Genomic DNA, 144,179 nt, shown 5'->3' with positions numbered 1-144,179 from the left:
TTCTCAAAGATCAGTTGTGCTCAATCTGGCATCTTTTTGCTACAATTTGTGCCAAAAGTATAAAAGTATCTGAACTGGGATGGTACAAATTTATTATAAAATTAGAATATCACAATTAAATATTCTTACCTAGATGGCCCAGACTGTCGCCTGAGAAAGTTGAATAATTACTCTGACCAACTTAGGGCAAGCTTATGTATCCCTTCTACTACCACAGCTGGTGCTTTCTTGAAAGTGTTGCCTTTTGACTGCAGGCCAACCAACTCAGTCCATTACAGTAACTCCATAAGTAAACAACCCTGCTCCAAAGAAGGAGAGAACAACAGCTAATTCCAGTGCCTGCCACATCCTGGCTAACGAGAGGTCCTGAGTCTTTCCACATGGTGACTTCACTGCTAGCATAAGCAGCATTTGAGACAACCACCACACTAAACAAAACGACAACCACGGACTCTCACAGAGTCCAATTCACTGCCCTGCCACCTTTACCAGAGTAGGTGCTGGTAGCCACAGCTGGGAGACCAGAAGATTGACCACATCACAGAACATTTGCAGACATTCCCTAGCACCAGCCCAGCATCTGGTATCCCTGCTGGGTGGCTAGATCAATAGCCACCTGGGATCACTCCATGGGACAAAAGAATCTGAATAGCAGCCCTTGAGTTCCAGATTTTTCCACTGAAATAGTCTACCCAAATAAAAAGGAAGCAGAAAAGTAATTATAGTATTATGACAAAACAAGGTTCTATAGAACCCCCAAAAGATCATACTAGCTCTCCAGCCATGGATCCAAACCAAGAAGAAATCTCTGAATTGCCAGATAAAGAATTCAGAAAGTTTATTATTAATGTACTCAAGGAGGTACCAGAGAAAGGTGAAAACCAACCTAAAGAAATTAAAACAACACTACAGGATATAGATGAAAAAGTCTCCAGATAAATAGATATCATACAGAAAAAACAATTATAACTTCTGGAAATAAAAGACACACTTAGAGAAATATTACTGTAGTATTGTGGCAAAAATACAATTACTTTGCACCAACCTAATACAAAATATACCAGAAAGCTTCAACTATAGACTATAACAAGTAGAAGAAAGAAATTCAGGGCTCAAAGACAAGGCTTTCGAATTAACTTAATCCACCAAAAACAAAGAAAAACAGAATTTGTTAAAAATAAATAAAGCCTCCAAGAAATGTGGGATTATGTTCGATGACCAAATATAATTGTTCAATATATGTTCAGTGACCAAATATAATTGTTTAATATATGTTCAATGACCAAATAATTGGTATTCCTGAGGAAGAAGAGAAATCTAAAAGTTTGGAAAATTTATTTGAGGGAATAATGGAGGAAAACTTCCCTGGCCTTGCTAGAGATCTAGATATTTAAATACAAGAAGCTCAAAGAACACCCAGGAAATTCATTACAAAAATATCATCACCTAGGCACACAGTCATCAGGTTAACTAGTCAAGATGAAGGAAAGAATCTTAAGAGCTATGAGGCAAAAGCATCAGGTAACCTATAAAGGAAAATCTATCAGATTAACAGCAAACTTCTAAGCAGAAACCCTACAAGCCAGAAGAGACTGGAGCCCATTTTTAGCTTCCTTAAACAAAGTAAATATCAGCGAAGAATTTTGTATCCAGTGAAACTAAGCTTCATAAATGAAGGAGAGATAAAGTCTTTTTCAGATAAACAAATGCTGAGAGAACTCATCACTACCAGGTCAGCACTACGAGAAATGCTGAAATATCTAAATCTTGAAAAACCTCAAAATACACCAAAATAGAACCTCCTTAAAGTATAAATCTCATGGAGCCTATAAAACAATAATACAATTTAAAAAACACAAGGTATTCAGGCAACAACTAGCATGACTGATAACGGAACGGTACCTCACATCTCAATACTTACGTTAAAGGTAAATGGCCTAGATGCTCCACTTAAAAGATACAGAGTAGCAGAATTGATAAAAATCTACCAACCAAGAATCTACTGTCTTTAAGCTACTTACCTAACACAAAAGGACTCACATAAACTTAAGGTAAATGGGTGGAAAAAGATATTGCATGCAAATGAAAACCAAAATTGAGCAGGAGTAGCTATTCTCATATCAGACAAAACAGACTTTAACGCAACAGCAATTTAAAAAGACAAAGAGGGATTAGTCCAACAGGAAAATATTACAATACTAAATATATATGTACCTAACACTGGAGCTCCCAAATTTATAAAATAATTACTACTAGACCTAAGAAATGAGATAGATAGCAACACAATAATAGTAGGGGACTTCAATACTCCACTGACAGCACTAGACAGGTCATCAAGACAGAATGTCAACAATAAAAAATTGACTTAAACTGCATTCTAGAAAAAAATGGACTTAACATATATTTACAGAACATTCTACTCACAGCTGCAGAACATACATTCTTTTCATCAGCACATGGGACATTCTCCAAGATAGGCCATATGACAGGCCACAAAACAAGTCTCAATAAATTTAAGAAAACCAAGATTTTGTCACGTACTCTCTCTCAGACCATAGTGAAATAAAATAGGAAATTAACTACAAAAGGAATTCTCAAAACTATACAAATACATAGAAATTAAATAATCTGCTTCTGAATGATTGTTGGGTTAACAAAGAAATCAAGATGGAAATTTTTTAAAAATTATTTGAACTGAAGAATAGTTGTGACACAACTATCAACACGTCTGAGATACAGCAAAGGTGGTGCTCAGAGAAAAGCTTATAGCATTACATGCCTACATAAAAAGTCTGAAATAGCACAAATAGACAATCTAAGGTCACCCCTCAAGGAACTAGAGAAACAAGAACAAACCAAACCCAAACCCAACAGAAGAAAAGAAATAGCAAAGATCAGAGCAGAACTAAATGAAATTGAAACAACAACAACAACAAAATACAAAAGATAAATTAAACAAAAAGCTGGTTTTTTGAAAAGACAAACAAAATCAATAGATCATTAGTGAGATTAACCAAGAAAAGATCCAAATAAGCTCAATTAGAAACAAAACAGGAGATATTACAAAAAATACCACAGAAATATTAATACAAAAGATCATTCAAGGCTACTATGAACACCTTCACATGCACAAACTAGAAAACCTAGAGGAGATGGTTAAATTCCTGGAAATATGCAACCCTCCTAGATTAAGGAAGAAATGGAAACCCTGAACAGACCAATAATAAGTAGCAATATAGAAACAGTAATTTAAAAATTACCAACAAAAAATAAGTCCAGGACCAGATGGATTTACAGCTGAATTCAATCAGACATTCAAAGAAGAATAGTGTCAATCTTACTGAAACTATTCCAAAAGGTAAAGGGAATCCTCCTTAAATCATTCTATAAAGCCAGGATCACCAAAATACCAAAACCAGGAAAGGACATAACAAGAACAAACAAACAAAAACAAAACTACAGAACAATATCCTTGATGAACATATATGCAAAAATCCTCAACAAAATTCTAGCTAACCAAATCCAACAGCATATCAAAAAGATAATCCACCATGATCAAGTTGGTTTCATACCAGGGACACAATGATGGCTTAACATCTGCAAGTCAATAAATGTGATACACCACATAAAGATAATTAAAAACAAAAATCACACAATCATCTCAATAGACACAGAAAAAGCATTTGACAGAATCCAGCATTGCTTTATGATTAAAACCCTCGGCAAAATCAGCATAGAAGGGACGTACCTTAAGACAATAAAATCCATCTATGACAAACCCACAGCCAACATTACACTGAACAAGGAAAAGTTGAAAACATTCCCCCTGAGAACTGGAACAAGACAAGGATCCCCACTTACACCACTTCTATTTAACATAGTACTGGAAGTCCTAGCCAAAGCAACCAGACAAGAGAAAGAAATAAAGAGCATCCAAATTGGTAAAGATGAAGTCAAACTGTCACTCTTCACCAGTGATATGATCGTATACCTAGAAAACCCTAAACACTCATCCAAAAAACTCCTAGGTCTTTACTAAATGAATTCAGTAAAGTTTCAGGATGTAAAATCAATGTACACACATCAGTAGCACTGCAATACACCAACAGTGACCAAGTTGAGAATCAAATCAAGAACTCAACTCCTTTTACACCAGTTGTAAAAAATAAAATAAAATATTTGGAATATACCCAAACGAGAAGGTAAAAGATTTCTATAAGGAAAGCTACAAAACATTGCTGAAAGAAATCATAATTGACACAAACAAATGGAAACACATTCCCTACTCATGGATGGGTAGAATAATATTGTAAAAATGACCATATTGCCAAAAGTAATCTATAAATTCAATGCAATTCCCATCAAAATACCATCATCATTCTTCATAGAACTAGAAAAAAAATCCTAAAATTCATATGGAACCAAAAAAGTGCCTGCATAGCCAAAGCAATACTAAGCAAAAAGAACAAATCTGGAGGCATCACATTATCTGACTTCAAACTATATTACAAGGTTATAGTTACCAAAACAGCATGGTACTGGTATAAAAATAGACAGATAGACCAATGGAACAGAATAGAGAACCCAGAAATAAAGTCAAATACTTACAGCAAACTGATCTTCAACAAAACATACAAAAACATAAAGTGAGGAAAGGACACCCTATTCAACAAATTGTGCTGGAATAATTGGCAAGCCACATGTAGAAGAATGAAATTGGATCCTCATGTCCCACCTTATACAAGAATCAATTCAAGATGGATCAAAGACTTAAGTCTAAGTCCTGAAACTATAAAAAATCTGGAAGATAACATCGAAAATACTCTTTTAGACATTGGCTTAGGCAAAGAGTTCACAACCAAGAACCCAAAAGCAAATGAAACAAAAATAAAGATAAATAGATAGGACTTAATTAAATTAAAAATCTTCTGCACAGCAAAAGAAATAATCAGCAGAGTAAACAGACAACTCACAGAGTGGGAGAAAATCTTTGCAAACTGTGCATCCAACAAATGCCTAATATCTAGAATCTACAAGGATCTCAAACAAATCAGCAAGAAAAAAAAAATCTCATTAAAAAGCGACCTAAGGATATGAGTAAACAATTCTCAAAAGAGGATATACAAATGGCTGACAAACATAAAAAATGCTCAACATCACTAATTATCAGGGAAATGCAAATCAAAACCACAATGTGATACCACCTTACTCCTGCAAGAATGACCATAATTTAAAATTCAAAAAATAATAGATGTTGGCATGGATGTAGTGAAAAGGGAACACTTTTATACTGCTGATGGAAATGTAAACTTGTACAACCACTATAGAAAACAGTATGGAGACTCCTTAAAGAACTGAAAATAGAACTACATTCCATCCAGCAATCCCACTACTTGGTATTTATCCAGAGAAAAAGAAGTCATTATATGAAAAAGACACTAACTAGCACATGCATGTTTATAGCAGCACAATTTGCAATTGCAAATATATGGAACCAACCTAAACACCCATCAACCAATGAGTGGATAAAGAAAATATGGTATATATACATACATATATACCATGGAATACTACTCAGCCATAAAAAGGAATTAAATAGTGGCTTTCACAGCAACTTGGATGGAGTTGCAGACCATTATTCTAAGTGAAGTAACTCAGGAATGGAAAACCAAACATTGTTATGTTTTCACTTACAAGTGGGAGCTAAGTTATGAGGATGCAAAGGCATAAGAATGATGTAAGGGACTCTGGGGACTCAGAGGAAAGGGTGGGACAGGGGGATGAGGGATAAGACTACACATTAGGTACAGTGTACATTGCTTGGATGATGGGTGCAATAAAATCTCAAAAATCACCACTAAAAACTTATCCATGTAACCGGACCCCACCTGCTCCCCCAAAAAACTACTGAAATAATTAAAAAAAGAAAAAATATATTATGCACTAAACTCCATAGCCTGACATATTAGTTTCTCCCTGATGTCACTTGCCTTCTTTCCAGCCTCATTTTGCATCTTAGAAATCTTGCACTGAGTTGTGTACAAGGTCACCTGTGTCACTGAGGGCCTTGTTTTTTAAAACTTCTAGGTATTTTATCTTCCCAAGTTTCAAAAATCCAGTTTTGCTCCCACCAAGGATTTTTCTGACAAGAGTGGGTTCCTTCTCATGTTTATGCTGACTTTTCTTTCTGAATACCTTACATGAACTGTAAAAAAAAAAAAAAATAGAAACATAGAAATATTAAAATATATCAACGTCTTAGTCTGTTCAGGCTACCAAAACAAACAAACAAAAAAATCATATCCGTCTGCCAGTGAACAAAGAAAAAAAAATTAAGCTACTGGTAAAATTCATTTTTCAAATGACACTGTTAGATATAAGCGGTATAAAAGTGTAACAGCAATAATTTTCTTCTTTGCGTTAGCAGATCATTCACTTTACTGTTAAATTACTACCAATGGTAAATGTATGATTTAGATTTAGGCATATATGTAATACATATAAAGTATTTGATTATTTTTATTTGTTTCGTTTATCACTGAAAACCCAGACTACATGAGAACAGACTTAGTTCATTGGTTTTCTTTTTGAGCATAATATAGGCCAGGAGTTGACAAACTACGGCCCACAGATCAAATCTGACCCACCACCTATTAGCCCTCCAGCTAAGAATAGACTTATATTTTTAAAGGGTTTTAAAAATAAAAAGCAATATTCCCTTATATATGAAAATTTTGTGAAATTAATATTTCATTATCCATAAATACAATGCTATTTTTTTAAACACATGCACATTTGTTTGTTTATGCATTGTTTATGGCTGCTTTCATGGTACAATGGCCAAGTAGTTTCCACTGAGGCCATAGGGCCTACAAAGCTTAAAATATTAACTCTCTGGCTTTTTGCCAAAAACATTTACCAGCCCCTGACATAGGATACAAATGGGTGACTTATATGCTCCAATTGAATATGCAGGAAAGAAAAGAGGTAAATTGCAAATAAAATAGTTTATACATTAATGCCAATGTATATACTACTTTATTCACAGAAAAGAGTTATGAAGAAAAATATGACACCTTACCATGAATGATTCAGCACTAGGTGAAATAGTAAAAATTATTAAGATAATTAAATTGTGGTAATTACTATAACTCCTTCATGTTATATGAAGAAATAATCAGTAAGTAAATGACTGTGCTTTTTCATACTACAGTTACTGAGATTTTGAAAGGAAAGTTGCTCACATGACTTTTGGAAAGGAGAGATGAAATTAAAACACTTCATCATGATGCTGAAAATGCCAGGAAAGATTATATTTTTAGTTTCATGTTTTGTTACTCTAGTGAATAGCCAGAATCTAATACTTCAAGACCAAAATCTCACAAGTTTATAAGTTGAAAATAAGATATAAATTTTCATCAGAAGACAAAATTATGGCTCAAATTATTCCATTGCTGAGTGTTACTGTTTTTAAGCACTTAATATTTTTCATTTTTCAGAGAATTAAATCAATGATATATTATTGTACAGACTTTAAGTACCCAACCCCACAAATGCTGAAACAGAACGTGAAGAAATTATCCAGAACTACACGAAACCTACAAGTTTAACCTCATATGTCAAAGCAATCAACCTTATAGGTTCCTTTTTGTTTTTAGTTGGGGTCTTGCTCTGTCACCCAGGCTGGAATGCAGTAGCACAATCATACCTCCTGCAGCCTCGAACTCCTGGACTCAGGCAATCCTCCTGCCTCAGTGTCCCGAGTAGCTGGGACTACAGGCATGCACCACCAGGCCAATCTAATTGTAAAATTTTGTTTAGAGAGTGTTTTATAAAGAGTATTTCTGTCTTGCCATGGTGCCCAGGCTGTTCTCGAATTCTTGGGCTCAAGCAATCCTCTCGTCTTGGCCTCGCAAAGTGCTGGGACTATAGGCATGAGCCACTGCGCCCAATCCAACCATATAGGTTGCTTTGGTGGCTGTTGTTATTTTAATGTGATAACTCATCCACACTGTGTCCAAGAAAGTAACTAAAGTCATTATCAGTGAGCAATCACTCTTTAACTTTAGGTTCATTTTCAACACAAATATGGAAAACTGATGGTTATCAAATAGTTGCTCCCATTCTCAGTGATGCACAAATGTAATGTTCTAGCTCAATTGAAATAATCATCAAGATAAAAACTGCCTGGATATGGAACCTCACTACTACCTTCATGAAAACTGCACATTGATTAGAAAAAAAGAAAAATTATTTCCAACCTAGAATTTTAAAGTCTGCCCAATTATCAATTAAGTGGGAGATTAGAAAAAAAAAAGACATTTTTAGAAATAGACTCTCAAAAACTTAATTCCTGTTTATCCTTTCTTAGAATGCTACTGGAGAACACACTCCGCAAAATAAGAGAAAAACCAAAGAGGAAAATAGGAGATCCGGGAACCAGGGAATACAACACAGGAGGGAGGCCAAGAGAACCCCTATTTATGGAATGAAGAAAAATCCCAAGGCTATGGTTACAGCAGGGTAGAAGCACACCAGTCCTGAAGGGGAAAGGTTAGAAAGTTTTGGAAGAGACTTCTGAAAGAGATGAAGTTGATAGAGTATCTAATGTGTTTGAATATCATAATTGAAGATTTACACAATTAAGGGAGAGTTTGGGACTAAATTAAGTACATAAAAAGAACAAGTAATTGACAAGACATTTAAAAATTCCAAGGAAGATAAAATACTGTGCTAGCAAAAAAAAAAAAAAAAAAAAAAAGTAACCACAGTATACTGCATGGTTCATCAACAAACTGTTTACATGGTCATCATAATGTAAACACTGAACATTTCTCTTTTTTTTTAGACAGTCTCACTCTGTCTCCCAGGCTAGAGTGTAGTTGCATGATCTTGGCTCACTGCAACCTCCACCTTCTAGGGTCAAGCAATCCTCACACCTCAGCCTTCCTAGTAGCTGGGACTACAGGTGTGTGCAATCACATCCAGTTAAATTTTGCATTTTTTGTAGGGACGGGGTCTCATCATGTTGCTCAGGCTGGTTTCCAACTCCTGGGTTCAAGTGATCCTCCTGCCTCAGCATCCTAAACTGCTGGGATTAGGCATGAACCACTATGCCTGCTAGAACATTGTTCTTATTAAAATTGTATCTATACAGGAAAGATGCGGCCTGTGAATGCTGTTGTGGGGAAGCTGGAGATAAAACTGAACTAAATCCTTTCATAATAGAAAGTTAATAGTTAATGCCAAAAACGGTAATATTGAGAAGTAGAAATACACACCTTTTATAGAGATTTAAGTCAGTTACAACCACAAGGATCAATCAAGAGAGTTAAGAAAGGAAGTAGACAATGCTGGGGGTGAGTTGGGGGAGGCAAGGGACTGCTCTTTTTCATAAAAGCTTTGTGGAGGTATTTCTGTCTTTCTATTATGTGAATGATTAATTTCAATAAAAACAGAAAAGTATGTTTTAAATAGTTAATAGTTTTAAATAGTTACTTTTAAAAGTATGTTTTAAATCATTTATATATAAATATCCATATATATATATAGAGAGAGAGAGAGAGAGAGAGATAGAGAGAGAGAGAACTTATCTATCAATTAAAAAACGACTTCTTTATTTGAATACAAGGATGAGTCTAGGCAGGGCTGGGAGAGGGGCACCACACACAGAAAGCACAAGTCCCTCCCCAACACCTCACCATATAATTTTTAAATGGATAGTGATGAGTATAAAACTGCTAAGTTATTTAGATTCCTTCAGATACATGAAAACTGTACTATTTTATTTTAAAATGCTGTATTAGTTAGGGTTCTCTAGAAGTACAGAACCAATAGCATAGATGTATATATAAAAGGGAGTTTATTAAGGAGTACTGACTTCTTATATGATCACAAGGTCCCACAATAGGCCATCTGCAAGCTGAGGAGCAAGGAAGTCAGTCCAACTCCCAAAGCTGAAGAACTTGGAGTCCAGTGTTCAAGAGAAGGAAGCATCCAGCACCACGGGAGAAAGATAAAGGCTGGGAGGCTAAGCCAGTCTAGTCTTTCCATGTACTTCTGCCTGCTTTTTTTCTGGCTGCTCTGGCAGCTGATTAGATTGTGCCCATCCAGATTGAGGGTAGGTCCGCCTCTCCTAGCCCACTGACTCAAATGGTAATCTCCTTTGGCAGCACCCTCACAGACACAGCCAGGTACAACACTTTGCATCCTTCAAGCCAATCAAGTTGACAGTATTAACCATCACAAATTCCAATATTTAAAATGCACTAGAAATGATATGCTTTATTATAACATACAAAAATTATGTCTTATCTTGAACAATTTTAGATATCAACTTAAACTGTTTCATGGGATTCATAATTTTTGAAATTATTTTAGGAAGTCTGAGACCAAGCATTTCATACCAAACACCTGTTAAAAGTAAACGTTTCTGTGGTTCAGTTTAATGGGTAGACTCATACTCCCCTCTAGTGGTTAAGATGGTCAAAAACATATGAGATACAAATTTGGACCTGTGGCATTTTGGAAACACAGGAATTTCATTTCCTTTTGTTGCATTAAACAAATAACAAGTTTTGTGAAATCTGGATATAGTAAAAGGATTTTGAAAACTAGGATTTGAGAACAAAATGGACCACAGAAAAACAACTTATCTGCCTTTAATATTGTGATTGGGTGTGAACCAAGCAAGAACATTTTTGCTTTCCAGAGAGATCCAAACAATACGATGTCAGCATCATATTCAGAGACACGATGAAGACATTCAATTAACTGAATGCACCTATAGGTTCATTGTGTTCTCTGTGTAACTGGAGGTTTGCCTTTGTATAAGCGTCCCCATAGCGTCTTTTCTCCTTACCCATCACTGTCCCCAAGGACTCCATGGTGTGACACTGTCAGTAACAAGAACGCACATTATGGAGAAAGCACGGCTTAGTGGTATGAGTAGGGAATGATGAAATTTGAGAAAGACTAGATATCTGAATTTTATCCCCGTCTATCCCTAACTATGATCTTGGAAGAATTCACTTATTTAGGCCAATTTCCACAATAATAAAATGGTTAAAATTCTAGCATGTGTGTTGCCTCTGCCACTGTGGTGTGCCCCCATGGAGACTGGCATCCCAGCACCCACTAGCACCCTGCTACAGCTGATGGAACATACACCCCACAGCGCTGCTGCTGGCACATGCAAATGAGAATGAATCATGCTGCCACTGCACTATGAAATGCTTTGACTGACACCACCTATCAGAGTGTAGTGACCAGCAGTCTGGGAGCAACTTGGGCCTCCTCCCACAGCACAGTGGATTTCTAATCTTGAGGAGACAGAGAACAACATTGAGCCTCAATACAAGTCCCCCTTAGTTAAAGCATGCAGTCTAGGAGTTGAAAGCTGGCCAATGGTCTCCTAAAATCTTCCAGAAATGAAACCAGTCAGCGGAATCCACCTTATATCACACTTAAATCCTCAAGATGATTGAATAGGATAAAAGGAAAAAAAATCCAAAGGTTAGCAACTTAAAAGATTGAAGAAATTTTCAACCAAAAAGATGAGAAAGAACCAACGCAAGAACTCTGACAACTCAAAAGGCCAGAGTGCCTTCTTTCCTCTAAATGACCATACCACCTCTCCAGGAGGGGTTCTGAACCAGGCTGAGATGGCTAAAATGACAGAAATATAATTCAGAATATGGATAAAAACAAAGATCATTGAGATGCAGAAGTACATTGAAACCCAATCCAAAGAAGCTAAAAATCACAGTAAAACAATACAGGAGCTGACAAACAATATAGCCAGTATAGAAAAGAATATTACTAACCTGATAGAGCTGAAAAACACACTACAAGAATTTTAGAATGCAATCACAAGTATTAATAGTAGAATAGAACAAGCAATTTGAGAGCTTGAAGACTGTCATTCTGAAATAAAACAGGCAGACAAGAATAGAGAAAAAAGAATGAAAAGAAAATAACAAAACCTTTGAGCAATATGGGACTATATTAAGAGAACAAATCTATGAATGACAGGTATACCTGAAAGAGATGAGGAGAATAGCACCAATTTGAAAAACATACATCAGGACATTATCCATGAGAACTTTCTCAGCCTAGCCAGAAAGGCCAACATTCAAACTCAGGAAATGCAGAAAACTCCAGTAAGATAATTCACAAGAAGATCATCCCCAAGATAGGTAACCATCAGATTATCCGAGGTTGAAATGAAAGAAAAAATGTTAAAGGCAGTTAGAAAGAAAGGTTAGGTCACCTACGAAGGGAAGCCCATTATACTAACAGAGGACCTCTCAGCAGAAACTCTCTAAGCCAGAAGAGATTGGAGGCCAATATTCAGCAATCTTAAAGAAAAGAAATTTCAACCAAAAATTTCATATTCAGCCAAACTACGCTTCATAAGCAGAAGAGAAATAAGATTGCTTTCAGACAAGAAATGCTGAGGGAATTTGTTACCACCAGACCTGCCTTACAAGAGCTCCTGAAGGAAACACTAAATATGGAAAGGAAAGATCATTATCAGATACTACAAAAGCACACATAGTGTGTTATAGGCCAGTGACACTATAAAACAACCACACAAACAAGTCTGCAAAATAACCAGCTAACATCATGATGACAGGATCAAATCTACACATCAATACTAAACCTGAATGTAAGTGAGCTAAATGCCCCCAGTGAAAAGGCACAGAGTTAACTATGGAAGTGCTTTCACCTCTCTACAAAGAGAACTACAAAAAAACTGCTCAAAGAAATCAGAGATGACACAAAAAATGAAAACAATTTTATGTTCATGGATAGGAAAAATCAATATTGTTAAAATGGCCATATTGCCCAAAGAAATTTATAGATTCAATGCTATACTTATTAAACTACCATTGACATTCTTCACAGAACTAGAAAAAACACTAACTTAAAATTCATATGGAACCAAAAAAGAGGCCCAGTATTGGGGGAACCCCCCACCAATATTTCAACGTAGGTTCTATTTTCGTGTCGGCCAGCTGAGAAATAAAGAGAGACAGTACAAAGAGAAGAATTTTACAGCTGGGCCGCCAGGGGTGACATCACATATTGGTAGGACTGTGATGCCTGCCTGAGTCTCAGACCAGCAAGTTTTTATTAAGGGTTTCAAAAGGGGAGGGGGTGTAAGAACAGGGGGTAGGTATAAAGATCACATGCTTCAAAGGGCAAAAAGCAGAACCACTGATAAGGGTCCAACAAAGATCACGAGGCAAAGGGCAAAAGCAGAACCACTGATAAGGGTCTGTGTTCACCAGTGCACATATTGTCTTGATAAACATCTTAAACAACAGAAAACAGGGTTCAAGAGCAGAGAACCAGTCTGGCCACAAATTTACCAGGGCTGAGTTTTCCCAACCCTAGTAAGCCTGAGGTTTCTGCAGGAGACCAGGACTTATCTCAGTCCTTATCTCAACTGTGCAAGACGGACATTCCCAGACTGGCCGTTTATAGATCTCCCTCCAGGAACACATTCTTTTCCCAGGGTATTAATAGTAATATTCCTTGCTAGGAAAATAATTTAGCAGTATGTTTCCTACTTGCATGTCCGTTTATAGGCTCTCTGCAAAAAGAAAATATGGCTCTTTTTGCCCTACCCCGCAGGCAGTCAGACCTTATGGTTGTCTTCCCTTGTTCCCTAAAAATCACTATTGTTCTATTCTTTTTCAAGGTGCACTGATTTCATATTGTTCAAACATATATGTTTTACAATCAATTTGTACAGTTAACACAATTATCACAGTGGTCCTGAGGTGATGTACATCCTCAGCTTATGAAGATAACAGGATTAAAAGATTAAAGACAGGCATAAGAAAGTATAAAAGTATCATTTGAGAACCGATAAATGTCCATAGTAAGATGAAATCTTCACAATTTATGTTCCGCTGCCATGGCTCCAGCCTGTCCCTCCATTCGGGATCCCTGTCTTCCCATAACAGCCAGGCACAGTGGCTCATGCCTGTAATCCCAGCACTTTGGGAGGCCGAGGTGGATGGATAACTTGAGGTCAAGAGTTCGAGACCAGCCTGGCCAACATGGTGAAATCCCATCTCTACTAAATATACAAAAATTAGCCAGGTGTGGTAGAACACACCTGTAGTCCCAGCTACTTGGGAGACTGAGGTAGGTAAATTGTTTGAACCCAGGAGGGGGAGGTTGCAGTGAGCCAAGACTGTACCACCACACTCCAGCCTGGGTGACAGAGTGAACCCCCATCTCCAAAAATAATAATTTTTGTTTAAATTTATATGACGCCAACAAAAGAGCCTAAATAGCCAAGGAAATCCCAAGCAGAAAGAACAAAGCTGGAGGCATCACACTACCCAACTTCAAACTATACTATAGGGCTTCTATAACCAAACAGCCTGGTACTAGTACAAAAACAGACATATATACCAATGGAACAGAATAGAGAGCTCAGAAATAAAGCCACACACCTACAACTACCTGATCTTTGACAAAGTCAACAAAAACAAACAGTGGGGAAAGGACTCCCTATTCAATAAATGGTGCTAGGATAATTGGCTAGCCATAGATATAAGATTGAAACTGGACCCCCTCTTCACATCATATACAAAAATCAACTCAAGATGGATTAAAGACTTAAATGTAAAATGCAAACCTATAAAATCCCTGAAAGACAACCTAGGCAATACCAGTCCGGACATAGGAACATGAAAAGATTTCATGACAAAGATGCAAAAAGCAATTACAAAAAAAGCAAAAATTGACCACCAGGATCTAATTAAACTAAAGAGCTTTTGCACAGCAAAAAGAACTATCAACAGAATAAACAGACTATCAACAGACAACCTACAGAATGGAAGAAAATTTCTGCAAACTATGTATCCAACAAAGGTCTAATATCCAGCATCTATAAAGGAACTTAAACAAAATTGTAAGAAAAAAACAATCCCATTAAAAAGTGGGCAAAAGACATGAACAGACACTTTTCAAAAGAAGACATACATGAGGCCAACAAGCATATGCAAAAAAGCTCAATATCACTGATTATCAGAGAAACGCAAATCAAAACTACAATTAGATACCATCTCACATGAGTCAGAATGGCTATTACTAAAGAGTCAAAAAAATAAATAACAGGTGCTGGTGAGGTTGTGGAGAAAAGAGAACACTTTTACACTGCTGGTAGGAAAGTGGTGATTCCTTAAAGAATGTAAATCAGAACTACCATTTAACCCAGCAATCCCTTTACTAGGTATATACCCAAAAGAATATAAATCATTCTATGATAAAGACACATGCATGCCTATGTTCATTGCAGCACTATTCACAATAGCAAAGACATGGAATAAACCTAAATACCCATCAATGGTAGACTGGATAAAGAAAATGTGGTACATAAATACCATGGAATACTATGCAGCCATAAAAAAGAATGAAATCATGTCCTTTGCAGGAATATGGATGGAACTGGAGGCCATTATCCTTAACAAAGTAACACAGGAATAGAAAACAAAATACTGCATGTTCTCACTTGTAAGTGGAGGCTAAATGATGAGGACACATGGACACATAGAAGGGAACAACAGAAACTGGGGTCTAGCAGAGGGTGGAGGGTGGGAGGAGGGAGAGGATCAGAAAAAATAACTAATGGGTACAAAGCTTAATACCTGAGTGATGAAGTAATCTGTAAAACAAACCCCCATGACACAAGTTTACCTATGTAAGAAACCTGCACATGTACCCCTGAATTGAAAATAAATGTTTTTCAAAAATAAAATAAAGTATAACTAATAAGTAATTTAAAACTTCTAGCCCTGGCCAGGTGCAGTGGCTCACGCCTGTAATCCCAGCACTTTTGAGAGGCCAAGGCGGGCGAATCATGAGGTCAGGAGATCGAGAATATCCTGGCTAACACAGTGAGACCCCGTCTCTACTAAAAATACAAAAACTTAGCTGGGCATGGTGGCAGACACCTGTAGTCCCAGCTACTCGGGAGGCTGAGGCAGGCAGGATAATGGCATGAACCCGTGATGCAGAGCTTCCAGTGAGCCGAGATTGCGCCCCTGCACTCCAGCCTGGGCAACAGAGTGAGACTCCGTCTCAAAAAAAAAAAAGAAAGAAAGAAAGAAATTCTAGCTTCACAGGTACCTCGTAAAATTATAAAAGCATATAAGTAAAGTGCTCGATAATAGCAACCAATTGTCGTTATTGCTACATTATATGCTTGAAAGATAAGTAGCTCTGTCCATTTAGAGGATACAGAATATAATTGCAAGGAGTCCCTTTCAGTAGCTTAGTCATTTCTACTTATTTGGTCATGATAGTGCCATCTTCTAAGGGTTTTCTTTCCCATTCTCTGACATAAATATTTCCATTGAACTTCCTCCCTTCTTCTTTTATGAGGTTTGTATTAGGAAAAAATATCCAGCCCCCACAACAACCAGACTTTGAGCAATCATACCCATATGATTGCTCCTCCCTGACTCCTCTGACACTTGACCCCTGTAACTTTTATCAAAGGCTTCATCCTTGCAATTATCTGCTCTTCTGTGCGTTGCTTAAAGAACTAAAATCAGAACTACCTACTATCATTTTTCCCCCTCTACTGGATCATTTTCATCCACCCAAAATATCCTCAAGTATCTGTTTCTCTTGAAAACAATCCCCACCTCCACCTCATTCCTCGAAATCCTTCTTAACTTCACATAATCTTGAAGCTAATGACCTATTTCTCTGTTTCTCTTCACCATTAAACTTCTTGGGGCTGGGTCCAGTGGCTCACATCTGTAATCTCAATACTTTGGGAGGCTGAGGTGAGAGGACTGCTTGAGGGCAGGGGTTCCAGACCAGCCTGGGCAACATAGTAAAACTCCTGTCTCTATTGAAAATACATTTGTTTTTAAATTTATTGAAAGTGTTGTCTATATTAAATTTCTTGAAAGAGTTGCCTATAGTCCCACTTTCTATTTCCTCACCTCACATGCTTCCCTCAGTACTATCCATTTGGAATAATTTTCTTCCACTCAGCTGAGACTTCTCTTGTCAAGGTCAGAAATTAATTCCCTGATACTACATTCATTGAAACCTTCTCTACTCTTATTTTAACTAACTCCTTAGCAGCTTTTGACAGTTGACCACTTAAATTTCTTTTTAATGTGGTATGTGAAAATGATATACTGGTGATACCTTGATGACTTGGTAGTAAATAATACAAACTCACTCAAAGTAACTTAAATAGAAAAGGATTCATTGGAAAAATGAAGAAATGATTAGGGGCTGGGCATGGGGGCTCAGGTCTGTAATTCTGAGACTGAGATGGAAGGATCACTTTAGGCCAAGAGGTCAGGACCAGCCTGGGCAACATAGTAAGACCTCCATCTCCACACACACACAAAATGTTTAATTAAAAGATTAGCAGCCGGGCACGGTGGCTCATGCCTATAATCCCAGCACTTTGGGAGGCCAAGGCGGGTGGATCACAAGGTCAGGAGATTGGGACTATCCTGGCTAATATGGTGAAACCCCGTCTCTACTAAAACTACAAAAGAAAATTAGCTGGGCATGGTGGGGGCCACCTATAGTCCCAGCTACTCAGGAGGCTGAGGCAGGAGAATGGCGTGAACCCGGGAGGCCGAGCTTGTAGTAAGTGGCAATTGCGCTACTGCACTCCAGCCTAGGCGACAGAGCAAGAGGCCGTCTCAAAAAGAAAATATTAGCATATTTTAAATTAATACTATTTATTATAATATAGTACATTATAAACTCAAATACAAATTAGTATGGGTAATATAGTTAAAATTTCAATCACTTCCTTAAATAATTTGACTATTCATATTGACATTTTATAGCTTCGGTGGCTAGAACTAAAATAGAAAAGGAACTGGTCGAGGTGGCTTACGCTTGTTATCTCTGCACTTTGGGAGGCTAAGGTCAGAGGATCGCTTGAGCCCAGGAGTTTGAGACCAGCCTGGGAAACGTAGCAGGACACCATCTCTACAAAAATAAAAATTAAAAATTATAAAATTTTAAAAATAGGCAAGGGCTAAAGCCTGCAACAAAGAAACAAAAATATAAAAAGATTAGTGAAAAGATGTTCACCCCTGTTGCAGTTTTATGTAAGGGATTTCCTGCAGACTTCATCACGTACTTCAACTCAGATAGCAACTATAGCTCCCATCTGAAGCAGCTAGCCACTAGTAAACTCTTACTCTTGCCATTTTCTTTCTAGACCAGTATAGGGCAATCTTGAATACCACAGTAGTAATAAAATATTTACTCACCCTAATGCTAAATTCCTAAAGGATACGTGAAGTGCAGTGTCTTATTTCTGTTTGTATGTGCGTGTCTTGTTTTCACAATTTGCAGCTAGAGCAAAACCATAATTAACTGGAACTCTACGGATCAGAAAATAGGTTATACAGAAACTGAGGTGAGGGAAAATGGTTTGAAGAAGGAAAATGGGTTGCTAAAAAATTAAGCAGAGTTTGAGGTAGAGAAGACAACCAGATAAAAATGTCCAATGGGCCTCTGAAAACAGCACTCTAGAGTTTGGGAGAGGTCACCACTGGCAATGATGTAGAAATTGTCTACTGAAACATAATAATTACAGTCATGAAAGTAGATGGCATTGCCAAGGAAGAATGTGTAAAAAGAACAAAAGAGAGTGTATTAGTCCTTTTTCATACTGCTATGAAGAAATACCTGAGACTGGGTAATTTATAAAGAAAAAAAGGTTTAGTGAACTCACAGTTGCACATAGCTGGGGAGGCCTCACTATCATGGTGAAAGGTGAAGGAGAAGGAAAAGCATGTCTTACATGGCAGCAGGCAAGAGAGGGTATGCAGGGGATCTGCCCGTTGTAAAACCACCAAATCTCATGAGACTTATTCACTATCATGAGAACAGCATAGAAAAAACCCACCCCTATGATTCAATTACCTCCCACCAAGTCCCTCCCAGGACACATGCCAATTATGGAAGCTACAATTCAAGATGAGATTTAGGTAGGGACACAGGCAAACCATATCAGAGAGCTTGGTACATTTTTAAGGATTTCCAACAGACAGAAAAAAGAGGTGTTCTGATTTAGGGAGGGGCACCCACTATTGCGCAGCCACACTACTTGGCCTCTCAGGAGCATGTTGCCCTTTCATTCATTTTTCTCTTTTATTCTTGCTACGCCAATCCCAATTTATTCCATTTTGCCCACTTCACTCTGGGAAGGATGAGCTACTCCCGGCTCCAGGGGTAAATCCTAATTTACCTAAGCTGATCACTGTGCTCCATTTGTCTTGTCATAGATTGGCATGCATATCTCTATATATAATATATGTGTGTATATATTTGTATATGTTATATATAATTGTGTATATGTTTATATATGTATACACACGGTAGTTCTGGCCCATGCATTGTGAGGGAAAACCTACTGTAGAGACTTCTGGGAAAGAGTTTCGCTGCTGAAAGACACATGAGAAATGAAGTTCCCCTTCTTCTGGCTGTTGTTCCTTTTGGAACTGCAGCAGCCATCTTGTGGTATTGAAGAAAACTATCTCAGGATGGCAGAGTAGAAAATGGAAAGGACCTGGGTCCTCAATCACATCATTAAATTGTTGATGAGTTACCCTTGAGACAAAATACTTCAGGACTATGGAAGATAACTTTTCCTCGGTGTTTAAATCAGTCTAGTAAGGATTTTCTGCAGCCCAAAGTGCATATTAATATGTAAAATGCAGCCAGAGTTAAGAAGAGTCAGATCAACCTTATCAAATGTTCTTGATAGTTGAAGAAGAAGAAGAGTCATTCTTGGTTTAGGTCCAAATAGAAAGTGAAAAACTCAAAATCCTTAATTTTATTTTAATACGTATGTGCTATGTATAACACATATAGCTTAAAAGGACATTTTAGTCATATTTCTTCAAATAAATGAAGAAATATATCAAGTAAGGTTTAATCAGAAAAGAACTATTAGGAGACAGATGATTATGATGACTAGATAGACAGATAGATAGATAGATAGATAGATAGATAGATAAGGGGATTCGGTACAGGGATTTGACTTTATCAACTTTGGGAGCTGGTTAAGCAGTCTCTGTAAGGCTGTAGACTTTGCACCTGAAGCTGAAACTCTTAAGTCCATACAGTAAACAGTTGGGAAAGAAGATGGGTCTAAAGTGAGGAAGACCAAGAACAGTCTCAAACCCATAAGCACAACTGGAGCCCCTGAGAACACACTGACCAATATGTCATTTCTTGTTTCTTCTCACCTTAAGGAAATACAAGCCGTCCAGAAAAAAGGGCCTTTCATCACGGTGCTAAACACACACACCTGGCCCAGGAGTCAGAGACACTGACTCCAGGGGAGGGTAGAACAGGTGCAGGCCTGGTCACTGACTCATGCCAGGAGGTGATCCAATAGACAAGCAACAAGCTGTCTAGGCCATAAAATGGCTGCATCTTCACTTTTGCCCTCTGAATCGCCCACAAAAATGTCCCTGGTGGCCCACTCTAACTGGCAACACACAGGACAGTAAATTCTGGGAAGTGTAATGTAAACTAGCCAAGTTGACACACTAAAACTTCACCAAAACTTGCCAAGTTCTCATGAAATAAATGGAGCCTATTGTTATCATGCTGTTTCTTTTTCTTAATCTAATAGGACAGTCTTTGGGAAAAACATTTACGTATTCACATGCATGCTTACCAAAGCCTTTTAGTGGCATCTGTTTTGCAAAATATTTGCATCTGCTCAGCATCTTACTATTTTAATTAGATGTTATAAATAAGAGAGCACTTATCGTCTCTGAACTGTATCCTGAACTTTCTTGAATATGCAGATAGTGAGAGATGTCCATTCTGAAGACAGTTGCTTTACAGACATATGCTACTTGTTATGATAGCAGAACACCTTTGCCAAAGTACCATATCCTAGTCTCAATTTTGCCAAATATATCAAGAATAAATATTATCTCCACCCTCAAAGACCAATAATGAAGGTTATGCATGATCAAGGTAATGTGAACAAGAATTGTCTAATATCTGAAAAATCTATTTTAACAAACATGTTTTTCTGTGTTACAGTGAATGAAAGACTCAGCAGTGAATAAATCATAGACATCAGTACTATATACAAAGGTCAAAGTTAACATACACATATATGTTAAATGAGATTGATGAAGTCAATAATTAACCTGTATCCACTTAGGTCAATTTACCTCTTTGTGTCTCTATTTTCTTGTTTACAAAGTGAGATAAATAAAGCGAATTCTAAGATTAACTTCCAACTTGATTCTATATATATTTCTGAATGTATTCATGTATTTAATTCCAGTATTATTTAATATTTTAGGAGTATGGAATAAAACAATTTAAAACATAAAAATACTTATACATAAAATATTTATACATTTGCACAAATATATTGCAAATATATCATTATAACAGAGGCATGAACTACTTTATAATTATTTGCATAAACTAAAAAATGTAAATCCAACCAGAAAAATTTTGCATCAAATGTATCACAGAATATTTTTCTGTTTTGTTGTTGTTGTTTGTTTTGACACAGAGTCACACTTTGTTGCCCAGACTAGAGTGCAGTGGCATCATGTCGGTACAAGTGAGTCCCCTGTCTCAGCCTCCCGAGTAGCAGGGATTACTGGCACTCACCACCATGCCTGGCTAATTTTTTTGTATTTTTAGTAGAGATCAGGTTTCACCGTGCTGGCCAGGCTGGTCTCAAACTCCTGACCTCAGGCAATCCGCCTGCCTCTGCCTCCCAAAATACTGGAATTACAGACATGAGCCACTGTGCCCTGCCCTGTGTATATTTTTTAATTTGTACAAGTTAATTTTAAAATCTGAAGGCCAAAATATGCAATGAACAAACAAGACAATGTATTAAACAAGTCTAAATACAATATCAGCTTTGGGAAACAAGAAAAAGTTAATGACAGATAATTGGTTGGGAGGAAATATTTACAATATTTTGAACCAATAAGGAACTAATTTTTAGTATCCCAAAGGAACAATAATTAACACGTAAAAGGAAAATCAATATAAAAATTGGTAAATGATATGAGCAGGCAATCCATAGAAGAAAATAACTCAAAAGAGTATAAAATATATGAAAATATGTCAAACTCATTGTTAATTGAGAGAAATACAAGTGAAAATAAAAGGGAGAATTTTTAAAATAAAGCAAGATGATGCTACTTTATATCTATAAGATTGGGGAAAAAAAAGAAAGTCTGATAATGTCAATCATTGACATGAATAAGGGACTACAGAATCTACAAATGGGAGTGCAGACTGGTGCAGACCCTCTGGAGAGCAATTTGGTAACAGTTTGTCAAATGGAATAATAAAGTAAAATAGACCCTGTGACTGAGTAATCCTATTCCTATATCCTATTCCTAATCCTATTATCCATATGCGAGAATTTTCTTACACAGGCTCAGCCTATAGCGGACATATGCAAGGATATTAATCTCAGGGTTGTTCGTAGTAATAGGAAGCTAGCTAAACTGGAAAGCTGAATGGAGAACTATACAGTCAGAATAAAAGAATGGGGAGATTTATGAAACCAAAGTAAACATTAAAAACCAAAACACCACTGTTAAAAATTATAAAGAAATTAGAAACAGCATGGGGCAAAACAACCACAGCTGAAAATCAAATCAGCGGCCTAGAGAGAAAGACATAAGACAATGACCGCAGATGCAAAATAAGAAAAACAGATTGAGGCCGGGCGCGGTGGCTCACACCTGTAATCCCAGCACTTTCGGAGGCCAAGGCGGACAGATCACCTGAGGTCGGGAGTTCAAGACTAGCCTGGCCATCATGGTGAAACCCCGTCTCTACTAAAAATACAAAAATTAGCCGGGCGTGGCGGTGCATGCCTGTAATCCCAGCTACTCGGGAGGCTGAGGCAGGAGAATTCCTTGAATCCAGGAGGCGGAGGTTGCAGTGAGCAGAGATCATGCCACTGCACACCAGCCTGGGTGACAGAGTCAGACTCCGTCTCAAAAAAAAATAAAAATAAAAAAAATTGAAGAAATTATATAGAAGATTATAGAAAAAGAGGACAATGAAACAGAAAATATATTCATAGATACTATTTTCTTAAAACAACTTTCATAAATGGAAGAAATAATGCAATCTGCAGTGTGAAAAAGTATACAGATTATCAACACAAACACATATTCTGGTTAAGTTACTGAAATTAAGAATAAAAAGTTCTTCGTGTTTCCTTACAAAACAACTAACTACATGAGGAAAAAGGCTGTTAACAGCAGACGACCTAGCAATAGCTTCAAAAGGCTGAGGGAAATAAAGTTCGACCTCTGCGCATGAAATTCAGTCAAGGGGATACACAGATGAAAGGCAGGTGTCCTAAGACCTCACTGAACTGGGAGAACACTGAAGTCTCTGCAAAATCTATTGGATGACAGAACCGACTCAACCTCGAGATTAAAGTAGAAATTTTGGGTGGCGACTTGGAGCCCTGGGCCCGGCAGCAGCCCCCGCACGGTGCAGGTGTTTGCTTAGGCCGGAGCACTGGCAGGGGCCCCGGGAGGCGGCTGGGCGGGAGCCAGGTTGGCCTGGGAACCCGGCACCTGGCGCCCGGCGCCCGACCCCTCGGTAGCCAACGGTGCGCAGCTAACAAGACGGGACCCTCGCGCACCTGGAGACCATGCCAAAGCGGCAGGGCTTCGAGTTCTGGAGGTGCACCCTAGGGCAGGGCCGCGCCACGTGGTGGCCCCCATGGTGACCAGAGCAAGCTGGCCTGGAGGCTGCTGAACGGCCGCCATGGGGCGCAGCTGTGCTACACACCCACGCTGCACACCCAGGTCTTCGGCCACAACATCAACTACCGAAAGGAAAACCTGTACTGCGAGGTGTACCCTAAGGACCGGGCCCCTCATCCTGCAGTTGTGTGCCAATGACCCTGAGGTGTTAGTTCAGACAGCTCTCCTGTCTCAGGATTACTGTGACATCATCAACCTGAACTTGGGCCGCCTACAGGTGATAGCCAAGAGAGGTCACTATGGCTCCTACCTGCCAGACAAGTGGGACCTGCTCCAAAGAATGATTGAGCTGACACATGAGAAACTCTGTTCCCGTCACATGCAAAATCCGTGTCTTCCCAGAGATTGACAAGACTCTGAGGTACGTCCAGATCCTGGAGAAGGCCAGCTGCCAGTTGCTGACCTTGCATGGGCGTGCCTGAAGCAGATGGGGCCCCTGTCGGCCGCAGCGTCCTGGGACCAGTGTGGAAGGCTGTGGCCATCCTTGTGTTTGCAAACGGAAACATCCAGTGCCTGTGGAATGTGGAGGGCTACATTTAGGACACAGGCGTGCAGGGACTCATGAGAGCCGAGGGTAACCCGTACAACCTCGCCCTATTTGAGGGCCGGAGCCCTGTGGTGTGGGAGCTGGCCAGGGAGTACCTGGACATCCTGCAGGAGCACCCCTGGCCACTGTCCTGCGTCGGGGCCCACCTGCTCAAGCTGTGGCACCACTCACTGCAGGTACATCAGCAGCTGCCAGAGGAGCTGGCCGAGGTGAAGACCCTGGAGGACGTCGCTGCGTGAGCCAGGAGTTGAAGCTGTGGTGTCAGGAGGAAATATCCAGGCAGGAGGTAGCAAAGACAGCCAGTGACTTGCCCTTCCCCTGGATCTGCCAGCCCTACCTCGGGCCAGGGCCCAGGGAGGTGAGCAAGGAGAAGGTGGGTGAGTGCAACAAGCAGACCCAGGAGGTGAAGTGCTACACAGATGTCCTGTCCAAGAACAAGCAAAGAAGCAGCTGAGGATCCGCCACTAGACCTTCTACCCTATCTGGAGCTAAAATATGCAAAGTCTGACCAATGTGGAAATGTTACAGGGGGAAGGGGAGAAGGGGTGTGGGTCCTTCTTCTTAGAGCTCCCAAAATGGTGGTGGGCTGCTTCCAAGATGGCGGCAAGCCTCTTGTTCTCTGACCTGGGGTTCTCGGCCTCACTGATTCCAAGGAAGGGAATCTTGGGCCATGTGGTGAGTGTTATATAGCTCTATTAGAAGCCGTGGGTCACGGAAGAGAACCATGGAACTCACTGATTAGTGTTCAGCTCCATGAGGACCAACCTGGGCACTTAGCCGTAGCGGAACAATGGCAAGCCTTTAGCCCCATAGGGAGTGGCCATGGGCACCTCACTGGATCAGGAGGCAGCAGACACACTGCTGGATCTGGAGGGGTGGAAGTCAGCAGTGGGTCTGCCACTGCACACAGCAGTGGTGGATGGTAAGCGAAAGCTCACCTTGAGCCCTAACAAACATGGACCAGAAGAGTGTGCAGATGCAAGATTTAATAGAGTGAAAATAGAGCTCCCATAAAATGGGAGGGGACCCAAAGGGAGTTGCCCCTCCCTGTTGGAATGTCTGGGGTTTATATCCCAATCATTGTCCCTCCCTCTGTGCTCTCAGGCGATAGGTGATTGGCTATTTCTTTACCTCCTGTTTTTGCCTAGTTAGCATTTTAGTGAGCTCTCTTTACTACCTGATTGGTCGGCTGTGAGCTAAGTTGCAAGCCCCCTGTTTATAGGTAGATGTGGTTGCCTTCCCAGCTAGGCTTAGGGATTCTTGGCCTAGGAAATCCAGCTAGGTCTCTCAGTAACCCAAAGGGTAACAGGTGTGTGTTCAGCTGTGCTGTGGCTGCTGCAAGAAGCAAGCCTCCAGAGAAACCACGGATTGCTTTTTTAAACCAAATTTGAGAAGGCTCTGGTCTGAGCTGCAAGAGCCTCACCTGACAGGGCCTGGAACACCAGGTGGCTTCTTCCAAGTCATGGGCAGTGCCTTGGCCTGAAGGCCCCAGAACCCCCACCCCCTAGGACTGTTGCTGGAGACTGCATGTGTCCTACTTGAGGAAACGCCTTTTACTTAGGGAATCTCCCACTACTTAACATGGAAAGATGCGCTCATGTCCTCTCCTTGGCCCACTCTTAGGGCCTGGAAATGCTGCAGCAGGAAGCAGGCCCCAGGCTGGATTAGCCTTGTTCTCCCAACGCATGGGTTCCAAAGTAAACAAAAAATTTCAAAGATTAAAAAAAAAAAAAAGAAATCTTGATAAAATGAGAATATTGAATAAATGTATAGAAATAAATTTACCAATGTAGACATTTTGATTGTAGAATACAATATGTGTTGCAAAACTTGACAAATTAACAATATAAGCTAGTTAATAAAATATCAGGAGGGAAAATATGGGAGAGGGACAGAGAGTAGTTTACTAAATGTTTTATATTTCATAATAAAGAGTCATTAGACACTATGTGAATTTTATAAATCAAGAAAGAGTTAAACAGTATAAAATTTATAAAAATAACTGATATAAGAACTAAAAACAGACCTTTCAGATATCAGAAAAAAATACACAGAGAAAAAGAGCAAATCAAAGATAATATATAAAGTAAAAGAGATATAAAGCATTATAAATAAAAAATAAGATGAAGACTAAACATATCTGTCCTTTTAATAAACATAAATGGGATAAATGCATTTTTTTGTGAGCAATCTTCACTCGCTGCAACCTCTGCCTCCCAGGTTCAAGTGATTCTCCTGCTTCAGCTGCCTGAGTAGCTGGGATTACAGGCACACGCCACCTTGCCCAGCTAACCTTGCCCAGCTAATTTTTAGTAGAGACAGGGTCTCACCATGTTGGCCAGGCTGATCTCAAACTCCTGACCTCAGGTGATTTGCCCATCTCAGCCTCCCAAAGTGGTGGGATTACAGGCATGAGCCACTGCACCTGGCTTTTTTAAAATTTGCTTTCTTTTATCTGTCATATTGATGCAGGATTTTTGCTTCTTAGTTCAGCTAAAATCCAAGTTCTTATCTCATGACCAGGAAAAAATTAGGCACAAGGACACATTGAAGGTTGAGGAGAGCTGATTTATTAGGCAAAAAGAAAGCTCTCAGCAAACAAAAAGGGAGTCCTGCCAACAGGCTCCCACCTCACAGATTGAATACTAGGTCCCCGCACATGAGCTGAGGAGGCCAGGCTCCTCCCCCTGCATAAGGTGCAAATCCCCAGTGGCTTCACCCCGCACAAGCGGGGCCCCAGTCTGTTGTGGGCATGCCTAGACAAGGCCCTGGGCAGGTTCCCTTATCTGCCTTCTTCATGGATCATTCCCTCCTCTAAAGAAGTGCATCCAACTGCCATTAGAACAAGGATAAGGACAAAGACCGATCTTAACTGCTTCCTGCTGACAGAGGGCACTGTTTTGGGAAGACAGCAATCAGATCTCCCTCAGAGGCCTATCTAAGGGTCCTTGGTAAAAGGGGGCTATGGTTTAAGGTTCCCGTTACATGATCGTTTGGAGTTCAGTGGCCTGAAGGTAAGAAGAGACAAACTGGGTTATTAGAAAACATGCAGCAAAACGAAACAAAAAAGGGTAAGGACAGCTCAAAAATCCCAAGACTTCCAACACTCCCAGATAACTGGTGGCTACAGTCATGCCTGGTAAGATTTGGGTGCATGAGACTTGACTTTGGTGAGCTCCATAGGTCTTATTTTCCCAAAAAGAAACCTCCAGGTTATCAGCACCTATTTACTCTCATCACCTGGTAGGATTTGCAGGATAATTACTCAGAATTAAAATATTAATCTAGATTTTTACATTACCTATCCCTTTTGTTCCTTCTGAGCTGCAGCCGGAGATTGCTGGTTGGTCCACAGCAACAAGTAGGGTTAGTCTAAAATGTAGGCAAAAACTTAAAAACAACTAATGAGTTTAGAATTTAATGACAAATGTTTGATAGATTTTGAAACATAATTTCTCTCTCTCCAATCCTCAATTTGTTAAAAGCAAATCATGGTAAGCCTGAGCTGTTTGCAAAATAGTGTTTAGTCTTAATACTTGGCTTGATTACTTGCATAAAGTGCAACAAGAATAATTGTTTTTACATAGGCTTTTTTTTTTTTTTTGAGACAGAGTTTTGCTCTTGTTGCCCAGGCTGGAATGCAGTGGTGTGATCTTGCGTCACTGCAACCTCTGCCTCCCAGGTTCAAGCGATTCTCCTGTTCTCCTGCCTCAGCCTACATAGGCTTTGATGGAATTCTGTTCCACAAGGAATCTCAGATAGGACTTTCGAAAGCCAAGCCCAGCCATGGGTTTGTACACTCAAATACCTATGAGTTGGGTAAACTCCATTCTTCTTGAGGTCCCAAGAACATGGCATTCCATGACCTGTTAGAAAGTGACATTCTTTACTCACCATAGGTTAGGAACCCTGTACAGGGACTGTGTAGACAAGGTATGAGGTCAGTTTTCCCAAGGGGCTTTTATCGGCTCTGCAAGTCAAGCTTGATTCCTTAAAGGGAAGCATACCCTTCCAGTCAAAGCCTTGGTAAAACAACCAGTTTCTCTAGTTGCATCCTGTTGCAAAAGAAAATGGATTCTTACTGCACTGATGCAAACAACTATACTGCCATAAGTCAAGAATACTCATAACAAGTTTCCAAATCCTGAAGAAGCCAGTCAGAGAAAAAAACAAATATGCTCCAAATTTTGTTCACAGGAGTATACCTTACTCAATTATTAAAGGCCATAAATAGCTCAAAATACATATCCTTGACTCTGAAAAACAAAACAAGGATCAGGAATGTTCCAAGCAAAAGTATGAAAAAATAGTACTTCAGTTTTCTATGAGGTCAGTCCATTCAGTTTACTCTTGCTTTGCTTGATATTCATGAACACTTCAGTTCTTCCTGACTCCTGTACTTCTTTTTATTCCATTGTCACATTCCCCAAAGTTATCAGAAACCTGCATTTGAGAGCACCTGTCAAGATTCTATAGCTGATTATAAACTATGTTTTGAAGAGGATCAAAACAAGACAACAATTGTCTGTGAATAACAAAATGTCCGGGGTAGTTACTCTCAAAACATGATTGACAAAGAAATTTGGTTATCTCTGTGGTTTCTAATAACTTAACATAATAACCTTAATTGTGATTGATAGCATATACTCAGTCATTGAATTTTAGAAATCTCATACAATTCTGAAACAAATGTTAATATTATTTCCTAAAGTACAATCTGAAGAAGATTAAACATCATATTGGCAATCACACATACCTAAACATGTCAAATAATCCTGCTTACCTCTCTTTTGAATGTTCCAGGGGCCCTCTGTACCATTGAAAAGGTAGGGGTCAGGAAAGACAATCTTGAGGCTGAAATTTGATTTTGGGAAGTCTGTTAATGTTATGAAATAGAATTCCATATTACCATAAGTTATTTATTTTGCCAAAATGATGACTCAAAAAAAAATTTTTTTTTTTTGAGACAGAGTCTCGCTCTGTCACCCAGGCTGGAGTGCAGTGGCCGGATCTCAGCTCACTGCAAGCTCCACCTCCCAGGTTCACGCCATTCTCCTGCCTCAGCCTCCCGAGTAGCTGGGACCACAGGCACCCGCCACCTCACCCGGCTAGTTTTTTGTTTTAGTAGAGACGGCGTTTCATCTGGTTAGCCAGGATGGTCTCGATCTCCTGACCTCGTGATCCGCCCGTCTCAGCCTCCCAAAGTGCTGGGATTACAGGCTTGAGCCACCGCGCCCGGCCTCAAAAATTTTAAAACAAAGCAAAAACCTTTACTGATTAAGAGGGAAACTTAGCTTTCCAAATAATTTGCCTCCTCCTTTCTCTTTTTGTTCCTTGGCAGCCTATCCACAAGGCAAACAGAAATCTTTCATTATCCTTTACTGTTACACAAAAATCTTGTACATGGGAGAGAAAGCCAAATTTTGCCCTTACGTTAGTTTACTATTAATGTCAACCCCAATTTTCTAATGAAAACTTAGATAATTGTATCCAATCTTAAGCAGTTTGACCACAAGGTAAGATTCTTATAACCTTTTATAACCCTTTATAAATTTTGCTAAAGAGCAGATTCGTGCCTTAAGGGAAATTTGTTGTGCTTTTATTTCAATGCTGAATTTACAGAAAAACAATATAATACACTACTGAATTTAGTCAATGTTTACACATAGAATTTCTTTTGCAAGATTAATTTTTACAATCCTTCCATAATTTTCTTAAACCTTTAGCTTTATTTTAACTAATTTAAAGCAATCCTGTTACCATAGGCAAAAATTTAGATTTCCATGCCCTCTTATAATATTTTACTAAGATTATATGATTAATGATTATTTACTGAGATTAAGGCCTATGTACGCAGGCCTTACCATGTTATAAAATAGGCAAGTTCTCAAAGGCCAAAGAAACAGTTTACAACTTTAAAACATTTAGGAAATCTAGTATCTGACCCACATAATTTAGACCACCTACTTCCATTTTAACTACATTTGCATTTTACCAATAATCTTTAAGACTTTTTTTTTTTTGAGACAGAGTCTCACTCTGCTGCCCAGGTTGGAGTGCAGTGGTGCGATCTTGGCTAACTGCAAGCTCCGCCTCCCAGGTTTATGCCACTCTGCTGCCTCCAGCCTCCAGAGTAACTACAGGCACCCACCACCACGCCCAGCTAATTTTTTGTGTTTTTAATAGAGATCGGGTTTCACTGTGTTAGCCAGGATGGTCTCAATCTCCTAACCTCGTGATCTGCTCGCCTCGGCCTCCCAAAGTGCTGGGATTACAGGTGTGAGCCACCATGCCCAGCCAAGACTGTTTTCATTACTCAAAGATTAATGTCACATGAACTAAAAGGCATTATAGCTTTTATTTTTCTTTCAAAAAAGCACTTATTTTCCTTTATGCCAATTAATTAGAGCTCTCTTTTTTATAGACATCACACGCAACATGTATATAACCATACAGACAAACAGAAGCAGATCCAGTACAAGATGTTCTGTTTACCAGCCAGGCACGGTGGCTCATGCCTGTAATCCCAGCACTTTGGGAGGCTGAGGGGGGTGAATCACCCGAGGTCAGGAGTTTGAGACCAGCCTGACCAATATGGTGAAACCACATCTCTACTAAAAATACAAAAATTAGTTGGACGTGGTGGTGTGCGCCTGTAGTCCTAGCTACTCAGGAGACTGAGACAGGAGAATTGTTTGAACCTGGGAGGTGGAGGTTGCAGTGAGCCAAGATCGTGCCATTGCACTCCAGCCTGGGTGACAGAGTGAGATTCCGTCTCAAAAAAAAAAAAAAAAAAAAAAAAGATTTTCTGTTCACCAATCTTCTTATTGGACTATTGGCCTCTAAGTGGGGCCCTTTAAGAGCAAGGCTAGGAAAGCATGCAGTTTCTAAGGCCTAATAAACAGGTATAGCTGGAAGACAAAAGCAGATTTTGAAAGGGATCTATCTGCCTCTAATTCCTGGAGCTCCATGAGGAAAACAGAGGTTTCTCCAAAAGTGGAATTAATGGCACCTTTTCTGTTTTTACCAGGCCATCAGAAATTATCTTAGGGCCTCCCATGCATGCATTAAGGGTGGCAAGAAAAAATGGAGAAAAAGAATTCAGTCAACTGAGAAAACAACCTTTTTCCAACAAAATAAGATCCAAGAGGAGAAAAACATAAAGGTCTAATATACCTATAACTTGGATATCCACTTTTAATTAAGCTGAGTGCTCTTTAAGAAAATCCTTTTAAATCCCTTATTACCTGACTTTGCCCATGCCAAGCAGCCAATATTTCTGGCTTTTGAACTTTACCAAAGGTAATCTCCCAGGTGCTCAGAGAAAGGAAAATTGAAGGTGGTTCATGAAGGGGGAGTGAATCAACAAATAGTAAAGGCCATGCAGATATCAAACTAGAAAGGACCCTTTACCCAAGCCAGAATTGAACCCAGGCCACCGTTGTAAAATGGCAGAGCCTAAAAGAAAGCACTGCCACATGGTTACAGGTCACGCTTTCAAGGAAGTAAAACAAGATGGAGACCTGCAGCAAAGTTTGCCACTGACCGGTTTGCTAGACTGGGTTGAACAGTGGGCCTATGGAGTCCTAGGTCCACATCGCATCCTATGGTAACCCTATTTCTGACAGAATCATACAGAGAGACATGCAAAGAACACCAGATTGGCTACAGCTTAAGACCAACCTCACAAATACTTTTTCATAATTAAAACTTTAAAGAGAATATAAACAGTGATCCTTATCATTCTCTTTACTGATTTGCACAGAGACAGGGAGGCCAAAAGCCCGACTGGTTTAAAAAAACTCTTATCCTTTTTCTAGTATGTCAAGCTTCTGGCTTCCAACCCCTCAAGCTCAATCCCAAGCCAACCAGTTTAAGGCTTGGGAAATTAACTTTTCCCAGTTTGGAGGATACATCTGAGGGCAGTGCCCTGTAGCATGGGGACACAACCAGCCATCTGTGAAGAAACGACAGAGGAGGAAAAAGGCAGCATTTTTTCAAAGCAACCCCAGGACTCAGGATGCATTTGAAAGAGGTGCAGACTGAAAATGAATGGCTATGCATCTAGAAAGAGGGGAGAGAGGCATCCCTGATTCCCTTCTCTTCCTAGTGAATACCTGAGGTGCATGAGGTGGAGAAAGTGAGGCATCCTTCTTTCTTTATTTTTATCCCTGAGTCCTGGTGACCACAACACCAGGTGGTCACCAGCACACGGGTGCTGCCCATGAGTGCCAAAGCAGCTTTCACCCATGTTAACAGTGGGACCTAGGTGATAGGATTATCCTCTCTTACCCATGTATGTCCTATCTCCCCTGCTGTCAGTAGCTTGAGTTCCCTAGACCTCATTTATGCCATGGGATACTAGCATGACCTTTATCCATGAAATGGGAGACTTGGCTTAATCAGCAGCAATTAGTCATGCTCACCTGCACTGTGCCTTTTAACTTCAGTCATCGTCTGCCTCTGAATCCCTCAGATACAGTTTTCTTTCCTAGGTCTTCAACTCGAAGCTTGGAATTGAGTTTGGGACAAAAGACCTGCCTCAGGGGGTTGCATGGACTCCTTATCATAAGCTGAATGCTAAGGTGAAGCTGTGGAATTGAGTCCTCCTCCAACAATGGAGACAAAAGGATGTCTTGTGAATTGGGGTCCTGTAAAATGTCTTCTAAAAGGAAAAACAAAAACAAAAAAAATGACGTAAAAGTTAACTCCTGACAGGGTGGAGAAAAGAAAGAAAAAACATCTTAAATGCAGGACTGGAAAGATGCCAGAAGGAAGACCCTCTTATTCTTATGCATATGGGTTTCTCCAACAGGGAGAGAATTTTTTTTTTTTTTTTTTTTTGAGACGGAGTTTCACTCTTATTGCCTAGGCTGGAGTGCAATGGCACGATCTTGGCTCACTGCAACCTCTGCCTCCCAGGTTCAAGCAATTCTCCTGCCTCAGCCTCCCCAGTGGCTGGGATTACAGGCACAGGCCACCGTGTCCAGCTAATTTTTTGTATTTTTAGTAGAGACTGGGTTTCCCCAGGTTGACCAGGCTGGTCTTCAACTCCTGACCTCAGGTGATCCACCTCCCTTGGCCTCCCAAAGTGCTGGGATTACAGGCATGAGCCACCACACCCAACAAGGAGAAACTTTTAATTGCTGTTTCTTCCCTGGGGCTTAGACCAAGCTGGAGCCTAGACCAAGCTGGAGCCCTTGGCTGGGGGAATGGGGGAAGGGAAGACTCTGTGGGCACTTAGCCGGAAATGCTGTCCTGATGGCCACACAGGGCCCTGGCCCCCAAGGCCACCTTGGGCTGGGTGGTGTTGGTGGCTCATTCCTGCCCTCCATGGCTACTGGACATGGCATGCACGTGCAATGGACACTGCCATGCACCCCAGCTGGGAGGGAAGTGGGGCAGGGAGCCGCCGCTCACCCATTTGTCCCACACATGCACCTGAGGCCATTGGGGTGGGAGTGGAACACCCCCAATATTGTAAAAGACAAGATAGGTGACATTATATTCCCCTCAGAAAAGAAAGGAAATGCCATAGAAAAGGCTGGGTTGGACCGAGACCAATATTCCTGACCCCAAGAGCAACAAGGGCTCAGTGGTCCAGGGGGCTGAGTTTCCTCTACCTTCAGAAGAAGTCTTAGGACAAGAAGGCTCAGAAATGACAGGGAAATAAAGTTTTTTGTCCACATTTTACTCACCATTTCTCATAGTTCCAAGCAGGCCACCAAAATGATGCAGAATTTTTGCTCCTTAGTTCAGCTAAAATCTGGGTTCTTGTCTTACAAAAAGGAAAAATTAGGCACACAGGCACACTGAAGGGTGAGGAGTAGGCAAAAAGAAAGCTCTCGGAAAATAAAGAGGTGGTCTTGCCAACAGGCCTCCACCTCACCGATTGAATACCAGGCCACCACACACAAACTGAAACGGCAGGCTCCATCACCTGCGTAAGGTGTGAATCCCTGGTGGCTCCACCCCATTCTCCCAGTGCACACATGCGGGCCTCCAGTCTGTTGCAGTCGTGCCCAGACAAGGCCCTGTGCACCCTTATCTGCCTCTTGCATCTATCAGTATTGTACAGGATAAGGTGATGACCCTTTTTATAGGACACCAACAGCACAATCCATGAAACAAAAAATAAACTGGACTTCATTAAAATTAGTTTTTTTTAAATTTTTTAATTTTTTTTTTTACTCTGTGAAAGACATTGTCGAGAGAATCAGAAGACAAGACACAGACTGGGAGAAAATATTTGCTGAAGACATATGTGATAAAAGACTGTTATTCAAAATATGCAAAGAATGCTTAAAACTCAACAGTAAGAAAACATACCCAATTTTTTAAATAGGGGGGATTAAAGACCTGAACAAACACCTCAACAAAGAAAATATACACATGGCAAGTAAGCATATGAAAAGATGTTCCATATTATATGTCATCAAGGAAATGCATATCAAAACAAGTGAGATAACACTCAACACCCATTAGAATGTCTATAGTCCAGCACACTAACAACACAAAATTCTGACAAACACATGGAACAGAAACTCTCATTTACTGCTGGTGGGAACACAAAATAGTACAGCCACTTGGAAGACAGTTTGAGAGGTTCTTCCGTAAGTCAACATACTCTTAGCATGTAATCCAGTAATTGCCCTCCTTGGTATTTACCCGAACAAATGGAAAATTTATGTCTCCACAAAAATATGCACATGGATGCTGATAGCAGATTTATTCATAATTGCCAAAACCTGAAGACAATCAAGATACCTGTCCTTCAATATGTGAAGGGATATATAAAACTATGGTACATCCAGACAACAGAATATTACTCAGTGCTAAGAAAAAAATGGGCTACCAAGTTACGAAAAACATGAAGGAAACTTAAATGCATATAACTAAGTGAAAGAAGCCAATCTGAAAAGGCTAGCTACATGCCATAGGATTCTAACTGTGACACTTGGAAAGGTAACAACTATAGAGACAGTAAAAGGATCAGTGGTTGCCATAAGTTAGGGGACTGAGGGAAAGAGGAATGAATAGGAGGGACACAGAATTTTTAGGGCAGTGGAAATACTCTGTATGATACTATAATGAAGGATACATGTCATTATACATTTATCCAAACCCACAGAATATACACCAAGAGTGAACCTACTGACTTTGGGTGATGATGTGTCAATACAGATTCACCAATTGTAAGCAAATGTAGCACTCCGCTTATGGGGAGGTTATATGTGTGGAGACTAGAGAGTATATGTCTGTACCTTCCTCTCAATTTTGCCATGAACCTAACACTGTTCTAAAAAAATAAAGCCTTTTAGGCTGAGCACAGTGGCTCATGCCTATAATCCCAGAAGTTTGGGAAGCTGAGGCAGGAGGATCGTTTGAGGCCAAGAGTTAAAGCCAGTCTGGGAAATATGTGAGACCCTTTCTCTACAAAAAATGAGCTGGGCATGGTGGTGCATACCTGTAGTCCTGGCTACTTAGGAGGCTGAGGTAGGAGGATCCCTTGAGCCCAGGAGTTCAAGGTTACAGTGAGCCATGATGGCACCACTACACTCCAGCCTGGGCAACAAAGCAAGACTCTGTCTCTCAATAAATAAATAAGCCGTTAAAAATACATTTTTATAAAAAGACAAGCAATAAAAAAACCCAAAAGCTGGTTTTAAAACTATCAACCAAATTGGCAAACCTCTAGTTAGGCTGAATAAGAAAAAAAGATAAACAATTAATAACAGAAAAAAAAAAAAAAGATCACTATGGAACATACAGACATTTAAAAGTTAAGGTGAAAGAACATATCACCTCAGTAGACAACATTTATGATAAAGTTTCTCTAAAAACCAAGAATAGAAGGTAAATTACAAAGCCTGTTAAAAGGCATCTATTTAAAAAACTTAATGCTAAGATAATAATGAAGAAAGACTAAATGCTTCCACTGTAAGATAAAGGATAAGCCAGGGTATCCACTCTCCACCTCTCGCCCATGTCAACATGGTATAAGTGGTCATACCTAGTGCAGTAAAGCAAGGAAAAAAAAGTATACAGATTGCAAAGAGGAAGTAAAGCTGTCTTTACTTGCAGACATGATCATGTGCATAGAAGAACCTAAGGTACAAATAAAACTTTTCACTAAAGACATGCTCATTTATGCAGAAAATCTTAAAGAATCCGGAACAAAACTATTAGACCCAATGAGTCAGTGAGCATCATCAGAGGACACAAGGTCAAAGGACACAAGGTCAAATCCAAAACATGAGCACTTAAAAACTGAAAATAAAAAAAAATTTAAATAGCACAAAAATATAATTTACCAAAGATAAATGTAACAATATATGTTACAAGATTGTATACACTGAAAAACTGCTATATGCTGATGAGAAAAATTAAAATACCTAAATAATGTAGACACATTTTGTGTTCATGGGCTGAAAGTCTCAATATTGTTAAATTGTCAGTATTTCCCAAATTGATTATGTAAACAATGCAATCTCAAAATCTCAGCATGTTTTCTAATTTAGAACAAAACATTGCAATTCATTAAGATCCAATTTTTTTTTTTTTTTGAGTTGGAGTCTTGCTGTCTCCCAGGCTGGAGTGCAGTGGCGTGATCTCAGCTCACTGCAACCTCTGCCTCCCGGGTTCAAGCAAGTCTCCTGCCTCATCCTCCTGAGTAGCTGAGATTACATGCACACACCACCATGCCCAGCTAATTTTTGTATTTTTTTAGTAGAGACGGGGTTTCACCATGTTGACCAGGCTGGTCTCGAACTCCTGACCTTGCAACCCGCCTGCCTCGGCCTCCCAAAGTGCTGGGATTACAGTCATGAACCACCATGCCGGGTCTGGGATCCAATTTTTAAAATATTAAATAAACAGAAAGCCAAAACAATTTTGAAAAAGCAAAATAGGACTCACAACTACCTGATTTTATGGCTTACTATAAACTATAGTAATCACCACAGTGTGGTGTTGTCATAAGGACAGAAATATAAATTAATGGGACAGAATAGAAAGCCCAGAAACAGACTCACACATATATGGATAGCTTATTTTCAATAAAAATCAAATAAGCCAGGCAAGGTGGCATTCATCTGTAGTCCCAGCTACTTGAAAGATTGAGGTGGGAGGATGGCTTGGAGCATGGGTGTTTGAGACCAGCCTGGCAATATGGTGAGACCCTGTCTCAAAATAAATAAATAAATAAATAAATAAAAGAAATATCGTGGAAAAAAGGATAGTCTTATTAACAAACGGTGCTGAAAAAATTGGATATATAATATTTAAATAATAACAGAACCCACAACTTTTTGTGTTCCACACAATATAGAAAACATCAACTCAAAATGAATCACAGACATACTTAAAAGGTCAAGGCTGCAGTGAGCCATGATTGTGCCACTGCACTCCAACCTGGGAAAGGAGGATCACTCAGCAATAAAAGGAAATGAACTACTGATAGATGCAAAATCACGGATAATTACAACAGCATCATGCTAAGCAAAAGGCAAACTCAAAGGGCAACATACCATATGATTCCATTTATATGACATTATGGGAAAAATAAAACTATAGGAACAACTCAGTGATTGCCAAGGGCTTGGTATAGGGGAAAGAAGCAAAAAAGAACTTACTTGATAAGATGGAAATACTTTATATCTTAAGTACGCTGATGGTTACAACAACTGCATAATCTGTCAAAACTCATCATGATGTATGCCTAGAGAAGGTGAATTTAACTTGGGTAAACATGATGTAAATTTCTTAATGGGAAAAATATAGCAAGTAACAGCAAGAGAGGGGATATTTTTTGTTTTTGCAATTTTACTTTAAAAACATTGGAAATACAACATATTTCTCTTAGTGTTTTTACAAGTTGTGCTCTTGTGCATTAAAAAAGATAAGTGTCTCATGATACCATCTAAAAATATATTTCTTTTCGAAAGATAAGGGAATAGAGAACCCAGTCACTGTGGCTTGAGTCTGTAATCCCAGCTACTTGGGAGGCTGAGGGAGCAAGATTGCCTTGATCCCAGGAGTTTGATACCAGTCTGGAGCAATATAGCAAGACTCCACTTCTAATTTTAAAAATAATGAAGAAGAAAGGTAAAGCAATAGACAAATCAAAATGTTTTACATTTTCCTATTTTATATATACCACGTCTCTGCATATCTCTTTGCAAAGTATCGATTATATTTCCTAAGTAGCCATATAGTTACAGAAACCAGTTTTTCATTTAAGCATTAGTGTATTATTTATAACAGTGGAATTAACCTCTGTATTAATTATTCAGGTCAATGAAAGAGATATTAAAACCCCATTACTTGGAGCATTTCCCTGCCATTTTAATTCCAAGAGATGAGGCTTACGTTTTTCTTTTTCTTTTTTTTTTCTTTTTTTGAGACGGAATCTCGCTCTGTTGCCGGGGCTGGAGTGCAGTGGCTGGATCTCAGCTCACTGCAAGCTCCGCCTCCCGGGTTCCCACCATTCTCCTGCCTCAGCCTCCCGAGTAGCTGGGACTACAGGCGCCCACCACCTCGCCCAGCTAGATTTTTGTATTTTTTAGTAGAGACGGGGTTTCACCATGTTAGCCAGGATGGTCTCGATCTCCTGACCTCGTGATCCGCCCGTCTCGGCCTCCCAAAGTGCTGGGATTACAGGCTTGAGCCACCGCGCCCGGCCGAGGCTTAGGTTTTTCTATGTTTCTCAAGTACCTCTGGTGATTTTTATCAGTCAAGTTTAAAAACTGGAAGTTAGTAAACAGACTCAAGTAATCCATGAGACAGTAAAGCATACGATAGTTTCCAATACTAATAAATCAGGTTAACAATTAGTAAGACAAAAAGTTTGGTAATGCTAGCCATTTGTAGGGCATAGCATTTCTGGGAAGGACACTAAAAAAATGAAAACAATGTAATTGATACAAGGCATTAAGTACTGAGAATATAGCAGTGAACAAAATAAAGTCCCTGCCCTAATGGAACTTATCTTCTAGTGGGGAAGCAGTCAGTGGCAAATGAACCAAATATATGAGCAGTGGTAATGCTAGAAGAAAATGCAAGATAAGGGATTTTTTTAAATGATGGGGCAGGGTACTAATTTCAAGACTCGAAATGACATATGAGCTGAAAGAAACCTGAACTGAGGAAACAAGTTTTGTATAAATCACAAATAAGCATTTTTAATAGATGGACAACAATGCAAAGATCAAGAAGTATTTGTATTGAGAGGAGTGACTGAATTGGAGCAAAAAGAACAGAAATAGCTAAGTAGAAAGTGCCTTAGGCAGAAAGCTGTGAATGCATTTATCAAAGACCCTAGTTTTTAAAACTTTCTCTTTTTTTTTTTGAGGCAGTCTCACTCTGTCGCCCACGCTGTAGTGGCGTGATCTTGGCTCACTGCAACTTCTGCCTCTTGGGTTCAAGCAATTCTCCTGCCTCAGCCTCCCGAGTAGTGGGGATTACAGGTGCATACCACCATGTCCAGCTGATTTTTGTGTTTTTAGTAGAGATAGGGTCTCACCGGGTTAACCAGGCTGGTTTCAGACTCCTGATCTCAAGTGATCTGCCTGCCTCGGCCTCTCGAAGTGCTGGGATTACAGGAGTGAGCCACTGCACCCAGCCTCGTAGTTTTTAAAAAGGGTTGAGTTTGGTTTTACATATTTTAAAATTACATATTGTCAGCTGTCTAGGTGGAGATGACTTCAGGGTAGTGGTTGAAGCTAAAGATAGCACTAGAAACAGGAAAAAAAAATAGTACAGCTGTTGAGAAATAAATCAGAAATTAAGTCTTATGATAACAATGACATTGGATTCCACAAAGTAAAAAGAAGTGGGTAAGAGGCAACAGCTGATCAAAAAAGAAATTAAAATAACAATAATAATGAAACCACCACACCAGGACTTAATATAGTCAGCCTGCGGAACACTAGACAAAGCAAAGATTTGAAAAGTAAACAGAAGGAATAAAAAAAGTAACAAGTAAAGTAGTGGCAGTTCCATAGCTCATTCTAAATTTGAAATCTAATGAATATTAGTCTACAATAATGAAATGACAATACATCATTTTTCAGTCACATAAGGTTTTTGTATCACCAACGCAAACAATATCATTAGCTCCTTTAATAGAATCGTTAGGAGTTTTAGACTGTTCATACCTCTTTAGTTTCATATTTACATCAGGACTCAAATGTGGAGTAGAACATGGAATTAAAATTATTTCATTCATTTCAATGAATTGAGTTTCTACTACAAATTTTGTTTCAAATATGTGTAATTTTCTTTTACACCTTAATTTTTTTTTTTTTTTTTAAGCTGAAGGACAGAGTGGTTAGTGGCCTTTTAGTGTAGAAAATTCAGTGCATGAAGCCTCATTAGAGAATTTGTATAGGTACTTGTAACAATCTTTTAACATATTTTATTAATCCTACTTTCCCCAGTAATCTCATCTTTCATCCTTTTACACCATAGCTAAGATTTCCTATTCCAAGATCTTCCTATCAGAATTCAAGGAATTTCTGTAATGGAGTCAACCTATTAGGTCCTAATTTTTTTTGAGTTAAGAAAATTAGCATGAAGTGTTTCACAAAATCAATTACTAGTTATTGTCAGAAAATATAATCTCAAATTTTCTTCAAAATATCTGTAATTGAATGTCTTAGAAATTTCACATTTTGACACTATCTCAAAATATTTGTTGTTGCATTACTGTGTCCTCTATAACATCCTCCATTCATTACAATTATTGTACAGTGCTAAAATCTAAGTTTCGTCTGCATTTTAAAATTGAGTAATGTGTATTTAATAGAGGCATCTATATTAATGTGCTTTTACATATTAACTCAGAAATATTTTAAAACATTTTTGCAGTTCCCTATGAAGCTGAAAGTCTTTTTTAAAAAATTCCATATTTAAATATTAGTTGTTCTTCCAAATCCCTATCCCTTTTTAAAGCTGTTGTATTTATAAAGCTATGACAGCTAATTTGGGGGCAAAGATCATTTTCTAGTTAGAGATAGTAATGGGGTAGAAATACAAATCATGCCATTTACCCCTAGAGCATATTCTTGACAAACATCAGGAAAATGAATAACCTACTCAACCTTTTCATATTAATTACAAAAAGAGAAATTATATATACAGTCTACATTACATAAAATTGAAAAGGTTCTCATTAAGCTACTCACTCTGAAAATAAATGAAATTATTTAAACTCATTTTCCATAGTCTGAACATTAATTTCTAACATACTCTAAACAAAGAATATCTTTATAAGCAAACAGGCTATTGCTTTTAGTAAGAATCATTTATTGTATAAGAGTGGAAGGTTAATTGGTACAGTACTATGCATAATCTCTCACCCTTGAAAAATTAAACATAACTGGATAAAAATAACAAAGCAAAATGAGCATGTGAAAGACAAAAAGCATATTTTATAGAGAATGTTCTGCTGTATTTATGTACTGTTTTTCTCCACTGTCTTAATTTCTTTTCTGCTTACTGATCTCTTACAAAAAATGAACATATTTTGTCATTTGATAAATGTACATAGTTCTATATTTTTCATTCAACTCAGCTGACTGAAACTTTCAACTAAATGTAGCATTATTTTAAAAATTAGAGCCCATTCCCTTGTCTCAGAAAATGCAACACTGTTCTGTGAAATTTGCACAATAGAATATTATGCAAGTATCTCAGCTACAAAGTAATAAATTAAAAAACGCTAGCCATGATCTTATGACTTAAGCATCATAAGTCAAATGCTAGCTTGTGGAATAAAATAATCATACTAGGCCGGGCGCGGTGGCTCAAGCCTGTAATCCCAGTACTTTGGGAGGCCGAGACGGGCGAATCACGAGGTCAGGAGATCGAGACCATCCTGGCTAACACAGTGAAACCCCATCTGTACTAAAAAATACAAAAAACTAGCCGGGCGAGGTGGCGGGCGCCTGTAGTCCCAGCTACTCGGGAGGCTGAGGCAGGAGAATGGCGTGAACCTGGGAGGCGGAGCTTGCAGTGAGCTGAGATCCAGCCACTGCATTCCAGCCTGGGCGACAGAGCCAGACTCCATCTCAAAAAAAAAAAAAAAAATCATACTAAATGTAGAGAAAAGTGATAAAAGTTTCAAAAATGTGTGCCAGGACTACGTTCATTACTTTTATATTTAAATATAAATTAGATGTTTAAAAAACTGAGCTATTCCCTCCCATGTTATCTCATATACCAGAAAAGAAACCAACCATCATTATTCTTCAGGGTAACTGTATCAGAAAGATAAATGACTGCAAAACAAAACCAAAAGCAAAAAAACCCACAAGCTTTTATACACATAGATCTAATTGGACAAAGGAAAATTAAAAAAAAAAATCTATGGACAAATATCTGCAGGTTGTTCCCACAGCCAACTAACAGTGACACACAGAGGAATATTATAGAAATTATATCCACATACTTATGTTTGTCAAAGTTAAGATTCAAATTTGTTACATCAAAGCATACATGCTAGAATGTGCCACGACTTTAAAAAATCCCACTGAATATAAAACAAAATAAAAATCTGTGAATAAATATAAAGCATCCCATAATAACATCTGTAGGAAGCCAAAAGGGGCCAGCAAAAATGTCTATGGCCTAAGTTTTACTTCATAGGAATATTCATATATTCTCCAAAAGATTTAGTTGTAATGCTACACATTACAAATATTCAACTGCTTACCAAAATACGTTTTCTGGCAGCAAAACGCTACTTAAAAAGGGAGTGCGGGGGGTGTTAAGTGCTTGAAGGAGTAAGAATGCAGCAGAAAATTACAGGAGCCCACATATCCTTTTTCTTAAATTTAATTTGTCATATATAAGGTTTTTATATACAATCAGTGTGCATTGTAACAGTTTATATTAAAAGTCAATCAAGTTTATCTAAAATGTTAACCTGGCTGCATAGCACATTTGACATTATTGCCCACATGAAACGGGAAAACAAACAGATTTACAGTAACTTTTGGCCGTTTTGGATTCTGAAAAGTGTTTCTACACCTACCCTTTTAAACCAGATGCATCTGAAAAAAATGTTTCCAGAGCATGCAGTTTAAGATTTTACATATCATCTCGCCATTTTAAAACTACAAACACAATATTGACTAAAAAAGGAAAAAAAGGGGGGAAGAAATAACATGTATCTAATAAAATATTCAGTATAAAAAGAGGACTAATGGAATTAAAGTGGCCCCTTTCCCCATTTTTACATTCTAAACAATGATTCCATCAAGACAAATCATTAAAAAGTGTTATTACACTGATTTTTTTTTTAATAAGAAGGCCTGAGTTGGTAGGGAAAGGAACAGTCAAAAAAAGCCTGAGAAAGGGAAGGAAGTAAGGAAAGTTCCTTTAATATTTACAATAATTTACAGCCATTTCTTTTTTGTAAAAAGGCATAATAATAGATCACAAACAGGAAATTCCTGGCTATTTTACAGATATAAGTACAGAATTTAAATATTCAAGCTTGTGATGAAAAGCGGCAAGGTGGTCGCAGTGTACAATGTAAACAAGTAGCTTTGGAAATGAACAAAGTCCTTGAGTGTTTTTCTTTATTAAGAAAGAACTCTCTTTCATTCCTTCCTGAAATATGATCACAGGTCAGAGTAAAGTTCATATATAAACATAATTTAAATGGAGGTCAGTCTAAAATCACTGACTTAAAAACAGTTTTATCCAGCCTGTATGGGAGGGCAGTGTTGAGGTCCCTGTAATAGTAAACATTTTCCATTTCTTTAAAAAAGAAACAAACAAAAAAAAAGTACTACAACATTTGTAGTACAGTGCAGCATAATCCTTAAATATAAAAATATTTTCTCTTCTGTTGGGATAATAGACCTTGCATCCTGGAAAGAAGTAACAATACTGCTACTGATAGAAGATCTGTTTATATCTTTCAAGTCATGTAAGGCAATTACTGTGTTGGTTTATGATATATGGCTAAAAGTCCAGAAAGATGAAATAGCAGTTTTTGTTATGTTTTCCGACTACTCCAGGTATGCTCCGGTGTACTTTTGTGTTCAATTGAATGTTCAAATGGAGATCTGGAGCCATAAGGAGATCTCTGATCTAGTGGTGACCTAGGGCCACTGCTGGAAGCTCTGTGGTCCATTTGCCAATCTGAGTGATACCTATAATCCCTGGAAGATTTATGGTGCGTATATTCAGAACTTGATCGGTGGTCTGAATGTAACCGATGATCTGAATGAGAACGATGATCAGAATGAGATCTATCTTTTAAATTTCCTTCCAAATTTGACCTGTGATCTCTACTCCTGTGATCATCCAGTTTTCTGTGTTTCTCTCTGTCACCGTAATATCTAATAAAGAAAAATTGAGAATTTTAGATAAATAATGCAAATTAAAATGTTTCCAAATAAAAGATTACTAAAAAACATAAAAATACTTTCAAACATGTTTTTAACTGTATACAAGCTCAGTGTTTCATTATAAAACTTACTAAATTAACTTAAAAATCACTGGAAATATCTCTTTGGAAAAACTATTTGATTCATAAAACTAAAGTGAACCATACAAAGTCCCTAAAATAGCATCTAATTTCACATGGCTATTTTAGATAATTAGCTGCTTTTTATTTTACAAATCATTTATATGACTGCATCTTAGTTGTCTGAAAGCTGAAATTAAGACTATTACAACTATCTGAAACACTCCTGAGACCAGAGCCTTTTATCAACCACTAAGCAGGAAAAAGTTTAAAAATGCTAGAATGCAGTCTACGAAATAATCTGAAAAAGTTTTTCATTGGTTGCTGATGCCTATTACAAGCTTCCTCAAGTTTGACTGTTAGTAAGACTTGACACATGAATCATTAAGAAATTTAATCCACAAACATGTGACAGCTTCACAAAAAATAAATGTGGCAGTTTAATGAGAAGTATTCTCTGAAATGAGTGCCTTTTCCAAATTGACACACACTGAAGATAATGTGTTCCTTTTTTGTTGACCTTACTACAAACAACTATATTGTATAAGCCTGTGAAATATATATTACAAATCTGCCTTTTTCTTTTAATTATTTGATGCTTTCTAATAATAAGAGACATTCTACAACTGATGTGTTCATAGTGTTGACAGAGGTTCTCAAAGAAATTATTGTAGTGAACACAACTAAAATACAAAGAATGTCTTCTAATTTGTTTCTTCTATTTACTATAAAAGCATAAATACTATAAATCTGTTTTCAAGTTTACTTTTAGTAATGATCATTAACTACTGACAATACTTCTTTATCAATAAAGGAATAAAAAGTATTCTGTTATTACACTGAGGTAGCTTACTGTTCAAAGGCTTCGAAAAACAACAATAAACAAAAAACCCTCCTGGTTCCAAGTATATTCCAGAATGCTGAGATGAAGTTTAACCTCAACGAGATGTGTTCGCACATATTAATTTTTCCCCTCATGACTTTTTAAAAATATGGAATACAAAATTTCCTAAGCCAAACCTGAACTACTATATCAAGTTTTTATTTTATCCCATTCATTATATTTTAAAGAGTATTTGAACCAATATTCTCCAAAACCAACAATGAATCCCACACAATTTATAATTATGCAACTCCCTACATTAACTTTCTTACTACATATTTTGATCTCAATTTTATAATTCAAAAGCTATTTTATAGAGAAATTCAGTTCTTAAAATATATAAATTTTTCTTAATTATATACAACACCTTTATTTCACAAGATTTGTTTTGACTGCATGAAGATTGAATTCGTTGATAGGTTAAATACAGGATTATCATGATAAGGAGAAAGACATGCATAAGTAAAATTTCTAAAGTGACTGCCAAGTTTACCTGCTGTCTTGCTTGTAGTGATCCCAATCACGATGGTCTTTACCATTACTAAAAGAAGAATAGGGTCTTTTCCTGGATTCACTTTTTTTGTAAGAATCTCCCTGATGTCGGTCTTTATGATGATCATGGTACTGAGTGAAGTGTCTATCAGAGGAATAACTGTCCCTGCTGCTATCATCGTGATTTGTATTCTCTTTTAATCTTTCCACATCTGTTAGATAAGTACAACTTTTATTAATGACCTTAAAAATAACATGTGGCAAAAAAAAACTTAAGTTGATAGATAACAAAAGCTCGTTTCAACCTTTGCCAAAACAAAATTGGTTCCCAAATACAAGCAGTTAAAGCATTTATAAATGGTGTATAAAAGCAGTACTAAGGATTAATTTAAAAAGGTCACTTGATTCTGAAATGTGACAAAAACTAAAAAATATGGGACCCATTCCTTTCTCAGACTACACTTTTGTGGCTCTCATACAGAAAGAATGCATTACTATTCCAAATTACATTAAAAAGAATATTTGTTCATTTTAACAGTTATTCTACAATTTCTAGAAACTGGGAAAAGGATGATTAAAAGGATAATCAACTAAAAAGAACTATAGTTTAAGAGAATACATTTTATATAATAATGTAGGTATGTATCAGAATTACTGTATCTTCTTAATATAAAGGTACTTGTAAATAAAAACAAGGTAAGAACCTTTTTTATCATTTGGTTTATTTAAAACAAATATTTAAAAAAAAAATTTTTTTAAATTTATTTTCCCAATCAGTAAGGCTTACATACCTGGATTTCTAATCACATGAGGATTCAAGTTGCTGTTTTGATCACTGTTTTGCTAAAATAAATGCACACATGTGTAAGAATCTTTAGGTGACTTCACAAACTTACAAAAAAGGATAATTCTTAGAAAATACTGATACTGAAGTCTTCACACAAGATATTAGAATGTTTATGTGTGTACATATATGTATATGTGTATATATACATGTATGACATTTATAGATCTCCGTTTTTAAAGTATGAACTACTTGTCCCATGACTTAAAGATATTTTTTCACTTTGAAATAAACTGACTTAACAGAAAAGCTGCAAAAATACTGAGTTCTCACATACCCTTCATCTAGCTTCTCCTAATGTTAATATCTTATATAAACGTAGTATAAAGATCAAAACCAAATAATTAACATTGGTATAACACTATTAACTGAAGAACAGACTTCATTTAGATTTCACATTTTTCCACTAATGTTCTTTATCTGCTTGGGGATTCAATTTGGAAGCCCATATTACACTAAGTTGTCATGTCTTCCTCTGGGGCAGCTCCCTAGTTCCTTAGTCTACTGCATGCTGTTAATACTTCTGAAGAGTAGCAGACAGTTATTTTATAGAATATCCCTCAAGTAGGGCTTGTCTGATATTTTCACATAACACTTATATATTTTTGGCAAGAATTCCACATAAGTGATGTGCCTTTCTCAGTATCAGAGGGTTCATGATGCTGATATGTCTTAACCACTGGTGACACTAACCTTGATCACTTGTTTAAGGTGGGTCAGGCAAGTTTCTCTATAAAGTTATTATTTTCCCTTTATAATTAATATACATTTCAGAGGGGATCTGTCAATATCCTGTTTTCCTGCCCATTAACTTTACTTCCCTTCTGTGAATCTTGCCTGCAACAATTATTATTGTGGTGTTCAATGGTGATTTTTAAAATTTATCTTATTCATTCTGTATTTATTAATCAAATTGCTTTGTAAAAAGAATGTCTCATGGTTTTAATTATATAAATTAAGGGAAAAAATATGATGGCAAGTTTACCTGAGATTCCTGCCGTTTTTTAATAGCATGCTTATATAATTTATGTAATTTTCTTGCATCAAATTCAGTGAACTTAGATACAAAAATCCATAGGTTTCTAGAAGAATTTAAAAAAAGGCAAATTACATTAGTCTGGTGGAAAATATTTAGTTTTTTTCATGGAACTACTTCCCTCCAAACAGAAACACATACACACATACACAGCCCTCTATGGAACAAACTCTTAAAGATCTTAATTCTATGTATTTTTTCAAAACTTCCAGTGAAACTAAACATTGTATTTTACTTCTCTTCCAGATCACTTCATTTTATAGTCTTTAGACTGAAAAGCAGTAAACAATCCTAATTTGAAATGCACCAAAGATATAAATTAAATCAGGAAGTGATTCAGATTCATACTGTGATCCTGATTATGCATATAAGGGACAGGTATGTTAATAACTGGAGCGGAAATACCATCAGATAATATGGATTATGCTTGTAAAGAACTGTCTTAAATAATGCATTAAAAAGTAACTGTCACTTAATAATAGTAATGTAATGGTCCCAAGAGTTAACACGATCAAACACCATAAATGAGGTACAGCTTGGTATCTCTTCCCATTCCAAGGGAGGCATCAGTAATTAATCAGAAACTGTGGTGATTATTTCATAATGCATGTGTATATCAAATCATCAAACTGTATACCTTAAATATATAAGAACTGTAATTGTTAAATATACCTCCAAAAAGAAAAGGAATGTTAAGTTCTAAGGGAAGGTAGTAGTCCCTAGAAGATTCAAAAGTACACTACAGGTAAAATATTTACCTTGAAATATATTTTTAAAATGAACTTGAGAATATATTGAATGGTACCTTACTGAACTGAAATCCACAGAAGGGGGAAAATTCATCTAGCCTTTATATAAATTCACAGACTATCTCGAACATATCTACATTCTAAGGTTAACTCATAAGGGTAAAAGGTAGGAATTTAATAAAGTACCTTTTTGCTCCTAAGTAAGTTCTTTGTAAAAATATATTTTCCGGCCGGGCACGGTGGCTCACGCCTGTAATCCCAGCAGTTTGGGAGGCCGAGGCGGGCAGATCACTAGGTCAGGAGATCGAGGCCAACCTGGCAAACACTGTGAAACCCTGTCTCTACTAAAAATACAAAAAAATTAGCCGGGCGTGGTGGCAGGCACCTGTGGTCCCAGCTACTCGAGAGGCTGACGCAGGAGAAGGGCATGAACTTGGGAGGCAGAGCTTGCAGTGAGCGGAGATCGCACCACTGCACTCCAGCCTGAGCAACAGAGCGAGACTCCGTCTCAAAAAAAATAAAATAAAAAAATAAAATAAATTAAAAAAAAAAATACATATATATACACACACACACATACATATACATATTTTCTCCAAAAAAATCTAGTCAAGAACCAGATTCTGGTCTTAATTATATCATCCAAATGACTGTCTGATCTTGAACAAAACACCAGAGCTGAGGCAAGCGTCAGCACTTACACAAACCTAAGATTTAGTGCCTGTTTTAGAGTTCAGGTCCTAGTGTTTCCTCTGTTATTCTCCAGTTCCAGCCCTAAAATGCTTTTCAACTGAATCCATTTTTTTCTTCTGTAAAATGGAATAGTAAATATCTGTTCATATTTCCTACAAGTAATACTATTAAAAGGATCAGCTAGAATGAGGCATATTTGATAGACAAATAAAATACAAATATACATTCTATTTTGGCCATCACTTTATTAGTGATCTTTAAATAAAAACTAGTGTTGCATTTCAGTTCTTTTTAAGAAATCTGGTCAAAAAATATATTGAAAAAAATTGTAAGCAAAAAACAAAAAGATCATTACGGTAACTACTGTAACACTTGCTTAATGCCAACCGTTCTGTAATCTTTAGATTTCTATCTTCTTTCATTCTGTACAACTCCCCAGATGGGGAAGGAAAGAGGGAAATATCCCATAAAGCAAAACAGCTGCGACTTCTGCCTCCTTAGTTCAAGCGATTCTCTTGCCTCAGCCTCCCAAGTAGCTGAGTCTACGGGCACGTGCCACCATGCCCAGCTAACTTTTTTTTTTTTTTGTATTTTTAGTAGAGAGGGGTTTTCACCGTCTTAGTCAGGATGGTCTCCATCTCCTGACCTCGTGATCTGCCCGCCTTGGCCTCCCAAAGTGCTGGGATTACAGGCATGAGCCACCGCGCCTGGCCCACAATAACTGTTGTTGAGGGGATGGGGTCAGCCAATGATAGGTCTCAATATAAGGTACTTTTTTTTATTTCTGCATTAAAAAAAAATTCTCCCCAGCACTTTGGGAGGCCAAGGCAGGCAGACTGCTTGAGGTCAGGAGTTCAACACCAGCCTGGCCAACATGGTGAAACCCGTCTCTACAAAAAATACAAGAATTAGCCGGGCCTGGCAGCCTGGGCCTGTAGTCCCACACTACCAGGGAGACTGAGGTGGAAGGATAGCTTGAGCCCAGGAGGCAGAGGATGCAGTGAGCCGATATCCGCCACTGCACTCCAACCTGGGCAACAGAGTGAGATTCCATCTCAAAAAAATGAATAAATAAAAATACAATTTCTCCAAGACAGCAAAAGCTATTTTGCTTCATGGGGTATTTCCGTCTTTCCTTCCCCATCTCCCTCTTAAGGGAATTTGGTTTAACCAGAGACAGAGGCAGCAGGAATGAACAATAAGGCATACGAAATCAAAGTAATTGAGAACCAAATGGGAAAACCAAAAAGGTAATCTGCCCAAATGAATGAAGAAAAGTGAGATGAGAGCATAGCCTTAGGATGTAAAGTGACAGAACACAATGAAAAAGCTAAGTCTCCTGGTTATTAAGTCTCTCTTCTTCCAAAGGTTTCCCCACTCCTTCCTAATAACAAACCGAATTTGAAATGGTACCTATTTGTATGAGTCACTGTGTAATTTTTTTATTTTACTTAAAATTTTATTTCAAATTCTTTAATTCTTTGCTCATTTTTAAATTTACTTTCAACCAAATTCACTGTGTAATTTCAATAAGATGTTCCTTATTTCTCATCTAGAACGCAGAAAAAGTAGATATTCTAACTCTTTGAACCTCAAACATCTAAGCCCTAATTATAAGGATTCAAATATTGGTGTGTAAGATACAACTAAATATTTTCATTCAGTGAAATAATAACCCATTCTTGAAAAAATGATAACCCATTCTTGGCAAAAGGTATTATTTAAATGAGAAGTTGCCAGGCTTTCAAATTTTGTATTTCTGGTTAAATGTAAAAGATAGAAGCCAAGCATTTTTACACTAAAAAAAGTAGAGAAGAAATTAAATATAATCCTTTAGATTACCTAAATTTAGCTTTAAGAATAATGCACTACCTTTATTTTCCAAACTTTTGCATTTTATATTGCTTGAGGATGTTAATTTTTACAACTTTATACATGTATCCAGGATGTAAATTGCTAAATTCATGCAACAATAAACTTTGTGGGTACATCAACCTCAAAAGATATTACCGATAATAATTTGGTAAATTGCAAAGACTTTTGCAAATAAAATGCAATCTGAATTTTAATGAAACAGCTGTCATTTAATGAAACCTTGTCAAACAAGGCAGAGATACCACTTGTTACACACCATGATACCTAAGTAACCACTCATAAATAAAAAACTTCAATGTTGAAGGGAGAAAAATTAAAACAATCATCTGCAGGTTACCTCTTTAAAAATTATCTTGTTCCCTAAACTTCAGAATCAGGAAAGAAAACAGAAAAACAAAAGACAGTTACATAATACAAATTTAACACTTCCTGAAAAGTGTATCACTTACTTTCTCCATTGCTTAATTTGTTCAGGATTTGTATACTCTTTTAGACATTCTGTGATATGGTCTCCAATTTTTATTAAACATTGTCTAGTATGTTCTAGTTGTTCTCTTTCTGAAAGGCCTTTCTCAGGCCTATCAAGTTGTTTCAAAGCTGCTTTAACAGGCCTCATTCTTTCTTTACACTTTAAAATGAGAAAACAAGAATATAAACACATGTATTAAAAACCTAAAGTCAACAAGATCTACCTCCTTCAATGATATTTACGTATTATATTATAACACTGTTTGATAGCAAAATAAGCAATTAAATCTCACTTCACAAATCTTATACATCATGGTTCTTTCCCCTTTAGATTTTTTTCAAGAAAGTAAGCCTTTCTGTTATCATTTAAAATTAATTAGTATTTGAGTAAGTAAAAGTTTTGGATTTTACTTAGCTTCTACATAAATGGTTATTTTTTATACTGTAGCACACTATTATAAGGAGTCTTAAATACAGAATATTAAAAGAGAGAGAGTAAAAATATTTCAGAGTATAACTTAATATACCCTACTATCCACTAAATACAGGGTAAAATGATTTTAGCAAAACTATTAAAATCAATATAGCTGGATATATAAACTGTCTATTCTTCCAAACTTTTGCAACAACAGAAGGTGGCAATAATGACTTGTTCTTCATATTTCGGGTGGTTGGGGAATACAGGGTCAAAGGGTAACTTTTTCCTTGGCCTGTACATTCCTGACATGGTTATAAAAGGCTGACATATTAAGAACTGCATGTTTTATTGTAGCAATAGGAACGACAACCTTCTACCAAAATCAGAATAAAAATATTACTAACAAGGGAACCTTCAGATAAAACTTGTAAATGCAAAAACAAATTAAAAATTAACATTATATTCACAGAAAGCAAGCTGGTTTAGTTCTAGGAATATAAGAATGATGGGTCAACATCAGACAATACATTTAGATAATCCAACATCATTTATTAAGACATCGGGCCAGGTGTGGTGGCTCATGCCTGTAACCCCAGCACTTTGGGAGGCTGAAGCGGGAAGATCACTTGAGTCCAGGAGTTTGAGATCAGTCTGGGCAACAGTGAGACTCTGATTCTATACCAAAAAAAAAAAAAAAAATTAGCCAAGCATGGTGGCACACACCTGTAGTCCCAGCTACTCAAGAGGTCAAGGTGGGAGGACTGCTTGAACCCAGGAGACTGCAATGAGCTGTGATCATGCCACTGGCACTACAGCCTGGGCAAGAGTGAGACCCTATCTCAAAAAAATAAAATAATAAATCCTCACACCACTGCTCTGAAGGACCTCTCTTACTATAAAGAAAATTAAAATTCAGTCAGATCTGATGCTTTAAGAAAATATTTAATTTCCTTTCTAACTTTTAGTTTATTCATTGCTGTTCTTTATGTTTCCTATTTTTTGTTCAACTTTGGCAGTTTATATTCTGTTAGAAAATAATTTATCCAACATATGTCAGTTTAGTACATACTATGTCCTAGACATTGTTCCAGACCCAGGAAATAGAGCTGTAAGTAAAACAGATCCTGCCTTTATGGAACCTGGCATCTAGTATAATACTAGAGAGCCAGTAAATAAAGAAGAAATAGTGTGTCAGGTGACAACAACTGTGATAAAGAAAAACAAAGTAATAAAGAGCAGGGAGCTTCCTATCTTATACAAGATTTCAGAGAAGGGCAATGTTTGAGAGGACATCTAAAGAAAATGAAGGAGTAAGCCATTCCAAATAGAGGAAAAAACAAACATGAATGCCCTAAAACTTGCTTGACATGTTTTAAAAAAAAGTATGAACACCAGTGTCGCTGGAACCAAGTAAGTGAGAGAAGTGGCCGGCAATGATGGGAGGTGACTAGATGCTATGAGGTTGGTTTCAGGCTAAGAATCTTCTCCTACATGAGATGGAAAGCCACTGGAGTGTTTTAAGCACAGAAATATAATGGTGGGACTTTATTCTCCCTCTAAATCATGATTACTCTGGTTGCTAGGTGGAGTACCAATGGAGGTATGAGCAGGATGGAAGCAATTAAGAATAGACCCTGACAATAGTCCTTTGCAGTAGTATTTAATCTATTTTATAGAAGAAACGGAAACTTAGAATAAAATGACATCTGTCAAATCCAGCTCTAACTGATCTCAGACTCTGTGCTCTTTCTTGACTGCTAAAATATACTGTCACTTAGGAAGATAACCAGTAAAAGATAAGGAAAACCAAGGTGCCGCATGAAGCAAATATGTTTAGAGAGTGACGACCTAGAAAAGGCCATTGAATTTCGTAATTATTTAGAGCTATTCCCAAATACAATGGAATTTCTTACTTAGAGGTAAAATCCTATACAAGCCAGAAAGTCTGGCTCCGGAGTCCATGTTTAAGAACTATTCCAGTCCTCATTTCCATGATACACACAATATCATTTAAGATCAATGGAGAGAAAATTCATGCATTGTGCACAGTAGGAATATTTCCATTCCAGCAGTTACATGAAAAAATCAGAAGACTAAAAAAGAAATGTGGGGGAAAAAAAGTGGCAAGAGGTACAATTCATTAGTGGACCACATAGAGAAGGGGAAGTAGCTCAAGTGAAGAGTTTAATGTTTTCACTTCAAAAAAGCAAAAGAATACCACCTCCCCCGAGTCCCACCCAATACAGAGTAGGCAAAAAACAAAAACAAAACAAAAACAGTTACCCCTGAAAAAGAGAGAAGAAATCTCAACCTGTGAACCTGCAGAGGAGATAAAAATAAAGTCCAGAGATAAAACATATGGCTCAAATAAATAAAATGGAAGATAGGAGCCACAGCAGCTTTGAATGTCTCCAATATTCTCAGTGACTGGAAGAATGTCAACAGCTCAAAGTAGGGAGAACAAGAAGACTGGTAAGAACCAATATATTTAAAGGGCATGAACAATATTTGAACTATATTAGGGCATGTTGTGGAATCAGTAGGAAATACATTAGTGGGTTCATTAAATCAGCACTGTCTAGTAATGGTGCAAAAGAAGAGAAAGCAGGACAAGAGGGTAAGCTGGGGATCTAGAAGGACATAATGGGTCAAAAACAAATATAATTTTAGAAGGTGAAATTTTCCATCTTTGAAGTATAGCATTTGATTAATACTAGTGATAAAACTAACAACCAAGTCTAACAAGTGACTGAAGTACGTTAACTGCTCCAACTAGTACAAAAGATTCAGATTCTAGAAACGCATGTTGTCATGCATTCTCTAAAAAGGAAATATAGGAATATATATTTATACATAAATTTGTATATATTGTAACTATATATAAACATGATACATTTATGTATCAGACTACAAATGTTACCTTCAGTTGTGGCCTGTAAGGAAACATTTCCTAGTCCTAGTTAAGGCCAAACTACGTATCTATCTCATACCACTCGGCCTTTTTTTTTTCTTTTTTTTTTTTTTGAGACGGAGTCTTGCTCTGTCGCCCAAGCTGGAGTGCAGTGGCCGGATCTCGGCTCACTGCAAGCTCCGCCTCCCAGGTTCATGCCATTCTCTTGCCTCAGCCTCCCGAGTAGCTGGGACTACAGGCGCCCGCCACCATGCCCAGCTAGATTTTTTTATTTTTAGTAGAGACGGGGTTTCACCGTGTTAGCCAGGATGGTCTCGATCTCCTGACCTCGTGATCCACCCGTCTCGGCCTCCCAAAGTGCTGGGATTAATTATTATTCCTTCCTGGTTTTGCTCTGCAATTGGACTTTTTAGTCTCACAATCACTATCAATTTCTGAGCTTTCTGAGCTTTTCTGAAGACAGCACTGATCTGCAAACTTTACATGTACCAATTCATTTAATCTTCATACTTACTTTCCAAATAGCAGCATTCTGCCTCAAGAGTCAGTACTATTAACCACATACATACTGTTATATTATGTAATTACATAAGTATACAATTATATTCAGTAAATAAATTATGAATATATACATTGAGTAAATTATAAATAAATACATAAATTATAAATATCTTCAGTAAATAAAGTCTTTAGAAAAGGCACAGTTTCTCCCTCACTTTGAGGAACACAAAGGCATGACAACATGCAGAATCAGTATATTTCAGACAAGAGGTATTGCCAGTCCAAAACAACATAGGTACAAAAATTGAGCCTGTTTAGAAACTCATATAATTTGGCAATGCAACTTTACAGCTACTGCATCTACTAACAAAACATTAGGCTTATATTTTGTACATAATTTTTTATTTTACTTTTCTAGTGAAACATTTCACTCTTATTGTATTTTTTAAAAAAAATATTGGTCTGCAAAAGACTGGGAAAAAAACTAGTCCTTCACCATAGATAAGAAGCACAATTACATATATGTGTGTGTGTATATACACGTATTTATTTTTTAATGGCATTTGGGAATTTAAAAATTTGAAATATGAGCTGGAGGAAAACAAATACACTCAAAGTACTCGTTAAACCCCTCTTCTTAAAGTCTTTCTTAAAAAGTCTCTCTGAGTTGCTTCTAAATTTAAGAAACCAGCTGGGTATGATAGCTCATGCCTGTAATCCCAGCACCTGGGCCCACCTTGGCCTCCTTTTATCTCCCTTTTTTTGTTTTTTTGGTTTTTTTTGAGATAGAGTCTCACTGCTGCTGGCCCGGGTACGTAGTCACGTGAAGTGCAATGGTGCAATCTCAGCTCACAGCAACCTTAGCCTTCCGGGTTCCAGCAATTCTCCTGCCTCAGCCTCCAGAGTAGCTGAGATTACAGGTGCCCACCACCACGCCCAGCTAATTTGGTATTAGAGTTTTTTATTTAGAGTTTCATCATGTTGGCCAGGTTGGTCTCAAACTCCTGACCTCAGGTGACCCACCGCCTTGGCCTCCCAAAGTGCTTACAGGTGTGAGCCACCACACCCAGGCTTATCTCCCTTTTTCACCAAGGAATTCAAGACAAGCCTGGGTGATATAAAAAATCCCCATCTTTACAAAAAAACTAAAAATTAGCTGGCTGTATGGCACATGTCTCTAGTCCCAGTTACTCGAGAGGCTGAGGCAGGAGGAGCACTTGAGCCCAGGAGGGTGAGCCTGCAATTGGCTGTGACTGCACCACTGCACTCCAGCATGGGTGACAGAGTAAGATGCTAACTCAAAAAAATAACAAAGCCTTCAAATTTTAAATATATGGCTTTTATCAATCTAATCTACAATAAATTCAAATGCAGTTCTAAATTAAAAGCTATAAATGACAAAATTCAACTTAAATGTTATATGATTTAGTACTAATAATCAGAAAGTCAAAGGCTTACAATGCTGAATGTCTTCTGATCCAGCTCTTCAGATTCTTCAGAAATGGGAACTGGTTCACCACTTGCCGTGATATGAACTGGAGCATCTGACACTGAAGATTTCTTGGATCTTTCCCTACCATCAGACTTGGATTCGCTCAACTAAAGAAAAAGTGAAAAGAAAACAAAAACAAAACCCCAATAGCAACAAAGGCAAAATGACTAACACTTCCAGAAAATAATTACTGTCTCATTTTATTCTACAAGTGCTCATTCTCATTGAACATCCTCATCTATTTTAATTTTTTTCCCCAATTTTATTTGGGGAAACAACCAAAGCTACTCTGTAATTTTACTCTGAAGGTAAAGCATGAAAGAGTGTTCAGACCTATTATTCTCCTCTACTGCATACCCACACATGCTTCTGAAGAACTCAGTTATTGACACTAGTATCGGCTGATATGCAATTTAGTCTCCTAAAACGTAAATATGCTGATTGTTTTTACTTTCTATTTTTTATTATGATTTGCATACCTTTTCTTCCTTTATGTCTTTTTCTTTCTGTATAGCTTCTTTTACTTTGTTTTCTCTTTTTTCTTTAAAATCTTTTTCCTTTATATCTTTCTTATCCTCTTTTTCTTTTATCTCCCTTTTAAGTTCTTTTTTATTCTCCTTTTCTTTTGCTTCCCTCTTTTCTTCTGGTTCCTTCTTTATATAAACATCTGGCTCAGGTTTTTCTTCACTGTCTCTTTCTGTTTTAATTTTTTTATTTGGATGTTTCACAGAACTGATCTCATCCTGGAAAGTGCAAGTATGGCCAATGTATTACTAACCAAATTTTAACAATGACTAATTTTTTTTTCACATGACTACAGATTGCATGTATGTGGATTCTGAAAGACAGCCCAGAATCCTCCTAATAATTATACATGCAATGTTCACCTTCCTATAAAGCCAGTCCCGTTCAAGTTCCTAATACAATTAAAGGAGACAGAAGCTCATCGAACTGGCAAATGTTTGAAAAGGAAGGACCTTTGCTCTATGCCTCTAGTGCTATATAATATCTACTGGATAGTTAGAATTCTGTTCTATAAATGAGACTATGTCATGAACCATAAATGCGAGCGCGTGCGCGCGCACACACACACACACACACACACACACCACACACACACACACACACACAGACTTCAGTACCTAAAACACAAATTTTAAGGAACTAGTTCAAATTTTAAATGTAAAGTACACAAAAACATGCCATAATTCCTTTTCCATAGAAAAGGCTGTTGTTCTAAAACACATTCTTACTTTATCATCATCTTCATCAGACTTCTCTGAAGGCAAAGGAGAAGAATCACTCTTTATTTCCTCTTTCACTTTTATAGACTTCATTGCTTTATTCTTCTTAGCTCTTGCTTTTCTCCTCTTTGAACTTCCCTAAAAATCATTATTTTAATTTTAACCAATTCTACAGATTTCATTTTTAAAAACTTCATAAACATTAAATCCAATGGCTAGAATACATATACCTACCTGATCCTTTGTCTACTGGTAATAAGCTGTACCAACATTAGAAACTCAAAAAAGGTGCTACAACTTAATGAGTCAAATATAATATTAATGTAAATAAAAAATACTAGCCAATTATTATTCCTTTAAAAAAAGAATCAGAGAGAAGTAGAAACAATTTTTTGTCCTCTGAGATTATTATCACCTTCAGCTTAATTCAATAGCACAAGAGACAGCATTAGGAATGATTTTTAATGCTACAGGTAGTTACTGACATTATGGTCATAGGTAAACTTCTAACGGTTGCTCTAAGTTTCCAATCATCTCCTTTTTGGTGTCTGTTCCCTTCTTTTTCAGTAAGCTCGGCAAGCTATGATGCTGTCCCTTAAGCATTCTAATGACTCCAAGTAAAACAGTCATGTAGGCTATGTAGGCTTGACTTCTCAAAAAGTACTCCATACTCTAAACGAGTTTTCTCTATCCCTCTCCAAAACTAGAAAAAAACTAGAATCTTACTTCTAAAAGCTATGATTCACCAGTTTTAACATGTATGCCGAGATAATTTAAGGTAAAATTTGAATAAGGCAACATCAAATAAAACTACTTAATTACAGAAAAATCTATTTATATAAGCTCATATTGACTTCAGATGTTTAGCATGGTCAAGTAAACGCAATTTATCTTAGGCATGTGGGCTTTAACTTACCGCACCAGAAAGAGCTTCTTTTTTTGCAAGATCTCTACTAAGTAATTTGATGAGGTAGTCTGCACGGGTCTGCAACTGTTTTGCTTGCGGTTTTTTATCAGGATCATCTGGAAGAATCTGAAAAAGCAATTCACGTTTTCAGATTGTCTTAATAAATAACATGAGAAATTTATTGGGTAAAACATGCTTAACCATTTAAATATATATATATATATATATATATATAGTTCACCAACAAGTTTCAATTATTAGTATTTGTAGGAATAAACTCAGTGCAAAATACATTTTTTATACCTATGCCAGAGCCAAAGATTTAATTTTGCTGAGAATGAATTCTAAATATACTTTAAATACCCTCATATTATCTTTCAAAATGAAAATAGAAAGTATGAGGTTGTAAATTTCCTTCAAATATACAAAAGTGTACTTAACATTTACTGTTATTCAATGTTATATAATCCTTAAACACCTTCCCTTCTCAGTAAAAGTGTATTTATATATAATGTACACAAAAATTCCTAGAATACAAGATGTCATCTTTCTAGAAGACCTAAAGTATACACTGGGAGGAAAGTTTTATAGGGGAATCTAGACTACTTAATTTTTTCTTCACGGTAACAAAGTACCAATATCTAAAGGTTCCCAACACATAAGTATAAACAATAAGGAAGTTCTCCCAGTGTTTCCCATTTTAGGCAAAAAAAAAAAAAAAAAAAAAGATTTCAGCTAGCACAGTGCAACCAAATGACCAAAAATACGAAAATACTGATGTTTTTAAAAATATATATAAAGGTTTTAATGATTTTGTCTTACTGGAATAATAAAATTAATGATGAATAGGTAGAAACATATAGTTAGATGGAAGAAATAAGACATAGTGTTTGATAGATGAGTAGAGTGACTATAGTTAGCAATAATCTATACATTATAAAATAGCTAGAAAAGAATCATTTGAATGTTCCTAGTGTAAAGATAAATATTTAAGGTGATAATGTCCCAGTTACCCTGATTTCATCTCTACATATTATATGATTGTATCAAATTATCACATGCCTCCAAAAATAAGTACATCTACTATGCACCACAAAATTTTTGATAGAATAAAACTTTTAACCTAATAATCTGAAAAATAATACACCTAATGCCTTAATAACATATAATTTCACAGTAACACAAAATCTCAGAAATCATTTAAATCTGATCCTTTCATGCAAAGCATCTTCTAAATACACCAAGGTCACACAACTAGCTAGAGCCTTGGTTTACAGATTTCCATTATTTCCAACATAATTTAAAAGAAAGAATTAGAATAAATTAAATTCAACATGAATGGTCAACAGAATCAAGAAATAGAAGTACCTTGTGTGTTAGACTGAGGTCAGGATCCATTTTAATCATTTCCCAGCTTCCATATCCATATTCATAGATGCCAATTAACAAATTGGAATCATCTTCTTTGCCCCAGTCTATATCAAAATGAGCTGCCTTTGTGTGGCATGGGATAGTATACCTGGCATTAAAGTTAACAACTAATGGTGAGTTTGTAATTGCCTTACTGAAAAATTAATTTTGAAAAACGTGAGTCATTAGAACTTTAAAATACTACGCTTTATTTCTTCGATTTTTTTTCAAAACTAGCCAATAACACCATAAAAATTCAGCACATTCATTTTGTAATTATTGAATAAGAAAAATCTTACAATGGAGAAAATAAGTAACTCACTGCTTTCTTTCTTCTGGATCAGAAGGAATGGATTTGTGCAAAGGTATTAATTCTTCTTCATGGGAGATGACTAGCTTGGCATTCACCTGTACTCCTGATATTCGGAATGTTGGACCCTTCACTTTTCCGAGTCTACCACCTTGATTTTTTTTTAAAAAAAGAGTATTTTTAAAAGTATAAAACATAATTCTATAAAACACCAAGCAACTGATGCTATTACTTATGTTATTTAACAATAAATATTCTTTATTTATATTATTAAGAGATTACTGGAAAACCTTAAATTTCATTACATATGAACTAGTGATTATAATCTAACAGATGTAGATTCACGAAAAGTATTTAAGTGTTTTACCAATTACATAAGATGGATCAATCTATTAATACCACCAACCTCTAAACAAAGAATTATAGGATGATGACTCAGGGTCTCGCTCTGTCACCCAGGCTGGAAGTGCAGTGGTGCAATCATTGCTCACTGCAGCCTCGACCTCCTGGGCTCAAGCAACCCTCCCACCTCAATTCACAAGTAACTGAGAATACAAGCATGCACAATCACACCCCGCTAATTTTTATTTTTTCATTTTTCTTAGACACGGGATCTCATTATGTTGCCCAGGCTGGTCTCAAACTCCTAGGTTCAAGCTAAACCCCCATCTCAGCCTCCCCAAGTGCTGGGATTACAGGTGTGAGCCACTATGACTGGCCTAATTATTAAATCTTATCTAAATATTTTTATTCAGGTAAATGAACTGCAAAATAAGCATAATAATAAAATAATTATGTACCAAACCAGTATCATATATGTATATTTGCATTATATTTTCCCAGTCATCTATACTAAAAAACCTATAGATACTATATTGTATTGTGTGTGTATATACACATACAGCTATGAATGTATATGTGTATATATGTGTATGTGTATATATACGTATATGTATACATACACACACACACATATATAACTGATATAAAACAGTAATTTCTGACCTTACCTCCCAGACAGAAAATGTCAGTGGAATTAAAAACAGATTCTACTGCCTTCAAATTGCAATTCTGTTCTCCATTTCCTATTATCCAGAATGGCTTTACTTTGTTTCATAAATAATCTTTTGAGACTGATGAATAGGTAATTTAAGATATAATATCTAGCTCAACAAAGCATATTTTGAAACTTTCATTTACTTCTCTTTTAAATCACTCTCATTTTAATGTTACCTGTTCGTTCTGTTCCTGAAGAACTATCCTTTAAAGCTTTAATGCAACCATTATGTACCAATTCTCCCAGTCGTCTAAGGTCTGTTTCCGACTTATCAACTAATTCAGCATCTCGAGCAATTGCATCTAATCTGTAACAAAATAATCCAATTTTCAGGTAAATATGTTAAATGAAGTGGTGCCATTTAAGATGAACTAAGTTTCATTCTATTTCAAGATCTAAATGCTACTCTACCACATGCTCTATATATTCTTGTTCATATAAATGGCAGGAAGCACATAAAAACCAGGACAATGTGGCAGAGAAACAATTCATTTATATATTCGATAATAAGTTTACTTAATTATAGAGCAAATGGAAGATTGCATAACAATTCTGTAAAAGCTTTTAATAACTGATCAAATTTTAAGATGTTCAAAATGAAGTGATAAAGTTTTATAATTGTAAACAAAAAAGCTGAGTAAAGTTCTGTAACTTTTTATTACTCTGTACCAAATACTATGAATGATTAATATTCAAGACTTTTGTTTATCTAAAATAATTATGCAAGTATTTCGTTATATTTTAAGTATGCTATCTCAAAATGAAACACAAAATATGTCTATTTTTGAAGGGATTTTTTAGATAAAAAAATAAACTAATTTGAGTCTTTGCTGGTCTATATTAAGACAGTGGGTTGGCCACAACAAAGGGCAAAGAATATCCAAATCACAACAAAGGGCAAAGAATATCCAAATCACAATACTTATTGAGATTATTTGATAACTTCAAAAAACTGTCTTAATTTGAATTTTAATACAGTTTGTATAATAAGAGAATGAGTTCGAGAAAATTAAGAAAATATCTCTAGTTAGGGAAAGCAGGGCTGGTTAAAAGGCTGTGTGTTAGCCTTTGGGAGGCTGAGGCGGGCGGATCACCTGAGGTCAGGAGTTCTAGACCAACCTGGACCACATGATGAAACACTGTCTCTACTTAAAAAAAAAAAAAAATTAGCTGTATGTGGTGGCACACGCCTGTAGTCCCACTGCTTGAGAGGCTGAAGTAGGAGAATCACATAAACCCAGGAGGCGGAGGTTGCAGTGAGCCGAGATCGGGCCACTGCACTCCAGCCTGGCAAACAGAGTGAGACTCCATTCAAAAAAAAAAAAAAAAAAAGACTGGGTTAGCAACTCAGCCCTTCTATGCATAAATCTGCTCACGCTACTTTTAAGTTATTGAAAAATGAGATAAAGACTGTAAAAAGTGCCTTACAGTCATAAAAGTGCAATTTAAACATATATTGTATAAATAACTTCATTTACAGGAAAGAAATTTGAGACTAGAAATTAAAGACAGTATAAAAACATTTTAAAAAATCAATCTGAAATTTGTCTTGTACATTAATTTTGTAAATGCCGATTAAAAGCAAATTTAACAAAGTAGCTAAACTGAATGTTAACACAAACAAAGCTGACAGCATGTAACACATTCCATTATTCTATGAGAATAATAAATGTATCTACCTTTCCAGAGGACCACCAAATTTCTTATAGCTCTTGATAAACCTAAGAGAAAATAATTGTTTGGTAAATGTGAGCTTCAGTATTCACTAAATATATATGTATTTCTAATATTTACAGATATAAGAAAATACTTGTTAGTATAAAAATTAATTCATGGCACTGTTATCTAGGAAGAATGAATCAACTATGCTAAAAACAAAAATGTTAAAACATTAAGATACACCAGGTAAGACAAGGTATATTTTAACACCCATGATGATGTTTAGAGATACCAGTATAAATAAAACAATAGAAGCTAAATTTTGTTTTAAAAATTACTTTATTATTTTCATAAGACCAAAAAAGGTCTGAAGCTACCATAGGAAGTGTCTCCACAATAATTATTAATTATATTACACTTCCTCATGTTCCAAGTGCTGATAAAAATTTATTGAATGGCTTTAATTCAGATGTGTGGTATTACAACAACGAAAAATTAAAATTTTACTTAAGAAAGCTACATAAGTGGTTAACAAATGAGGAAAAATATCCAGGTAAAGTAGAAGTCGAAATGCTTCCTCAACTAAAGACGAAAAGTCCAGCAATTCAGGTGGTCATGAAAGTACCTTTAAAAAAGGCTAACAATGTATTAAGTTTTCTGGTAGAAAGAATGAGGAAGAATTTTGTCAGGTCTAAGATTTAAAAGAAAAAAGTTACAATGGCTTGCAAGAAACAAACTTTCAAAATACAAAACTGAACAAGATTTTAATAAATTTCATATCCAAAACTATTACACAAACAAAAGTAAGCCATTATCCCATTCCCCTTAAATAAATATGTATATATAAACATTCTGAATGGACATTACAATTTATCCTGCATGGCCAATCTTACCTCACCTCAATTCCTACTTCAACATTATCAGAAAAGGTTTTATAACAAGGTTATTTTCAAAAAGGAAATTACCTTGGTGTTAATAAACTAGAAAAATATAGAACTTCTATAAAATATTAGTAACTTTGGGAGTCCTAAACACAGTGAGAATTTTTAATAAAAAATCAAATGTATCATAAATACTTTTATTATTCAAAAGGATCACTATTGAGTCAAATTAATAAAAAAATTTTTGTAGCCTAAGTAGTTTAGCAATAAATAAATAACATGCAAAGGTAAGACACCAAACTTGTTCAGTTATAATACCCAAAAGCAGAACCACCCAATTCCTACTCAAATAACATACATTTGCCTCTTCTAAAACTTCATCACAATTTTTAAAAATTATTAAATTTTTGTATTTTAGTTTCACACTCTACTAAAACCAAGTTGAAGCGATTGTCTTATATCATCTTACCGCCTAATTTCTGCATCACTAAATCCTTTAATATTCTCGCGAGGAATAGTCCGTGGTCTTCCCCGTTTCTTTGGCCTTTTCCCTTCTGAGATGGAATCACTGTCAGATCCAGAGTATCTCCTACTTCTACTGCGCCTCCCTTCACTTCCATTGAAACTAATCTGGAATTGGAAAATAAATATTTACCCAACCTTAGTGTAAAAACAGCTTTTATCTTAGGAGCAAAAGCCATTATAAAAGATGGTGAGAATCTTAAAAATGTTATTCAAAATATCAAAAACATTCCATAAACAAAATTAAAAAGCAAACAGAAAAATATATACATCTGGTGGGTATTTTGACTTAAAGGGTAATGAGCCAATGTTACATCAAAAGCCTCAAAAGTTATTCTACTGACCCAGCAACCTAACTTCTAGGCACTTTTCCTGAGGAGATCAGAACTGTGAAGAAACACTGATCAATAAAGTTATTTACATCATAAAAAAAAAACGTGGCTGAGAGCAGCAGCTCATGCCTGTAATCCCAGCATGACTGGGAGGCCAAGGCCGGAAGATAACTTGAGCCCAGGAGTTCAAGACCAGCTCAGGCAACATAGTGACACCTTGTCTCTACCAAAAATTTAAAATATTAGCGAGGCATTTTTGGAGCATGCACCTGTAGTTCCAGTTACTTGACAGGCTGAGGTGGGAGATCACTTGACCCCAGGAAGTTGAGGCTGCAGTGAGCCATGATTGTACCACTGCATTTCAGCCTGAGCAACACTGTGAGATCCTGCCTCAAAAACAAAAAGCACATAATCTAAATACTCATTAAAGAGAGACCAGACAAATCTGTATGATAGAATGCTAAGAGACCATTAAAAATGGGGTTGTAGAATAATTAACATTCATGACATACTGTCAAAAAGAAGAAAAAGTTCCAAATTAACAGGATTCCACAATTTAATTTAGCAAATGATAATGAATTTTTAAAAACTGGAATGATGTACACTGTGATAATGTAATTAGTCATTATCTCTGGGGGAATGGATTAACTGTCCCTTTTTTTCCGTTCTGCTTAATATCCACATATTGCTATTCTAACTAGACAAATCAGATATTTGAAAGAAAAAAATGCCAGTTGAATCCACATAAAAGACTATTTGTAATATCTATTAATTTTAATGGGATACATCAAAACATACATTCTGTAAGTCTTGGGAGTTTTTCCAAAGCTTTGGCACATATTCTGAACCTCTAATATGCTGAAAGTTAAATGAAGTAAAAAACGGTATTTAGATCTTATTTTTTCTAACCTCCCTTGATCCTTTCTAATGTAATGTAATGTAAGATCTAATGTAATGCTGCATTCTCACACACTCTAAAACAAAGCTACTTAGGGGTTTGAATAAACAAACAGAAACAAGAAATAACATACATGGTTACTTTTAGGCCAAAAACATTATTTTTGGCTCCACTTCTGGCTGTTATGTAGAAACTTGGTAGGGGCACTGCTCCTACTCTAACAACAAATCTGATCTACGAGATCCTAATTCTTCTGTTTAACATCAGAGAGATGAAATTTCAGGGCAACCTACACATCTAAATGTAAGGAAATACAGGAGATTACAAAAAGAGAAAAAGATACAGGACTTGAACAGTGGCTCATTTGTGGACAGCACAGGTGACAGAAATCAAGTACCATACAAGACGATATCAGCTAAAATCTGCTAATGGCTGAGTGTAGGCTATTGTGAGATCATAGGACCTAAGAGCCAAAACTTGGAGGACCTGCACCCATTCTCAGGCACTCTGCCACAAACTTCCACTAGGTGCTCACGACAAAGCAGCATGGTAGAAGACTGGACAAAACTTTTCTCCATGGTACAGCCTTAGAGAAAGTGAGCAGTCACCTTTGTGGAAATAGGAAGGAAGCCTTGCCAGACCCTTCTCATCTGCTCAACTGAGGGCACAGAATAAGATCTAATACGGTTGCAAGAAAATAAAAAACAAAAAACTCTACCCCTGGGGGAATAGTAGCAGGGTAGGGACTAGAGTGGGGCAAGCCCCTCATTTGCCCCAGGCTTAAAATTTAAGGAAACACCAAAAAACTCAGTAATCAAGATAAATAATTTTATAATATCCTAAAAACCAAAGGATAATAGAAAAAGAAATTAGTCTTAGAATTTTTTCCTTTTTGGCAATATAGCTTGGCATGGCACTATTACAGTTATTTAAAAATCTGATATTTGTTTACTTAGGCCACTGAATAAATACCAAACGTTTAAAAACTAAAATTACATAAAGTATGCTTTCTGAACATGACAGAATTAAATTACCAATAATTAACAAAGATAGCTGAAAAATCTCCTAAATACCTGAACATTTTAAAACATACTTCTAAAAAAACTATGGGACAAAGAGAAGTCACATGGGAAATTTTTAAATATTTTTAAATTAAGGAAAATATAAAAATAGATTTGGAAGATTCAGAAAAAGCAATGCTTAAAGGAAAATTTGTAGCATTAAATGCCGATATTAGAAAAGAGAGATAACATTTCTATATCTAAGCTTGCACCTTAAGAAACTGAATAAAAGAGGCCAGGTGCAGTGGCTCACGCCTATAGTCCCAACATTTCGGTAGGCCAAGGCAGATGGCTTCACTGAAACCCAGAAATTCCAGACTAGCCTGGACAACATGGCAAAACCCCATCTCTACAGAAAGCATACAAAAATTAGCTGGGTGTAGTGGGGCACACCTGTGGGAGGATATCTAAGGCCATGAGGTTAAGGTTGCAGTGAGCCAGAATTGTGCCACTGCACTCCAGCCTTGGCAACAGAGCAAGATGCTGTCCCAAAGAAAAAAAAAAAAAAAAAGAAAGAAAAGAGCAAATTAAATCAAAAGCAGAAAGGAAGAAATAATAAATTGCAAAAACTCATGAAATTAAAAACACACAAAAAAATCAATGAAACCAGAGCTGGTTCTTTGAAAAGATGAATAAAACACAAGAGGAATAAACACTTCTCATTTCATGGGCAAACATTATCAAATCAAGGACATTATAAGAAAAGAAAACTATGGACTGATACCTCATAGAAACAAACAAAATCGGCCCATGTTGAATACTCTTACTTTATAGAAATATCTTTAAAATTGCAAAATCACCTGTTTTGCACAATTTCTCATTCTTGGGAGCATATAAATTTCTTCAAGTTCCTTTTGTCTTTCTTCTTCTTCTAATCGTCTTCTCTGATCTTCTGGAATAATTTCCTCCCAATTCTTTGAATTTCTTTCAGGTTCCAACTCAATGTCATCCTCATCCATATTTGAGAAGTTGGCAACCTGATAAATATCAGAATTTTACGAGTAACTGTTATAGAAAAATTGATCCCTAATTTTTTTTTTTAAAGGGAAGAAACTGACATGCCTAAATATCCTTAGGATAATGAATATGACTGTGGACTAAACCAAAAATAACTTCACTCTAGGAAAGATTTTCTTTTGCCCTACTGCTCAACAAAATTAGTAGCATCTCAGAACTAAAAGCAGTTAACAGAACAATAAAAAAAGTAATTTATACTATTAACATGCTAAATAATCTGCAGAAATTCTCAGACCAGTCCATGTATCAAGTATTGTAGAACAATCTAATATCATTTTTATGATCACAAAAACACAACCTAAAGAGCTACTGGCAGCAAAGAGCTATTGGCAGAGACATAGAGCTCTCTGAGAGCACACTACCTTCTGGGAGGATTATATAAGATAGCACATTTAAGGTACTATGCAAGGTCTGGTATACAGAAAGCACCCATTAAGGCTAACTATCACAGCCGGGCGAAGTGGCTCACGCCTGTAATCCCAGAAACCACCTCTTAATCAGGATTACTCAACAGTCTTCTATCTTATCTCCCTGCTATAGCTCTTGTCTCACTACAGTCAATCATCCACATAGTAGCCAGGGTGATATTAAAATTACAAAAGTTTTTTATTCACTGTGTGGGGTACACTGCAGATGTTCTATAAATACTTGTCAAATGAACACATGAAATGAATTGACCCTTAAAAACTGCAGTTCATAGAAAATAGCTAAGATGTAGAGAAACTTGTTTCTTTAAACAAATGGCACTTAACTTACTCCATAAGGTCAGCTGACTTATGTTGTTTTAGGACTCCTTTCAACTCATTGGCCCTCAAAAAACCAGGGATATTAAGTATCAATATATAGTAGCTTATTGCTTACTTTGACTGATTTACTTGAGTTTTCTTATTTGTGATAAGTTAATGTCAGAAACTGCTTTAAAAAAAATCAGCCGAAAGCTTTCAGTCATGGAAATCCAAGTAAGAGATCACACTGATTCATTTATTTACTCAAGTATTTAAGAACATGCTATCTGCCAAGCACTATTCTAGTTGCTAATTAGCAAACAACAGCTCTTTCCACCCAACAACATATAACTTCATAAATGGATCTGGTCTCTTTCAAATCAGTTTGCTACTGGTTTGTCTGAACAAGGGAGAGTAGTTTTTATACAACACAGCAATCTTCCTGATTATGCTTAAAGAAAGATTAACAAACCACTAAATGACAATAACTCAATTCCTCTCAATTTATGTAATTATAAGGAAAATTTTGTTTAAATCTACCTTGAACTGGGAAAGCAACTCGTCTCCTACAGTTAAAGGACCTGGTTCATTTTCATGAGTTTCCGCTCTCTTCAAGATTTCATCTATATCCATTTCCTATAATTAGAAAAACAATATTTAAATATACTTGAAGAATCCTTTCATCCTACCAAACAGATGACACATATTCTGAAGTGGGTTTGTTGTTTTGTTTGTTTATTTTTTTACCTGGGGCTCTTGTTCTTCTCCTTCAGGTTCCTTAAAAAGTTCCTCAGCACCAAACTTTAAAATGGCTGATAACTCTTCTTTATTGAAAGGAGTAGAACTAAAAGAGGAAAAACAAAAATGCTTAACATTAACAGTTAAAAATATAACATTTACACAGCACTTTTATTAATTACTGACATTTTCACCTTTACAAAAGTTACATGAGGAAGTTAGATGAATCAAGTATTAGTATCCTTTTTTTTGAGACAGTGTCTCACTCTATCACCCAGGCTGAAGTACACTGGCACAATCTTAGCTCATTGCAACCTCCGCCTACCAGGCTCAACTGATCCTTCTGCCTCAGCCTCCTGAGTAGCTGGGACTACAGTCATGTGTCACCATGCCCAGCTAAGATTTTTATTTTTTGCAGAGGTGGGGTTTCACCATGTTGTCTAGGGCAGTATATTTACTTTAAAATAAGGAACTTGAAGCGCAGAAGTTAAAGAGATTACCCCTAAAATTACAAATCTATAGTGATGAAACCAGGTATTGAAGTATGTCTTCTAACTAGAAATTAGTCAAAAGTCTTCCAAAATATAAAAAGTACAACACTGAATACATTTCCTCAATGATCTATAGTGATGTAACATATAAAAAAATGAGTTTCCTGACTCTAAAATGACATTTTTTAAATAATAAAGTAACCACCTTGATGGGGCAGAACCTGTATGTAATACTGTCTTCCCAGTTGTGTCCATTCTTTGAATTACAAGATGATCTAAAACCATCTTCTTTTTGGCCCTTTCAAGAATATCTTCTTCAACTGATCCCTTTGTAACCAGACGATAAATATTCACCTGTAAAAACACACACGAGGAAACAAATTGCAGCATAAAAGATTTGTTTTGCTAACTTCAAGTGCCTAAACATTGGCACACAAATTGAAGCTCATTCTACACTACATGAAGTTTTCACTGGTTAAAAGCAAAACGAAAATTCAAAAAACATGTTTAAAGCTAGAGTTCCTCAACTTAAGAAACTATTTTGAAATATATCCTTCCTTCCTTCTTAACATTTTGGCAAGGAGATTGCAGTTGCTTATTTTTTTTTTTTTTTTTAAGGAAAGACAGTAATTTTTAAGTTATGATTTAGCTGGGGAAAATGGGGGGGAAGCACATAAACTTCTGACAGCCTTATTATACTCGTTGCCTTGATTCTAATGTTTCATCACTCTATATAATGCAAAATTCTATGAACCACTCCCCAAGTTAATTAATAAGAAGCCCACCATAAAACAAACTCTCCAAAATTGAAAAAAACTGGTGTAGTAAATTTTCCCTAGGTAAATTCTCTAGGTAAAGGTTCAGTACCACATTTAAGGGTATTTTGTTACAATTATAAAAATGGGGTCACATATTATATGTGGAGAATCTTGGAAGCACACGGACAAAATATACACTAACAGAAAGGCAGCATATGCTACTCAAACTCTTTCAAGTTAAAATAAGCAGGTAGATTTTTTTTATTATAAAATGAAAAACACTGCATTTTATAGTTATGACTAGAATACAGGATAAAAACAGCATACATGATCCTATTTATGCATAGTTATCTCAATTCTGTCATATTCTCCAGGTGATTTTGGTAAACCAAGTTCCTCAGCATCCTGTTAAATAGTAGTATATGATTGTCGCAGTGATCTTACCCTCTAGAAGATACACTGAAACCATTCCCCGCCAAAAAAAGAATTCTAAAACAGCAACATAATACAAATTAAAATTAAAAATACCTGTTTCTTTTGCCCAATTCGATGGGCTCTAGCCTGTGCCTGAAGATCATTCTGTGGATTCCAATCGGAATCAAATATAACAACAGTGTCGGCAGAGGCTAAATTAATCCCTAGACCTCCAGCTCTTGTAGACAGCAAAAAGCAAAAATCCTGTAAGAAATTGAATAATCAAAATGAAAATTTTTCAATTAATTTTCTGAACTTAAATAGCATGTTACTAATTAAACAAAAAGGCAGTTTTTAAAACTAATACATAAACATCTAGCAAGACCAACCAACAAAAAGACTCCAAAATCAAGTATACATGTTAGTAATACCAAATTCAATAAAGTATTTACTTCTGTTGAAAAAAAAAAAGAAAATGGAATAGGAAAGGAATGATGTTTCTTTTTTTTTTTTTTTGAGGCGGAGTCTCGCTCTGTCGCCCAGGCTGGAGTGCAGTGGCCGGATCTCAGCTCACTGCAAGCTCTGCCTCCCGGATTTACGCCATTCTCCTGCCTCAGCCTCCCGAGTAGCTGGGACTACAGGCGCCCGCCACCTCGCCTGGCTAGTTTTTGTATTTTTTTAGTAGAGACGAGGTTTCACCGTGTCAGCCAGGATGGTCTCGATCTCCTGACCTCGTGATCCACCCGTCTCGGCCTCCCAAAGTGCTGGGATTACAGGCTTGAGCCACTGCGCCCGGCCAGGAATGATGTTTCAACTCAAACTGTAAATTTTATTTCCTTAAAAAATAAAAGGCACATACCAAAAAAAAAAGAACTCTATGGAAAATAGTGTGGAAATTCCTTCAAGGAACTAAAAGTAGAACTACCATTTGATCCAGTAATCCCACTACTGAGTATCTGCCCAGAAGAAAAAAGTCATTACATGAAAAAGATACTTGTATATACATGATTAAAGCAGCATAATTTGCAATTGCAACAATGTGGAACCAGCCCAAATGCCCATCAATCAACAAGAAGATAAACTGTGGTATACATATACAATGGAATACTACTCAGACATAAAGAGGAATGAAACAATGGCATTTGCAGCAACCTGGATGGGATTGGAGACTATATTCGTTTTTTTTTTTTTCTGAGATGGAGTCTCAGTCTCAGTCTTTAATTAAAGATTAAAGATGACTCTTTTTATTTTGGCTCACTGTAACATCCGCCTCCCAGGTTCAAGCAATCCTCCCGCCTCAGCCTCCCAAGTAGCTGGGATTACAGGCATGCACTATCATACCCAGCTAATTTTTGTATTTTTAGTAGAGATGGGTTTCACCATATTGGCCAGGCTGGTCTCGAACTCCTGACTGCAAGTGATCGACCTGCTTCAGCCTCCCAAAGTGCTGGGATTACAAGTGTAACCCACCATGCCCAGCCTGGAGACTACTACTCTGAGTGAAGTAACTCAGGAATGGAAAACAAAACATTGTATGTTCTCACTCATAAGAGGGAACTAAGCTATGAGGATGCAAAGTAATAAGAATGATACAAAGGACTTTGGGGACTCAGAGGGAAAGGGTAGGAGGGGGTGAGCGATAAAAGACTATAAATTTGGTTCAGTGTATACTGGTGAAGGGTGCACCAAAATCTCACAAACCACCACTACAGAACTTACTCATTTAACCAAATATCATCTGTTTCCCAAAAATCTATGGAAAACAAAAAAAATTTTAAAAGCAAAGTGGGATAATTTGCTGTTTTGGGGTCTTGTCTTTACTTTTTTTGAGACAGAGTCTCACCTCTATTGCCTGAGCTAGAGTCTAGTGGCATGATCATAGCTCACCGCAGCTTCAAACTCCTGAGCTAAGTGATCCACTCAACTCAGCCTCCCAAGTAACTGGGACTATAAGGGAGTGCCACCATGCCCAGTTTATTTTTTTACCTTTTTTCTTTTTTTTTTTTTGGTACAGACAGCAGTCTGTTTCCCAGGGTGCTCTCAAACTCCTGGCCTGAAGTGATTCTCTTGCATTGGCCTCCCAAAGTGCTGGGATTACAGGTGTGAGCTACCATGCCCAATCTGGCTAATTTATTTTGAAGCAAATTAAAGTAACTGTTCCATGTTGAAACAGTATTGATAATAAAGGGTAAAATTCTTGGCTGGGCACAGTGGCTCACACCTGCAATCCTAGCGCTTTGGGAGGCCGAGGCAGGCGAATCACCTGAGGCCAGGAGTTTAAGACCAGCCTAGCCAACATGGTGAAGCCCCATCTCTACTAAAACTACAAAAACTAGCCAGGCACGGTGGTATGCGCCTGTAATCTCAGCAACTTGTGAGGCTGAAGCAGGAGAATAGCTTGAACCCAAGAGGCAGAGGTTGCAGTGAGCTGAGATCTTGCCACTGCACTCTAGCCTGAGCAACAGAGCTAGACTCTGTCTCAAAGAGTGCAATTCTTAGGTTTAAACTAGAATAGTGACTTTAAAACCTCGTTTGCTGATCAAAGGTGGCTAACACTACTACTTTTTTATCAAACTAGATATGAAGATTAAAGATGTCTGAATATAATAATGTAATATACTGATACTAAATCAAAATTATTTATAATTTAAAAAGCATTAATACATACCTCTGATCCCTCAGCATTAAAATGATCCAGAGCTTGTTTCCTCAGTTCTCCTTTTATTGATCCATCTAATCTCTAGAATAAAACACATTAAAATACTGCATATAACAGAATCGGAATGTTACAAAGCAATTAAAATCAATTATAAAATTAAGTAGAAATGTGAAGCATGTCTTGCTAAAACGATAATAGAAGGTACCTACTAGATGGTAAAATAATGCTCAGGCATTCCATCTTTGGCCTGTGCTCCAAATCACTAAGACTGCACCCTCAAGAGTAAATACAGCATAGGCTGTCATACTATTCTGCCTCAGTCCCATTCTAAAGGTATGTGATTGAGTACACAGCTGTTTACAAACACCTGAAACAAGTTTCATATCATGATATGACATACTGTGTTACATCATGTTTTATCATTTTACTTTCAAAATGTTGGTGAAACCCATTAAACTGATTCACAGATCCATTAACAGGTTACAATTCGTTTTAAAAACACTGATTAAGTACAGTGTGGTTACTAGAACAGCATTAGTGTCATCTGAGAACATAGATAGGCAAATTATTGAGTCCTACCCCAGACCTACTGAAGGGGTTTAGCAAAGGCCATCCAATTAATTCTTATGCACACTAAAACTCGAAAATTATTGATGTGAAGCATCATGGGCTCTAGTCAACATCCTGCAAATGAGTATTTTATTCACTGGGTATCTTGAGCAAGTTATTTGACTTTTCTACACAAACTTTTTCTCCATGTCAGTTCTGCTTTAAGTAAAACAGACATAATAGTAGTCCCTCCTTCATAAACTATAGAGAACTCAGTGAGAGGACACAGGGAAACACGTAGCACAGTGCCTACACATACTGAATGCTTATTAAACATTAGCTACTATTTCACTTTATAAACGGCAATGATTTTGTAATTATTAACTGGTTACAGACTAGAAATAACTGTCTACTATGACCCATGCATTTAACCGATGTATTAAACTTACTAGTTTGGGAAGCCATATGCCTACCTTTGCTTTGTTACTGTATGAATTTTAGCTCTGAGAAGAAAAATATATACATTTTAAATGATGTATTCTAAGTGGTTTAAGTGAAATGCTCTTAATTATCACCTACACAAAGTAAGAAAACAGATGTCTATTAAAGTTTTAAAAAGTTAAAATAATGTTTCTTTTCCACTAAAATACAAATTAGTACAAATTCTAAGAATAGTGGCATCTCATTACTGTGGCATGACCTAAACCAAATAAAATTAAAAATGATTCTCTCCAGGAAGTGACCTAGGAACGAGAAGGCATTAGCGGCAAAGAAGTGGTGCTTATAAACACTCAAAATTAGTCAAACTAATTTTTTGTTTGACCAGGTACACAATAATTTGTTTAAAAACAAATCAACACAGGGCAGGAGAAGAACGCAAATGGAAGGACAGGAGGAATAGCTAAAGGGTACAGGTTGCTTTCTGATGAAAATGTTCTAAAACCACCTGTCTGACAATTACACGTATCTGTGAACATAGTAAAAACCACTGAATTGTATACTTTAAATGAGTAAATTGTATGATATGGGAATTACGTATCAGTAAAAATGTTTTCAAAACCTTCAACTAATGGTACTCTTCTACGTTTTCCCCTAAATGATTGTAATTATTTCTCAATGATATTCATATCACCAAATACCTGTCCTTCTTCACAACACTTACCAGAATTGTAATGTTAAATTTATTTGCAATCACCTGCTTGATGTCTGTCTCCTGTAAAAGATTATAAGCTCTGACAAAGCAGGGATTGTGTGTTGAGTCCCATTATTATAATTTCACTGCTATTTTACCATCTGCACTAAATATAAACCATTTGCTAGCTGTATCTACATAATGTCTGCTATGTTCCTAGCACTGTTCATAAAATTGCTTCAAGAATTAAAAAATTAGATGTAAAGTACTGAAAATAGCACCTGACTTTAAACACTCATCAATAATATTAGCTTTAGTTATACTGAATGAACTTCAACATAAATTTTGAATAGATGGAAGGGAATTTTGGTCTTTAGTTTCTTCTCTAAAGTTGTCTAGTTTTACTCAGCAAACACTGTGTCAGATAACAGTGAGCACACCAATCATCAGAATCTTGGCAGCATTCACATTCAGAGGCTGCTGGCTGTTTTCCTCATTCAGATGAAAGACTAAAGGCTCCCCTGCTTTTAGATCTATCCAATGAAGAAAACTCTTAGTTCAGTTTTTAAAATCTAAAGCAAGCACAGAAGAAAAAGGCAGAATTAAAAGAAAATAAAAATTAGAGGAAAGGAAGAAAAATTGTTTTGTTGCAATACGTAAAGTCAAGAAGAAAAAACGGAATGACAATCGTTTTTTAAAGCAGATATATCTTTTTAAAGAAAGAGTGCAGTTTATATAAAAACCTAAACACTTATAAAATAATTTCAAAGGAAATACTGTAAAATATGCACAGGAATTAGATAAAATTTAAAACAACAAATACAATTAAATGCTTACTTGAAAGGGGAATTGACGATATTTCAAATATTCTGCAAGTATATCTAACATCCGCACCATTTGCGAAAAAATAAGAACTCGATTGCCTCGTTCTCTTAGGCGAATTAATAGCTTGTCAAGAAGAATCAATTTTCCGCTACTACGAATTAAGTGCTACAGAAACAATAAATTCAAGTCGTTATATGTTAAAAGATGTAAATAAGTTGTCTACATAACACTTCAATTGCTTGAATTCTTTTAAATTGAGATTTTTAATTTTCATGTTAGAAAACAACTTGTTTCACTTTTCAAACTTTTCTAAGACCTTTACCATTTCACTATGACTTAAGCTAAAATATTCCTTGCCATATCACACCTAGGTTTTTGTTGTATTGTCAGGGAGGAAAAAAGTACTGTTCACTCTGTTTGCTAGTTACTACACCACAGTGTTTCTCCAAAAATCTTAGCTGAAGAACAATTACATTGGAAGCAGCAGTAACTAAGCAACCAAAGGTTTAAAAGGAGTAAGCAAATGCATTCTAATGTATTAATTCTAGATGCTGATCCCAGCCCTTCAAGGCACTACGGTGGCTGGACTGCAGTTGTGCCTTCACACTTCTAACTTATCTTCCAGAAGTACCAGGAAGGGTTAAGATGTGAGGTCAAGATGTCCTTTAGACTACCATCTACCAAATCACTAATGCAGCACAATTACTATTAATGATTTTTTTCATAATTATGAACACAACTGTGGGTTTTTTTGCTGGATAAGTCATTATAGTCCATGATTTGAGAGACATATTTTTAGAAAATTCATCAAAATAATTAGATAAATTAGAATTTTAAAATCTTTTCTACAAAGATTAATAACAGACCATTATATAAAGGCACCATTAACTAAAGAGAAATTTTAACCAATATATTAAAGCACTGAGCTATTTTCAATTGTAAGTGAAATCAACATTTCTAGAACTTTATCATAAAGTAACAACATTTAAAAATTCTTACTTGTAAGGCCTCCTGTTTATTATAGAATTCATTATTATCTGGTGGTTTAATGAGGTAGCAATGGTTACAACATTTCTTTAGTTCCATCATAATGTTCAAAAAGCCTGAGGTACTGCCCTTGGAACCTTTGCTGAGGGCTTTGTAATTCCTAGTTAAAATCCATCTTTAAAAAAAAAATTATGAAAATGACATTTAGCAGAACAATTACCAGGATAAATTCTAAAAGCATTAAAAAAAAAAAAAAAAAAGCAAAATGTAGTACCAAAGTAAAACTGTACCATTATGAAATTCACAACTGGATATACAATGGACCAAACCTCTTTCATAATACTCATGAGAACACAACATGTTTTCCGAACCATTAGCTACACACAGAACAGGCTAATGTAACATAATTATTACAGTATATTAATCCTTTTCCCCTCAAATTTGCTAAAAAGATGGTCGCCTGCATTACTTATCTTAATCTTCTGACAACTTTCGCTGCATTAGACATCTAATGAAATGGAATCTTCTGCACGGACCTAAAAGAAACCTGAGGACACCTGGTTGTAGCCACAACTGCCTTCTCTAGATTGCAATTACACAACACATATGCAACTTACAGAAAACACCTTGGTGCTATTTTACTGCTCCTAATTATATGTAACAATTCCTGTGCTCACTTTGGCAGCACTTATACTAAAACTGGACCGATACAGAGATTAGCATGGTCCCTGTACAAGGATGACACGCTAATCCACGAATACTCCATATTTTTTGTATATATACACCATGAATACTACACGGCCACAGGAAAAAAAGGATGAAATGATGTCCTTCAAATAAAATAATGTCCATGGATATAGTTGTAGACCATAATTCTAAGTGAATTAACACAGAAACAGAAAACCAAACATTGCATGTTCTCACTTACAAGTGCAAGTTACACACTGCGAACACACGGACATAAATATGTAACACTGTGGACTATTGGAGGGGGGAAGGAGGGGAACATAGGTTGAAAACTACCTACTGCATACCACGCTCACTACCTGGATGCAATATTACCCATGTAACAAACCTGCACATATACCTCCAGCATCTAAAATAAAAGCTGAATGTAAAAAAGAAAAGAAAAATTTCCTCTCACCACGACCTTTTCCACCTTTTATTTTCTTCCTTTTAACAAGGTCAGTTTTTGAAGGGACTTGAAAGTCTCAAATATCTAGTGTACATACTCTTTTATTACCATTCTTTACCACAAGTTATACAGGCAGTTCCCCAAACTGGAATGAAAAGCAAAACAAAACCCATGGACAATGCTCAATGCCGTAAGAGGTAATCAAGAATAAAGAATTATTTTTTCTTATCCAGAAAAAGTTTATTATTAATTTCTCTAGAGGTAATAATTCTAAGAATTTTTCCAGAAATTTATGGCAGTATCTTATTACCTTAGTTGCCAAAAAGTACCTTGAAGAGTTTAAGTTCAACATCCATGATATATGACTAGCACTTAGAGAATTACAGGTGAATGTATCTTCTTCCTACTTTGACTCTTCTTCCCAGATATTCTACAAAATGCATTACTTTTTTTTAAAAGAACCCCATAACAAAATGAGATAATCGCCATTGTGTACTACAAAATATACTCTTATCATAATTATTAATTTGAATATTATTAAGCACCTAGATCTAACTACCGATCTATAGGGAATACAGGGGATACTGTTAAACTATTTTAGAGGCAAGTACTATGCAAAATCTAGGTTGTAGAAAAATTCTACAGAACAACTGTTTTCCTCATCATATACATTTTAACAAAAAAGAAGTACCTATAGATAAACTCAGAGACAAATCAATTGCCATATATGAACCTATCTCAATCCTGATTTGAGTAAACGTAAAAAAATTTTTTGAGACAACAGAGAAAATCTAAACAGATACTGAATATTGGCATCAAGAAATTACTTGATTCTGTTGAGAGAGCAATAATTTCCTAAATCGTGAAAATTTTAAAGTGGGTTATTTATGATGGGGTCTCACTGTCACCCAGGCTGGAGTGCAGTGGCATGACCTCGGTTCACTGCAACCTCTGCCTCATGGGCTCAAGCGATCCTCCCACCTCAGCCTCCCAAGTAGCTGGGACCACATGCACCCACCACCACTCCTGGCTGTTTTTGTATCCTGGGTAGAGACAGGGTTTTGCCATGTTGCCCTGGCTGGTCTCAAACTGTTGAGGCTCAAGTGATCTGTCCCCCTCAGCCTCCCCAAAGTGCTGGAATTACAGGCATGAGCCACCGTGCCCAGGTGATACTAGTATTTTTAAAAATCAATTATTAGAAATACATAGAAAAATATTTATGGAAAAATGTATGATCTGCTTCAAAAGGATAGTCACTGAGGGAAATGGGGATGACCAGAGATACATAAAAAGACTGGCTTGAGAGGAAAGTGAAGCTGGGACTGGGCACAGAGGCTCACACCTGTAATCCCAGTACTTTGGAAGGCTGAGGCAGGTGGATAGCTTGAGGCTAGGAGTTCAAGACCAGCCTGGCCAACATGACAAAACCCTGTCTCTACTAAAAATAAAAAAATTAGCACGGCATTGTGGGGCACACCTGTAAACCCAGCCGCTCGGGAGGCTGAGGCACCAGAATCATTTGAAACCAGAAGGCGGAGGTTGCAGTGAGCCAAGATCGTGCCACTATACTCCAGCCTGGAGTACAGAGGGAGACTCCATCCAAAAAAAAAACAAACAAAAAAAGTAAAGCTGAGTCATGGGTATAAGAGTTCATTAAATTAACCTATTTTTGTACATGTCTGAAATTTTCCATAACAAAAATAATTACGCAATAAGTATATTCTTTCAAATGTGTGGCACCTAGAGATTTACCATAAAATATAAATGTTTCTGAAACTCCAAATGCATGTAGCAATTTATTTCCTTCTATGCAATTAAATGTTTAAATAGATATTAGAACAGATTTTCCTTTCTGACTCTTTGAGAAGTCCTACTGTATAGATCTTGACATACAAAATTTATACCAGCTATGATCTGTTAATACTCTTCAAAAAGCAGCAGGGCCTAAAATTTTGTTCTAAGTTTCTTTTTTTGGCCTCTATCTGTTAACTGTCATAATCAAATAATACCTTCATATCGTGGAAATCCTAACACTTAAACTTTTTATAATGTAACAGTATGATATACAGGAAAGCAATTAATTATGTGTTAGAAGATGAATTAGCCTTGTTACTCATCATTTTGGACATGTCATTAAATCTCCTTTTGCCTCCTAACGACACAGAATAAACTTACTCTAAAACTCAAGAATTGCAACTGCTCTGACACTATTGTAGAGAAGGTGGGGGCACCAAGAGCAGGACACACACATGGAAGGTATTCAGAATTAAAAGTTCAGAACATATGCTCTGTGTACAGCTTACTTGTAATATTGTTTCTGTAAAGCACTCATTTCCATTCTTAAAATCTGCTCAACCTTGGCAGGAAGAGATTTTTCCACATCTTTCTTAACTCGGCGTAACAGAAATGGCTCAAGCTCCTTGTGAAGGCTTGCATAACCATATTCTCTCCCTTTGCCATGTTCTTCTTCAAAATCTTCCCAGGAAGAAAACCTTTAAAATTTAAGAAATTGGAACAATCACTAGAAAAAGTCAAACTGCATATGAGTTTTTTTTTTTTTTCAAGGGAGTCATTTATAAACAAAACACTACAGATTTTTAGAATAAAAAATTAGCTAAAAACTTATTTACTTCTAAAAATCTCTCTCCCAAGAAGATGCATGATGAAATATAATTAGTTGTTTTATAAGTTATGATTCTTGAACCAAGTGAATATGAAGTATTTTGAGGTATGGGAGTAATTATCACTAAAATATTTCTCAAAAAATATACTTTTAAAGTTCTGGACCTACTGAAAGAGAACAAGTAGTGACCTTAGGGAACTTATTTAGCCTTGTCTAGTCTAGTTTTCCTCATTTAGAAAAAAGGATTGCCAGCACCTCATTGTTGTTACTCCTACTATTAAATACAAAGAATGTTACTGTGTTAGTTTTTCAAGCAAGGTATATTTTGAACATGTGCAAAATCAACTGTTGTGATTTATAACACATGGCTTAAGTTTACTAACAAAATTGAAAAATTGAAATAGTATTACAAACTACCTGACCTCATTTTCCTTTTTTAAAAATTCTTAGTTATCTGTGATCTAATCTTTTAGGGCAATAAAAACTCTTACTGACCTTATTACCTGGGTTTCTTCCCACTAAACATAACCACACAAAACTATGACTAAAATTGTAAATTTGTCTTACTTTTCTGGCATAATGAAATGTAGCAAAGACCAGAGCTCTTTGAGGGAATTCTGTAGAGGAGTTCCAGTGATAAGGAGACGATGATTGGATTTAAAATCTATTAAAGTTTTATACAGAAGGGAGTCATCATTCTTTAATCGGTGTGCTTCATCAACACCTATAAATGCCCAATTTAGACCTCCAAGGAATGCCTTAAAATAGAAAAACAATATTTTGAGATAAAAATGGAATTCAGATTTAGCCTTACCATTAAATCTGAACTCAATTATTAAAACGAAACAAAAATTAAAAACACGCTTTGTTTAATTTTCAAATAAAAAATTGTAATTTCAAGATTACAATACACAAGTAACTCAGCACATATTCCTTCTATGACAAATTTAACCACTAGAATGTAATATCAAGCTAAAGTTTTTATTAGCTTATAAACTGATAACAGAGAAAAATTAGCAGTGTCATTGAAAATTTTTACAAAAGATTTTTAGCCTAAGCCCAATAGAAGCCTCTATTAACGTCAATATGAAAAAAAACTAAGACAAATTCAGAACAGTGTCTTATTCCAAGTGTAGGTACAATTCTTTGTACAACTTTTATGAACTGTAGAACTCTCTTAAACTTAGGTCTCCGAGTTACAGCAAGCCTGATTCCACTACTTAAGAGCTGTGTTACCATAGGCAAGTTCATTAAATTCTTTGAGACATTCTTGAATCCTGTTTTCTTTTCCATAAAGTAGAGAAAGCGAATATAAAGTAGATGGAGGAATTAAATAAGGCAGTATCCATAAAGCCTTCATTGCTTCACACAGCGGTAGCTTAATCCTATTAGTTATCTTCCTCTTCTTTAAAGAGCTTACAAATCAATACACACTATAACAAACTAGTTTCATTAGAGTTGGTAAGTTTTTTCTAAAAAGAGCCAGATAGTAAATATTTCAGACTTTGCAGATAAATATATGGTCTCTGTTACATATTCTTTCTACGACCCTTTAAATGTAACCTTTCAAAAAGGTAAAAACCACTCTTAGTTCAAGTACCATTAAAAAAATAAGACCACAGGCTACAGTTCGCTGACTCACGATTTAGGCTATTCTCTCATCTTGGCCACAGCATATGATAAAGAAAAAACTGATATACAAGAGACAAAAACATGTGAGAAATAAATACCTACCTTATCCTTTAATAAAATTTCATAAGTTGTTAACAGTATATTAAATTTTAACCGTTTGGTCTGATGATGTGTCCATTCATGAGTTCTTATCTATCAAGAAATTTGAAGGACAATTTTAAGACAAACATCAAGCAAATTATACTTTTACTTACATATCTAAAAATTAAAATCCATTCAAATATGTAAATGACTATTAATATATGTTTATGTAATAAAAGAGTTTTTGTGGTTTTTTTGAGACAGAGTTTTGCTCTTGTTGCCCAGGCTGGAGTGTAATGGCATGATCTTGGCTCACCACAATCTCTGCCTCCCGGGTTCAAGCGATTCTACTGCCTCAGCCTCCCGAGTAGCTAGGATTACAGGAATGCACCACCACACCCAGCTAATTTTGTATTTTTAGTAGAGACGGGGTTTCTCCATGTTGGTCAGGCTGGTCTTGAATTCCCGACCTCAGATGATACACCCACCTTGGCCTCCCAAAGTGCCAGGATTATAGGCATGAGCCAGCGCGCCCGGCCAGAGTTATTCTTTATATAGTCCAAAATGCTACGTAAATCTTATAAATAAAGCATAAATACCACAGCATTTGTTAAAAAATGAAGTAAACACAATTTTAAAGTAAACACATCTTTCACAAAAGAAAAGGTCTTATTTAAGAAAACATTAGTGATTAATTCATTTAATAATGTAATGTTTATGGATGAAATATGATGTCTGGGGTTTGCTTCACAGTAACTAGGAAAGTAGTGTGAAGAGGTATAGATAAAACAAAACTATCAGTAAATTTGTGAAACTGAAGATGAGAACATGAGGGTTTATTACATTCTTCTGTCTGTTCCCATGTATATTTGAAATTTTCCATTAAAAATATAAAATAGGGGGGCATGGTGGCTCACGCCTGTAAATCCCAGCACTTTGGGAGGCCAAGGTGGGTGGATCACTTGAGGTCAGGACTCTGAGACCAGCCTGGGCAACGTAGTGAAACCCCATCTCTACTAAAAATACAAAAATTAGCCGGGTGTGGTGGCAGGCACTTGTAATGCCAGCTACTTGGAAGGCTGAGGCAGGAGTATCACTTGAACCTGGGAGGCAGAGGTCGCAATGAGCCGAGATCGCACCACTGTACTGCAGCCTGGATGACAGAGTGACAAGAAAAAAAAAAGAAAAAAAAAACAACACACACACACACACAAATCAGTCAAATATATATATGAAGTAACACTAAACCAAAATTGGCTTTGTTATAGTCAATTAAACATGTACGGAGAACTTATTTGTGGCAAGTTCTATGCCAGAAACAAAGATTTTTATAAAGACCAAAGCAAAACAAAACCCTTCATCCTTGTTAGGCCAAGAACGATGGCTCATGCCTGTAATCCCAGCACTTTGGGAGGCCAAGGGAGGCAGATCACTTGAGCTCAGGAGTTCAAGACCAGACTGCGCAACACAGCAAAACCCTGTCTCCACTAAAAAATATACAAAATCAGCTGAGTGTGGTAGTGTGCTCCTGTGGTCCCAGTTGCAATGAGCCAAGATCATACCACTGCACTCCAGCCTGGGAGACAGAGTGAAACCCCATCTCAAAACAACAACAACAACAAAAATGCTCGATCCCAAAGACAAGTACATTTTGATTTCTACATTTACAGGTAAACAACTTACCATGTTTCTGCTGTTAATGTCACCTAAATAAACCACAGCATTCATTTGAGAAGCCCATGTCTGAATTTCCCTTTGCCAGGAAGTAAGAGTGGAGAGCGGTACTACCAATAGAAAAGGTCCATATAATTGATGTTCATGGAACAAATAATTCAGAAATGAGATCGTCTGTATTGTTTTTCCAAGGCCCATTTCATCAGCGAGTATGCAACTATTTCCTCTACAAAGTTAAAAAAAAATTAGCATGAAAGAAAATATTCAAATATACAAAGAAACCTTTTTACATCATGTGTATATGTTTATATGAAGTTAAATAAAATTAATCTGATAGGTATTATACAGAATATACCACTTTTATTAACTACAAATAATAAATGTAAAGGTATTTGGCTACTCAATCACTAATGTTGTAAGGAAAGTAAAAGGAGATGACCACTTTAGGCCAGAAGAGGCTTAAAGATTAATAGTATTGGCCGGGCGCGGTGGCTCAAGCCTGTAATCCCAGCACTTTGGGAGGCCGAGACAGGCGGATCACGAGGTCAGGAGATCGAGACCATCCTGGCTGACACGGTGAAACCCCGTCTCTACTAAAAAATACAAAAAAATTAGCCCGGCGAGGTGGCGGGCGCCTGTAGTCCTAGCTACTCGGGAGGCTGAGGCAGGAGAATGGCGTGAGCCTGGGAGGCAGAGCTTGCAGTGAGCTGAGATCCGGCCACAGCACTCCAGTCTGGGCGGCAGAGCGAGCTTCCGTCTCAAAAAAAAAAAAAAAAAAAAAAAAAGATGTAATAGTATATGTTTAATCAATTATAAAGACAATAATGCAATTCATCTACTAGTAGTAGAGTGCAGATATATTATTAAATAAGTAAAAAGCATATAGGAAGAACATAGATTAAAAAAAAAACCTACAGCTAAATTGCAACCCAGAGTCAAAAAGTAGAATAGGGGCCACAGAGGACAGAAAAAAAACGTAGAAGATTAAATGGATATTAAAATAACTAGGAAAAAGAGAATATTCCAGGAACAGCATGGGATGAGAATGGATATGCATTTTGATTTTTAAACAGAATAAAAACGTATTTTAAAAAGGCAACAATCAAGTTAAACTCAAACTCCACTGGATTTTCTTCCTAGTATGTAATATTGTTTATATAAACTAGGAAATACAAAGAGTAGCATATCAACTGCCAAAGAGTCTTATCCTTTATATAAATGGAAATCTTTTCTGATTCCTGTATTGGTAAAATTCTTACTCTGTCAAATTAAAGAGATGATTCAAAATACACTTACTTGCACCAAGAATGAGCAAGCCAATTTAAACCATTCAGTTGATAATCTCTTAATTCTAAGCCCTCATGTCCTCCAATATAGGATGGCTGCTTCTTCAGGGCTACAAATCTTGGCCTTTGTTTTAATACCTTCAGCAGAAATAAAATTATGTAGAATTATTAAATATAAGAAATTATACTAAAAGATGAAAGCCTCAGCTTTACCATAAATTCTTAAATTTCATCTCTAATCATCAAGCTCAGAGATTCCATTACTCAAAATGTATCTGAGGATTCAGTCAATACTGTTTTCTACTACTATAACAAAAATGAAAAGTGAAATATTTTGCCTTCTTTTTTAAAGAAAAATTTAGGCCGGGCGCGGTGGCTCAAGCCTGTAATCCCAGCACTTTGGGAGGCTGAGACGGGCGGATCACGAGGTCAGGAGATCGAGACCATCCTGGCTAACACGGTGAAACCCCGTCTCTACTAAAAACTACAAAAAAAAACTAGCCGGGCGAGATGGCGGCGCCTGTAGTCCCAGCTACCCAGGAGGCTAAGGCAGGAGAATGGCGTGAACCTGGGAGGCGGAGCTTGCAGTGAGCTGAGATCCGGCCACTGCACTCCAGCCTGGGTGACAGAGCGAGACTCCGTCTCAAAAAAAAAAAAAAAAAAAAAAAAAATTTATAGAGAAAATTAAGTTCCCGGCAAAATATGAGTCTCATGTATATCACATGCAAAACCTATGTTAAATTGTTCACAACCATTGCTCCAGCCTTAAGCTACAAATAAACCATAAAACTGGCTTAGCTTCTCATTCAATTTCTGAATTCCAAGTTATCCCTATGAAGAATGTAATTATTTTAATAAGAAAAGAAAATCTAGTACTATACAGATCTCAACACTATCACTAGTAACTTTCGGTAAGTTACAAGGATTCAGAAAGTATTGTGCAAGGTAGCTCTGGATACTTTCCTATATCCCTCTCCTCTTTCTCTACCTTCTAAGAAAATATCCACTATCTTTAATATTGAGCATATCTCTAGTTTCCAAGAGCTTTTTTCTATTTAGTCTCCCAACCCTTTCCAACAATCAACATAACCAACTTACCTTTCTGACATAGTGATGCTCAACAAGATAAAAGACAGTGCAACATTTAAGAAGATACACTGACCAAAACGTCATTTATAATTTTTTTAAAAGAGAAAGTTTCAAATAAAAAATTATAAAACTAAAACTAAAAAACAAAAACACATAATTGCAGGAAGTTCACTTCCTGTAAGACCAATTAACCAAGAAATATTCTCCCTATCTGAAGTCAGGATCCGACTGTTATATTTAGGCTTGTAAATATTTATAATGCATAAATATATTTTTAATAATTTAAAATGTTAGACAATACTCACTTTGCAATCTTTAAAAGGAGTGGTTTTTGATTGGTTCCTGCTAAAATACTCATCAATGCACACTTGAAATTTTTTGGAAATGAGAGCTCCATCTTCCCAGCTGCACTCTGAGTATGGAAGGCCCTGCCATTTGCAGTAATAATCAGGATAACCAGCTGCTGACTTTTGATTGGAATGAGCTGTGAGATAATCAGGCATTTACTTATTTTTTTTTTTTTTTTTACATTTAATCATCAGATGCATAATTCTTAGTAAAGGCTACACGAGTAAAATTTAGCTATCTAGTTTACAATACGGTTTTAGTAAGAGCAAGCTACTGTGTTTGATGTGTAAGTGGCAAATTTATGACTTTTTTCAGATTATTTCAAGCATAAAAAGGTAAAGTTTTTTTAACCAGAATCATTTATCACTAACCAATTATACGTTCCACTATTTGATACTGTTTATGTAGATCATCTGTAAGTTCTTGCTGGCAATTATAATATTCCACATCTTCTGGAGAAGCATTTTTCAACCTGAAAAATTATTAATCCGGGAACAGACTTAAAAATCTCCCATAAATAACCTGTCACTCCCCCATCCCCAACACTATTTGTAGCACAGAATCTCCCATTTTGCCACTATGTGGGCCAAGTTTCAGTAATAAAGAAACTGAAACAGGAATAAGGCATCATTAGTTTTTAACTAAAATTCTGTAATTTGTAATGTATGAGACACTCTATGTGACTGTTATCACGGACAGGTTTAGATAGGTACACCCCTAGGAGTTTTACCTTGAGATGGAATAAAATCATCCCTCAGTACCTGCAGGGGATTGGTTCAGGATCCTCTACAGATACCAGAATCTGAGGATGCTCAAGTCCCTTACATGAAATGGCATGGTACTTGCAATATAGCCCACACACATCCTCCTCTATACTTTAAATCATCTCTAGATGTTCTTAAAATACCTAATTTTACATTTACAGTGTAAATAGTTGTCACATTGTATTGTTTTTAATTTGTATTATTGACTGTTGTTGTTTTTTTTTTCCCTCCGAATACTTTCAATCCATGGTGGGTTGAAACCAAGGATAGAAAAGCTGTGGACAAAGACAGCCAACTGTATTATAAAGTCTACAGTTATTTTAGGCTATCATTTAATGTTACTATGTATTCTTTATTAACATAAAGGCTTAGTAATCTTTGAACTATTAAAAAAAAGTATGACATACAGCATACTTACCATCTTTTTGTTTCCTGATCTTTTTTCTTATAATTATCCAATTTTTTCATTCCTCTAACATTCTGCTGCTTGAGGGTTTCTTCCGTCTCCCAAGTGTTGTGGATATGGGACCATCCTTTCCATTTAATTAAATACTGAATCTCTCCTGGTTCTTTGTTTTTTTCAAAGCCTGCATTTGGGTCACCATCTGCTTCAACTGCATAGATGGTTGTAGTAGCACCAGTAGCTGAAAACAAAAGCACAAGTTCCTTCCATGTAATTAATTCTGTTGTAGGATTATATTTCAACTCAAAATTTCAAAAATATGAACACAAAAACATAACACTCTTAAAGTATCGGGGGTATAGAAACATGGGAAATTCTACTGCTCATAAATAAAACTAAGAATTTCAGAATTATCTAATATAATCCCCTCTTTTTTCAAATTAGAAAAAATAAAAAGACAGAGGTCCACCTGAGATCCCACAGCATTATTCTATAATTATCCACAATATATGAAATGTGGTCAGGTGGAGGCCCAGCGCGGTGGCTCACACTGGTAATCCCAGCACTTTGGGAGGCCAAGGCAGGTGGCGGATCATGAGGGCAAGAGATGGAGACCATCCTGGCTAACACAGTGAAACCCCGTCTCTACTAAAAATACAAAAAATTAGCCAGGCGTGGTGGCAGGCGCCTGTAGTCCCAGCTACTTGGGAGGCTGAGGCAGGAGAACGGCATGAACCCGGGAGGCGGAGGTTGCAGTGAGCCAAGATCGCGCCACTGCACTCCAGCCTGGGCGACAGAGCGAGAATCCGTCTCAAAAAAAAAAAAAAAAAAAAAGAGCCGGTGCGGTGGCTCATGCCTGTAATCCCAGCACTTTGTGAGGTCGAGGTGGGTGGAGCACAAGGTCAGGAGTTCGAGACCAGCCTGGCCAATATGGCAAAACCCCCGTGTCTACTAAAAATACAAAAAAGTTAGTCGGGCTTGGTGGTGCATGCCTGTAATCCCAGCTAATCGGGAGGCTGAGGCAGGAGAATTGCTTGAACCCGGGAGGCGGAGGTTGCAGTAAGCCGAGATCGCGCCACTACACTCCAGCCTGGGTGACACAGCAAGACTCCGTCTCAAAAAAAAAAAAAACAAAAAAAACAAAAAAAAGAAAACGTGGTCAGGTGGTTATTAAGAAGATACTCAGGCTAAGCAAAGCATGCTTTTATAAAACATAAGTAAAACAACAACAACAACAAATCCGCCCTCTTGGCTTTCAACACTGTTGAAACATCTTTAACACTTTACTCTTTTTTTTTTTTTTGAGATGGAGTTTCGCTCTGTCACCCAGGCTGGAGTGCAGTGGCGTCATCTCAGCTCACTGCAACCTCAGCCTCATGGGTTCAAGCAATTCCCTTGCCTCAGCTTCCCAAGTAGCTGGGACTACAGGTGCGCATGACCTGACCCAGCTAATTTTTGTATTTTTAGTAGAGACGGGGTTTTGCCATGTTGGCCAGGCTGGTCTAGAACTTCTGACATCAGTTGATCCACCCGTCTCAGCCTCCCAAAGTGCTGGGATTACAGGGTGACCCACTGCACCCGGTCCTTTACTCTTGTAAATATTATTTAAATAAGCAAACAATAAATGGTTTTTAAAAAACTACCTCCTTTTCTCCCAATCCGACAATCCATAAATCTTTCTATGGTTTCAAATTCCTCTTCCTCAGGTTGAGGAACGTCCTCTCCACAGACTTCTAGTAGATCATCAGAATCTGTTTTCATTTCTTCATCCTCCTTATAGCTAACATTAACAGTTGCTTGGCGACGAGAACTTCTTTTGTCATTATCATAATCTTCTTCATCATCCTCCTCCTCAGACGAATCAATCTGTCTCTTTTTTTGTCCAAGAATCTTCTTTCCATTTTTTGACTTAGATCTAGGAAACAAGAAGAAGAAGAAAAAAAAAACCAAGATTTGAAAAACTATATAAACAAAGAAGGAACACCTTCCACAATTTTCACCACCAAACTGAGACCATACCTATTTTGAGGTTTTCTGCTTTTGACTTTGTTTTTTGGCTCATAATCAGATTCTGTTTCATCACAACTGCTTTTATCTCTCTCTTCTTCAGATTCTGAATCTGAACCAGACTGAGATGGAGATCCTGACCCAGACATTTGCCAATCTTCACTGTAGACAAAATTTATAAAGTATTTTTATTTGTACTTATACGGCAAATTTTATCCCTAATACAAAGATGATCAAATCAACTAAACTATATTCCAGTTATTATCAAAAATACTGTTGCTTTTACTTATGCTAAAAATGATGAAACATTTATAGAATAAAAACATTCTGGATAATATTCTTCATAGACTCTCTCGCAAGTCTAGTTTTGTTAATCAGTTAGACGTCAATGAACAGCAAATAAATATTTTAATTTTCACTATAGATGAAAATCTTGTAAAATTATTCTACTTGCCCTCTCAAAAAAGAGATACTAATCCATGCCATTTTAATTCTCTAGAGGCTGTGATTCTGAAAAACATCTTTTTAAACTGATTTTTTAAATAGTGCACGTTCACTAAGAAAAGCTTACAGAAAAATGTAAAAACAAAACAAAACAAAAAAAAGAGAGCAACACTAGTACCATCTCAAACATACAGTCTGAGTACCTTACCTTTATTATTATTTTTAGTTTATTAAGTCTATTTCATTACAATCAACATGTAGAGAAAAATAATGGATGTTAATATTTTGCTATCATAAGAAGTTCAAATGAAAGGCGCACACTGAATTCTTACAAATACACTATATCCTATTTCAGCTATGCTTCTGTTTCATTGCTCTGTATCTTTTGCACCAATTGTAACTATGATGAAGGCTACATAAACAAGCATATATGATAATATCTGCTTATGATAAAAACATGATAGAAGCAAATTTTTTACTTTGAGATCTTTTCAGGGCTTGCATGCCAAAAAGTCTCCATTTTATATTTTTATAAAGGAAAAAAACAAACCGGATGATCCAATATACGTCTACTAACAGGAGGATCAGAGAGATTTGTAGAAAGAGAAAGGAAAAAAAATCCAAAGATAAATGACTGACCTTTCAGAATAAAAGATAGAACAGACTAATAAAAGATATGAGTATTCACATTAAAAATGCCTGAATCTTTTGGGAAAAGCAAGTAACCAACCTAATAGACAGAATATCAAAGGCAAATAGGAAAATAAAAGTCAAGAAAATGGAATATGTTTCCAAATCATTAAAATAAACATGGATTGAAATTCTGAAGTATTCTTAATACTTGCTGGGTCAAGACCTTTAGGAAAATACAGTGAGTTTCCAGAATGAGTTCTACAGTATGAAGTAAATTTCACATGCAGCTGAATAGTAAGGATAGCTATTAACATAATTTTAAGAATCATCCCAAATTAGTCATCCTGTCATCCCTATACTCCTATATTCCCAAGTTATTAAGATTTTCTGATATTACAACTAAGGAGATCATTAAAGTTTAAAAATATATAGGGGGAGTTATAGGAGATAAAGAAATGGCATAATACCCTCGGGTAGTCACAAAAAGATAAATGTTAAAGATTTATCTTTAAATGGTGTAATGGTGTAAATTAACTTTATAAAATGCCATGAACTAAGAATTTAGAAGACTTTCCTTTTGGGAACAATTTTCATAAAGAAAGAAATATGAAATCATTAGGATTTTTCTAAAATGAAGAAGTCAGTTGAACAAAATGACATACTCTCTATGCTTTTTCCTTTTGATCTCACTTGATGAGTCATCGGAATCTTCACTGCTAGAAGAATCCTGCAGAAAAAAAATAAAGTCAGTATCATCCACTAATGATTAGAATGTAACCATATCAAATTTTTACTTGCTATACTATTTAACATTCACTTTACGAATAACAGCACTTGTGAAGCCTTTTTTAATGTAGTTTTATTTATATTAACTAGCTGAAAGGAATTAGTAACATTTTTATTGCAAATTAATATAGCCAGTGAAATTAAGTAAACAGCAAAGTGTCAGCATTTTGTATAAAACCTTAAAATCTACCCTCTCTGGAGACCATTACTGTTGCCTAGTATAGCCAAAACAAGAAATCCCAGGTGCTGGCATGCCAAGTTTTGAACTTTTTTCTTCACCATTACTATTACTTTTTGTTGTAATTTTTCCTGAATGTTTTTGTGCAAACATACATGTATGCATGCTTGCACACACACAAAAACTACATTGTTGAAACAAATTACTCCTTCAAAAATATTATGTTGAGAATTCTGTTATTATTTTGTACAAATATGATTTAATGGTATCATATTCCTTCATTCATACATGTATATGGATATATGTGTGTAGGTGCATATCAAATTTAATTATTTCCCACGGAGTTCACATTTAGTTTATTTCTAACTTTGCTGTGATGAGCAAATGCACACAAATGTCCCACTGCTTATTTTGGATTAATCCCTAAAATTGGAATTATTGGATAATGCAAAAGGTGTATTTCAATATTCTTGATATATACACTTAAAGTATTTCCTACTTATTCTTTCAAAGCACCTATTATTTTTAATAATTTCACAAATACTAGTTAAGTGATTCAGCAGCATGTCCACTTTTAAAATAAAAACTCATGACGAAAATGCACCTCTTCTGATCCGCTATTAGATGAGGCTTGATGATGTTGTTGTTGTTGCTGCTGCTGCTGCTGCTGCTGCTGCTGCTTCCTGAGCATTGCAGATCTCTGAACGGCCAGAATACTAGGACTAGATTTCCAAAACTATAATAGAAATATAAACCAGTGAACGATGAAGTATCAAGAAAACTGCAAAAAAGGTTAATTTATTGAAAAACCGTACCACCATCTTTACTGCCTCAAAGTAATAGACTATTTTCCTTACCTATATGTAACATGATTATCATTGCAATATAGTTAAATAAAATGCTGAGTTTAGTTATGTATAAAAAAATGGTGTGTTGAGTTCCACAGACAATATTAATCAATATCCTCTTGATGTTAAGAGCATCTAAGTGATAATATGCTTTATTAGTGCAACTCATAGTGTGGTTACCTATTTTATCAGTGTGAGGTGAAGAGGCTGAGTCAGAATATACACCAACGATGTCACCAGGCACATTGTTTTAGTTCAGATTTGGTGGGGGGCAGTAGCAACATTCTTTTCTATGAAGGAAGCATGTGTCGATTTATATTCTGGCCCTCAAGCATCTTATCTCATCACAGACAGGTACTCTGAGTAACACTGTACACTACCATGAGGTATAGACAAGTTTTTGTATCTCTTGTAGTAGTTTTTTTCAAACAGAATAGCCCCTTATCCTATTCTATCATTATCTTTGAGGAATCTGAGTTCCATTAAATTATTCTGCTAGTAGCAATAAAGTATTTCCTTTGAAGATCTTGAAAGTAGATATCATACACAGTAAGATTAACAAGTAGACCTCAGGATGTCTTAAATTTGTATCTATGACACAATGGATATTTATGAAATTCAATTTCTGCGTAAGAGGCAGAAAACATTTTATCTGCCTGCATGTGATTTACACTTTGTGTTTTCTAGTTCAAAAATGCATCTATTCCAAGCCAATTAGTCCACACGTGTACCACCATGAATGTGAGGATCACTAAAAGTAAATTTTAATTTAAAACGTTGTCTTCTCTAAAAGCTAGATTAAGAATGGTATAAACCAATCCTCTAAATTTTCCCAAAGTAATACAAGCAATCTACCTTTCATTGGGTATTTTATTGATTACCTCAGCTCCATCAACTTTCGGTGGTTTTGCTTGAACTTTGTTTTCTCGGGAAGTGTCTGACTCAGACTCTGACTGACTGCCTGATTCAGATCCGGAGTCAGAGTCACTGCTACCTGACTGGCTACTGCTTCCATCACTACTGCTTCCAGAACTCGAACCAGATCCAGAGCCTGAAGCTGACCCAGAATCATCATCCGACTGGCTATAATTTGAAAATAAACAATTTCAAACAAAATTCATTAGGAATTTAATTTTCTTAGACGTCAGCAGAAAGCCCCAAATCATTAAATTTCACTTCATACTTAATATTTCAACTATCTTTGGCCAACAAAATAGAAAAATAAATTGACTTAATCTATAGTAACAGCTGCCATACTTGATAATTTATACGTGATATATTACATACTTGATAGATTTATGACATATTTTATAGATTTTTATGGCTAAAACATAAGCAATAAGATTGTAATCTTCTAAGACAAAATGCAAAATCCACTAAGTATAAGATCCTGGGTTAGAAACTTTGAGAAGTCAAGAGTTGAAGCCATGATACCTACCTTTATAAAGTTCTAGCAATTATAAAGTAAGCAATGTGAGAAAAAAAGATTAAATGTGTTAAAAATAAATCTTACAGCAATAAGCAGAAATTTATTTGTAGTTTCTGCCTGTTTTCAAGTTTCCATCTCTATCACTCCAGGATAATGTAGATTATTATATAATTGAGCTATGATAAAATATAATTTATTTTAAAAAATCAGTAACACTGCTTGTCTGAGAAAACATTTATTAATAGTTCTTCGTGGATCTGTAGCAATAAGTCTGAAATAGCAAATTCTCGTATTTCCTAACATGTATACACATACATACAAAAGCAATTAACATTTCATAAACTATCTTTTTTACCATTTCTAATTTTTAGTCCAAGATAGAGCAGAAATGGTCTGGACTAAACAGTTCATTATATAATTATCCCCAAGGTCATTTGTTTATATGTTGAAAACTAGGGCATTAAATTTCTGGTACATATGGTAGAATCAGATTTTGATGTAATTTAATTTGGCTTTATAAGAAACCACAGGTAACATAGTTTACAGATACACAAGAAAATACAAGCTTCCTGTCCTCGTCTGTAATTTTCTAAAATGCCACCAGATGGAGGTATTTACTCTAAGACAACACAGTAATTCTCTTTTTCCCAGAGCAAGAATTTAGTAATTTCTGCATGAAAACAGAAATAAAAGTTTGCAGGAAGAATTTTGATTCTACAGGTGAGATATATAAATGCTTAAAGTATGAATAAGCATTGTGTGTTTTTAAATCTAATGGAATAAATGTTATATTCACAGAAACGGTAAATTACAATTTGCTTCTTAAAGGCTTATGTTATGAACATCATTTTTGCCATCATGTCTACTCTCTGGTCACACAGTTTTGAGGTCCAAAAATAGCATATTAAATTTTAATTTTTAAGGCCGTATTTTACTTGCATCCCTTGAAAGAAATTTTAGCAATGATATTAGAAGACTTTTTTTCCTGACATACAACTTTATTTTTCCCTTAACACAGCAGGTAAGCAAAATATTTCATTTACTCAATACACTTTATTGAGAACTATCATGTGTTAGGCACTGGGGACAGATTGAGATGAGACGAAGTCCTTACCATTAAAAGAACTATTTAACCTTGAGACAGTCATATAAATGGATAAATATCATTCTTTGCTATGTTTAAAACAACTGATCCACATGTATGGGGAGCACTAAAGATACAACCAAGTTTGGTACAGTAGTGAGAAAACACTTAGAAGATAAGTGCTGTTAAATGAATTATTCAGCAAAGAAAGAAAGTGTATCTCTTTTGAGGAATCTGAGTTCTACTAAATTATTCTGCTAGTAGCAATAAAGTATCTCCTTTGAAGATCTTGAAAGTAGAGATCATACACAGTAAGGTTAACAAATAGACCTCAGGAGGTCTTAAATTTGTATCTATGACACAATGGATATTTATGAAACTCAATTTTTTTCCAGAGTACCTAGCACAGTGCCTCACACAGATGTGTGCTCAATAAATGTGAACAGTAGATAGATGAATAACTGAATTGTGGGGGCTACCTGTGGGCCTGTAATTCTTATTAGTCATTAGTCACTCCAGATGCATAGCTAATACAAACTGCTTGTTATCAAATCAAAATTCTTAAATAAATATAGAAATCTTTCCTTTCACATTCTTTAGGCAGTAGTACTGACTGGAGATAAAAGCAACAACCCGAGGCTAGGCTATAGCTCTAATCGCACAGGTTTATTGTTAGAATGCCTTTACCTTGGTTATTAGAAATACTGAATAAAGTATTTTATTGAGTTGTTCTTTAGGAGGATAAAGAATATGCAAAAAGAGGCAGGAGCGGGGGCTCACACCTGTAATTCCAGCACTTTGGAAGGCAGAGGCGGCTTGATCACCTGAGGTTGGGAGTTCGAGACCAGCCTGACCAACATGGAGAAATCTCGTCTCTACTAAAAGTACAAAACTGGCCGGGAGTGGTGGCGCATGCCTGTAATCCCAGCTACTTGGGAGGCTGAGGCAGGAGAATCGCTTGAACCCTGGAGGTGGAGGTTGTGGTGAGCCAGGATCACGCCACTGCACTCCAGTCTGGGCAACAAGAGCAAAACATCTCAAAAAAACAAACAAAAAAACAAGATGCAAAAAGAGTAAGGAATATCTTATTTACTGCTATAGAATGATCTAAGATATAGTTTGAGTGAAAAAAAAAGTTTACAGAATGCCTCTTTTGCATAAGAAAGAAAAATATTTATATGTATTCGCTTCTATTTTTTGAAAAGCAACAATGGCAGAATAACCCAACTAATTAAAAAATGATCACCTAAAGAGAGAGGGAGGGAAGAGCAGATGGAACAGCAACTGAAATGCGTCTTCAGTTTTAGAGTTATGTAAATGTTTTGCATGTTTTTTTAAAAAGAGATTTTAAAAATGAAAGAAAAATATATATGGGGCCAGAAAAAAAAATTATAGACTTAAAACTCTGAGCTAAAATAGGTCAAAAAACCTCTCCCTAATAAAGAAATTTTATTTCCACCTACTGCTGCAAATGCTCGTTCTAAAATAAAAAGCTGATCGTGGCCTTTCCTTTTTAAGTCTTCTGTTTTGTAACAAAGTTCAACAAACACCTATGAGACCTTTCAGGAATCTCTAATTCTCCAATCTATTTTCAACTAGTTGCTCACTTAAATCCCTAAGTTCAAGCTACGGCAAGCTACACGTAATTCTCTGAAAGCCACTTACTCTTTCTACTTCCTGCCTTTGTACCATTCCTTCTCTTTTCATTATGTAATTTTTTAACTTGAGTCCCACCTCACAGCTACTCCTCCAATAAATCTCTGCCAACTCTATCTCAACCCAATGTTAAATAGGGTATCCTTCCTGAGCACTCCCAAAACTTCTTGAATATATACCTCTATCTTGGTTACGAGCAAATGATGTAATAATCACTGTAGTGTTTTTGTTTTCAGGTACCCCATCTAAGACCTTATGTTCCTTGCGCGCTGGGATTGGCTTATTGCTGCTCTTATGTCAAGCATTAGATGAAGAGTACAATGTTTCACAGGTAGATGAATGACTAAATAACTAAATCAAAGAGATATAGGGGACACAGTTTTACATATTTTATGTAAAACTCACAAATTTGGCTACTAAATCTCTGATCTCCAATTAATATTTTAGGTAACAACCAGTATTACTAATCTTTCACAAAACTGAAATATCTGTACAACACGTAAGAGTTATCCTTAAAGTATATTAAATCTCACTAGCACAATAGTATTAAAGTGGTAGGTAGATTACTAAAAACACTGAATTCTTAATTCAGATAATACACCCATGGAATAAATAAATAAATAAACCCACTGAATTCTTTTCCTCACTTAATTCACAGAAGAAAAACCACCATTAATAGGTACTGTGATAAAAGTGTTTTCTTAGGGTAAATTAAGGAGAAATACCACATTTAAAAGATAAAATAGTAATTCAAATTAAAGTGTCTTTTCAAGTTTATTTTTATATACAATTTCAAATATAAACTGTAGAGCAATATGATGAATTATCATGAACCTATCACCCAGCTCCACAATTAGCAACTCATACCAATCTTGATTCAACTAAGAAACTATTTGCAAACATTTGCAATACCAATATATCTTAAAAGACCACTTCTTTAATATCAAAGATTTTATATTATTAAACATTTAAATTAAGTATGCTGAATATTAAATATCCACACCAGGCTATACTTTTAGTCTCATAATTGTTTCTTCCATTCTGCTTTCTAGATTTTGCTAAGTGCACCTGTGTTATCATTTAACATATTTTTCTATCCCTTGTATTTCTTATAAACTGGCTATTATATCTAGAGGCTTGATCAGATTCAAGTTCTGTTCTTGACAAGAATAGTTTATACGTGGTGTTGTGGACTTCTACCAGATGGCATTTAATGTTCTGTTGTTTTCTTTTGTGTGAGATTTAGTAAAAATCTGTGGATTCAGGTACTGCCAGCCTTATCCATCCATTATAAAGCTCCCCATCACTTCATACTTAGTATTTTTTAGCAGCCTTTGACAATCATATGTTTTCTTCCATTAATTAGAGGCAGTAAAGTGGTGACATCATTCATTAGTTACCCAAAACATCTTTTCTTCATTATTAGGTAGAATACTTCTATAAAGAGAAACTTCTCCCTCACTGTATTTGTTAACTCTGAGGTATATAGTTCATGAAGAAAAGGGATTTTATTTCTTTTCCTTATTTACCAGTTTTCAAAATGAGTTAAATCGCCAGCATCTTCTAAAGTTGACCAATAATTTTTTTTTTTTTTGAGACGGAGTCTCGCTCTGTTGCCCAGGCTGGAGTGCACTGGCGCAATCTCAACTCACTGCAAGCTCCGCCTCCCGGGTTTACGCCATTCTCCTGCCTCAGCCTCCTGGGTAGCTGGGACTACAGGCGCCCGCCACCTCGCCCGGCTAGTTTTTTGTATTTTTTTAGTAGAGATGGGGTTTCAGCATGTTAGCCAGGATGGTCTCGATCTCCTGACCTTGTGATCTGCTCGTCTTGGCCTCGCAAAGTGCTGGGATTACAGGCTTGAGTCACCGCACCCAGCCGACCAATAATTTTTTAAGTCCCATTATGAACTCATGGATTTGAATTTATTTTATAAATTTTAATCCACTGTCAGCATCCTTGATGTCCAAACTCTCCCATCTTTTGCCAACAGGAAACCCTTTATTAGCTCCTAAGTCCTTCTGACAAGACCTGAAGTAGTCTTTGATAACCTAACTGCCTTTCTAGTATGACAGGATGTACCAGACTCATCCTGTGTATTTGTCGCCTGGGGCTATAACCCAGTCATTTTATCAAAAAGCCCTTCTATTTATAATAAATTAGAAACTAAACTGCAATAACTACTGGACTGGTTGCCTTATTTAGGATGTTTCAATGGAATGAGCTAGAATGTGTGTATTTTTAGAGAAAATACATTAAGAATTCATGTAATTCAAAACTGCAGGCTTTTTACTTCGATTGTATATTCAAGTCATCACTCGGGCTGAGTTGGTTGCAAATGGCACTAATTATTTGCTTTATTTCATTTTTAATAGTTTCAAAATAATACCATTATAAACAATATGATTATTAAAGTTAAGATGACTATGCAATTCTTTTTGTTTTCAGGAATACTCACTTCTACAGTCAAATGACTGCTATAAAGTCAAGTAAAATATCTCTGTGTGACCACCAATTTGGCACAGTTAGGACCATTTGCTTTTTAAAAAGACCATTTTGCTTCTTTTTTAAATAGAGACTGTGCTTTCTTACTACTTTTGATTTTATGTTGCTTTATTTACTTGGATCCAACTTTGGAGATACAGAACAAGTTATGGTCAGAAGTTCAGCTTCCATTCCTGACTCCTGTACACTATGTCCTCTCTTCCCCATAGTAACCATTTAAAAATTTTTTATTTTCCCTTTTTAACATAAGCAAATTATGAATAAGAATGTTTATATTTCCCCTTTCATAAATAATCATTAACATATTTTACTCTTAAATAAATGGTAGCAGATTATATACACATTATATCCTGGAGATCATTCTGCAGTAGTAGACATATTTGTGCAACTGCATATACTCCATTTTGTAGATGCACCATGGTTTCATGTCCCTGACGGATGTACATGTTGTCTTCAGTTGATTCTACAAATAGTGATAACCAAAAAAAAAAAAAAAAAAGGCCCTCTGCAGATATCTTTTTTATTTACAAAGTGTGTCTTTTGATGTGCTATTTATCAACCAATGTAAACTCATCCTCTCTGAAGTTTTAAATTTACAATCACCTAGCACCTAGATTCTGACTTCTAAATACTATTCCACACTTAAATAAACTACAGCTCCTTTGAGAAATGGCAGGTGCTAAGGCTGCAACAGGGAAGATACAAGATGAGTCTAACAACCTTCCTGTGCCAAAATGAAAAAAAATGCATATATATGGAGGAATGTCAAAAAGTACAAGAGGAAAAACAAAAGGACATGGGAGCCAACTTGAAGGGGCTTCCACTGACCAAATCTGATTTGAGTATAAAAATAAAGACAGTTAACGATCACTACTCAGTAAATAAAACAGGAACCCTTGAGTAGGTGCTGATGACAGAAAGAGACACACAGAGGAGGGCTCTGATAGAGCTCAGAATGTCAACTGGTAAATGTGGACAGGATATTAGTCTTAGAAAACCATAATTATGCAATCATCCAAGAAAATGCTGATTTGCCGGGCGCGGTGGCTCAAGCCTGTAATCCCAGCACTTTGAGAGGCCGAGATGGGCGGATCACGAGGTCAGGAGATCGAGACCATCCTGGCTAACACGGTGAAACCCCATCTCTACTAAAAATACAAAAACGAGCCGGGCGAGGTGGCGGGCGCCTGTAGTCCCAGCTACTCAGGAGGCTGAGGCAGGAGAATGGCGTAAACCCGGGAGGCGGAGCTTGCAGTGAGCTGAGATCTGGCCACTGCACTCCAGTCCGGGCGACAGAGCGAGACTCCGCCTCAAAAAAAAAAAAGAAAATGCTGATTTGGGCAAAAAATCATCATCAATGGATACTAAATCTAGGGGAAGAGTTTGCTGAATAGGATAATTTACATAGACTCAAAGTGTCTTCTCACAAATTGCTTCTTAGCTGTTAACAAATGAATTAGAAATCACAGTGGAGAAACTGGACACCATGTCCTGGTGACTGAATGTAGAGTAGGGGCAGACAAACAATGTGAGCTCCAGCTGTGAAACACTTGAGAAGATGTATCATTACCTACACAGTTCTCCAGCCAGGTACGCAGAGTAAGGAACGCATAACTTGGATATAATGTTAAGTGAATACCAGAAAAACTCAATTTGAGACATATATTCCATAAAATAACTAGCTTATAGTCTTTCAAAATGCCAATATCATGAAAAACAAAGAAAGAGGAACTGTCCAGATTAAAGGAGATTAAAGAGATATGACAGTCAAATGCAATATGTAATCTCTGTACTGAAAGATGATTGACCAAACTGGAATGCAGGCTGAAAATTCAAGTACTATATTAGTGTAAATTTTCCTGAACTTAATAAACAATACAGGTCTTAAGTAAAAGAATACTTTTTTAATTCTAAAATATGTACTGACTGTTTCGGAGAATGGTCTAAAAGAAAAAAAAAATAACAAAGAAATACATACTGAAGTGTAAGAGGTGTGATTTTTGCAACCTACTATATCGCAAGTTTTCTTCACTAACATCCAAGATTATGAAATCTTCTTTGCAGGTAGTAAAAATGTACAATGAAGCAAAAATGTAAAAGCCACAGAAGTAAAGTGAATATGACAGGCAACTAAACATTCAATGTAAGAAAAATGGAAATACAATTATCTAATGTATAATGTATCAATAAATTGGCCAAACTAGGCCAGTAGAAATAAAATAACAAAACTTCTTTTTAAAAAATCTGAAAAGATAAAAATGAACATTAAAGAAAGCAAATGTCAAACTGGGCACGGTGGCTCATGCCTATAACCCAGTACTTTGTGGGAGGATGAAGCTGGTGTTACCATTTGAGACCAGGAGTTCAAGACAAGCTTGCCCAACATGGTGAGACCCCATCTCTACTAAAAATATAAAAATTAGCCAGGTGTGGTGGCACATGCTTGTGTTCCCAGCTACTCAGGAGGCTGAGGCACGAGAATCACTAGAACCCAGGAGGCAGAGGTTGCAGTGAGCCAAGATTGAGCCATGGTACTCCAGCCTGGGTGACAGGGCAAGACTCTATCTCAAAAAAATAAAATAAAGAAGGCAAAGTCAAATGTATACAATAGCCACCTCAGAAACTGCTAGTAGCACTAGAGAATAGACTGTTTATGTGTATTTAAACATTATACGTCAAAAGCCTTAGATCTATTTTCAATTACATTAAATAACAATATTTATTTACTTCTATTCTTAGCACATAAAGATTTTCTTTCTTGTATATATAACTTCCCTACTTTTTATTTCCCTTATTTTTTTATCAGTTAACAGTGATTAGATGAATTAGATTCCAGTTGGGGGTGTTGGGGAAACCCTGATAGAAGGTAAACTAATTTTCCACAGAATTATAATGGAAGATGGTGTGCTTGACAAAGAGAGCTATAAATAAAGAAATTAAAGAATTTTATTTACTAAAGAATAGAGCATAGTGCACTAAATTCTCATCCTATGCCTCTTGTTCCCTTCCACCTATAGCTACTGCTTAAGTGTCAATGTCATTCAAAAGAGCTTCTTGCTAGGCACGGTGGCTCACACCTGTAATCCCAACACTTTGGGAAGCTGAGGCAGGAAGATCACTTGAGGCCAGGAGTTCGAGATCAGCCTGGACAACATAATGAGATCCCATCTCCACCAAAAAAAAAAAAAAAAAAAATACAAACTTAGCCGGGCGAGGTGGCATATGCTTTAGTCCTAGCTACTCAGGAGGCTGAGGTAGGAGGATCATTTAACCCAAGTGTTTGAGGCTGCAATGAGCTATCAACTGTGCCACTGCACTTTAGCAGGTACAACAGCCAGACCCTAACTCTTAAAAAAACGGAGGCGGCCTTCTTTTAAGGAATTCTTGGAAGAATTTTTGGACACACACTTACAGGGTAAATTCTGGACTAACTTGATGTTCTGAAGTTCAACCACAAATTATTTTCCTCTAGCTCTCTAGCCCTTTCTTCTCCTTCTAGCTGTATTTATATCTGTACACTGGTTAGATGAGCCTCACGTTTCTGCCACACAGAACTAATTATTTAATTATTTAATAAAAAAAGGAAAATATGATGTTATTTGTTAGTTGGTGCTATGTGCCAGATATTAGGTTCTTATTTAATCCTTTTATTTTCATAATACAGACAAATAAATTCAGGATCAGAGAAGGCTGTGTAAATAAATGCCAACATTGTAATAACAAGGGTACAAATTATGAATATATATGGAGAACTAAAAGGAAGTTCAGAAAAATAAAAGTCACTAATTTCTTAGGATGAGAGGAGTAGTTTTTTAAAAAAAAATTCCTTAATGTTTGTGGCAGAAAATGTGCCCCTCCCTATCCACCCAGTATCCATTTTGCTCGTCCTCTAGTATTAATAACCATCCCCCCAGTTTTGGTTGACACATGCCCACCCCGCTAAAGATTAGCTTTCTCAGTATCTTCTACAGCTCAGTATAGTCATATGAGTAGGTTGTGGCCAATGAGATACAGCTAGAAGTGATGGTGATGTGTGATTTCTACATCATAGCCTTAAATATGAAGTGGCTTGCCTTAAATCCTCCCCCTTTGCATCTTCTCCCTGCTAGCTGAAAAGGGTAACCACTAGTATTGGAAGTCATACATTAAGAAAAGTAAGGCTGCCCAAAGTTTGAACTCCCTTCCCTGGGAGTGAAAGAGAAGTAGTTATATTTAAGCCTCTGTGTTTTTAGTTCTCTAATACAGTACCCTAACTGTTTCTCTAGCCTAACAGCTGTACTAACTTTGTGAAATAAACATTTTGGAAAGACTATGTTTTATACATACACAATTTTAACTCACCTGCTCATATCCTCAACTAATGAGTATTGAGCTAGAGTTTCTATTGGGAACGAAATGCCATAGGAAAAAAAAAAAAAAAACTTTATGTGAAAGTAAAAAGATAAAATACAACTGGCCCGATTCCTGACTGAGGAACTGGAAATAGGGGAAATGCAATCACATGCATGGTTTTATGGGGAGTGATTTCAGAACTCAGCATCAGTATCTTTCTCCATACTTTTCCCTCTGTCTGGAGAATGCTTTCTCTCCAAAGCAATCACTAAAACTTTTCACTCTTCAAGACTATTCAAAACTACGACTATTCAAAACTATGTCCTTTAGGTAGCCATTCCCTGATTTCCCCAGGCACACATCACTGCTCTAGCTCATGTTCCCACAATACTGTGCTCATGTTACTAACAATTCCTTCACAATATTACAATTATTTGTATACATATATCTCTCTGCTAACTAGGTCTTGAAGATCATTCAGTCAGGACCTTAATTTTAGTTATTTTATAGACCATTGTCCACTTTAGCATGACTGCAGAAAGAATCTGGAAAGTAGTAAGCAATGACTAAATGCTAAGTATTAACAACAACAAAAAAGAATAGTGGCCAAAGTCAAGCAATGGTTTTCCAACTTTTTGGACCATGACCTATATAATACATTTTACACCATGATGGAGTATACACACACATAAACAGAAATAAAAAGTTTGATGAAATAGTACAAATAAAAACTGTAAAAGGTTTCAGAAGACCTGGAAAACATCTTCTCATCTGTACAACTCTGAAAACCAGGTAGTTCCACTGCTTTGTTAAGCACTGACCAGCAAAAACAACAGTTCCTTTCAGCATTCTAAACTACCAATCCAAGACAAAATTGTACTATAAACTCTTCTTAAAGTACAGTATGATTCTATTTCCTTAAAGTTTCTAACTGAAGAAATTTAAAACTGCTGAAAGTGGAGCGATACTAGGAAGAGTAACTTTTAACATGACTGATTTCAAAGATGATTACTTAGTTGTGTTGAACCTGGGATAAACTCAAGAGAAAGTATTTTCTAGTAAGCAGAGAATGATCAGATGAGAAATAAGGGCTATGGATATATACACTGAAAAGTCACTGAAAAACAGTTTCCTAACATACATACAAAACTTATTACAATATTATGACATGAATGAAAATCTCTAAATCTTTAATTTATAGTTATAACAATCAGGCAAACCTTAACGATTTTTTTCCCCCTTTAGTATTATTATCTATCAGGCAGAAAAGTCTAACACACACAGAAATTATGTTTCCAAAAAATCAAGTGAGGTTGGAGAGGGTAATAGGAGTTAAGAGATTAAATTAGATTGGCTATGAATCGAAATATGTTGAAGCTGTATGGTATGTACATGGGGCTCATTTTACTACTGTCACTACTTTAACATAAACTTCAAATTATTAATAATAATATTTCAGTTAACACAAATAATGCCTACATTTAAAAGTTCAATTTTGGCTGGGCGCAGTGGCTCACACCCAAAATCCCAGCACTTTGGGAGGCTGAGGTGGGTCAATCACCTGATGTCAAGAGTTCAAGAACAGTCCAACCAACAAGGTGAAACCCCATCTCTACTAAATACAAAAAATTAGCCAGGCATGGTGGCACATGCCTGTAATCCCAGCTACTTGGGAGGCTGAGGCACAAGAATCGCTTGATCCCAGGAGGTGAAAGTTTCAGTGAGCCGAGACTGTGCCATTGTACTCCAGCCTAGGCATCAAGAGCAAAACTCTGTCTCAAAAATAAATAAATAAATGTTCAATTTTAAAGAGATTACTGATATTTAGTTTGCTTTTTAAAAAAGGTTTTGGCAGGGCACGGTGGCTCACGCCTGTAATCCCGGCACTTTGGGAGGCCAAAGCAGGCGGATCACCTGAGCTCGGCAGTTCGAGACCAGCCTGACCACCATGAAGAAATCCTGTTTCTACTAAAAATACAAAATTAGCCAGGTGTGGTGGTGCATGCCTGTAATCCCAGCTACTCGGGAGGCTGAGGCAAGAGAATCGCTTGAACCCAGGAGGCGGAGGTTGTGGTGAGCTGAGATTGCACCATTGCACTCCAGCCTGGGCAACAAGAGCAAAACTCCATTGCCAAAAAAAAAAAAAAAAAAAGGTTTTAAAATATTTATATGCTTTTATATTACTTTAATGAATACTGCCACAAAAAAAATGAAGCTACCAGCAATCCAGCAATATATAATTTTAAACTAAATTATTTGTTATGTGGTATTTCATCTGTCTGCATATACCTATGGGTGTGTAATGCATCTAAAAAAAAACTTCTTTTACTGTGAGTCATGTGGTTAAAAGTGAAATAAATAATGGAGTATGTATCAGATACTAGGTTGGACACTAGGTTAATCCTTCACTATAAAATACATTCTAAAACTGGAATAGATAAAAGATGATTAGGAATTTTGGTACCCCATATACAACTAATTCTGATTCTTTTACTATAAATTTTCCTTTCATATCAAACCTCTGCCGTTTACTAATGTAACTGAGGACTGAATCATTTAGAACTGTGAAAACAGTATTACAGAAGTAATAATAATCAGTATCAAGCACAAAAACAAAAAGACTCTTTCTTGTTTTAGGCTTGTAGGAAATTCAGACTGTTACTTCACTCTTTTCCAAAGGCCCCATGCCTTGACATAAAAGCTTTTGATCCTAAGACTCATGATCTTTTACTAACATACTTTTCCTTAGTATAAAAATTAAATCACTCTGCTTTTTTGCTTAATCCTGTCAAAATGCCTTACCACCAAAGTCACATTACCAGGACATTTTTAACATATGTGAAATTTAAGATTATCATGGTTTAAGTCGATCCCTCCAAAAACAAAGAAACCCCCCCCCCAAAAAAAAACCCTCTTCCTTTTAATATTGGGCTTGATACTTGTCCTTATGATCAAACCTCACTCCTACATTTGAACGGCCACAGATTTTGGTATCTCTCTGCATTTATGGTATTCACCTGATATATATATGTATTTTTGAAGACTTTTATCTCTTTCTTGATTATAAGCTTTAAAGGAACTCAAATTTTAGAATCCCATGATATCTACCACATAGTAATTGCTCAATCATCTAAATAACTACCTGAAAACAAACACTTGTATTTCTGAAAACAACAGTAGAACTGAGAAATAGCTATTCGGAGTCATTCTCATTAAGACTAACCCACTATTCTTGCGCCTTATGCCTCAGTTCTGAGAGATACTGTAGACACTGAATTCCAGAAGTCAGTACTGTTTGAATAGAACTTTGCACATTTCCAGCTTTGTCTCTACATATTTTAATCTCAATAACTTAGATCTCAATCTATCTACACCAAAGAAACTTCTGAGCGCAACTTAACATTTAAAGTTGACTTCTGACTCAACAGTCACCTCATACCATAGTGATAGATAATATATTTTCAATCATAAACACTGATTTTCTCAGTCACATATACAAGTTGATTTTGGTACAAGATTCCTGGAATTTCTCCCTAAAACTAGTGGTTCCAACCCATTCACATGGGGAATACGCTCCCCATGGGTAGCGTTTTTTCTGCTATGCTTCCTTTTCCTTCCTTTACCTGGAACTAACCCACACAAAAACTTTTTTTTTTTTTGAGACGGAGTCTCACCCTGTCGCCCAGGCTGGAGTGTGGTGGTGCGATCTCGGCTCACTGCAAGCTCCGCCTCCTGGGTTCACGCCATTCTCCCACCTCAGCCTCTCGAGTAGCTGGGACCACAGGTGCCTGCCACCATGTCTGGCTAATTTTTTTGTATTTTTAGTAGAGAAGGGGTTTTCACCGTTAGCCAGGATGGTCTCGATCTCCTGACCTAGTGATCCACCCGCCTCAGCCTCCCAAAAGAGCTGGGATTACAGGCGTGAGCCACCGCGCCTAGCCAAAAACTTTTAACAATGAATAAACCTGGGATAAATAACTGCAAAGCTAGATGTCAAACACATTCTCCTTATTAGGAGACTTGCATACTTCTTTACCTGGGGGACTATGACTTCTATAAACATCTTCCTGAGCCAGGCGCGGTAGCTCACACCTGTAATCCCAGCACTTTTCAGAGGCCAGGGTGGGTGGATCACGAGGTCAGGAGATCGTGATTATCCTGGCCAACATGGTGAAACCACGTCTCTACGAAAAATACAAAAATTAGCTGGGTGTGATAGCATGTGCCTGTTATCCCAGCTACTCAAGAGGCTGAGGCAGGAGAATCACTTGTCGGAGGTTGCAGTGAGCTGAGATCATGCTACAGCACTCCAGCCTGGCGACAGAGCAAAATTCTGTCTTAAAAAAAACAAAACAAAACAAAACAAAAAAAAAACACTTCCTCTCTAACATCTTTTTGAATATATATTATTTGTTCTTCCTTTCTTTTCAAACTACATTTCTCATCATTATTGAAATTACAAAAGTTAAAGCATGCTATGAAAACTTTCCAATTAGCTCATTAAATGACTCCAGTAATTTACCCTCCATTTTCTTTTTACCTCACTTGCATGCCATTTGGTCCCACAAATTCGAATATACTCAATTGTATATTTAAACTGGCTATTCCATTATCACCCCTAGATTATAACAGTCTTTCTTGAAGTTAATTTATAACTTTAAAACATGGCAAGATGCCAAATGATTATAGGTGAACAGCTTCATATACACGCATATGAATTTAACATGAATACAATTCTCCTGGGAATCTTGTCAAAATGGAAATTCTGGTTCAGTAGATCTGGGACCTTTTATGATGAAGGAATGGTTCTGTACAGTACTGGAATAGAGAATAAATGATTCTATGCACTTGTCAAAACCCACAGAACAGTGCCTCACGGAATAAGTATTAATAGACACAAATTTTAAAAATCAACCAGTATGATGATGATCACAGGATGGAATGCACACTGTGACAAATGAATCTAATTTTATCACAAATTTATCACATAATTACACTCAAAGGGGTGAGGGAAAAATGAACTTGACCAACATCAGAAAACAGTGTTTTGACTAGAAACTTAAAGGCTAAATATTAAAATGTACTGTACATAAACACCATATTTTAGTTGGAAAATTAGTTTCTCCTGATAAAGTATATCTAAAAATTCTAAAACTGCTTTACATGTATATTAGGAGTGAATATATAAGCACATAAATGGTGGATGGTGAGAGCCAGGTTTCTCACTGTTGAATAAGGAAGTTACAAAGGAATAAGAAACAAAGGTTAGAATGAACCCTATAGTACAGGATTAGAGTTGGAGCCATCGGTATGAACTCATGTTTATGTATGAGTTGGTATGTATATAGATGGAAAGATACAGAAATTACTATAGATATCTAGGTATACATAGTGTATCTATATATATTACCTAGCTCTGTCCACTTTGTTCACTGAGAGGAAATAAAAGCAGTGACACTTGAATATTAACAAGCATACGCAGTACCCAAATCTTGGTTTCTAATACCATTCTCCACAAAAATGGAACCAAGTCTCCTTGGAGAGTGGCTGATTCTCGGGTGAAAGTAAGGGAGTATGTAAAAGAAACATACAAGCCAAACTAAAAAAGCTTCCAAGAGCCAAGGCTAGATCAATTTAAGTAACAAAAAAGTCAACTATTATACATTAGGTACATAAAAGTACCTATTATACATAAACACACAAATATTATACACAAATATGTATTTTATAGAGTTGTAATCCAGTTTAGTGGATTACATATAATCCACTAAATCCATATAAGCACACATATAAATTCATACATATATAAATGATTTATAAATTTCCTTACAGAAATTCCATTTAATACATGTAAATACTCCCCCCACCAGGAGATGGAATTTAATTCCTACCCAACCCTCCTGAAAGTAGGCTAGACACAGTGACTTGCTTCCAAAGAATATATTATGGAAAGGGAACTTTATAGTAGAGAAACTTGCAAATACTACCTTGACCAAGTGATGGAGGTTACCACCACCAGTAATGTCATGAGGATAACACGTTTCCCATGATGTGACTAGCACACTTTATCTCTGTGGTATTCTTTTAAGAACCAATAACCCTAGTTTATCCTAAGAACAATAGACAAGGCCAGGTATGGTGGCTTACACCTGTAATCTCAACATTCTGGGAGGCCAAGGCAGGTGGATTACCTGAGGTCAAGAGTTCAAGATCAGCCTGACCAACATGGAGAAACCCTGTCTCTACTAAAAATACAAAAATTAGCCAGGCCTGGTGGCGCACACCTGTAGTCTCAGTCACTCAGGAGGCTGTGGCAGGAGAATCGTTTGAACCCAGGAGACGGCAGTTGCAGTGAGCCGAGATCGCACCATTGCACTCCATCCTGGGCAAGAGAGCAAGACACCATCTCAAAAAAAAAAAAAAGAACAACAGACAAATCTAGATTTCAAAGACATTCTACAGGATACCTGGCCAGTATTTCTCAAGATGATTTAGATCATGAAAACTAAGGAAAGACTTAGAAACTCTCACAGATCAAAGACTGGGGAGATTTGACAACTAAACGCAATGTGGTACTCTGGATTTAATCCTACAATAGAAAAGAGGGAGTTAATGGGAAAATCACTGAAACCTAAGTAAAGTATAGAGTTTAGGTAATAGTTTTTTAAAAAAGAACTAAAAAATAAATAAAATGGCTATAAATCTTGTTTCCCCATCTGGAAAGTGGGAATCATAACACTGTATACTTCACAGAAGTTTTGTGAGGATGAACTGTGATAATTCAAGTAATGCACAACGCCCTATGTGCATCATGCTAGGTTAAGGCACAGTAAGAGCTCAACAATCATCGGTTGCCATTGTTACTGTTTCCGGAGAAATAAAACTTAGCTAGCCTCTTGTTGGTCTTGCTCAAGACACAGTTCCCTGGAGGTTCCCAGAAAATGAAAACCATATATAACAACATCAATAACAAAAAAAGTAGCAAGATGCTATGACTCCAGATGAATAGCTTCATATAAATGTGTATGAACTTAATACATAAGAATCACTTGGGAATCTTGTTAAAATGAAGATTCTGATTCAGTAGGTCCGGGGCAAGGCACAAGGTTCTACAATTATAATAAGCTCCCAAGTGATGCCAACACTGCTGGTCCATGGACCACAACTGGAGCAACTTTTCTATTTCTGTAGTTTTAAATATTCCCCATTTTTAAAAAAAGTTTAAACATTTTCTCCATTTATCATAACGTAATACTCATTTTAAAACACAAAACTGTACCACATATAACCCATCAGTCATCAACATCTTAAATAAGCAACCACGAACGCAGAGTAAAAGAGATAACATCACATTAATGCTTGCCCACACATTATCTTATGACTATATACAGAAAAGTAATATCTTTGAAAGTTAACTCATATACCATTTCTGATCTTTAACCATATAGCCATTCCTGAAATAAATCATCACTCAAGATAACTTATTTAAAACTAAAAACAGTCGGTTGGGCACAGTGGCTCACGCTTGTAATCCCACCACTTTGGGAGGCCGAGGTGGGTGGATCATGAGGTCAGGAGTTCAAGACCAGCCTGCCCAAGATGGTGAAACCCCCATCTCTACCAAAAATACAAAAATTAGCGGGGCGTGGTGGCAGGCGCCTATAATCCCAGCTACTCAGGAGGCAGAGGCAGAAAATTGCTTGAACCCAAGGACAGAGGTTGCAGTGAGCCAAGATCGTGCCACTGCACTCCAGCCTGGGCAACAGAGTGAGACTCCATTTCAAAAAAACAAACAAACAAAAAAAACACTAAGAAAAACTCTGCCAGGATTTGAAAAATTTGCTTGCAAATACCACCACAAATTCACACAGCTGCAAATTGATGCTTTGAAATCTTCCAGCATTATCTTTAAAAAGCTTAACTTCAGTTACATAAAACTTTGTGTTGAGCTGTAACTGTTATACAGGTGCATCCTGGCCCACATTTCTTAGTAAATAAATTTCAAGATTGTCAGCAGTAGCATAGCCAAAGAGACATATTTTTCTGTGTATTCTTCTTCCTTTCAGTGAATAGTTACAGAGAGCTCTCCAGACAGAACACTTAAAAAAATTTTTTTTCAATAGAAAGCTAACTGTAACCTGCCAATGCCAAATGAATTCTTTCTTAATTCTATTCCGTTTAATAAACTTTCACAAAGGAAAAAGGAAATTTTGAAGCAAAAATACATTATAGAATTCTAGCCACTAAAAAACCAAAATTTACTTTAGAAAGCTACTTACAATGAATATCAACTTTAAAAACAAAGTATATTTCTCATCTAATTGTATTAGGGGCCCAGGTATGGTGGCTCATGTCTGTAACTCCCAGTGCTTTGGGAGGCCAAGGTAGACAGATCACTTGAGGTCAGGAGTTTGAGACCAGCCTGGCCAACATGACAAAACCCTGTCTCTGCTAAAAATACAAAAATTAGCTGGATGCAGTGGTGCATGCCTGTAGTCCCAGCTACTCGGGAGGCTGAGGCAGGAGGACTGCTTGAACTCGGTAGGTGGAGGATGCAGCAAGCCGAGGTCACACCACTGCACTCCAGGCTGGGCGACAGAGCAAGACTCCAGCTCAAAAAAAAGAAAAAAAATTACTCTATATTAATATTCATAGTTATACAAGCTTTTGGTTTTTTGCAAGAAAATCCCTCTACCTCTAAAGTTCACCTCCTCAGTCTTTTAACAAGGCACAATCTCCCTTCTTCGTAATGTCTTATGACAAAAGCTTCTGGAGAAAGGAGTGGGAATTCAGTGTTAATGACTGTAGACCACAGTTATAGTAGCAGTAAGAAAGAAAATGAAGGCAAAAAAGAAGGTCTCTCTCCTGATAAACTCCAAGACAGTTGTAAAAACTAGATAACCACATTTTTCAGAAGCACACAAAATTAACAACTCTGAATAATTAAAGAAATATGTTTTGCAATTATTTAAGATGAGTATGCATTGTAAAAGATTCCTTAAATTAGATTTCACAAGGTTTAATTTTTTTTTTTTTTTTGAGAAGGAGTTTTGCTCTTGTGGCCTAGGCTGGAGTGCAATTGTGTGATCTCCGGCTCACCACAACCTCCACCTCCTGGATTCAAGCAATTCTGCCTCAGCCTCCAGAGCAGCTGGGATTACAGGCTACCACACCCAACTAATTTTGTATTTTTAGTAGAGACAGGGTTTCTCCATGTTGGTCAGGGTGGTCTCGAACTCCCAACAACCTTAGGTGACACGCCCGCCTCGGCCTCCCAAAAATGCTGGGATTACAGGCGTGAGCCACCGCGCCCGGCCACAAGATTTAATTTTTTTCACCTGTAGTATCAAATTAGACCAATTACTCCTCCTCACTTTAGATATGGCAGAAAAATAAATAAAATATTGGAACAGGTAAGTAGTCAGAATATACCAGCATATGATCTGTCTGCATATCCAACTAGAGGATTTACTCTCAAGAGTCTTATTTCCTATTTTATGGGTAGTTTGGTTCCTGTGTTTCCTCTAGATATTTCTACCTACTAAACATTTCATTGCAACTATAAATAAGAAAATATGAGACTAGGTATGGTGGCTCACACCTGTAATCCCAACACTTTGGGAGGCCAAGGTGGGAGGACTGCTTGAGTCCATGAGTTCAAGATCAGATGAGGCAATATGGTGAGACCTCATCTCTACAAAAAATTTTAAAATTAGCTGAATGTGGTGGCATGCACGCCTGTCAGGATGCTGAGGTGGGAGAACCGTTTTGAGCCCAGGAGGTAGAGGCAGAGGCTACAGTGAGCCGAGACTACACGACTGTACTCCAGCCCAGGTGACAGAGTGAGGCCCTGTCTCGAAGAAAAAAAATTGTGGGTGGACAATATGACTCTTCTATTCACATAACTGTAGTAGCATACCTATAGAGATCTGAATCAAAGCTAAGATTCAAGTCTTTTAATTAAACCTCAACTCTGGTGGTTCTAGTAAAACTTTACTGTTCGAAACTTTACAATTCACTTTGTATTTAATTAAGATGAAACCTCAATATCAATTCAATCCTTAGAGTGGAGGCAATCATATGAGTTCTAATTAATGCAGAGATAGCATCAACTCAGGTTTTATAACTCCTAGACCAATACTTGTTCAATAACGCTGCTTTCCATAACTGTTCCTTATTTTATTCTGTATGATATTCTTGTTATCCAAACGGTACCTATGAAAGCTGATAAACTAAAATATAACTAGTTAGGTCAGAAAATTCCATGTGTCAGGCCGGGCATGGTAGCTCACACCTGTAATCCCAGCACTTTGGGAGGCCGAGGCAGGTGGATCACTTGAGCACAGGAGTTTGAGACCAGCTTGGCCAATGTGGCGAAACCCCATCTCTACATAAAAAAATACAAAAATGAGCTGGGACTGGTGGCCAGCGCCTGTAATCCCAGCTACTCTGGAGGCTGAGGTAAGACAATCACTTGAGCCTGGGAGACGGAGGTTGCAGAGAGCCAGGATCGCACCACTGCACTCCAGCCTGGGCGACAGAGCGAGACTCTGTCTCAAAAAAAAAAGAAAAACAAGAGTCCAAGTTTCAGATTAAACAAATACTACTACTTAATTTTAGTTTTCTATCTAACATTTTTCTTAATCTTCTTAATTGCCAAAACTTTCCCATTTCTTGTCCACCCCCATGTTGCCAACACTGTAATTAATGTTTTTGTTATATAGTATCCTGTGTTACACAAAACATGCTGGTTACAATAAGCAAATATTCAGTGCTCATTGTCTCAGAAAATATTTTAAGCCCTTTACATGAAGCACCTCAATCCTCAATTTTTTTTAAAATTTTATTTTTCATAAATTAGAGACAAGGTCTCACTATGCTGCCTAAGCTGATCTCCAACTCCTGAGTTCAAGTGATCCTCCTGGCCTCAGCCTCTCAAAGTGCTGGGATTACAAGCATGATCCACCAAACCCAGCCATGAACTTTAAATAAGATAACAGTGTAATCCCCTCTTTAGGGGGCAAAAATCAGAGCTTCAGAGATTAATTTGCCCTAATTCACACAACTAATAAGAGGTAGAAATGGGATAAGTAAACAGTTTGACTCCACATTCCTAATTTCTAAATATGATAATGCATATAACTACATGGATTATAAATTAATATGCAGATAACTCAAAATTTGGGAGCTACAGAATTTGAAGAATCTTCTTTGCAAACACTTGGCCCAAGCAAGAACTCTTAACACCTTCACAGATAATTAAAACTCCAATCTGAAAACAAAACAGGGCGCAGTAATATTTCAACAAATGTTTGGCTCAGCACTGTCTAAAACTTTCTCCAGTGATAGAACTTTTCTATGTACTGTCCAATATGGTAGCCACTAGACACATATGATTATTCAGCACTTGAAACGTATCTAGTACGACTAAGTAAATTCTGAATACTTTGTAATTGAAGTTTAAATAGCCACATGTGACTAGTGGTAACCATATTGAACAGTACAGATATAGAAGACAAAATGCCAGAAAAAGATGAGTGAAAAAATTTTTACTGCCTTCATCTAGAAATTTCACTAACAGTCAAAACAATTTAAATCTACTTTACATGCTCCAGCTTAATTATTAGCTCAAATATAAACTTCCAAATAGATTTAAGTAAACAAAAACTTTCTATATTTAAGACCTACTGTGTATCTGAATGAAAAAAATTAAAACCTGTATTATGAAAAAAGGTTCGTATATCACAATTTTTTTAGTATTTTGGATAGCTAAGAGGAAAACCTGAAAACTCTGCTACCTATGAGGAAAGCTAAACAACAACAATAATAATAAAGAAAAAAGAGAGTGAAGTTTTCAACTCTCTTCATAGTAAACGACTGATAACAAAGTGCTTACTTACCTTGATTCTCCACTACTGTTTCTAACACTTTCTTCATCACTGTGTCCATTCATTGTAAATTATTATTAAGAAGTTTTAAAGTAAAATATAAATCTTCCCAGTTTAAAAAATGAATATAAATACTGACTCCTTGAATATAAAAATTCACAGATAAATTTTCTTCAACAGTCACAGGTTTTCTGGGACTCTCCTTTCATTCACCTAAAGAAAATATATTAACAAATTAAGAAAATTTCCTACAGAAAAAAGGTAAATAAGCCCTGTTTAAAACATATAAATCTACGTAGGCCATTTAGACTAGAGGTGGTAAGGAAGAAGTGGAGGCCTTTTATTAAATACTTAAAATACCTAGACTTCTAGTAACCACACTCCTGACTACTAACTGGAATTTAGTATGCTACTGCTAGTATACTTCGGATAGAAGAATTAAAATACTTGTGGAGTGATATGATTTTGAGAGACTAACTGAAACTGCAACTATCTAACAATGTTTGTATAGACTCCTAAAGCAAGGTGATACGAAGTAACATAGGCATACATCCCAAGAGTAGATAACGGAGTCTTATTAGATAACTTGGTCGAATAAATGAAGTAGTGGGTGGGGGGAGGTTACCTTTAATCAAGCCCTCATTCCTCCCACCAAGAACTTCATACACTTGAGTGAGAAAGTTTTGAAAACGCTCCCATGGGAGGAACAGGCAAATAAAAGATATCATATAATCTCAACAAAAATGCACAGATCAAAATAAATGTGTTCTTTAACAGGTAAACGGATAGTGGGATAACGTTTAAATAATACTTAACCAGTTTGCACTTGGTTTTTATTTTGTGAAAAAAATTAAAAAGGTAATAGAATATCCACTATATCTGATTTTTTTACGTAAAAAAATTGGGGCAAGAATAATGAACCAAGACACACCATTTCCACCTTTAGAGATTTCGGTACAACACTGAAGAATCACCTACAAGCCATCCACGAATAAACAAAGGAGATCTCTGGCAGGGGAGGGAGAGGAAGAAGCGGGGGAAGGAGACGTCAGATCCTTCCCCAGCCAGAAAGTACCGAGACAGCCAACTGAGAGCAGAGCTGTCCTCCGACCTCAGCAAACAGAATTCACTCCTACGATTATTTCCCTTCCACAAAAGAGGGAGGGAAACAGACTGTTACCAACTCAATGATAGCAAAGTCTGCATCTGGATCAGGATGTTAATTCTCTAGACTATAGTCCAGTAGACTCTGCAAGCACAGGTTATCTAAAAAGTAACCGTTCTACTGGACATTTATTCCTAATGTTAAATATTAATCTCACCCTACTCAAAGAGCCTTACTGAACAATTAAGTCTTAAAAAAATCGATGTTAACAAACTGCCTTTCCCGTTTCTTCCTTTAAAAAGTTCACTCCCCTTTTCGTTCTTTCATTTTCACCTTCCTTGCGTCCCTCAAAATGGCTTTCTCTGTACATTTTAACTTCCTTTCTCCATCTCCCTTATCCGAAAAAGTCCTCTGAAACCCTTCCATAACCTTAAGTTCTGAAGCTCCAAGCGCACACAGCGCTCTTTCCTCTCAAGTGTCTCCATGAGGACTATCCTAAGTTATCAAACGTCTTCAATCGCCTGTCTTTTAGCAGTTGCTTTGCTCCTGCTAAGTTTTTAGAGCGGCACTCGAAAGAGGTTCGGAAATCATCCTCCTTGCTCATCCATCCAACGCGCTCCAATCGGCCTCCCTTGCGGACCTGCCCCCTCTCCCAGGGCCTCCATCCCGGTCCGGGAGTCCCTCTTCCCGCCTCAAACTTCCCGCAGACCCGCCCCGCGCCCTCCCAGGCTCGCCCGAGCCGCCGCCCCCTCCCCCTCCCGCCGCTCCCCACGTGCTGGGAGCCCGGGTCGCGGCGGGACCCACGCACCGGCTAAGAGCCACCCATTCGCCGGTCTCCTCTCGCGGCCCGGTCGGCACTAAGCTGAAGAGGCCGAGGCAGGGCCGCCAGACCGGCGTAAGTACGCGTTCTGCGGCCGCCGGCCTGTACTCGCCGCTCACACGCCCCCTGCGCGCCGGGCCCGTACACCGCCACCGGCACTCAGCGAGCCAGCCGGCCTTCGCCCGGCCGCTGGGCCGCCGCCTGGGCACCGCGCCGCGCCCGCCCTACACCCGGCCGGCTCCTGTCCTCCCCGCCACATCCTGACCCGCCTGCTGCCCCCTTTCTTACCGGCAGGCTTGGCGGGGCGGAGGGAGCCGACTCCAGTCGACGGCCTCCCCCGCGCCCAGGCCCGGGATCCCGCTGCCGAGGTCCTAGAGCTCCGGCGTCTCCGGGTAAGGAAGAGTCCGTGCGGGGGAGGGGGAAGGGGACAGACGCGGAGGGGAAGGGGAAGGGGAAGGGGAAGCCCTGGTCCGCAGCACCAACGCGCGATCCCCTGCGGAGTGGAGCTAACAATTCATTATTGAAGCACCAACGGCGAGGGCAGCAAGAGCTAGAAGTAACGAGTCGTCGCCGCCGCCGCGCGCGCTCCCGCTCCCGCCGCTTATCTGCCCCCGGCAGCCGCCATGACGCCGAGAGAGCGAGCGAGCGCAACCGTCTCCGTCGTAGCCGCCGCCGCCACCGAGGTCGCCGTCGCCTCCGCCTCCCGCGCGACGTAAGCGCCTCTGCTCACTCCCCTTCTCGACAGAGCGCGAGGCGGGCCGGCGAGCGGGCGAGTGCGCGCACGCCGAACCCTTTCGGCTCGCGCGCGGGCGGCGGGAGGGACTACGTTTAAGAGTCGTGGGTGTAGGAAAAAAGCGATTGGTACTGGGGCGGGCGGAGGGCGAGTGCGCGCACGCGCACGAATGGGAGTGCGCACGCTGGCCGCGCGGAGGCCGCCGGACTCTGACTGCGCGGAGGCCGTCCCGACGCTGGTCGTGGCCTTAGTCCGCTGATCCTCGCTTGGGTGCCCGCCCTTAGCGGCGCGGCGTTGAATTCCGGGAAATGGGAGCTTCAGGCTCGCTCCGTGCGGGTATGGGCGCTAATGTCACTCGGGATGGTTGCGCAAAGACGTCGCGGCGGAGACTGACAAGGAACCGGGGAGGAACGGGGGTGGGGAGAGAGTGCGATCGTACTCGGGAAGCCGGGAACGGCCGCGCTGAATAAGCCTAAGGGGCCGGGTCGCAAGGAGTGTCGGGTAGCACAGGCCTCGGCTCCATCGGAGCGCCAGGCCTCAGGGTCCGGGCGGGGGCTGCTGCGTCACACCAGGCAGCCTGGGAACGCAACTGTTGGGCAACAGTGGTGGCCTCTCGCCACCACGAGGGCGATCGAGGGCGATCTGCGACTGACGCTCCCTCGGGAGCTGATGTCCCGCACAGGCGGGGCGCCTGAGGAGGAGTGAAAATAGAGACCCGGTTGTTGATAGCCTGTGATGATGCTTGATTCCTGTGTGGGTGGCCTGCTTTAGAAATACACCAACCCTTCCTTTCTAGGTTCCTCCCCGGAGGGCGGGGTGAAGGGTGCGGCACCGAATCGCAACAAAAAACGCTACTCGAGGGGTGTTAGTAACTGTCTCAGCTTAAGTTGCTGCCTTTTAGCTGACAGTTTGTATCGTAACTGTAATTGTGGGCCTTAGTTAAATCCCTTCAATGTGTTGGAAACATCTTTTTTAAGCGTGTTTTTGAAACATACGTAAAGCATTTTGAAATGCTTTTTTGAAAACATTGTTTTTTAAATCAAAATTCTGTTACACGTTATTTTTTTCAGTCTGCAGATGGACTTGACTCACTCAAGGTTAATGATTTTTGTTTTTTACTTATTTTTATAGAGGCGGGGTTTTGTCATGTTGCTAGGTTGGTCTTGAACTCCTGAGCTCAAGCGATCCGCCTGCCTCTGCCTTCCAAAGTGTTGGAATTACAGGCGGGAGCCACGGCACCCAGCGGCCAAGGTTAATAATATTTAAACGTTTCTAATTCCATTGTTCAGTTATTTGATTTGGTGTAAAGGCCCACTTTCCAAGTCAAATGAGTTTGTGGTAACATGCATTCCTCAAATAATTATTTTTCCCTTGTGGGAAATATTCCAGAGTTTTAGGCTACCAGCTGTTTAAACAATTTGGTTCAAATCCTTCAAAAAAAATCTCAAAACATAACTCCACATATGTATTTACTGCATATTGAAGGGTATATTCACCTGGAGGAGTAGGGGAAAGCAGACAGATGCCCATGGCCTTTTTGAAAACATGTATCTGTCAGCAATAATTGAATAGCAAAACGAAATGGAACACTACCGTCCTTTGCAATATTAGTTTTAATACTGGGCTGTGAGGGATAAAAGGATCATACAGATCTTCATTTCTGAAGTCCCTAGAGTATTATGAACTGAGTGCTAATTTTTCATATTAAGCTTTATGTTAATATCCTTAATGATAGGAACTTCCTGTGCCCCTAGTTTCTCCAGAGAAGCTAACAATAAACATATATAAAGAATGTTGTAATCAGAAGTATAGTTCAGTTAATAAAGTCCTCAATTACAACTCTGACATTTTGTCATTGTCTTATGAAAATAATTACTGTATAATACAGTCTGTTTTACGTTTTCCGGAAGCACATCAGACTGTTTTTTTTTAACTACTAATTGTGCCATCAAATATGCTATTCTGCCATATTGTGCCATCAAACATGCTATTCGAAAAAATATCTTGCCCAATTTGCAATAAAATATTGAACATTGGAGATTTAGATTTCGAGTAAAATCATACTTTATTGCTTCACAGAAGTAGACAGTAGGTGGAAAATTGCAACAATCTTGCCAGTTTATTTTTTAAAAAGCATGTAGGCAATCCAAAGATACCTTTTAGGTGATTTATCAACGTAGTTAAATTTGCAGTGTCACTTTATTTGAATAAACTGGCTTTATGTCTGCTTACTGATACTAAAACAATATCCAAACAGTTGATAATCTCACGTGACTAACGAAAAATTCCACATAATTAACATTAACCAGGAGGTTTTTTTTTACTAATTTCCCATTTTTAAAATTTCATATTCTTTGGAAAGAATATTATTTTCCAGAATCTGAGACAACATTTTGTGGGTCCTTAATTGTGATGTGCTTTACTAGGCAAAGTACTAAATGGGTATCCTTAGGTGGGGATAGACTGGGAACCACATATCCAGAATTTGAAATATATAACGTGAACAGGATGACTTGCTCCTTTGTTAGCTTTTTGGATGCCAGGGTTGAGATTTTAATTCCATAATTATCTTCTTGTTGCCTGAAGGATTTGCATGTGAGAAACCACAAAAACAATCAAGACAGTATGAAAATACCCTAAAATCTCAACGTATGACAGTATTTCCCATGTCCTTGCCAAACCAGAGGAAGTCTTTCCAATATGATTCTTAAATTTACGAAGTTCTGTGAATAGAACCCATGAAATCCTAAGTCATCATCTAGTGAAGATTTACTGTACATTTTCTGTTTTCCTGGTAAGAAATTAGGGGAGTTTAGTTCCTAGTGTTGAGGAAGGGACAGGACTCAGTTACCTGGAAAGTTCAGAAACTACACATGCCTGACCCTCGTATTCTTCCCCTCTTCTGATATGCAGAATTTCTAGGTTCTAGATAGTATTTGGGAAGTTTCCCAGATTATTGTGATGTCCACCAGTGGCTCATTCGCCTTCTTTATGGTCACTGTGTTTGGGGATTTTGACTGATAAATTCTTGAATCACTAAAAGCTAAATTTCAAACAAAATTCTTAGAGGTAATACTAAGAGGCAAGTATATATAAAATCTAATAGGCATTGAAGAAGATACAAAGATTCCATCCTCTGCTGCAAAAATTGTGTGCATGCAGAGTAAGAAAGAAGGTTCAGTAGCCAACCTCAAAAATATTAAAAAATAGTTGCATTGTTGCTATATCACTCCTTTCCTTGCCCAGATGCTCGTTCTTTCTTTCTTTCTTTCTTTCTTTCTGTCTTTCTGTCTTTCTGTCTGTCTTTCTTTGTCTTTCTTTGTCTTTCTTTCCCTCCCTCCCTCCCTTCCTTCCTTCTTTTTTTTTTTGTTTTCTGTCACCCAGACTGGGGTGCAGTGGTGAGAACTCAGTTCACTGCAACCTCAGTCTCCTGGGTTCAAGTGATTCTCATGCCTCAGCCTCCCAAGTAGCTGGGACTACAGGCGCGTGCCACCACGCCCAGCTAATTTTTTGTACTTTTAGTAGAGACTGGGTTTCACCATGTTGGCAAGGCTGGTGTCAAACACCTGACCTTGGATGATCCCCCTGCCTCAGCCTCCCAAAGTGCTGGGATTACAGGCATGAGCCACCACGCCTGGCCCTCACCTAGATGCTTTATTCACTGCTGTCCAAATACTGTTGGTCCTCTGTACCTGCAGGAATTTGCAGATACAGAGGCTCAACTATAAAGGACTTGAGCATCCCCAGGTTTTGGTAAATGGGTCCTGGAACTAATTCCCTGAAGATACTGAGGGACAAACTGTACCACTCATTTTAATGCAGAAATTTTGTATTCATCCTTTCTTTTTAAATCCCACTACCGGGCTTAGTTTAGGCCTCTATTTTCTCTACATTTTTCCCTTCAGCTTATCCTTTAGGTTTCCTTCACACTTGAAACCTAATTAAATCAGTCCCCTGCTTATATACCACATATATTTGTAAACTAAACATAAATAAACATGTATGTACATATCATATATTCCTAGTATTTTAGTTAATTTTTTCACAGACCAATCTCAGGATTGCCGCCCATCATTCCTCACGGACGCTTGGTACCCTAGACGCTTCTGCAGGTCACTGGAAAGGTATCTCTCATTGTAAGTGGATATAGCCCATTTATCTTATGGGTCAGTCTTTCATAGGTTCATTTAAGTAAATGCTCAAGAACTGTTGAGTACCCTGACACAATTGTGCTGTCAGCCTGTGAGACTTGTCAGACAACTCTCTGACTTCCCTTTTAGGACATGGAATTGAGTATTCTGTAAGTGCAATATATCATTGTATCACAATATAACATTTGTTTCCATACTACATTGTGAGGTCCTTGAGCAAAGAGACTGTGTCCCAGTACATTGTATTGATATTCATTCAATACAAATGTAAGAATGTATTACATACCAGACATTCTGTTGAGGGTAGGGAGGGATTATAATACAGCAAAAACTAACCCTTCCAAAGTTAAAGCCTAGTTCAGGACACAGTCACACTATAAAATCACAACTTAGAAAAATAGTATGAAGAGACATACAGTGCTGTGAGAATCCATAATAAAGAACCGTAGTCAGGAAAGTCTCAAGGAAGTTACGTGACCAACTTGATCTAGACCTGAAGAATTAACATGAATTAGGCAAGAAAGGGAAGTAAGAGCTGCTTTCTGGGTAAAAGAAACAACATGGACAAAGATTCTGGGGTCAGAGAGATCACGTCAGTGCATTTGCCAGTTTGCCAAGAACAGGCTGTATTCACTTTCATAAGTGTTCAGGTTTGGATAGTAAATGGCATGACCACCCTATCTGTAAGGAACTCTTAAGAGGCTTGTTACTGCTGGAGCAAAGAGCAGCTGGACAAGATGAGGCTACATAGACGCTAGGCCCAAAGGCTAAGTGAAGTATTATTTTTCAAGACAACGAGGAAGCTACTGAAGGATTTGAAACTGGGTGGTAGCTTGGTGGGATTAGCAAATTGAAAGTTTTTACTTTAGGTGTAAATCCCAGAGAAGGATTAGATGTGAGCCGAAGTAGGTACAGTATTCCTAATTGAATCAGGAGTCTTTGGCAGATATGAGAGGTTAGAAATGATACGATAGACTAGGATAGTATAATAGAGGTGGAGAGAAGTAGAATAGGGAAGGATGACAAAACTTGATGGGATTGGATTCAGGCAGGGTTAGGAGGAGGAGGGATGTTAGTCATTTGCTGCTGAATGACATTCACTTATATAGTAATGTATTTACAAATGTGTAGATAGGGAGCATTATGTTTGATTTAAGACAGAATTGGGCCCAGTGCAGTGGCTCATACCTGTAATCCCAGCACTTTGGGAGGCTAAAGCGGGTGGATCACAAGGTCAGGAGATGGAGACCATCCTGGCCAACAAGTTGAAACCCTGTCTCTACTAAAAATTTAAAAATTAGCTGGGCGTGGTGGCATGCACCTGTAGTCCCAGCTATTTGGGAGACTGAGGCAGGAGAATTGCTTGAGCCTCGGAGGCGGAGGTTGTGGTGAGCCAAGATCGCGACACTGCACTCCAGCCTGAGCAACAGAGCTATACTGTTTTGGAAAAAAAAAAAAAAAAAAAAAAAGGCTTACAGAATGTCCAATGCCTTTGAATTGCCCGGGATGTTTCTGGATAGAATAATGTAGCTAAGTGAAGTCTAGACTGAAAATTAAAGCTGTTAAGTGTGAAGTGTGTAGGGAAAAATTAAAGTCTTGAGTATTCATGAAGTAAACTTGGAAGACAGCCTAAGTGTGTGCAATGAAGAATTTCAGTTTATTTTTGACTAGGTAAAGGAAGATGAACTGGATAAGGAGGAGTTACACGGTTACCAGAAGGGTGTTGTGCTATTGAAGATGAGTAAGTGCTTCATGGAAAGAGTGGTGAATAGTGTCCAGTTGCTGTATAAGAATTAGGTAGAAGGATTATCACATATTAATCATCTAAAAAACAAATACATTAAAGTCTTCAAAGTCTGATTTGGGATAATATGTTTTCATTGTTTTTTTCAAACAGGAACTGAACAATACCATCATTTACATTTATGGGCTATGGGTGGTCACTTAATTGGTGTGATTTGAGACTGAGAACCTCCTATTCCACAAATCTGTCCTTCATCCTCTACTAATGCTTGAAAAGTCATTGATGGAAATTTGTTTTAAAGCATATACTCCTGGGAAGAGTAATATGTTTAGAAGATACATAATTCTCAGCTGTGCCAAAATTTAGAATTACCTGAGGAGTTGTATACTAAAAATGCTCAAGATTCTCTTCCATGGTTCTGAGGTGGGGCCTTGGCATATGCATTTTTTTTAAAAGCTCCTCTAGGTGATTCTAATGTGCCATTGTTGAACAATCATTGACAGCATCCTAGTAACACAATATTGACTCATAACATTTTTTTTTAGATGACGTGGGGAGGACAGGACACTTATTTATAAAACAGTGGTCGGTAATGGCCATTGAGTAGGGAAGATTTTGCCCCCAGAGAAAACATTTGCCAAAATCTGGAAAAATTTTTGTGGTCATCCCAGTGGGTGGGTTTTGCAGAGTTGGCACTATTCATATATAGTAGTTAGAGGCCAGGGATACTGCTAAAAATCCTACATTGTACGGCACAGCCCCCTCTTCCCCTGCACAAAAGAATTATCTGGCTCAAAATGACAGTAGTACCCTTGTTGAAAAAACTTGCCATAAGCGATGGCAAGCTAGGTAGTGTTTTCCAGTGAAATCTTACACAGATTGGAGTTGTGGTTTGGTGAGGGTGCAAATGAATGAGGATCTACTCTCTACCTAACAGCTTAGCCAAAACTCACCCTTTCTTATAACCAGTAACAAAGGAACCTCAAATAAAATACATTCTGCAGAACAAAGAAACGTGACTAGCATAACAGACTGATTGCAATGTTATTTTTCTTGTTAACAATTTATAGTGTAACAAACTCTTACTGCTGGTAAGCGTACAAATTGGTTACAACCACTTTGGGAAATTGATGGGCAGTATTCATTATAGCTGAACTTATGGCTACCCTATAATTCAGCAGTTTCACTCCTGAGCGTATACTCAAGAGAAATGAATGTGTCTACTAAAAGTTTTTGTGTAACAATGTTCGTAGCAATTTGATTCATTATAGCCCCAAACTGGAACAAAGTGAAGCATATTCATAAAATGGAATATTACCTGGTAATAAAAAAGAAAATGCTACACGCGTAACATAGATAAATCTCGCAGTCATTGCATTGAGTGAAATACACACAAAATAATTCATATTGTATAATTCCATTTGTATGAAATTCAAGAACAAGCGAAACCAATTGATGATTGAAGTCAGGATGGTATTGACCTTTCTGGTGTTGGTATTGACTTGGAAGGGGCACAGTGAGCCTTCTGAAGTGATGGAAATGTATACCTTGATCTGGAATGTTACACTGGCGAATGTGTATGAGAAAGTGCATCAAGCTGCACATTGACTTTTTGTGAACTTTATATATGTTATACTCCAGGGGTTTTTATATTATTAAATATAAGAAAAACAGCAAAGCCGCTTCTTAACTACTTGAAGTCTTCTGTCTCAAGCTTGGTTAAATACAGGGTCAACTACATAATATAGTCTCAATAAATATACATAACTCTAATGCATTATTTTGTAAAAGAAATATTGGATTTGGAATCAGACCTAGTTTGTTTTTTTTTTGTTGTTTTTTTTTTTTTTGAGACAGAGTCTCGCTCTGTTGCCCAGGCTGGAGTGCAGTGGCCGGATCTCAGCTCACTGCAAGCTCCGCCTCCCGGGTTTACGCCATTCTCCTGCCTCAGCCTCCCGAGTAGCTGGGACTACAGGCGCCCGCCACCTCACCCGGCTAGTTTTTTTTTTGTATTTTTTAGTAGAGACGGGGTTTCACCATGTTAGCCAGGATGGTCTCGATCTCCTGACCTCGTGATCCGCCCGTCTCGGCCAAAGTGCTGGGATTACAGGCTTGAGCCACCGCGCCCGGCCCCTAGTTTGTTTTTTAAGACTAGTCAAGTGCAGTAGTGAGAAGGAGGGAAAGAGTAGAACAAGAGTTCAATCTAGAACAGACTGAACAACCAACTGAGATAACTCACTGCTTTTGGACCAGCTTCAGACCTGGTTTTGTATCACAGTTTCATCTTTCATTAGCTGTATGTCATTGAGTAAGTCACTTACTTGGGTACTTTTTGCGACTGTAAAAGAACAGAAGATAGCTGAGAGAAGTATAAAAAACATTTAAAATTTTAGCCTTGATTCATGATCCATCACCACTGAGAAACATCCACACACATTCAGGAATGGGCCTCAGCAGTTAGTAATGTATTAGGTGACCTAACACTTCTGGCTTTAGCTAGTTGAACAACAGAACCCTATCTGAATGAATCAGATTGTTCTGAGAATTTAAAATTAGGATTGAGAGAAGCTTGTCAGACTGCTGATCACTTGAACTGGGAAAATATAAACATAGGCCAGGGCTGCTTTGTTGGGTAGCAAGCAGCATGTGTAGAATCTGAGAGCTGTGATAGAGAACAAGAGTAATCTCAGATTGCTTACTGTGTCACCCAGTGTTCTAACTGCTGTAAGTCTATGAATCTGGGTACAGGTTTAGTATTCCTTATCCCAAATGGTTGGGACCAGAAGTGTTTAGGATTTGGGTTATTGGAATATTTGCGTATACATAATTAGATATTGGAGATGGGTACTCAAGTCTAAACATGAAATTCTGTTATGCTTTCTATTTTATGCTTTATTTACACCTTATACGCATAGCCTGAAGGCAATTTTATACAATGTTTTCAGTAATATTGTGCATGAAACACATGATGTATTATACGAGGTCAGGTGTGGAATTTTCCACCTGCTGTGTCATGTGGGTGCTCAGAAATTTTCATGAGGGAGGAAGATTACTTGAATCCGTGATTTCAAGACCTGCCTGGGCAACATAGTGAAACCCCAGCTGTATTTAAAGAAGAATAATAAAAAGTTTCAGATTTTGGAGCAATTCAGCTTTCTAATTAGGGGTGCTCAACCTGTACTATTATCCTTACTTTACAGATAAGGAAACTAAAAACCTTGCTTAAAGTAAGTGCTAAAGATACTAAACCCTAAGTAATTTGACCCCAGAGTCTGCTTTCATGAAGCAATGTTGACATATCAGACACAGATATAGTGGCTGCCTCAGTTCCTGATCGCTTTCTGGTTCCTGATCTTAGTGCTTTGCAAAGATAGGTCTGCTCCCTATCTTTGAATTATTTATAATAAGTTATCCTTAAAATAAAATTTTGTGTCTTTGGTTAATCTAGCTTTAGTGGATTTCAGCCAGTTGCAACTGAAAGAGCCCTGCCTCAGTTTGACTGTGAATGGGGTTGCAAATAACAAACCTCAGAGAAACTGGAACTGGCTGATTCGAGATAAGATAGGGGGGTAATGTGGACTTTCCACCATTAAGATGGAAATTTAGTTTGTGTTATGCAGCAGTGAATCGTTTATCCAGACATTCTCCAACAGTGTTTTAGAACTCAGTCATTGAGTGTTGCATTAGAGAATTTGGTAGCCAAATATATTTAAATGTCAAGTATATTGATTACTATATGTGAGTTTTGAAAAGTACATTGGAAAAGAGAGGCATTCTAAACAAGTTTTCCAGAAAAAAAGCAGATTGGAGCAAATTCTGCAAATTTGACAATCATTGGAAGCCATTTCTGCCTGTAGCCTATGGTCTAAGAATGTAAGACCAGATCAGATTATTTGAGAGGCATGTTTAATTGCAGTATTTTTTTTTTTTGCCACATTTTTTCTAATACTAGAGTTTTTACACTGAATACCAGAAAGTGAAATCTTAATATTAGGAATAAGACTGTCAAGGAGATGCAAGTGATTATAATAAAGAACTCTAATTTCTCAGCTCCCCCCCAAAATATTTTCTACTGCCTACCCCCTTTCATGCCTCACAGAAATATGATGATACTTCACACCATCTATCAATAGCAACTAGGATCGGAATGCACTGTGTGTGTAGGGATATGACTAAAGGGCAAGCTGGCATGCCTACTTATTCTCTTATTTGCTTGTGAGGCTAAAACAGAACAATGTCGATGGACAGAGTCCCAGCTGTTGCTAAGAAACAGAAGTTTAGAAGAATTGACAACTTAAGGAGAAAGCTGACCCGCTAAGGTCTTCGGCATTAACTAAATACAAAAGGAATCTCCCTAAAAGAAAATTGTCAGGCAATCCTTCACAGTAGAGCAGTTGCAAGCCATAAAACCCCAATGTGTGCAGTAGACCCAGACCACAGACTATCTCAACTTCTTGGGCACCTTTCAGTCTCCAATTCAAAGGAATGTGCACCTGCCGTAAGTGAGTACCCTTACCCCAAATGAGGAACCTCAGTGTCTCTCACGTGGGAGTGTACCTGAAGGACTCTATAAAAGGGAATCTAAACTAGGTGTAGCCAGATTTTCTAATAACTGGTTAGGAAGTGGGTTAATTAATTTGTGCCTTGTAAGATTACAAGGGCCCATTATGTCCTATCATACTCCTGCTGGATACAGTATATACTCTATTTGAGCTAGTTAAATTTGTATCGAGTCCACAGATTACAGTATAAATTCAAATATTTCTTGAAAGCTGTCTCTATCCCTGTCCTCAGGCCAACTACTAGGAAAACAGTGTTAAGGAAAGGGTTTTTCTTTTTTTTTTTTTTTTTGAGACAGAGTCTTGCTGTGTCGCCCAGGCTGGAGTGCTGTGGCGCAATCTTGGCTCACTGCAAGCTCTGGTTCCCGGGTTCACACCATTCTCCTGCCTCAGCCTCCCAAGAAGCTGGGGCTATAGGCACCCGCCACCACGCCCGGCTAATTTTTTGTATTTTTTAGTAGAGATGGGGTTTCACTATGTTAGCCAGGATGGTCTCGATCTCTTGACCTCGTGATCCACCCACCTCGGCCTCCCAAAGTGCTGGGATTACAGGCGTGAGCCACCGTGCCCGGCCTAGGAAAGGGTTTTTCTCACTTGGAGTTGACAATATAGTTTGAAATTGAAGGAGGAGAAAGATGGATGAATAAGTAAGTAACAGGATTACAAACGGAAGCTGGGTGCCGTGGTACATGCCAGTAGTCCCAGCTACTTGAGAGGCTGAGGCGGGAGGATTGCTTGATCCCACGAGCTTTAGTGGAGGCCCACCTAGGCATCGTAGCAAGTCCTTCTGTCTTAAAAAATAAATAAATAAGATATTGGGATGATTTATGTAAAGGAAAGATAGGGTACTATTAGAGTAACGAGACATGCTCTTACATGGGAAGAGCAGTTAGGGCAGTCAGAGAAGGCTTCTTTGAGCAGTATCTGGAAGGATGAGAAGGAACTGATTGTAGGAAGAACCATGAGAAAAGTAGGAAGGAGAGCAAATGCAAAGACCCTAAGGTAGGAAAGGGTTGTGACACGGGAAGGACTGGAAGAGGCAGATATTGCTGGAGAGAAATGAGTAAAAAATAGAGTTGATAATAGAGTGAGCACTCATGCAACAATTTAAAAAATTATTTTTTAATTTTTATCTGAATTCATTTTTACTAATTTTATATTAACATTAATTTGAGGAAGTAAAAGTACTCATTTGGCTAGAAACTTCTCTCTTTCTTTTCATTTTTTAAGTTATCCATATATCTTAATTTTTTAACTACCTGAAATTAGACTTGGTGTAACAATTATAAGGCGTGAATATTTTACTTTTAAAAAATGATTTTTCAATCAATTTGATTTTATGGTTTCTTAACATTTGTTATTATGAATCATGTTTCTGTTTCTTCCTCTGACTAGTTAATATCACTTTAATTAGAGAAATGTAAGTAAAAACTGTGCAAAACTTGTTGTTTCATATACTGCCATTAACAAAACTTCCCAAGGAGATAGTATATGAACCTACCTAACTCATCAAAAATAATTAGCCTAGACAAATAGACATATTTGATGGGAAGGGAAAAGAAGTACAATTAGCTCTCCATGTTGTTGTCCTATGGGTTAGCCTAGACAAATAGACATATTTGATGGGAAGGGAAAAGAAGTACAATTAGCTCTCCATGTTGTTGTCCTATGGGTTTTCACAGTTAAATCAACATGTAGTTTTCAGTGACAATACATTAATAAAATAAGCTAATTAGACATTTTGAAAAGGATTCAAACTTAAAAAACAACAACAACAAAAAACAATCTGTATAGCCCAAAATGTACAGTCCAATAGAACTGCTGCAAGGAAGAGAATGGTAGTAGGACTTCCGCCTGTTTTTCATACTTCCATTTCTGTGCCTTCCCCCTGCCTGCCACTCATACGGAAATCAGAGAGGGGTCTTTAAAAACATGAAACAAATCATCTTGCTTCACACTCTTTCAGAAAAATTCAACCTCGTTTCCATTGAGTCTTACAAGAGCCTGCATGATCTCACTTCAGTCTAACTCTCCAAAGTCCCATCCCCTATCATTCTCCCCCCTACTCATTATGTTCCAGCCAATTGGCTGGCTTTCTGTCCTCAAGCCTGCCAAATTCTTTTCCACTTGCAGGCTTTTGCTCTGGTCATCTCTGTTCCTGGAATGCTTCCTTGGCTCTTCACACATAGGCTATTCGTCATCCTTTAGGTCTGAGGCCAGATGTCACTTCCTTAGAGAGGCTTCCAAAACATTTTCCAAAGAGGGCTTCCTCTATTACTTTTTCTAATTCCCCTGTTTATTTCCTTCATAGTAATGATCATGATTTGCAGTTACTTTATTTTACCTGTCTTTTCTGTTGTCTACTCCCTTACTAATACATGAGCTCCCTGATAAACTGATATGATGAAACATTTGGAAAACTTAAGGATGTATTAAAAGTAAATTTTGTAGGATTTTTAAGAAGAAGCAATTAAAAATTACCAGTGAAACATAACAATTATACAGAAAGGAAACAAAATCATTGGACCCTATTACCATCTGTTGTCAACATGAAGTAAATATTGTTACTGATTTTTAAAAATACAGTGTTATACAGTAGTTCTATTGGAGTGGTAGGGATGTAGGTAGTATGTGAGTGCTGAATGCCCATAGTAGAAGTTGGCATTGTTGATCCAGCTTCCATCTGTCTTTCTCCCATAGGATAGTGGCCACATGGTCCAGCTTTAGAGTTCAGCCTGATTAACTTAAATTGATTAGTGTAATCCCATCCTGCTTGCCACTCTACTACATTTATGGATGAGTAAGTCTAAGCCAATAAATTCATGGCGTTCCTTAGGCCATAGGGCACAGTTAAGCAATGGGCGTATAACCCAATTTGGAATAAAGAGTTATGAGAGGTTTGTTTAGGAATTCAGAGAGAGGGCTTTTTTTTTTTTTTTTTTTGAGTGAAAGATGAGAATGAGCTTTCTTTGTTGCCTCTGGGTGTTGGGTGTGTTGTTTAGAAACCAGGAACTGTTACATTTCTTTTGCTCCCACAAGAGACGCAATCAATCTAAAGATGAAGACATCACACAGAGGAGAAGAGAACCGAGGGAATCACAGAGAAATGGAGCTAGAGCTGCTGGGTGAAGCTGACTCTGAGGCTTCTCATAAACTGTGTGCTTCCGATGGTGAAAATAAATGCAGTTCTCCTTTCTTCTTCTTTCTTTCTTTCTTTCTTTTTTTTTTTTGTAAGTTTTTCAAAATTTTATTTATTTAGAGACAGGAGTCTTCCTATATTGCCCAGGCTGTTTTTGAACACTTGGGCTTAAGTGATCCTTCCCTCCCAAGTAGCTGGGACTACAGGCACATGCCACTGTGCTCGACTGTAGTTCTCATTTTTTAAACTAGGTGGGATTGTGATTACTACAAGTTGAGGCATCCTAACTGATAAAATCCTACTAATAAGAAGTCAAGAAATAAGGTCTAAAATATATAAATGAAGAAGTAGCTAGGAATATATATTATTTAGAAAGATGAAACTTGCTAGCAGAATAAACAGCTTTCAGTAGCTAAAAAGTGTTTGTCTCTTTAAAATAGAAAGCAGAGATGGGGAGAAGAGAAATGAGGTGCAGGCTATTTTTTTTTTTTTTGTGAGCCTTTCAACACTTTGATTTGTTAATTGCATATTTTAATTATTAAGTTTTTTAACCTGATGAAGCTTAGACTTTTAAATTGAGCCCATTTAAAAAAATTGTATCTTAAATTGCTATTTTAATGCAAGTAATTTTAATAAAAATATTTGGTGTTCCAGATATAGAGAGTGGATAATAGAGGAGTAGGGTACATGGAGTAGATCTAGAAGGAAAGTCAGGATCTTAAAGGATAAGAAGTTTGAAATTTTGAGGTTTTCTTAAAGTGCCTAGTGGCTATTTTTTTTTTTTTGTGAGCCTTTCAACACTTTGATTTGTTAATTGCATATTTTAATTATTAAGTTTTTTAACCTGATGAAGCTTAGACTTTTAAATTGAGCCCATTTAAAAAAATTGTATCTTAAATTGCTATTTTAATGCAAGTAATTTTAATAAAAATATTTGGTGTTCCAGATATAGAGAGTGGATAATAGAGGAGTAGGGTACATGGAGTAGACCTAGAAGGAAAGTCAGGATCTTAAAGGATAAGAAGTTTGAAATTTTGAGGTTTTCTTAAAGTGCCTAGTGGCTATTTTTTTTTTTTTTAAGACGGAGTTTCGCTGTTTTTGCCCAGGCTGGAGTGCAGTGGCACGATCTCAGCTCACCACAACCTCCACCTCCCAGGTTCAAACGATTCTCCTGCCTCAGCCTCCCTAGTAGCTGGGATTATAGGCATACGCCACCACCCCAGCTAATTTTGTATTTTTAGTAGAGACGGGGTTTCTCCATATTGGTCAGGCTGGTCTTGAACTCGCGACCTCAGGTGATCCACCTGTCTCAGCCTCCCGAAGTGCTGGGATTACAGGCGTGAGCCACCGTGTCCGGCGTGGCTAAGTACCATGCTAAAAGTACTGCAAAAGTATTGAAAAACAACAAAAACACTGATAGATTTATTAAGATAGATTTCTTAAAACAAATTGAACATTTTATACATAATATGATTTATCAAAGCCCATTTTGAAGAGATAAGAATATCAGTTTTTCTTTTTCTTTGGCTGATATTGACAATATGTTTCCCCAAAGTAATATTATAGCCCTATATTCCACTTATAAAATACTCAACTGTTTCTATGTGTAACAAATTTATTACTTCCCAATAGATTTTCACAGTGTTCTCATATTCACTGCATAAAATTTCAGATAGATATTTGATACTTAACTTCTTTCTCTTATTACAGAGCCACTTTGCATCTTATCTCACCCAAAATTCAGATGGCATCTGACATTTATTTTAGTGGAATGTTTCAATATCTTTACAAACACTTAATTTTTATACAGGATATATAGTTGGAGACACATTGGGTAATTTGTTTTACTACACAAAAATGTTCATGGGAGAGGAAAGTTGTGAAATCCAGCCTGGTGTCCATTCACCACATAGTCTGGAATTTGCTGCTAAAAAGAAAGGGCACATTTTGTAATTGACACAAAGTTTCTACATGTATAAGTGGTGACCAAGGTTAGAGAGAGCAGTAAAAACAGCAATAGGTTGTACAGTACATAATAAATTTTAGCTAAGATTTTTGAAGTGCGCACTGAGATCACGGTGATGATGAATTCACTGGGTGACCGTAGGCCGGTTTGCAGAGTACTACCCCAGTTTTTATCTGCTTTCCCATTGTTTTATCTCATTAGTGTTCCCTTTCTCACATGTGTCACAGCTTGGACAATAAGTTATCTAATCACCCTAATAAAGGAAAAATTCATCCCAGACTGAGTGGAAGAGACGTGGGTACGTGAAAAAGCATGATCTCCTCTGATTTGGCTTGAAAAGAAAGTTGACAGTGGAAAATGGCACAACGTAGAAATAAGACTGAAAAGATGGTGAGGATCCAAGATGGCATAGAGCCTTATACACTACTTTTAAAGAGATTTCTCTTGAAGGCAATGGGGACTAATAGTGGTTTGGGGCAGGCATATGATAAAATTATATCTGTTTAGAATAGAAAAGAACAAAAATTTCACTATACTACCCTCTATCCCCTCCCACAAATCCTCCCGCAACCCCCCCCCAACAAAGCTGGGAGAAAGAGAGGAGAATCTTATTCTTTCTGAGTGTAAATGTACTCATAACTGAGCTCCACTTAACTCCTTGGAATGAATGACAGATCCTCTGTATTCTCTCTGTAAGATTGTTGTCATCGGCATGATCAATCTACATGTTTGCAAGTGGTAAGCTACTCTTAATACAATATGCATTTCTTTTCCTACAAGTTGAATTGTATGTTTTAAGAGACTATTGTGTGTGTTTGTAAGCCTGTTAATGCTAGTTGCACATTCTTGGAATTATGTAATTGAAAAAAATTATGGAAATTGATGAACTAAGAAGGCAGCAGTTTCTGTGAAAATTTTGTTGCATGCTTTTGAAAAACTGAAAGACAAATGTCTTAGTTCAGGCGGCTATAACAAATTACTGTAGACTGGATGTTCTATAAATGACAGAAATTTGTTTCACACAGTTCTGGAGGCTGGAAGTCTAAGATGGTGTTAACATGTTCTGGTTCTGGTGAGTGCCCTCTTCTGGCCTGCAGACTGCCTACTTGTGGGACTCTCACATGGCAGAGAGCAGAAAAGAAGCAAGCCCTCTTGGGTAGTAATCCCTCATGGAATTAGTATCCCCTCAAGACCACACCTAATCCTAATTACCTACCAAAGGCCCCACTTGCTAATATTATTACATTAGGTGGTAGGGTTGAGTTTTGGGAGGACACACACATTCAGTCCATGGCAACAAGTTGATAAAAATAGTTGGATAATTGAGGTGTGAATGGAACAACTCTAAAAAAACAAATAAAATTAAAGGGGTGGGTAACATAAATATCAAGAAGGTTCTGTGCTCATATTGCTACACCACATACTGTGTACCTGTGGCCGTACTATGCCTTACTACAGATACAGGTCAAGTCTGGCAGCTACAATCAGGGCTACTACTTGGTTGAACTAGCAGTAGCCTATGGTCCTTGTCTAGGATTTATCTAGTTTTTGTGGGGGCCAGACAGGTGAATTAAATGGAGATATAATAGGGACCAACATCAAGGCATCCTGGAAGTCCTTAAGAGTTGACACTAATCATCTCCGTCCCCACCTAAAATATGAGATACTGCTTTTGGTTTACTCTTTTGTCTGAAGTAGACTGGGGATCAGTTTCCAATACTCTGCTTAACTTTCCCTACTATAATAGGTCTTGCTTCACGATCTAAAACTCAATGTAGGAATTACTGTAACTGCCAAGCATGTCTATACCAAATAACATTCCGGGACTGGGGATCATCAACTGTTCCCATGGACCCAGGGTACACATCATGAGCCAGGATTTGGCCAAGACTAAAGTTTATTACTAGTTTGGTGCAAAAGTAATTGCGATTTTTGCCATCAAAAGTAATGACAAAAACCGCAATTACTTTTGGACAAACCTAATACCTGGCTCCTATATGCTGCTACTCTAATAAGAAGGCCAAGATGATACTGTTGGTCTGCAGGTATCAATGTCAACTCAGACCCTGTGTCTGTCTTCCCTGAAGTGTCTAAATATTTCCCACTTTCCAGTGTACAGTCACCTGAGAAAAGGGCTAGATCCCTTTAGGGAAGTATGGGAAGAATCATTACAGTATATGATTATGGGATCCTTCACTCCAGGGATCTGGCCACCTGTCAACAGGTTCCCAGTCTGAAAATTGGCTCAGATCTGGCAATTGGGTGAGGGATCATGGTGCTTTTTATTGTGATAACCACTCTTAGTCTCCCCATCCACTCTTACTTTTTTTGATTATATATATGAGGCAGTATTCTTGTTGCCTCCCCATCTGTTTTGCACGTAGGGACACTGAACTCTGTTAGCCAACTCTAAAACTCATTTTGGGTTGAACCCCCTTGACTGTCACTCTGCTTTTGCTGGTCATAATTGTGACTCCCCCTGACTTCTGGCAATAAACCCTGCCCCCGGCATTTAATGTGCGTCTGGGGCCCATCATTCCCATTCCTTTTGATAAGCCATGCTCTGTGATAGTATCTTCTATCGTTAGCTCTGACTATCAAAGGTGAACTGTCACTGAACTTTTTAGTGAGGCTAGTGCATCTCTTACTGGTACATTCCTGATGACCTTAGTGAATGGTGTGTCCTCCGGGCCCTCCCATGGAACATAATTCTTGTGTGGGCTGCTGGCCTCACGTAATGTATCTACTCCAGCCTACCCATTTCCCTGATCCCTTTTAATCCTGTTCTTCACTAATCTTCCTTTAGCGGTTCAGACATTTTGACTTCACTCAACATGGGCAATTGCTTATAGTGACCATCCTAACTGGAAGTTTGCACCCTCCTCTGGGACCCTGATAGAGTATGAAATCTCATATCCTGAAAATGCCTCCAAGTTAATAATGTCACTGGACATTAATGTCACTTAATGTCCAGTCTTATGTTTCAGCCTTCTTGATCAAACACCCTCAACATCCAGTCCCACATACTCCTTTATTTCCTAGCAATATATTCTAATTCTTGCTGCTGCTTTTGGTGGTATACATTGGGCCTAGCACATTCCCATTTGGGCCATGACTTAATTCTATTACTGGTCTGGCAGTCATGAGAGATAGGGTAGGCTTCCAAGAAGGCACTCTGTTGCCTTATTCAGGAACGATCTACTTTTGAGCACTAGCTTTCAGTAAGAAAGGTAGGCAGCCTCTGCAGACTGAGTGTTCAAAGGAGATTTGGCAGCCAAAATCTTTGGGGGTATCCCCCTAGCTGTCCTCATTCTGTATGCCAGAGTCCCAAGTTTTCCAACTAGCAACCTAACCTTGGCTTCAATTGTATTTTAATCTTCTTGACTGTTAAGTCCTGAGTTTGGTGTTCCAGCTTTTTTCTGTTTTCCCAGGGCAAAAAGATAAGGGCCTCTTTGTAAACTACTAAAGAAGCTGTCTGACCTACACAGTAAGTTTTCACTTGTTAACAAGCTCTCAGATTTTCATTAACCTTTTGTAGGCCTTAATGCAATTTTATAATAGCTGGCCAATTCCATTGTTCTTGTAGATATTATTACACACACACACACACACACTGAATTTTTGCCCCAACAAGGGCATTGCTCTGTATCAGAACATTCTCCCAAATTACTCCTGTAAGTTTTTTTTGTTTTTTTTTTTTTTGAGACGGAGTCTCACTCTGTAGCCCAGGCTGGAGTGCAGTGGCGTGATCTCAGCCCACTACAAGCTCCGCCTCCCGGATTCACGCCATTCTCCTGCCTCAGTCTCCCGAGTAGCTGAGACTGCAGGTGCCCGCTACAACGCTTGGCTAATTTTTTGTATTTTTAGTAGAGATGGGGTTTCACCGTGTTAGCCAGGATGGTCTCGATCTCCTGACCTCGTGATCTGCCCGACTCAGCCTCCCAAAGTGCTGGGATTACAGACGTAACCCACTGCGCCAGGCCAGTGCTGTAAGTTTTAATGACTGAGCCACCACCTTCTTCCAGATACTATCCATGCTCCAACAATTACACATCCCATTGACAGTGGGTCATTTCTGATCGAACCCCAAGCCCTTTGTTTGAGTTTGTGGTATAATATGAAATAATTTGATCTTTGTCTCCAGTTCCTGTCACAGAGCTAAAACCCTTGGAATTTCCTTGTTATTCATAATATCCCTGTCTTGATCACATCTGAGTTTATGCTAATGAGGTAATTTAGGGTGGGGCCCCTAAATAGCCTCAGGATCAGGCCAGTTGCCAGAAAAACCAGGTGATTTCAGGATTAGAGGATTGGCACTTTTAACTACACCCAACAACCTCCAGGAAAGGGAGTGGGGCTGGATGGATGTCAAGCTCTATAAAAACTCTTGGACAACATGATTTGATGAACTTCTGGGTTGCTGAAGATACAGAGATGTTGGGAGGCTAGCACACCCAGAGAGGGCATGGCAGCTCTGTGCCTGCTTTCCACCCCACACCTCATCGTTGTCTATCTCTTCATCTGGCTGTTCATATGTATCCTTTATAATATCCTTCATAATAAACTAGCAAATATAAGTTGTTTACCTGAGTTCTGTGAGCCAACCTAGCAAATTAGTTAAATGCTAGAAGGAGGTTGTGGGAACCCTGATTTGTAGCAGGTCAGAGTATAGGTGACAACCTAATACTTAAATCTGAAGTAAAGGCAATCTTGTGAGACTGAACCCTTAAACTGTGGGATCTGACGTTATCTCCAGGTAAATTGCCAGGTGGATTACCCTATTCCAGGTAGATAGTGTCAGAATTGAATTCAATTATGTAATACCCAATTGGTGTCCAATGGAGAATTGCTTGGTTTTGGGAACAGCCCCCCACACATCTGTTCACAGAAGTGTTCTGTGTTGAGTGTGAGAGTGGGGTTGTGGGGAACAGTATGTTTTGTTTTGCTTTTTTTCTTCTTTTTTTACAGGGTTGCTGTAACAAAATAACATAAACTGGTTGGCTAATAAATAACAAATTTATTTCTCACAGTTCCAGAGGCTGGAAAGTTCTAGGTCAAAGAGCTGGCAAATTTAGTGTCTGGTGAGGGCCGACTTCGTAATAGATGGTGTCATCTCATGTGCCCTCACGTAGTTGCTTTTGGCTTTTTTTTTTGAGACAGAGTTACACTCTTGTGCAATGGCATGATCTCGGCTCGCTGCAATCTCCGCCTCCCGGGTTCAAGTGATTCTCCTGCCTCAGCCTCCCGAGTAACTGGGATTATAGGCATGTGCCACCATGCCCAGCTAATTTTGTATTTTTAGTAGAGACAGGATTTCTCCATGTTGGTCAGGCTGGTCTTGAACTCCCTACCTCAGGTGATCCGCCTGCCTCAGCCTCCCAAAGTGCTGGGATTACAGGCGTGAGCCACCATGCCCTGCAACCCTCACATAGTTTAAGGGACAAACTAGCTCTCTGAGGCACTAATCCCAATCATGAGGGCTAATTACTTCTCAAAGGCCCCACCCACCTCCTAATACTATCACCTTGGAGGTTAGTATTTGACCATAGGAATATTGGAGAGACATAAACATTCAGACCACTAATCCTTATACCAACTGGTTCACTTTGGATGTTCCAGGAAGCAGAATATAACATTAATTTAGGAGTACAAGAAGTCTATTGGAAAAATGATGGGGAAGAAAAAGACAGAGACTGTGGTGTAGATCTAAAAATCAGCCTGGGAGTTGGAGGTTGCAGTGAGCCGAGATTGTGCCACTGCATTCCAGTCTGGGCAATAGAGTGAGACTCTAAAATAAATAAATAAGTAAATATCTAGCAGAATCTCAGCTAACCCATTGTGGAGCTCTGGGGAAAATATTGCTTGTTAGGGAAATTCAACACTGGCCAGAAATGACTAGACCCTCATACCATTGCCATGTTCAGTCATTGGCTGGGGGCTGCCAGGGAAGACATTACCTCAACTGGTGTGCTGTGGTGGATCTTGACAGTGCTGCAGATGGAGGCAGTTAGCTTACTGTTATTCATTGCAGCTGAATGACAAGTTCTATCTAAAATGGAGATATTAGTGGTGTACCTCCTATGACTGCCCCACTGATCTAACCTGAGAAGGTTCAGGAGATGCCTGCAACTAGTAGTCTAAGCATTTGATGGGGAAGGAGAGTAAGGCCAAAACAAGGCAGGTTGGCTGAAAGCTGATGATGGAGCAGTTATCCCGTTAGATATCCCCAACTCTTGTCACTAGGCAAAGGCCAGTTGAAAACTGGTTTTGTCAGTACGCATTCACACCTGTTCATTTACATATTGCGTATAGCTTCTTTTTATTTTTTCATTTACATATTATCTATGCCTCCTTCTTTTATTTTTTTCTTTCTGAGATAGGATCTTGTTCTGTCACCCATGCTGGAGTGCGGTGCTGCCATTATGGCTCACTACACTCTTGACCTTCTGGGCTCAAGCAATCCTCTTACCTCAGCTTCCCGAGTAGCTGGGACCACAGGCACACACCACCACGCCCGACTAATTTTTGTATTTCTTTGTAGAGATGGGGTATTGCCATGTTGCCGAGGATGGTCTCGAACTCCTGAGGTCAACCAGTCCACCCACCTTGGCCTCCCAAATTGCTGGGATTAGAGGCATGAGCTACTGCACCCAGCCTGGCTCCTTTTTTACTACGATGCAGTGTTGAGCAAATTTGAAAATATTTACTGCTTAGTCTTTTCCAGAAGAGCTTGCTGAAAAGTTTGCTGATTCTCAATCTATGTCATTGGGGTTATTTACATCTATGCATTGAGGTTATTTGTATCTATTGTATCTCCATGGTAGATTTACTATATAATGGTGTGCTGCTGCTTATCTCTTCCCAACTGCATTCAGAGGAATCATATTGGTAGCTTGAAATTGGCTATAGTGGGGGAATTTTACCATAGAAGTTAGCAATTGCTACAATTCGGGCCTTTGTCTTTTTGGACAGCTGATTGTTAAACATTGACCTGTAGCATTTTTCACTTATAGGGTATTACAGGCTGAATTGTTTCCCCTCTCCAGAGGTATGTGTTGAAGTGCCTACCCACAGTACCCCAGAATGAGGGTGTGTTTAGACCTAGGGTCTTTAAAAAGGCATTTAAGGCTAAGAACGATGGCTCATGCCTGTATTCCCAGTACTTTGGGAGGCCGAGGCAGGCGAATCACGTGAGGCAGGGAGTTTGAGAGCAGCTTGGCCAGTGTGGTGAAACCCCGTCTCTACTAAAAATACAAAAATTGGCTGTGTGTAGTGGCATGTGCCTGCAATGTCAACTACATGGGAGGCTGAGGTGGGAAGATCACTTGAACCTGGGAGGCAGAGGTTGCAGTGAGCTGAGATCACACCACTGTACTCCCAGCTTGGATGACAAAGCGAGACTACATCTCAAAAAAATAAAAATTATAAAGTCATTTAAGTTAAAATGAGGTCATTAGGGTAGGCTCTAATCCAGTATGACTGGTGTCTTTATAAGAAGAGGAAATTTTTACAGGTTTTGGGGAAGACTGTGTGGTAACACAAGAAGACAGTCATCTACAAGCCAAGACCAGAGGCCTCAGAAGAGAACAACCCTAGTGATACCTTGATCTCAGACTTCTAGTCTCCAGAACTGTGAGAAAATAAATTTCTGTCATCTCACCTGCCTATTCTGTGGTACTTTGCTATTGTAGCCCTAGTAGACTGATAGAATAAGTGACCTGAGAAAGTATCAAAAGCTCCTGCAGAAGCAATCGATTGAAACGATTTCCAAAGAGCTTTGGTATAGGGCCAGGAGTAGTGGCTCACACCTATAATTTCAGCACTTTGGGAGGCTGAGATGGGAGTATCACTTAATGCCAGGAGTTCAAGACCAGCCTGGGCAATTTAAAAAAACAAATACAACAACAACAACAACAAAAATGGCTTTGACTATTTACTGCATGGTCTTTTCCAGAAAAATTTGCACCTCACAGAAGTTTGCTAATTTCTGTGGTAAAAATTCCCCCACTTCAGCCAGTTTCAGGCTACCAACATGATTTCTCTGAACACGGTTGAGGATAAGCAGCAGCACACCATTATGTAGTAATCCCACCATGGGGATACAGTAAATACAATGCAGAGATGTAAAGAACCCCAAGAGCATAGATCAAGAGTCAGCAAATACACCTGATTCTTTTTACTCCATTTGCATTTTGGTGACATTTAATAAATTTGTTGAGCACTCTAGGTACCATGCAAGCCTTTTGGACTCTGTAAAGACCAGTTACCCTAGGAAATAATCTTCAAGACTCTAGAATCAGGGTTATATAAAGGCAGTACAGCTTTGCTCCCTCCCACCTGTACCCTGCCTTTTGTTGGCCTCATTCCTAAGGTAAAGTGATAGCTAGGCAAAAAGCAGAAGTTACAGCTAATAGCAGTCTTAAGGGAGAATTTCCGGAAGGATTCAGTAGGCTAGGTGAGTGACACCTGAGCTACTTTTTGTTTAAGATATACTCATGTAGAAAGCCCTTGAGAGCTGGGCGTAGTGGCTCATTCCTGTAATTACAACACTTTGGGAGGCCGAGACAGGCGAATAACCTGAGGTCAGGAGTTCAAGACCAGCCTGGCCAACTTGGTGAAACCCCGTCTCTACAACAAATAACAAAAATTAGCTGGGTATGGTGGCAGGTGCTTGTAATTCCAGCTACTCCAGTGACTGAGGCAGGAGAATCATTTGAACTTGGGAGGAGCGGAGATTGCACCATTGCACTCCAGCCTGGGCAACAGAGTAAGACTCTGTCTCAAAAAAAAAAAAAAGAGTCATTGAGAGAAAGGGGCAAGTAATACGAATGTACCACTCCCTAGGTAGTATAATCTTTAGCCTTAAAAGTTCTCTGTGACTTGACCTAAAGTGTTTTTAATATGGAAAAGAGCAAACTGATTGGGAAAGTAAATAGTCTCAAGACTTCAGGAGAATAAAATAATCCCAGTGACCTTTTATGCTGTTGTGGTGTGAATATGGCACCCCGAATTAATATGTTGAAACTTATTAACCAATGTGATAATATAAAACTTGGGGCTGTTGGGAGGGAATTAAGGCCTTTATAAAAGGGGTTGAGGAAGTGGATTTTCTCTCTCCCACTCTTTTGCCATGCAAGGACACAGCATCCATTCCCTTTTTCACCCTTCTGCCTTCTGCCATGTGAGAAGGTCCTCACCAGACATCAAATGTCAGTGCCTTGATCTGGACTTTCTAGCCTTCAGAACTGTGAGGAATAAATTTCTATTGTGTATAAATTACCCAGTCTGTGGTATTTTGTTACAGCAGCACAAATGGACTGAGACATATACTATTAGCACTTTTGGAACATGATTTACTTT

The 144,179-nt window shown here is 37.6% G+C and overlaps 1 protein-coding gene, 1 non-coding gene and 1 pseudogene across 4 annotated transcripts; 2 read left to right on the top strand and 1 right to left on the bottom strand.

The window, feature by feature from the left end:
• The first annotated feature begins 23,698 nt into the window (after positions 1–23,698).
• On the top strand, positions 23,699–25,995 carry LOC117064422 (annotated as a pseudogene).
• Positions 25,996–43,181: 17,186 nt separating this feature from the next.
• Positions 43,182–119,218, bottom strand: CHD1 (chromodomain helicase DNA binding protein 1). 3 transcript variants are annotated; one of them, XM_033179032.1, is made up of 37 exons: positions 118,816–119,209; positions 116,615–116,815; positions 94,593–94,794; positions 93,468–93,599; positions 92,562–92,626; positions 90,835–90,984; positions 90,459–90,730; positions 88,831–89,056; positions 88,020–88,120; positions 87,606–87,784; positions 86,222–86,349; positions 84,935–85,151; positions 83,273–83,362; positions 82,106–82,296; positions 81,219–81,407; positions 77,793–77,955; positions 76,806–76,958; positions 74,297–74,368; positions 71,743–71,892; positions 70,662–70,810; positions 69,975–70,071; positions 69,768–69,863; positions 68,286–68,462; positions 65,142–65,302; positions 63,812–63,853; positions 62,309–62,439; positions 61,088–61,226; positions 60,724–60,874; positions 59,365–59,481; positions 58,458–58,586; positions 57,684–57,947; positions 57,171–57,311; positions 51,864–52,042; positions 48,047–48,143; positions 47,009–47,060; positions 46,219–46,429; positions 43,182–44,714 (listed from the first exon to the last, which is right to left on the bottom strand). In XM_033179032.1, exons 2-37 carry the CDS (start codon positions 116,665–116,667, stop codon positions 44,369–44,371), a joined length of 5,412 nt encoding a protein of 1,803 aa, XP_033034923.1. In that variant the 5' UTR covers positions 116,668–116,815; positions 118,816–119,209; the 3' UTR covers positions 43,182–44,368. The 3 variants fall into 3 exon arrangements, with proteins under 3 accessions (XP_033034923.1, XP_033034924.1, XP_033034925.1); XM_033179033.1 differs by lacking the exon at positions 57,684–57,947 and having other exon boundaries at positions 43,729–44,714; positions 118,816–119,206; XM_033179034.1 differs by lacking the exons at positions 43,182–44,714; positions 46,219–46,429; positions 47,009–47,060; positions 48,047–48,143; positions 51,864–52,042 and adding an exon at positions 52,073–52,975 and having other exon boundaries at positions 118,816–119,218.
• Positions 78,450–78,553, top strand: LOC117066178. The gene has a single exon (XR_004430176.1). It is a non-coding gene; the product is annotated as a U6 spliceosomal RNA (small nuclear RNA).
• Positions 119,219–144,179: the final 24,961 nt, after the last annotated feature.

The sequence above is a fragment of the Trachypithecus francoisi genome, unplaced genomic scaffold, assembly GCF_009764315.1.
Source record: "Trachypithecus francoisi isolate TF-2019V2 unplaced genomic scaffold, Tfra_2.0 Lachesis_group2, whole genome shotgun sequence".
Classification (NCBI taxonomy): Eukaryota; Metazoa; Chordata; class Mammalia; order Primates; family Cercopithecidae; genus Trachypithecus; species Trachypithecus francoisi.
The sequence above is the reverse complement of the archived record's forward strand: the minus strand, read 5'-3'. Positions and strand labels throughout refer to the sequence as shown.

What these genes read in the sequence shown, in the direction of transcription:
- CHD1 (XM_033179032.1), bottom strand. Translation starts at nt 116,667, where the DNA reads ATGAATGGACACAGTGATGAAGAAAGTGTTAGAAACAGTAGTGGAGAA. An exon ending in GATCCAGAAGAAAGAAAGCA is followed by an intron (nt 60,875 to 61,087) that starts GTGAGTTACTTA and finishes CTTTAATGCCAG; the next exon opens with GTATACTATCCCATGCCACA. An exon ending in AAGAAGCTCTTTCTGGTGCG is followed by an intron (nt 58,587 to 59,364) that starts GTAAGTTAAAGC and finishes AATGATTTTTAG; the next exon opens with GGAAGTTCAAAGAGGAGAAA.